Source organism: Triturus cristatus, chromosome 7, assembly GCF_964204655.1.
Source record: "Triturus cristatus chromosome 7, aTriCri1.1, whole genome shotgun sequence".
Taxonomy (NCBI): domain Eukaryota; kingdom Metazoa; phylum Chordata; class Amphibia; order Caudata; family Salamandridae; genus Triturus; species Triturus cristatus.
Window position 1 is genome coordinate 1179441366 of NC_140590.1, and position 144179 is coordinate 1179585544.

At 45.3% G+C, this 144179-nt stretch overlaps 1 protein-coding gene across 6 annotated transcripts; it reads left to right on the forward strand.

Moving 5' to 3' along the window:
- Nucleotides 1-25067: 25067 nt before the first annotated feature.
- On the forward strand, nucleotides 25068-91163 carry LOC146811394 (uncharacterized). 6 transcript variants are annotated; one of them, XM_085618503.1, is made up of 33 exons: nucleotides 25068-25244; nucleotides 34802-34861; nucleotides 35360-35422; nucleotides 37945-37998; nucleotides 38773-38820; nucleotides 41378-41422; nucleotides 42455-42487; nucleotides 42640-42684; nucleotides 44584-44616; nucleotides 44751-44798; nucleotides 46554-46679; nucleotides 49581-49634; nucleotides 53561-53614; nucleotides 54726-54758; nucleotides 63344-63400; nucleotides 64422-64466; nucleotides 65106-65162; nucleotides 65629-65673; nucleotides 66376-66432; nucleotides 66842-66874; nucleotides 72742-72801; nucleotides 73780-73848; nucleotides 75143-75208; nucleotides 76617-76697; nucleotides 78440-78517; nucleotides 81690-81767; nucleotides 83214-83291; nucleotides 85414-85470; nucleotides 85790-85849; nucleotides 87538-87630; nucleotides 88685-88729; nucleotides 89356-89412; nucleotides 89769-91163. In XM_085618503.1, exons 1-33 carry the CDS (start codon nucleotides 25178-25180, stop codon nucleotides 89792-89794), a joined length of 1905 nt encoding a protein of 634 aa, XP_085474629.1. In that variant the 5' UTR covers nucleotides 25068-25177; the 3' UTR covers nucleotides 89795-91163. The 6 variants fall into 6 exon arrangements, with proteins under 6 accessions (XP_085474629.1, XP_085474630.1, XP_085474631.1 ...); XM_085618504.1 differs by having other exon boundaries at nucleotides 85417-85470; XM_085618505.1 differs by having other exon boundaries at nucleotides 46572-46679.
- The last annotated feature ends 53016 nt before the right edge of the window (nucleotides 91164-144179 follow it).

Genomic DNA, 144179 nt, shown 5'->3' on the forward strand with positions numbered 1-144179 from the left:
CTATATGATTCAGCAACTCCTTATATTATATAAGAGCCAACATGCTGATCCTGGTCCTTTACCTGATATATTAACTGAACTACTCACGAATAAATGGAGAGGTTCTAGTAACAAGTTAATTAAAGAAATATTAGTGTCACGTAAACAGTACGTCCTTTTTGTAAGCCCAGATCCTTTCTCGCTGCCCAGCGAGGAAAGAATGCCGTATTACATGGATAGACAAAATCCCTTACGAGAAGTGCACCCAATAAAAGGCGAAGACAATCAGTTTCACCGTGTATTTGTATACACACCCATAACAAAAATTGAATTGTTAGAAATGAAGAAAGTAGTACCCAGTCATGACAAAGACCCAGCGGGTTTTCACCGAGAAATTAAAGACATGTTACTGATGGGAGAGTATACATATCCTGATATTATGACGATATTAAAGGTGCTAATGCCTGCTGGCATTTATGAAAAGCTGAAAGAAAAAGAGTGGGAAGTGGGAGACCAAAAAATAGATTGGACAGCATTAGAAGCAGAGGAAAGGGCCCGAACTGCAGGTTCAGGGCTCGGGGATAAAGTTAAAGCATTACCAGGTTTACTAGAACAAGTACTGCCACGTTTATTAACTACGAAAAAGGAAGATTGGGGTGCAATCTCAGCCTGTAAACAAAAGCATGATGAAGACACAAGTGATTATTATGCCCGATTTGAAAAATGTTTTGGTGTAAATAGTGGTATAAAAGCAAGTAGTGAGTCGTATCCACATTTATTTGTGACAAAATTAGTGGAAAATGCATTGCCTCCAGTGAAGAATAGAATATTGAAATTCGAGAGTACCTGGCAAAGTAACACTCCGTCACAAATGCTACAAATGTTACAGTACCATCACAATAGAATTCGAGATGAACAAGAACACGAACAAAGACGTATGAAGGATACAAAAATGAAAATGCTAGTTTCCCAGACAGTACCAGCGGATGGTCACAAAAAGGGTGTGACACATTCCGGAGATTCAGCAGTTCCTGTAAAAGGAACATGCAATTACTGTAAACAACTAGGCCATTATGTACACGATTGTCAAGTCCTGAAGCGTAATATAGCTATAGGTATTGCAAAAGAAAGACCACGACCACTCAGACAAGATCAGAATGAACAAGGAGCTACGCAGCATGGACAGTCCATGCCAGCTCAGCAACAGTCTATGCCAGCCTCACAACAGGCCATACAGTTTGTGCCAGCTGCACCACCGTTGCCTGCTACTGCCACACAAACAACAACACGACAAATGTATCAGACTGCACAGTATGAATATCCTGAGTATCAACGTTACGCATGAACCAGCCTAGAGAGGGAAGTTGACTTACCCCTTATTGAGATTCCTGTAGATCAAGAAGGACCTTATGTACATAGTGAATTATTAGGTCAAGATAGAAAATTCTTACTCGATACAGGGGCAAGTCAAACAACCATAAAACGTAGTGAAGTTCCAGGGGCACCCCTCTCAGGCTCTCAGAATATCTCCCTTGGTTTTTCAGGAAAGCCTATTGTTAATGAGGTATCACAGCCACTTCCACTTACGATTGGTCCCTTGACACGAACTACTGATTTATTGCTTACCAAATCCTGTCCAGAAAACTTGTTAGGTATAAAGACATTGAAAGCCCTAGGGGCTATTATCTGTTGTTCTCCGGAAGGAGTAAGATTGTTTTTACGTGATTTTAAAGGTCATTATGTATCCAGAGACATGGATCCCCGATTACAGACTTTACCCGCACATCTATGGGCACAAGGCCCTACTGATGTTGGTTGCATGAACATTACACCATATCGAGTCACACTCAAGGCAGGAGTGGTGCTACCACGAATGCGACAATACAAGTTACCACCAGATGCTGTAGTGGCTTTACTACAAATCATTGACGAGCTAATTGCCCAAGGAGTAGTTGTAGAAACCGACTCCAATGTATGTAATTCCCCGATAATTCCGATTCTTAAACGAACTGATCCTACTGCTCCGCCAGTATATCGATTGGTTATTGATTTACGCGAATTAAACAAATGCATTGTGCCACAATTCCCTGTGGTCCCAGATATCTCGTCATTATTGACAGCTATTGATTCCGAAGCAACATTCTTTACAGTAATTGATCTCAAGAATGCCTTTTTCAGCGTCCCAATAGATCCGGAAAGTCAATATTTGTTCGGATTCAGTTTAAATGGGCGCAGTTTTAAATTCACACGCGCTCCTCAAGGATTTACAGAAAGTCCCAGCATCTATAGCCAAGCACTGAAACGAGAACTTGACAGTATACACATGCCAGTTAATACTGCACTGCTTCAATATGTCGATGATCTGCTGATCACCGCCCGAAGCGAACCCGAATGTGAAAAGGCTTCTCTGACAGTTTTACATTTTCTAGCCGACAAGGGGCACAAGGTGTCTCCTTCTAAGCTGCAATTCTGTGTCCAGCGAGTTATTTATCTTGGTCACTCGCTGTCCAAGGAGGGAAGGCAGCTTACACCAGATCGCATTCAGTTAATTGCTAACATGTCAATACCCAAGACACAAAAGGAGGTGCGGGCTTTCATAGGCCTCACTTCATATTGTAGGCAGTGGATCCCTCAATATGCATTCCTAGCAAAACCACTCATTCAGTTGACAACACAGGAGGCAGCCACATCGACTGTCCTCCCTTGGACTCAGGAACACACACAAGCTTTTGAAAGCTTAAAGAAAGCTCTATGTCAAGCACCTGTTTTAGCGACACCATGTTACAGCAAACATTTTACACTCTTTGTTACAGAACGCGAAGGTACTGCCTTGTCAGTACTCACTCAGGAACAAGCAGGATCACGCAAGCCATGTGCTTATTTTTCCAGTACATTAGATCCCGTAGCTCAGGCTTTGCCTGCGTGCCTGAAATCAGTGGCAGCAACAGCTTTAGCAATCAGACAAAGCGATGCCATAGTGTAGGACATCCATTGACAGTACAAGTACCACATGCAGTAGAAGTTCTTGTGAACCGAACGCAAACACAACACTTGACCATAGCAAGACTTACCGGTTATGAACTGACATTGTTTCAGCCACACATAGAGATCCGACGTTGTAATACATTGAATCCTGCTACACTTTTACCTGTAATTGGAACAGACCCACTAGCTCATGATTGTGTTGAAGTTATTGAAATAAAGACGAAACCCAGACAAGACTTAACAGACGTTCCATTGTTAGATCCAGACCTGACGTTGTATGTAGATGGATCGTGCATGAGAACAAGTACAGGAGATTTAGTGGCCGCGTATGCAGTCACAACAGACACTGAAGTTATTGAAACAAATTGTATAGATACTTTGTCAGCCCAAGCAGCAGAACTTATTGCTCTAACACAAGCCTGTATTCAAGCCACAAGTAAGAAAGTTAACATATACACTGATTCACGTTATGCATTCGGAGTTGTACATGACTTCGGGGTGCTTTGGCGAGAGAGGGGTTATTTAACTTCTCATGGGACCCATATTCAGCATGGGTCTCTCATTCATGCTTTGTTAGACGCAATCCATCTGCCCACAGCTATATCGATTATGAAATGTAAAGCACACACGAAGGTTACTGATATCATTTCTCAAGGCAATGATTTAGCTGACAGAACAGCTAAACAGACTGCTCAGACTCGCACATCCGACATGACAAAGCCAATAGTTCGGACACCAATACAGTGTATGACGATTAAGGATCCCGCACTTGACATAATTGACATACAGTCACATGCCACAACAGAAGAAATAAAGAAATGGACTGAACTAGGAGGGATCCAGACAGATCAGGGATGGGTGACAAAGGAGAAATCTGTATGGTTTCTTCCTGATTCTATGGTCCAAGCCATTATAGCTACAATTCACAGTCCGGCGCATTTAGGAGAGAAAGCTATGCTAGACAGCATCCAACACATTTGGTTCAATAAACATTTACGAACAGCAGCTAAACAAAAAGTCCGTACCTGTATGATATGTTGTCAGTTCAACCCAGGAAAAAGTGTTCCCGTAGAGCAGGGTGGATTTCAGCCTCCTGATCATCCTTTCGAAGTCCTCCAGATGGATTATATCCAGATGGAACGATGTCGAGGATTCAAATATGTTCTTGTAGTTGTCTGCGCTCTTTCCCGATGGACTGAAGCATACCCAGTATCAGATTACACTGCCCCGACCACTGCCAAGCAGCTAGTTCGAGAATTCTTCCCACGGTACGGTTTACCACGTGTTGTATATTCAGATAACGGCCAGCCTTTCTCATCCGAATTAATGAAACATGTTTCACTTTTGCTGGGATATCAGTGGAAGTTTCATTGTGTCAGACACCCCGAGGCAGCAGGTCTCGTGGAACGACATAATCAAATTTTGAAAATCAGATTGTCTAAAATATGTCAGGAGAAAGGTGTTGACTGGATAGTAGCCTTACCAGTTGCACTATTTTACATAAGAATGGTAGCACACTCTCGAACAGGGCTATCCCCTTATGAGGTGATCTTTGGTAGACCACCGAATATGTGGGGGACGCCTATACCCCGTAAAATAACTGATGTTGATTGTAATATGCTGACAGATTACCTGGCTTCCTTGATGTCTGCACTACAATCTTGTCGTTCACAGGTAGCTGCAGCCTTTCCTGACAACACTGAGGTGAAACCCCATGACGTAATCCCGGGTGATTATGTGCTTGTGAGGAACTTTGACAGAAAGACTCAACTGGAGCCCAGGTGGAAGACTCCCAAGCTGGTCCTGTTGACCACAAGGACAGCCGTGAAGATCGAAGGAAGAAAGGGTTGGATCCATTCAAGCCACATTAAGAAATTTCATGGACTTCCTTCGGATATAAACAGTCCTCCTCGTGTGTCTTCACCCATTGACTCAAAGCTACCTTTGGCTGAGGCCAGTAGCACAGACCTTTATAAATTAAAACTCAGACCCAGGCCGTCGGCCGATTTGATTGTTTAAGTCCTCTCAAAGGTGAAGCGGTTGAATCTGTCCCCGACATGTATCCCTTGAGTCTGAATCATGAACAATCAAGAACAATGTTGAAACGACATGCATACTGTAAAGCACTGCGTAGCCACTGTATAGTGACATTATTAATTTTGTTTTTCTTGAGTTTTATAATAATTAGTGCAAGTATATTGTTGCATATGTATTATCCTGTTTCTAAACATATTTTCAATATAACTGATGAACATTCTTTTAGTGACCTACCCCCACATGAATTATCCTATAGACTTGCGCTGCGTAATAACACTTTCATTAGTATGTTACATCATTCCCATCAGACTAGTAATGCCACTAATTGTTGGGTGTGTGGCCGACTCCCTCCCTATCAGAATAACAAAGGAGTTCTGCCTTTCTTCCCCCATCCGTTCACACATAATGGCTCCTGTGGAGCATGGTTTAGTTTACTAAATTCCATAGACTCAGACACAGCAGTTTATCAACACCATTGGATATGGGGAAATCTGAATCTAGTTTTATTCAAAGTCTGTTACCCTGATAAGGAGGGTCACCCCAGAAGAACAGGAACTGATCTAGAAAATGAAGTGTATGGATTAGGTAATTTTATACCTAATCTTATGATTCTGAATGTCGAATCCGAAGTTGAACTAATTCTGCCCACTATGTCAGTATTTCCAGTTAAGGGTGAATTATGTGTAAGAAAAGTTGGTTCCATACATATGGGCCATAGCAAATGCGTTACTACAGTAGAATATAGTGATCAAGGTAAATCTTCATTTAGAGCTTCTCGCCATTCCTACTTTATATGTGGTCAGACCGCATATATGCGTCTGCCTCTAGATTGGGATGGTACCTGTTACATAGCATTCCTTTTGCCACCTGTTTTCCTAGCTCCTCCAGATTATTATCGAAATGTTCATTTAGTACACAATAGAGAGCGAAGAGATCTCCCAGTTGTCGATTATACTGAGACGGCATGGGACAAGTATGTAGATTTCAATAAAGGTATCTTTCCCTATATAGGTACAATTTCAAATAGTAAGCTGATACGTAGACTAACCAAGACTCTTGAAGCTGTAGTGAATGAGACTATAGCCGCCCTAGGCAATCTGACAGAGGAGCAATCAGTGATGAGAATTGTTGTTCTTCAAAATCGTCTTGTCCTTGACGTCATCCTGGCCGATAGGGGCGGAGCTTGTAGGGTCATCGGATCCAGCTGCTGCGTATTCATACCAGAAAATTCGCCATCCGTATATAAAGCTATAACACGCCTTCATAAGATTGTGAGCCAGATACACGAGAATCCAGGCACTTGGACGTGGTCCGGGTGGTTTTGGAGTGTGATATCAGCCTGGGGATGGAGAGTTCTGTCCTTCCTAGGTATTGGCCTTCTTATACTATTCAGTTGCTGCTTATGCCTGCAATGTGGACCAGCGATTTGTGGTCTGTGTGCCACATCGTGTATTCCACATCAAGGTTTTCGTTCAAAATCCCGGAAGAAGAAAGAAGAAGAAATGATGCTCCATGAGCAAATCGATGGACTAATGAAGATTGATGTTTCTTGACGGGCAAGTAGGGGACAAGGAGGGAATGTGGAAATGTGGATTTTCCTGATCAGTTATGTCCCCTATCTTGGACCCCAACGGTTCTATGTGCATGTTACAAACACATGTATGTTCCCTCCAGTTCCAGTTTCGAAGACGCAAACACATGTGCGTCCACCATCAACATGTCCTCTGTCAGATCCGCCATCAATGGGCTGGATATTCGATTCCTAAGTATGAAAGGCCACCGACTTTATATGGCTAAGTTACTCCATTTTTACAGTTCAGGCAGAGTAGGCCCGATTCTGTCCTCAAAGCCTTTCCCTGCTCTCTGCCTCTGACAGCATCAGTTTGAGCCCGCATCTGTATCCATGAACTTTGTCCTACTTCCTGTGCAGCTAACAGTGCCTGCCTCGGCCAGTTTCGCCTGCCTGCCAAGAAGCTGTATTTCACCTTCGAATTATCTACTTTGCTCCTCAGCCGATGCATTCCTGTCTAGTAGTTTGGGTAAACATTTCCTTTAGCTCCCAAGCAAAGGGCTCGGCCTTTCTGTCCTCATGCAAGTAATTCATAGCCCTGTTGCCATGGAAAGTTTCTGCCTCTCGCATCTCATATAGACACTTAGACGCTTGTACACGCACACACAGTCAGTATAGAATAGATTCTGTCCGAGAGTCCTTCCTTGTGGATAACATAGTTCTTTAAACATAGGATGTTAGATATGATTTGGGATTAGGTTGACTTGACCCCCCAGACTTTTTGTCTCCACATGTAGAGCTAAATGTCAAGTCCCCTTCACCCCCTAGTTGCACGTCAATTACACGTCATGCTGCTGCGCGCGCATCTATGCCAAGTATTATCTTATAGATCCACCTATACATGACCTCATAACCAATCATGTTTCTTTTTACTCCTTATTACGCCCATTTTCGGTTACGCACTAACAGTATCGTTTCTCTTATCAATTGTTACGCCTTCTACATTTGTTCCATTGTAATGTATGTTCTATAAAAGCAATTTCCTGTCAATAAAATATTGTACTTCACTTCCTGAACCCCCGTGGTGACGGAACCTGAAGGCCGCGACTCGAGTCGGCCATTTTGGAATAAAGCCCATTCAGAAACCTCTTATACCACGGATTCTGCCTCTTATTATTCTGAGCTATTTTATTTAAGACTCCGTATGAAATTCAGTCCAGGTAAAAGAATATTTACCACACTGTCTCAAATCCATCGATAGTTCATTGTTAAGCCGACTTACCGGACACTGGTCCGTCTTCCAGACCGCCTCATGGCGCCCGAGTTAAATCTTGGACCATGTAGGTTCCAATTATTCAATACAACTTCTGTCTGGGCAATCAATCCGATCGGGTTGCAAGTGACCACGAAAATTTCAGTTGGTCATTGTTTCCCAGGACCCCCGCCCCAGCATCCGTGCAGGTCAGTGGGAATACGAGGGGCCTCTAGAGAGGGCAGGCTGTAAGCACAGCGCCCTGGGGGGTGTCAGGCAGCGAACATTAGCATGGGACTACCCGCATGCCACGTTACTTAGCTTAACGTTGGCCGATTGGCGTCACGGTGCCCCCAGCACATGCCAGGGGCGAGCTTGCTATTTACTGAAGGGAAACACCTAGGCTAACTCACAAGCCTCGTCAAGCCATCGGCACTGGGGGTTGTAGGGGTAGTGTGATCTTGAAATATACATTTAGAGCCCATGTGAGAAGACGCACAACACCAGCCTGCAGCACACTGAGCTGGGCACCATAACCAAGCGTGAGGCCTGCAGGAGGAGTAGCTGAAGGAACCATATAGAAATAGGTCCAGATGTACTTTGGGGGCATTCCCCTGCAACCAAAGACAGATTTCGGTTTGCTTCAATGAAGACCTATCCTCCCGTGCTTTAGCCAGGGCGGCTTGTGGGTGGTATAGTGGTTATATAGCAAGTGTGCGGTCGTTCAAAAGTTTGGTAAACACCACGTAGAGCCTCATGGCGTCAGGGCATTATTGACCATGCAGCATTCGCAGCATTCAGAATAGGACCGGTAGTTGCACCAAAGTTTACGGTTGGTTCCCACAGACTTGTCTGCCCCCAAGGTTATCCTCTAGGGGTTAGAACTCGAGACTAAGGGGGCATCTCCTGCTTCGGCGTCACAAATAAGCGATAGCTACGCTGGGGTGGAGTTACCATGCTGGTCCTGCCACCACTGGGTTCCCCCCAGGCGATGGGATCAATCTAGGTGGGACCACGAAGTCTGCGGTTCTTGGGAAGCTTCCAGCGGTAGGGCATTTAGCAACAGATAAAGTATCAGCGTGTGGGTAACAGACATCTGCTCCCCAGCAGCACCGTGCCCTGGGAGCACACGCGTTGCCCTAACTCTGAGGCCTACCCATAAGGGGGCCGAGTAGCAAAACAACTAAATAGGTTCCATAGCTGGGTGAAACCACCATCATTTGGAGATAGGCCCAGGTAAAATAGGGCTTTTCTTAAAGACTAGAGGACCATTGCGGTTGGGGGTATCCCCCAACGGTATCACTGGTCGCGTACTGCAGCTGCAGGAGACTTGGATCCTGGTTTACGGACACTTTTACCACGCTCAGGGGGCGTTGCCAGCCAACATGTGGTGCTGCTGTCCCAATAACTGGGGTGTCAGCGGGGCAAACACAAGGGGACATTATGTCAATAGAACATTTGTCACGCCCAGGGTGCACGAAATCTCTACTTTAACGGAGTAGGAATTTGGCACCGCCGGGGATGCTCAGGGTTTGTGGGGGGGGCACCCCCCTGCCACCCTCCTACTGGGGAGCATGATGGGAGGGGCGAAGTAGGACTTAGGCAATCCTCAATGCTTGCACTTTACAGACAGCGCGCAATGCTTAAGCCAGACAGATTCCCGAAGCTGGTATGCCTAGGGGGTTTCATCACTGAGGGATCTGTAGGGGCATAATTCCCATAAGGAATAAGGGATGGTGGGCAGGGGCAAGAGTCGCCCCTTGCCTATGGTCACGCGCTGGCAGCTAGGAGCACTCCTGTGCTCCAGGTTTAGCAATCAGAAGGGACTGTCCAAAGGTTAAGTAAAACCCTTCTCGCCATAATAGCCAAAGCGGGCAGGCGCAGAATTGTGAAGAGGTGTAACCTTCCCGCTGGGGGGCGAAGAGTTCGTGGCACATCTTCGCAGGCCCAACGGGTCCTTTAATTCAGCAGACCCTATCCGATTAGGATAGCGTCTCGGGCTTTGGGGACATAGATGAGGCCATCTACAACACCAGGAGCTTTAGCTCACTGGTAGGCCTTGTGCCTGTGGATATAAGGGATCTCACAGGGTTTGAGTCCCGCTAGCGCTGTCACACTGTCATGAGGTGGCAGTATTTCAAACTCTTCTTTCTGCAAGGATGGTTCCCTTCCAGCTAGTTGCAGGAAGCCCTAGATAGGAGAGGTTGCAGGTAAGGCTATAGCGGATTGGTGGGGGGCCCTGGCTGCGACGGTGAGCCGCCTCCAGGGCTGTGGCGGAGTTACAGGGCGATCTGGAAGCAGGCCAGTACAAAGGGTACCTCTGCGCGCCACCATAGGGGGTGCCTGAGCCAAAACCGAGGAGCCTCATGGGAGGGTCCCGGAAGCCGTATCGGCGCCCCACTAGTCCTGCGGGCGGTTGTGGGCCTGAACAACCGGGGGCTTGCTAAGCGACGCTCCGCCCCGAGAGGGGGGGGCGTGAGTAGAAGTTACCAACGGCACGTGATCGTAGAAAGAATCACTTGGATGGCAGCAACGGCGGGCATCGCTCCCGCGCTGCCCGGCTCATCAGGCGGGCAGGCGACCCAGTTGGTTGCCTGCCCTTGGATCGCCCGTAAGATAACCCACCCATTACATATTCTGGAATTATGTAATAAACCTGCAGCATTGTTACCCAACACCAACTGTCTTGTGTGTGTCATTTGGGTAACCTACTATGGGGGAGGGGGGACAGCGGGGTGCCCCTGGGGGTACTATGCCGCTGACCGCGGCCCCTCGCAGGGGGCCGATCGGCGGTCGGCGCCTTAGTGCCCCCGGGGCACCGGTCACCCCTCCCCACCACCTCCCATAGAGAGGGGGCGGGGACGCCGACCGGAGCCCCCCTCCTTGGGCTGGCCGGAAGTGACGCGCAATGCGTGTCACTTCCGGGCCTTGGTGTGAGGGGGAGGCTATTTAGCCTTCCCCCACCCTCCTGGCGACCTCTTTGTCGCCCACCTCGCCATTTCCCTCCCTACCGCTTACCCGGCATAGGCGTTGGGTGGGGGGGGGTTTTCTGAGCGTTGTAATGTTTTCTTTTTTCGTTGCAGGCGGAGTTACAGGGCGATCTGGAAGCAGGCCGGTACAAAGGGTACCTCTGCGCGCCACCATAGGGGGTGCCTGAGCCAAAACCGAGGAGCCTCATGGGAGGGTCCCGGAAGCCGTGTCGGCGCCCCACTAGTCCTGCGGGCGGTTGTGGGCCTGAACAACCGGGGGCTTGCTAAACGACGCTCCGCCCCGAGAGGGGGGGCGTGAGTAGAAGTTACCAACGGCACGTGATCGTAGAAAGAATCACCTGGATGGCAGCAACGGCGGGCATCGCTCCCGCGCTGCCCGGCTCATCAGGCGGGCAGGCGACCCAGTTGGTTGCCTGCCCTTGGATCGCCCGTAAGATAACCCACCCATTACATATTCTGGAATTATGTAATAAACCTGCAGCATTGTTACCCAACACCAACTGTCTTGTGTGCGTCATTTGGGTAACCTACTATGGGGGAGGGGGGATAGCGGGGTGCCCCTGGGGGTACTATGCTGACTGGTGACCAGTCTACAGAGTGAGTGTGTGCTTGTGCAAGTACTGCGGGGGAAGTGCGACATTTCTATTGGAAGGGAAGTGTTCCCTAGTGAGCATGCGTGTGAGTGCCTTTCACTTCCACGTGTACATGGGGATTCGGTTAGATGGGTGCACAGGTGCAAACGAGGCCCCTGCGGTGCAGAGGGGGCCCTACCCTTATGGAGGCCACATTCAGCTCAAGGCCTATATACATCTATGAGAAATGAGTGTGTCACGGACCCGTCACTAAATTCTGCAAGGGGGCACAATCATTTTGAGTTACGTCTCAGTTTTGAGTCGTTAGCTTAGCAGGACGATTTGAGGGCCTTCAAATGTGTGTGTGTGTGTCAGGGGGGTGGAGGGTTAAAACACAGGTGTTCTATGTTTTTTGGAAAAAGTCTAGCAAAGGATTCTATCTCAGAGAATGCATCCTCTGTCTGTGGTAAGCCATGGAGGAGTTGTTCCAATGCTAAATAGAAAGGGATCTGATATTTTGGAAATCAGACCCTTGGAGCCTGTACGGGCCATCTTTTCAACCTGCGTCACTGTTCGAGCGGCAACGTTAGCATTAGATGGATATAGGTCCTGGTGAATTAACTGGCACCATTGAAAGTGGTTTGTTTCAGGGCTAGTGACGTCCTTTTTGTGCATTGCTCAAACGATTTGATACCACCGTCACGAGAAAGGTCACTCTGACATTCCCTCTATGCCCAACTCAAGAAGTTGTCCCCTCTATGATCCGGGGTGATGTCCGGGTGGTCAGTGATTGGGTATTGTGTGACAGTAAGCTGGTAAGACCTCCCCATCCTGCCACTTGACCCTAGAACTCTAGCACTGCCCTCTTCAGAGTGACCAGCTACGAATTGCGAGGTTATTTTGTGCACTAGCGCCATACTAGGTCCTACACCGACCAACCACCACTGCTCTACAAATTAACAGACATTTCTTCTCACTCTCTCTTACTGTCCACCCCGACATGAAACAGAGAAGCGCGGCTCTGTAGTATCCCAACAAGCAGACCTCTCTAGGTGGCAGGAAAAGCTTCTTGGTAAAACACGTGGTCATCTCTCTCCCTAGTTGAAACCCAATACTTTGTATGCTTATTGGGAGTGGTTGAAGGAAGAGAACCCTGGAATGTGTGTTTATTTTAATGACATTGATTTGTCCTAACCCTTAAAGGTATAAGTGATGCCCAGAGATAACATCATCTACTATTTTCTTTTGTAGTGCAAGCTACTTTGCGCCCCTCCCTGTTTTTAGGGACTTGATGATGTTTAGTCCCAAAAAATGAATTGTTTATTTGGCTGAATGGGAATGAGAGCCTCTATGCAGGATTTTAAGTGCTGCCAGGGGGACTGGTACACTGAGGTTGGACGATTGTTGCTTCTTAACTTTAAAGCCGGACACAGCTTTGAATTGGTTGAGTAATCTCTTGGTGCCGTCATTGTGAGTACAACATCTTCTGAAAAGAGACAGGCCTTGTGCTCCACATGTTATGCCTTTAATCTCATCACAAGGTCATATTTTAATCACGAGGGACCCTATACCAAAGGCGGACAGCAATACCTTGGCACATCCCCAGTCATTACATGCAAAATACAACTCAGCCAAAATGCTGCCGCAAGGCTTCGTCTCCATCTTCACCCAAGAGAAGGCATGACTCCTGTTCTGCAATCACTCCACTGGCTAACTACAGCTCGAAGGGCAATGCTCAAGGCACTCTGCATTGTCCACAAAGCCTCCCAAGGAAAAGGACTGCTATGCCTACAAGTTAAATTCAAGCAATATAAACCAAACAGAACACTGCTCTCCAGGCTTGAACCACTTATCATCATACCACCTTACCCTAACAAATACATAGGAGGCACTAGTTTCTCAGCACAAGCCACCAAGCTCTGGAACTCACTACAAGCCAGCGTTAGAAACACCCGGGAGCATATATAAGACCCAGAAGCATATGCACTTCCAATGACAGTTCCTAGACAACTGCGCCACCCGCATCCCAGCAACAGAGCCCAGAAAACAGTTGCGCCCTCAAGTACAATCCTCACCTTAAAACCCACAAATTGCAAAGAACTCAACAAGCAAACAGCGTTCGATATGCAGGTAAGTTAGGAAGGGTTGACCTATGGTTTGTCGTGGCATTTTATAGTTATTTGCTTTCATATATAACAGTTATGGCTCACAATAATACTATGACGATAATACAAAGCGGTAAGCAACAAATGATATCTTATGCCTCTTAGCCCCTTCGCTGCAGGGGTAATTCCACCGCGGCACGGGGGGCGGCGGCGTTGTGCTTGTGACGAGCCCAGCTCGTCATGAGGCACAGTGGAGCTGTGCTCATGATGAGCTGAGCTCGTCACGACTCCGCCCACTGATTGATTCTCCCGCACAGGCGGGGAATCAATTGTGCGTGGGCAGAGCGCAACCGTTATGACAAGCCCAGCTCGTCATGAGCACAGTTCCACTGTGCCTCATGACGAGCTGGGCTCGTCATGAGCACACAACGTGTTTAAATTCCCATAAAACATATCTGATATGGGGGATGTCCATCACCAGCACTGCACAGCCAAAAATCAGCCATCACCAAATGAACAGGCATGGAATAACATCTGTCATACACTGCTGGACAACCTGGAGGCCTTTAATATAGTACACCACTGCAGGTGTCAAATATCTGAAAAATCTGAGCTCTTCGTTACATCTCACTAAAACACTCAGATATGGGATGATAATCAAAATGCCCATCACAACAGATCCCTCCACTTCGCCCTCCCACCAACTGTGGCAGCTCAGGACCACAACTATACACAAAATCTCAGATTGGACACCAGAGTGCAGAAAGCAGCTAATGTAATCTAGACTATATCATATGAAATATCATAAAACGACGTGCAGAGCTGTTTAAAGCTACCAAAATAATGAAAACCATAAAACTGTGCATCTGTCTCTCACACTTTATCATCCAACACACTAATTATCTCTATCCCCATAACACCAGAACCACAGCTCTGTGGTCATCATGTATGACATGGAAACACTTCCTACATAGGATCAAAACAAAGACAACATCCTTCCAACCACACAATCTACACCAAAGGTCTTCAAGTGTTTTTTTCTGTAAGCCCCCCTAAGCTTCCTTTTTTCAAGTCAGTCCCCTCCAATACGTTATGGGGAGGATTGGAGGGAGAGAGGTCTGAGCGTAGGAGGCTGGGCTTGTGAGATCATTTCAGGGGTACTTTTTCTGTAGCTCATAATCCACACCAAATGTGAGACTTCTAAAAGAGTGAGGGCATCATTTACAATGTTTCCCATAGGGCACCGCTGCAAGCCTTCGTGCTGTGCTTCCCTACGTCAAAAGAAAAGGGCAGGAATGTGCTGAATCTATCAGATACGGTTCATTCCTGTCTTTTTCCCCTGCACCGGTGACAGGCACTCTTGCACCATGGTGAAAGGGTGCCTGCATGGCTGGGGTGATTGTTTTTGTGCAGGAAGGGACATCTTCCTGTACAAAACAATCATAAGAGGCGTTTCCCTCTGTCTATGTGAGCTGCAGCATGCAGCCCACATAGAAAAAGGAAAAAAGGAAGAACTAGGAGAAATAAAGGTATTTCTCCTCGCTGTGCCTCCCTTGCTCCTCCCTTTCGCCTCCCCAGGGGAGGCGTATGCTTTTGACACATTCCCAGGTTTACAAAATCTCGTAAATCTGGAAATGTGTCAAATGCCATGGATGTTACGTGGGAACATCCACCATAAAGCCCATGAAACGCCTCCCTATTGCAGGGTGAGACCACACAGTGACTTGTGCTGCGTTGCCTCAGTCCATATCTACAGGCCATGTAAAATCATGAAAGGTGGCTTTAAGCGGCCTTGTAGATATGGCCCTGCAGTGTGCGCCGCCACACCGTCACTAAAAGCCGCACAGGGGCTTGTAAACGAGGCCCTGCGTGCATCAAACAAAAACAGAAATGGATCAACAAACACTGCTTCCTATATTTGGAGGTGTTGTGGGTCCCACACACTCCAGGACCCAAACACAACAGCACCTGCTGCACAATGATAGCTGAAGCCCTGACTAGTAGGCTTTCTCCTTTGCCACTTTCACCCCTTCCCTACCATGCCTGGCCATTACTCCAATCTTGAAACAGGCTCTCTGTCCCTTTCAGAAATAAATTAGCTCCTATATGTTGCCCCCTTCTGCACAAAGCGTTACCTCAGCTCTAATGCCAGGAAAGAATATGAGCCACAATACCCCTTTTGTAAAGTAAGACATGTAGTGGGCCCCTCAATTGACGAAGGCATGCTTCTGAGAGGAACACCAGGTGCAGATCATGTTTAATGTTATGTTATGTTATGTTAACATTTTGATTAAGTGCAACAGCTGCCCCAGCAAAGAGGCGTCCCGGCGCTGAAGAACCACAAAAGCTATACTGCAGAAGGAGAAGAAAAAAAAGGACAGAGAATCCTAAGGGGAGGGGAACAGATGGGTCTTAATAGCTTTGCGGAAGGCAGACAGGTTATCCAAAGAGCGGATGTTCGGTGGCAGGGAAATCCAGAGCTTGGCTCCCAAAACCCTGAAGGAGCGACCGCCAATATGGCAAAGCTTTGTACGGGGAACAGTCACTAAGTGCTGGCCTAATGAGCGCAAATTGCGCTGTGGCACGTAAGATGTTAGGAGTGGGCGCAAGAGTTCTGGACATCCGGATTTGAGGATCTTAAATGCCATGGTAAGGGTTTTAAACTGAATATGAGATTCAATGGGCAGCCAATGCAATTTTCGAGTGGTAGTTCTGACCGAACATCTGCGGGGAAGGCCCACCAAAGCTCTTGCCGCAGAGTTCTGCACGCGTTGCAGTCGCGCTATCTCCACTTTGTTGGCGCCCAGGAGTAAAACACTGGCATAGTCCAAACGGGAGAGAATTATGGATTGAACAATGAGTTGGCGGATTTTAGAGTCGAAAAAGCCGAGTATCGGGTTGAGACTCCTCAGCAGGCCCACACAAGTAGCTGCCACTTTTTTTGTGTGGGTCTGGAAGCTAAGCGAGGAGTCCATCCAGACGCCCAGATTTTTGACCAAGGATTTAGGTGGTGGAATGGAGCCCAATGAAGAGGGCCACCAGTGCTCATTCCAATAGTTGGTATTCTTCCCGAGGAGCAGCACCTCCGTCTTGCCTGCATTAAGCTGCAGGCAGTTATCCGTCATCCACTGGGCTACTGCAGCCAGGCCATCCCTAAATCTCGAAGCCGAAGTAGAAGGACCTTCGGTGAGAGTGATGACCAGCTCCGTGTCATCTGCATATGACACCAGCGTAAGGTCCCACTCCTTGGCCACTGCTGCAAGTGGCTGCACATATAGATTAAAGAGGGATGGGCTGAGTGCAGAGCCCTGAGGGACTCCCTGGCCGATGGAATGGGGCTGGGAGAGAAACGGGGGAGCTGATACCCGGAAGGATCTGTCCTTCAAAAATGAGCGGAACCATTCCAGGGCAAGACCGGAAATCCCTACTGTCGCCAGACGATTTAATAGAATGTAATGAGAGACCGTATCAAAGGCTGCACTGAGATCTAACAAAATCAGCGCAGCGCTCTGACCGGCATCGAGAATTGTCCGGAGGTGTTCAGTCGTGGACAGGAGGGCAGACTCAGTACTGTGGCCCGGAGAGAAAGTGATTCTGACCAAACGCTTGCAATCAGCGTCTATTTAATGTCTGGGCGGGGGGCGTGGCCTCGAAAGGGGCGTGGCCTCGAGGATCGCCGGAATAGCGGCAAGAAGTGTGTGTGTTCTCAAGTCCGCGGCAGCGCTAAATCCGCTGCGCGGGCAGTTTAGGAGCAAGCTTCTGTTCTGAAAGAAGTCAGGAGAAGAGTGAGGTGAGTTAAAAACACAAACAATTAGTGACTCTCAATTTTTTAATAAAAAATGCAAGTCGCGCTCCCGGCTTCCGCCTCAGGAGAGAAAGTGATTCTGATATAGCTCAATACCTGCAAATGCTTATTGGAGTATGTAGTCCCCTTACATTAAGTGATAGTTGCTTCAATCTGTGTGTGGTGTGTGGTGATACTGTTTCCCATCCACTTGCATTGACCCAGGCTTCTGTAATGTATTTCCAAGTTCTCCTAGTGTATGCGTCTCTCCTATAACTGGTTATAACTTGCAAAAGGCCAACAGGACCTAACTGGCAGTCCCCACAATAACTAGTCAATGAAAATCTTGGCGCCTAGGGGGAGGTTGCCCCACCTTAAGTAGTTAAGTAGGGACAAGCTATGATGAATTCTATCAAGAGCTAATCGGTGTGGACCAGTCTACTCTCCATCCAAAGCTTTGTTGAGCTGCTTAGTCTGCAACCCACTCCATCCCAGTTCCAACACCTGAATGCCTTCAAAAACCTTTCCCTCATCCTGCAGAGGAAACCAAGTGCTTTATGTTTCTACCAGCCGATTGCCTTCAGCTCCCGAGCCTCCAGAGATGTCATCTCACAGGCAGAGGCTCCTTCTGGTCCCACCTTCCTCAGAAACTAGAGCATGTCTTCTCCGGATGTGGTGGTTCCTGAATGGCATATTCTCCTCCGGTTTGTCTTTGTTGCACATTGTGTGCCACATTGCTTATAACTGTGTTTTCTCCCTGGAAGATCCCTCCTCCTCCCTTTCTCCATCAGACCAGAATGATCTTGCTTTGCAGAGGGATTCCAGGGCTGTCTGCTTACTCTTTCACCAAAGGATGAGGCTGAAGAGATGCCCCCACTGATGGTGCATTTACTGTTCACTAAGGAAGTCAGTGATTGGACAGAAGTCTCCATATTTCCTTAGAGGCACTACAAACAAGTCTTGAAACAGTTAGATTTTGAGGCCATTATAAAGAATCGTGCCCTTCTCCTTTATGCACCTCATTATGAATTCCTTTTCCTCAAAAAAGTGCACCAACGCCAGCATAGAGAATGGGAAATCTGTGCAATTTTATTGCAAGTTCACCCTGTGTGTTCTGTCTAATTGGATTGGGGTTGTGTTTGGTTGCTTTCTGGTGGACTGAAGCAAGTCTTAAACAAACTGCTAGATGTCTTTTCCATTTGTATCTCTCGGGCTCCTCTAATTCTAATATTATTTAACTGGAGTGCTTTTCTAGATCTTCCCAATTGCTATGATGTCAGATAAGCTGCTCTTCCAATGTGATGATCCTTTCCTAGAGCTGAGCAATCTACTCATCTCTCTTCTCCATTCCTCACTCCAAATTGCCCACTCTTCACCTAACTCTTGAATCTCAGCCCACAAATCCTATCTGCATGTCCATTTTGATTGACCCCCTACTACTGTATAAATTTCACATAGAAAATGTTCCAAATAGTCTTGGTCTTGAGAGGGGCTCCCTTTTCAGGCAATTGTGTGGGTACATTTGTGTTTGACTCACTCAATTTTGCTCCATATCACTGGGCAGTGGTGACGGACCATATTTCTGCAACCAAATGTTGTTTTTGATCTTTGCCACGGATTATGCCTCTGTGAATTTCACCTTATGGGCTGATGTCTTATAGGAGAACAGAGGCCCCACTTGTTCCGTTTAGTTTCTTGATGACTTTTACCCCAGGAGCCATTAGGAAGAAGACAGTCCTATCCCTTCGTGTGTCTGGTGACCCTTCTCGATGACAAAGAGTGGCACCCTCCTCAGGTTCCTTGTGTGTTCCTGGTGAGGTAGGGTGTCACTGTCCTTGCAAAGGTCCTCTTTCTTTTGTTGGAAGCCATGTATTGCTGACTTTTCTGGAGCTCGCCATACATTCGACCCCTAGTGGAACACCCTTGCATCTCTGCTCTATTTACAGTCTTAAAGCCCTGAGAGAGAAGCTCAAAGTCGGGGAATTTATGGAACTCGTTGCCGAGAGAACCCATCAGCAGAAGGAACACTCTGTCACCACCTGAATGTGTCCCATGCAGCGAGCCGTCCCGTATAGATCCCGAGAACCTTCTTTCAATTGCATTTCTCCTTTTGAAAGGTGGGACTGGGTGAAAGAGGGTACCCCAGAGGATAGGAGTCACTGCCATTCCCCTTGTCCCCTGTGTGGAACCTCGTTGAATGAAGGGTCCTCCTGTTTCATTCTACCTTCTGTACCTTCTGGCTGCTTCTGGTAGTTCCTATTTGGCTCATAAAAGTTCTCTTGGGCCTCTCCTAAGTTCTTGGAATAGGACCACAGCTCATTCCTGGTGTTGTACGGAAACCACCCCCACCCTGGCTATGATGAGCTGCTATGTGTTGTAAGCAGCTGTGACATCACCCGAAGGCCTATCCTGCCAGTCAAATGTTGTTCCACAGGTCAAATGGGCCACTCAGTTATTACTCTTGGGTTGCTGCTCACAAATATATGACGGTATTTTGCATGCGTTTAAGACGCATGCAATCCGAACGCCGTCATTTGTACGAACGCATCTTTAGGACACATTTGTTCAGAACGCATGTCGTTTTAACTACTTGCCTTAGGGGGGTGCTGGATGTTGGAATAGTTTAATTAACTAGTCCAACTCCAGTCTGCACAACAGTAGGGAAGGAGTTGGACTTTAAATCCAACACCATTCCACCAATGCGCCCCCCCCCCCCCAAAGCAAGTCATTCTTACGACTTACGTGCTGAATTAAAGCATGCTAATGCCATGTTCGTTCTATTGCCAGTGCTGTGTTGGCACAGAGTGATCCACGCTTCATCCGAAAGGATGTTTCCCATTGCTCACCCGCTCTGCTGATCTCCATGCAGGTGGCAATCAGAGGTCCTATACCCACATTTCTCTAGCCCTGGGCCACACTGCATGTTAATGTCTCAACTCACATGATATTCACCAGTGAGGCCACCCTCCACCGGCCTGCCTGTATTCAAGGGCCGACCAGATCCCTCCGGCACTTGCCCCTGGGTCCACTCTCACCAGGCTGCTGGGGCATGAAATGGTGGCCAAGGCTTGTGATAGCAAGCCCACTCTAACAACAAAGTGCTAACAAAGAGGTGGATCTTATACTCCACCGGGGTCCCAGTGGCAAACCGCAGAGCCCGCTATTCAGGGCATCGGTTGATGGCGATGGATGCTTTGCCCAAAGCAGTGTAGGTCGCTGTTGCGTGAAGAACAATTAAGAAGAGTTCTTCTCCTAGCTTGGTCAATGCACACTCCTAGGCCTCATTTTCACATATAACCTTGAACTCTTTAACAGGGCTGTGTAACAGCAAATATAGACCAAACACTTGTTCATCACCCCCAAACCCTCTAGCCTAACCAACAACAATTGGACCCAGTGCAGTAGCCGACAGACTTTACTTCAATCATTCATTTCCTCCAGACAATATAGCTCACTCCTAAAAGAAAAAACCCAAATCGGCCTCATATCCACTAAGCAGTTTACTTGGAAACTTGATGACCCGGATCAAATCAACCAAAACCATGATTGAAAATGATGTGTCTCAAACCGCGAACAATTTCTTCAAAAGACAAAATAAGGCTTATTTCACAAAACACATTCCCAATAGAGGCAACCAAACCAAGGAAAACTCCAACATCTATTAGGACCTAACTAGCCCTGATGCCTTAAAAGCAACCAATTTAAACTAAGAACATGAGCAACCCATATGTCCATGTGAACTGTGTATAGCTAATCAGCCAATAAACAATGTATACAAGGAACTCATTTCTGCAATAGATGTGGAAGATATGATAAGGAGTGTTACTTCCTTTTGACAAACTTCAAATTTGTTGTTAAATGGGGAGTTATATCCTTCTAACTCTGTTATTATATTAGATAAATGTAGAATCAGTCAAAATTCTTAGAATTGAAGCCCACAAACAATTAATTTCTCTTAAGCGCACTTCAGCCGAACATGGGTGTAGCTTTTATTTTGCAAACAACAATCATAAAAAAGGAGTTAAGCTATTACTGTATATTCACACTAAATACAGGATAAAAAGGGATCCAAGTGACTTTTGTGCCCCAGAATAGTGGCCAAAACCAACAGTGACATATTATACAGTGACTAATGAAAAAAGGAGCGGTTGGTTATGGGAATATGCTGGGAGGTCCCTTATGGAATGAATTTATCAGTTCAATTGATGTGGATTTTTTCTGTGTCCTAGGACTCTCCCTTTTAAAAGTCGATGACGTTTCGACCCTCTCACGTTACGGGGTCTCTTCAGGACAAAGGATTCTGGGGACCCGGATAATGCTATTAGCCGAAGGTTATAAATTAGATCGTCTTGATGTTGCTGGCCAAGGAAGGGCGCCCCTTAAGTGGGTCAGGCAGACCCCGGCAGGAATCACTAAATAGTAGTGTGCAATGGTTGTCCAGCCTCAAAGGTACCAAGCGTAGGGATTCAGCTAAGTTAACTTTTAAAAGGGAGAGTCCTAGGAACCCGAAAAAATCCCCATCAATTGAATTGATAAATTGATTCCGTAAGAGACCTTCCAATATATTCCAATAAACAACTGTTCCTTTTTAGGTCGAGCCTAGCGCAGCGCACATGCGCCGCTTTAGGAAAACGACCTCTTGGAATCGCTCTGGACTTCCGGCCTAAGGCTTGCGGTTACGAGCAGCGGCTCTCAAGCGTGCGCACACCACTCGCTGGACGCTGCAACTGCATTCGCGGCCGCGCTTGTCTTGCCTTGGAGGCTGGCAGTTTCACAGGAAGGCCCGGGTGCAATTCAGCCAGTAACAGACAACTACAACGCGCCGACTTCCTAAACAACGTGAAGTCAGAAACACCACCAAACCAACTAGATGTGTCCTCAAAACGTACCCAGTGCAGAGTCTGTCTCACGACCACCGCTCCCCTTACCCACCCCTGGCCCCCAGGAAAACTCACCCCACACAAGAACCAAAACAAGGGTCTGCCAAGTTGTAGTTGTCAGAGGGAACACAGAACACTTTATTGATGACACTGCAACGCAAAATGAAAGCGCGTCATTAGGGTGGGAGTCATTTTAAGAAGAAAATGCCGCTTCAAGTGCAATAGGAGGCAGAGTCTTGCAAAAATAAAAGGTCCATAATCCATTGAAGGGCAACAACTACACTCATTTAAATTATTTTTGCACATTGCTCTCCATATACACCCGAGTCAAGTGTCTAGAAGTCACATGATAAAGTCAGTGGCTACTTACTTTAATTTCCACTAAAGTACAATTGAGAAAGTTTTCTGTGTTTCTCTCATATGTACAACAGCATGCAACTTTAGACTTTCAACCAGACATGCCATGGGCTCCGTCAGCCAACAGTCATGACAGAGAACAACACAAGAGTACACTATTCAACAACTCGAGCCCAGGCCCCCCAAACGACCAGAGGAGTCACCACCGGAAATGTTCGGATGCGAAGAAAAATCACTGCTCCTTCGCCAGCGCTTTGTACTTTCCCATTTCCTTGCGCAAGCTGCTAGTCAGTCTAGGATTTTTTTCTTGCATTCTGGGATTTGTAGCCCTGGTGGTTCCATTTTAAAATAACACGTTTCCATGTATCTTTTCTAAGCGCTGTAATTAATCTGTTAGTAGTACACAGCTTTATGGCACCCAATTTACTTATCCAGTTTACAAACGCAAAGATTTTAGGCTGGGCCGACCTTATCGGTATTCAAACTCCTCTGCCCATTAGCGTTTCCGTCAGCAGCGATCACTTATCACCAGGGAAGAAGTTATCAATGGGGTAACAGGTGTAATGGCACCAGAGTTCGGTGGTCCCCAAATAAGACTGCTATACACTCCCCAAAAGAAGGGAGGATTAGCCAATTTTACATGTTTACATTTGGACCAATGCATTACACCACTGTAAAAACCCTGAGCTTGCCTGCACACGTCAGGACTACAAGTCCCAGAGAGCAAAGAAAAAAACCAAGATGAGCAACCGGTGCGTGACCTGAAAAAAAGCGCTCTGGTTTCAACTGCTGCCATGGTTTGTTGAACTTCAGAAAACACCCTACTCTTCAAACCTGTGATTTTTAGCCTTGCGATACAAACAGTATACGAGTAGTGCGTAGGTGATCAGGACAGCTAAGAAGGAAGAGTTGGGAGGTTACATGAGAACATGTGCATGAATCATTCAACTTCCACAAAGATTAGTTTGCTTGAACCATAAAATATAATTGAAGTTTTGGTTTCAGTCAGTCAACCAAGAGACACGGAAACTGCCGCCTGTTATGGTAGCAGATAATACCCTGAGATTTCTGGACAAACCAGCACATTGTTGGACTAAGGGTGGGAAACAAATCTGTGACGCTTTGGACTTGCCCCCCTGATGATTGCACCCCGCACCACATCGGCCCAATTAGAATGCAATGCGGCTCAACTAGATGAGGAGAGTTGTCAATAGTAACTCTCCATCCTTCCCACAAAATGAGCCGTTTGACAAAAATGTGACATATGAATGAGAATGTATCAGAAAAACGCATCTTCTAAATTAAATGAGCTGTATATGCTCTCACCCCATTCACACCACTGTTGATGTTTCAAACACCAACAACTTTTGGCACCAAATACAAATAACTCTGCTAAAAAGTCCTGAAGAACACATCAAACTATTTGTATTATTCTATTTTGAAGTTGTTTTTTTTGTGCTAAAATGTGACCACCGACACAAGATCACACGGTACAAACAGCAAGACCTGGTCATGAAGCATGGTAAATAAATGGACATGACAATAGGCAGATGTCCAACAGACGGCAGTCTTATTAACACCAACTACAAAAGGTACACAAATACTCCAGAAAGAGGGAAACTGCAGATGCAAGCACCGGGCAGCTGAAAGGCAAGTAAAAAGGCTTTGTTGTTTTGTTAACCAGTAGGTGACTGTGAACAGTAGAATCTTCGCAAGTAAATACTGAGGCTTGGTTTATTCATGATGCAACACGATTTACAGGCTCGAAACTGCATTTTAGCTACTGGGGTCAAAAAATCCAAGAGATTACTGGAACTTGAGGTGTTTGAAGCATTGGCATAGCCAATAGGTCTCGCCTTTGGGACCTTATAAGTCTTTAGCCATGCAACAGCTGATGTTGTTGCACCAAGGATATTGTGCTGCATAACTAAATACTTACAAGGTTCCAAAGGTGAGACCTATTGGCTATGCCAATGCTTGTTTCATTAGTCACTGTATAATATGTCACTGTTGGTTTTGGTCACTATTCTGGGGCACGAAAGTCACTTGGATCACTTTTTATCCTGTATATAGTGTGAATACACAGTAATAGCTTAACTCCTTTTTTTACGATTGTTGTTTGCAAAATAAAAGCTACACCCATGTCCGGCTGAAGTGGGCTTAAGAGGAATTCATTGTTTTTGGGCTTCAAGTCTAAGAATTTTGACTGATTCTACATTTGGTGTATATATTTTTTTTTCAACATCGTATGTTTTTTTAGACTGTCTATTTTTAATTATTTTAATCCGCGCCCCTTGGCCGAATCCGTAGACACCTGGTAATATTCTTACCCCCGTTTCGACAAAATAAAAGAAAACTGAATGTGAAGAAGCTCAGACATTGCTTCTGGTGTTTGCTCGGCGCAGACTCTTTCGGGCGAGCATCTGGCATTCCGTTTCTTTTCGCAGCCTCTTGCTGTCCGTTTTTTTCTTACACTTTGCAAAGGGTCATTTTACCACCCCCACCTCAGTGCCCATCTGACTTCTGAAACTGGAGGAAGAAGCGGAGGGTTGGGGGGCGTACACTGGGTGTGGTCTGCTCCGTTCCCGCCCTGGCACATCCCTTGATATAGAGCGGCTGGTCCAGTTCTGGCCTGCGCTTAGGGTGGTTGAGTCCTGCTCTGACCTCTGCTCCCCTGCTTGCTCCAAGTTCCACAGTCCATATAGCGCCTTGAGGATCCTGTCACCATGATGGGGAGCACGTGGCTGCGAGTCTCCGTTCTTCTGTGGCTGGCGCGGTGCAGCCTGCAAGGAGGTAAGGGGCGTAGAACCGTGGGGTCTGCCGGCTGGGGTGGGGTGTCCTGTCAGGGTTGGTGGGGTGTGGGACCCGCACCTCTCATCTCCAGTGGGCCTCACTCTCACTGTCTGTGGGACACTTCTTTGCGGACAGATGTCTCTGTCCCAGGGCTTCTCCCTGCCCTTCTTGCTGTACCTGAAGTGTCAGGTGTTACACATGGCCTGTTAACTAGGAACACTGGTATATAGCGTTCTCGTTTGCAGGCCAAATCCACAATATGCGGCCTGTTCCCAGCCATTCGATTCGAATGACGCAGTTTAAGAGCGACGAGAGCTGTGGGTAACTTAAAGGCCTGTCCTATGGAAATATAGGGTCCATTTCTAGGCGTTGTAGGGTTACAACTGTAGGTATTCCCACAATGCAATACGAGCTTTGTATTGCTGTCGAATTCAGCTTTGAATCTTTTGTGTTGTCGAATAAGTTTTCAGAAGAAAAAAATGCTAAATCTAAATCAAGGAAGAAGTGAAACACTAGTTAAGAAAGCAGAGCCCCCCCCCCCGCCCCCCTTGAAGGGCTTGAGGCGGAGAGTCTGACTGTTCTCAGTTCAGGGCATCTGAGGTCTGGAGGGGTGGGCCAGTCAATCAGTTCAGACTGCTGCAGTATAAGGTTTGTGGTGGGGTGGAAGATTGCGTCTCTTGTCAGGCATTTGTATCTAGAAACCTTAGAGGGTTTGGAAAAAGTCTATCAAATGTCTGGCAGGTACACCTGACCGACCTGGGGTGATGGGGCAGAGTCAGTCAGGTCACGCGCGTGTCTGTAAGGTAGTGTCACTAGTGCAGAGTTTGTCTCTCCAGAGGTATCTGTGCATGAAAGGCCTGGAGGACTTCGGGGAGCCTGTCGTGTGTCCGGCCGGTACACCTGACGAGCGCGGAGGGGTGCGGCCGTCAGTCGGATCATGCCGTGTGTCTGTTGGCGTCATCAGTGCAGTGTGTTTCTTGTCAGGCACCTGGCCGCGCCTGAAAGGTCTGGGGGTCTTGGAGGAGGAGCCTGTCGCGTCAGGCCGGTACATCGGAAAGTTTGGTGGTACTGGGACAGAAGTCTGTCTGCTCGTGGCGTGGCAGATATGGAGGGGTGAGGCAGAGTCAGTCAAGCCGTGCATCTGAAGCGTAAGTGGTACTGTTGCAGGGTCTTTATCTTTTCAGGTATCTTTTTAGGAAAGGCTTGGGGAGTAAGAATAGTCTGTAAGAGGCCTCCACGAAAGGTTTTTCGAATGTACCAAATTGCCGGTTTTTTCTCGTAATGGTGGCAAAGAGACATTTAGAGAGGTTTAAGAGACACAAGAAACTTTGAACAAAATTAATGTTTGCATCACCGTTAGAAAAGTGCAGGAATAAAATAGTTTTGTGGGATACAAACTATGAAAAGGTTGTGAACTTTTCAGTTGAACCTTAAACTTCTCACTCCCTAGTTTTATTAATAATGTCTGGGTAAAAGTTTCACACCCTTCACACCAGTTTAACACAGTAATGCAATGAGCATTATCCCAAAAGTGACCAGTTATCCTCTGCAAAGAGCCTGGTACCACACGGTGCACAGTTTTGTGAGTTTTGAGGCCTTTGAGCTAGAAAAAGATTTATTTTTGTTTGACGTCTGCAATTTATGCAGCAGAAGGTGGATAATGTGTCACATGTGATAAATCCATATTTATGCAGAAAATGCTGCTGCTGTAAAATCCCATGATTCTAGTGGCCTTGGGCCTGTATAAGCAAGTGACTAAAGGTGAGGTAACGTTCAGTGAAAGGCACCCTTAGGTCTGTTTTAATCCCCTCACTAGAGCTTTTTCTGAAGCCCAGTTCCAGGTCTAGTAGGGACTGGCCTAATACCTCCTGCACTGCTCGATTGTTTATTCCTGGGCCTGGTCCGTTCTTTCTTTCTTTTTTTCTATCTTTCTTTCTTTGTTTCTTCTTTTTATTTTTTAATTTTATTTATTACATTTTTTTTCTCCACCCCCCTTCTCCTCTCTTTCTTCCTTATTGGTGTCTCTGTGGGGTAGTTGAGGTAGGACACTCGGGTTCGTCTTCTGTGACCAGTGGATTTGAAATCTTGCTTTGCTTGTATTTCTTTGAACCTGAAGGGTCAAGGTCTGTGACCAGTGGATTTGAAATCTTGCTTTACTTGTATTTCTTTGAACCTGAAGGGTCAAGGTCTGTGACCAGTGGATTTGAAATCTTGCTTTACTTGTATTTCTTTGAACCTAAAGGGTCAAGGTCTGTGACCAGTGAATTTGAAATCTTGCTTTACTTGTATTTCTTTGAACCTGAAGGGTCAAAGTCTGTGACCAGTGGATTTGAAATCTTGCTTTACTTGTATTTCTTTGAACCTAAAGGGTCAAGGTCTGTGACCAGTGGATTTGAAATCTTGCTTTACTTGTATTTCTTTGAACCTAAAGGGTCAAGGTCCTGGGTAGAAGAGGAGCCGATGATTCTGAGCTGCTGAAACCACTTTTTATCTGGGAGTTGAAATGATAGATTGGGCGGATTAGATCTCAAATGTCCACGGGTCCACGTCAGTAAGTCCAACCTGCCTATGTCTGCTGAGGGAGGATGCCCAGTAATACCAGGATATGTGGACTCTGCATGTTATGTTACAGTTTGAATGAGTGAAGTTGTAAGGCCCTGATTACAAGTGCCCCAGAGCCGATGGCGATAATCATCGCACCCAATAAAATCGGATACACCCATGACCAGAATTTATTGTTTGCAATAGTTATTGCCTATTGCAGATTTAATCCGTCTAAATGAGGTATAAAATGCAGGTTTTGGTGTTTTCTGTACCAAAAACAACATGTCCCAACATTTACTGGGCATTTGCCCCCGGCGGCATATATTGGTAAGATTGCCCTGTTGATGTGTATCCGGGGACAATTGCGGGGGTGCAGACTAGTATTTACCAGGTGCTGCGAATTCCCCTATTCATCATAACTCCACCCCTTGCACTTGCAGAGGTTTGCAGAGCCTCTTTCACATTGGGTGAATTCTCTTACTGACCCCCGATGTTCCAGATTTGATCAGATTCTTTCATTCTCACCGGTGCCTCTGGGTCACATAGTCCGAACCTAGGCGCAGCCCAGTCCTATGCGGCTCTTCCCTTGCCTCACACCCAGTCATTGTAGCAAAGGAAGTTCACATCGCCTGTGTAGAGGACATTGTGCAGTCGGAATGATGTGCTTGGTTTAAGGAGTAACTGCACATTCATCTTAGTCTGGTGTTGGCCAGGTCTTAGGCTGGCCTTTTTCTTTGGAAAACCAAAATAGTTGTCTGTTTCTTTGCAGGTACAGACGTTGCAGTGCTCTTCCAGTATGTTTAGGCGTGGTTGTAGGCCTTGTTCACTTATGGACCAGAGGACCAGATTGTATTCACAGAGTGGGCACATAACCTTTGTATCATTTTTCAAGTAGATATAGCACTGGCAATCATCATTTTATATTTCATAATATTAGAATATATACTCTTATATAGTGTATGTATATATAAATGTGTATATACACCCCCCCCCACACACACATATATTGGTAGTGATCAAGGCGGTTCGCCGTCAAAACGCGTCTCGGTCGTTGGTGGATTAAATTTATCTTTGCCATCATCTCACGTAGTCGGTGCCTGTCATTCGTCGTTGCCAGGATTGGTAAAAAAATATATAGTTTTTTTTGCTCACCATGCTACCACGGTTTGGACCCAGCCATATGCAAATCAGCCTTCATTGGCTGCAAAACCTGGCATCTTTGCGTTTCTCATTTTTTTACACTGGCTGCAGAGCCTGGCATAGCTGGGTCACTTACCTGTCACATTTGCTGTAAAGCTTGTCACACCTGGCTCTCGTGGGTCTTTTCCTGCGACACTGGATACAGAGATTTAGTTCCTACCCCCGCCTCTGAAACTGGTTTCAGGGCCTAGCTTCCCTGGGTCGGTCTCCTCTGCCATATTGACATCTCTAAGTGTCACCTCTGTCACGCAAGCTACAGAGCCTAGCATTGCCGAATGTTTGTTGTCACACTTATTGCAGAGCCTGGCTTGTCTGGATCAATTTGTTTGTGTCAACATGTTTCTGCTTGCAGTTCATGCTCTTTAGTGTGTATCAGGGTTTTTTTGTATTTTGCTTTCCATAGTGTGTCGAGGTAGGAAGCCGGTCTGTGGTGTCTGTGCAGGGCTCTGGAGGAGTCTAAATATGGGTTATTCTCGGACTGCCCTTTATTTACGTTGATGAGTGGATTTCTAAGGTGGTTTCTCATAGTTTGTATATGACATCTGCATGAGCTTGGCTGGGGATGTGATAGTCCTTGCTCTTTGTGAGATAGTCCTGGCTGGCAATGCCACAGCCCTGGTTGGTGATGTGATAGATGTGGCTGATAACATTCATGATTAGTGATAACATAACCCAAACTGGTGGCATGACAGTCCTGGGTGGGTGTGTAGTGGCTCTGGCTAGTGCGGAGATGAACCTGGCAGGAGGTGCAATAGAAATGGCTGGCAGTGCCATAACACTTGCAGTAGTCCTTGTTGGGGGAGTGATACACCTGGCTGTTGATGTGATAGTCTTTGCTGGTGGCGAAACAGATCTCGGCTGAAGATGTAATATTTCTGGCTGCTGAAGGGACAGACTTCTGATGATGTGGTTGTCCTATCTGGTGATGTGGTAGTCATGGTTGTCGATGTGCTAACCCTTGCTTGGGATTCCAAATTTCTGAATAGTGATGTGTTAGTCCTACCTAGAGATGTGATATTCCTGGCTGGTGATTTGATAGTCCTGGCTGAAGATGTGGTGGTCTTGAAAGGGGAAGCGAAAGTCTGCCTGCTTATGTGGTGGTCCTGGCTGGAGATGTGGTAGACATAGCTGGTGATATGGTAGTCCTGTTGATGGTCTAACCCTTGCTAATGATGTGATGTTCTTGGCTAGTAATGTGATAGTCCTGGCTGGCGACATGATGGTCTTGGAAGGAGATCCAGTAGTCCTATCTGGGAGTGTGGTAGTACTGTCTGGAGATGTAGTAATCATATCTGATGTGCTAGCCCTCCTTTGTGATTGATTTGATAGTCCTGACTGGAGATGCGACGGTCTTGGAAGAAGATGCAACAGTTCTAGCTGGTGACGCGGGAAGCCTTGCTTATGATGTGATAGTCCTGGCTGGCGATATGATGGTCTTGGAAGGAGATCCAGTAGTCCTATCTTGGAATGTGGTAGTATTGTATGGAGATGTGGTGATCTTATCTGATGTTCTAGCCCTTTTTTGTGATGGCTGGCGATGCGACTGTCTTTAAAGAAGATGCAATAGCTCTAGCTGGTGACGTGGGAACCTTGGCAGGTGATGGGATAGTCCTGGCTTGAGATGTGGTAGCCACGACTAGTGATGTGATAATGCTGACTGGAGATGTAGTAACCATATCTGCTGATGTGCTAACCCTTGCCTGTGATTTTCTATTTCTGATTGATGTGATAGTCCTGGCTGGAGGTGTGATGGTCTTGGAATGAGATGCAGTCTGGTTGGTGACGTGGGAAGACTGGCTGGTGATCTGATAGTCCTTGTTAGGGTTCTGGTGGCCCTGGCACCTGATGTTCTTTACCGTGCCAGTGTCACTCCACCCTCAGTCTGCCCTCACTCTCCTCTCTGAAGGAGCCTCCCGGGAGTTCTAGGAGACCCCGGCGGTCTGCCGTTTCTCTCCTGGAGGCCCATCGAGCGCTTTTCTCAGCTCCTCTTCCACAGCAGACAGCCTTCTCAGCACTTTAAATATTGGTTTACACGAATGCCCCGTCTCCTCAGCAGGCAACGCAAACAGACGAGGGATGTTTGCCAGAACACAAAAAACCTTCCCAATTCCGCACAGCATCTTCACTCCTTGGACACATCTTCAGAAAATAAACACGGTTTACACTTCAAGTTCAAAGAATCGTGGACTTCACAAGTAATTCAGATCAAAAGACCTCTCCTCTGACAGGACTGGAAGACTAAACTAACTGAATATCTTGGGATACTTTTAAAGCTGATAAAAAAAAACTGATATCAATACAATTCTGAGGGCAGAGCCATATACCGTATCAATTGCATTTCTAGTTCCCAAAGCTGTGCTTACTTCCTTACCCTAACTTGGCATCTCCAGGGGGGCGGCATAGTTGTGTAAACAAAGCGTAAAGTGACACTCTGAGCTCGTGTCAGTTCATTTATCGGTCTCATGATGTCATATTCAGCCTCCTCTGTGTGATGCCTGTGGTCCTACCTTCTGAGGTGTCACAATCGCCCTGTGCCTCCCTTAGTGTGAAGTCACACTCAGCCAATGGCACGTCCTTTCTGATGCCACACTTTGGCTTATGGCTCCGCCACTCATCCCGAGGCTTTGATGTTTTTTGAGATATTATATGCATCTGTGGTCTCATCCGTGATGTCATCATTGTTCTGTGGTTTGTCTTTTGTGATATCGCGCTCATCTTTCAGTTTGATTCTTTCGGAGGTCGCGCTCGTCTTACCACCTCGCTGTGATGTGACAGTATTTCTCACTGGCTTGATATAAACTGGAATCCTGGAGTTACTTTATGCTACATATTCATGCAGTAAAGCATATAAAGAAGTGATGGCAGAAATGCTTGAATTCATCTCAGCCACTGGTATTTACTTGGGCCCCATCCAAATCCATCTCTATTTTGCACCAATGCCACCTGAGTTTGGACCCAGCCATACGCTTCCATAGCAGTTCCTACTGGACTGTTCCCGTTAGAGCAGGGTTAACATTGATTTGCATATGGCTGGGTGCAAACTGAGGTGGCATGGTGTGCAAAATACCGATGGACTGGGAGGCGGCCCGAGTAATTACCAGTGGATGAGATTAATCCATCACTTTTTGTGTACTTCAGTGTGCCACCCTAAGTGGGACGGGTATGCCCAGAAATGGGTCCAGTGCACACTGTATCACTGGAAATAAGCTATACCTGGCTGATGAGCCGTAATCATGGTGAAACAGTTCCTGGGTTACACAGTTCCAGTTCAGGGAGGGCCTGTCTTGGCAGTTCAGGCTGGTACAGGATCAAGACTGATTGGAATATGGCTGGGTGCAAACTGAGATGGAATGGTGTACAAAATTATGATGAATTGGGATGCGGCCCGAGTAAATTACCAGTGGCTGAGCCTAATTCAAGCATTCCATCCATCAGTTTTTGTATACTTACATACTCATACAGAGCCTTGCTGTGTCCCTCACTGTTAGTAGCAGCCGACACAATGAAGAAGTGGTGGGACAGGTGGAGGGGGTGTGGGGGAGTGCAGGATAGGGAGTGCGGGGGTCAATAATTAAAAAAAAACACTTACCAGAAGCTGCCGGCCACATCGCTCCTTGCGCCTCGGTGTTCTGCTGTTTCCTGGTCCCAGGAGACACTGGGACAGCAGCAGGAACTCCCTGTGCAATCCCCGCTCTTCTCTCATACTATGAGAGCAGCGCAGGGATTGGCCTGAGCGGGCTGGTTTGACGCTCAGATCAGGGAGTCTGTGCTGTTTCTCTAACCCGGCTGGTCAATGCAGCCCGGTAAGAGAAACCTAAGTGCGCATGTGTGTTTGACAAGCCTGAGATGGCCAGCCAAACACACATGCGCATCTCTAAGTGCACAAACCATTCCTCTTCCCCCCCCCTCCCATGGCCCCCGCCCGCCACTCCCTGCACACACTGGCTCAGAGCCGGTAAATGAAAAATAAAATGATTATAGTATTTCGTTTTAATTTTCACTTGCTTGCTCTGACCTGTGGGGCGACGCTCCTCCGCCTATGCGGAGGAGCCGCCCCTGCAGTCTCTGTGGAATTAATTCTTAGTATATGAAGATATATCTGATAAGAAGATATCTTCCAGCTAATAACATTCCCTGCTAGACACAATGAGATGTTGGTGCATGCAAGATTGTATCCGATAGTGCATAAAGCGCTATGCAAAGTTGTTTTCTCTAATGCTCCCCCAGCAGATACTCCTATGTAGCCTGCGGGCCACATGACTGACTCTCTTCGAAAGGGTAGCTTTCGGCATGTGGTGCTAAGTCCTGCTTGAAACCTATAGATTCCAAATACATTTTGCTAGCTCACGGGTTAATGAGCAGACAGCCCGGTAGGCATTCCACCAGCTTATTGCATTTCATATTTCTCCATCATCATGATAGTCCCCAAAACAAACTACAGAGCTTTAACAGTGTCAGGGCTATTAGGCTTATTTGGCACGGAGGACCAATTTATGCTGCATTGCTGTCTAAATTATGTGGTAAAAAATGCAAACTATGCACACATCCTCTGGCAGTATTATTTTCATCCTTTTGACCTAAATGTTTATGGAGAAATCTACAACTGTATATGGCAAATTATGTGTCCAAATGCTGTAAATCTATAATTATGCGGTAAATGTTGCAGCAAAGAATTGCATAAATCCTCTGATTTCACCACTGCCTTTCTTTTATCAACATGTTTACTACTGAAAGGCAAACAAAACCTAACCACTGAAGAGAAGGTTTGGGGGAAAACAGGTCCTTGGAGAATAATTGTGAACCTAAACTATATCCTTCTGGTCTATGCAGGTTGTTGTCTGCCCTTTGAAGAAAACTGTTTTTCAAGCAAAGTACCACAAGCTAAACATGTAATACACGAAATATATAATGGGTGCCATTTGTAATATGGTCCTATATTGGCATCTGGGAGTTCTGATAACATCTACAAACTAATTGGAATTTGACCTTGTGGTTCATCATGATCTCACCAGACACCCTGGATAACACTGACTATCCGAGCACCAAGACACATTCCAGTTTGTGGCATGTGCTTTTAGAAGCTCAATATATTTTCTAGACTAAACAAGGCATAGCACAGTAAACAATCCACCCTTCTGGTACCTCTGGCCTTAAAGGCCGTGAATCAGGGCCTTGCGAGACCCTCCACTCCTAGGTGCCAAATTCAACATCTGTGCATTATGATTTTTACGTAAATATTAGTTTTAAAGCATATTTCTTCACACAAACTAGCATTATTTCCCCCAATAGGCTCAGCACACACGTGTGTTATGTCTGCGGTGCTTTTATGGTTCATTCACATTTCACTTTTTTTTAATGGTTTGGGACATTTTGATGTGTTTTAAAGTCCAAATGCCTTACAATAGTCGACGAAATAGTGTATTAAAATAACTAGTACGATAGCTCGCTGGGTGGGCGGGGGCGCCTGCTTTAGGGATCTGAAGAAACCCTTAATATAGTTCAGTGGGTTTATGTGCATGCTGTGGGGTATCTCTGCGCAACCTGATGGCGAGGCGCACAAAACCTGATGACATAAATTTGAGTTGCTCCAACCTGCTGTAGAGAGCTGTTTATGTGACCTCGACTCTGGATCTGGGCTAGGTGAGATATTTTAGTGGCTGGCTGCCTTCCTTTTTGTCTTATAATGACAACAGCACAACACTTTATTGCTAAGGTAAAACAAAACGTCTATCTTTTGGGAATCTCGTTTTCATGACAAATGTGTACTTGCCCATTTCTCAGAGGTTTACTTCCTGCTTTTTCTTTCCCTACAGCCCTGAAACCACAGGGAGCTGGAGCACTAGGCAACCTGTACCGCCCGTCCTATGTGAGAGGTGAGTCCAGCAGAGGCGAGTCCACCCTTCCATCGCCCACCTCTGAGGGCAGGGCCTCCCTTTACTGGCGCCTCTGGAGCAGTTCTTAATTGCAAAAAATAACATAAGTGCCAGGGCACTAGTCAGGAGGCCACTGCAGTTTGCACCACACAGTGCCCCTGCCATGTTTCAAATAATAGTAACAACACAACTACTAACCATCACAATCCTACAAGTGTGATAATTTGGGACTATTTCAGGCCTCCAAAGGTATACAAATGCCTTCGGTGGCAGGTAATAGTCATTTTCAATGTATAATGAATGAATAATTACCTGTTGTTGTGGTCATTTCTAAATTAGCCAGACAGCACCACCTTGTGGCAGACTGTCACAAGCGCTGGTGTTGACCAATGAGTGCTGGTGCCGAGTACCGGAAATCACCGGCTTAAATTAAGCACTGCTCTATGGGTGCTTCTGTCCCTGGGGCGCCATGTAATGATTACTTTATTTTTCCCTTAGGTGCAGGTGCAGGGGGACCACTGCCTGGAGTAGGCCTGGGGCAAGCAGGGGCCAAAGCAGGAGGTAAGCTAGCAGGCCATGACTAGGAAGAAACCTGCCATGTAGCGATAGCTCTGCTGTCTAAAATGTTTGAACTTGAAGATAAGTCTGCCTACGGACTCTGCAGCCCTAGAGATGGCTGTGAGGTGTGTATCTTCCACACCGTGCAGTGCTCTTACATGTGTATTATATTTAGAATAAATAACTCAGATCAGTTGAACTAAGCTTTGTGACAACAGATTGAGGTGTAGATCCCATTTTCAATTTATTTGTGGCAGATATGATTTGTTTTATTTTATTTGTTATTCTTGGATTAAATTGATACAGGATATTTCTGTGTCATTGAGAAATCTTTTTTCAAAAATGAATTCCATGTAAACACTTGTTATATGTTTATGAGGGTGAACAACCATTACAACGCAACTTTTACAATGCACTGCCATTACAACGAAACTGTTACAACGCAAATGCTGTGACAACGCATGCCATTACAACGCAAGTCTTTACATCGACTTGCACTAGATGGCGTGCTAACATTAAAAATAGTGTAGTTTACTATCCAAACACATTCCCTACTGCAACGTGGACTGGAGTTAGAATAGTAAATTACCCTTTTTTAATGTTAGCACGCCATCTACTGCAAGTCGATGTAAAGACTTGCGTTGTAAAGACTTGCGTTGTCACAACATTTGCGTTGTAAAAAATTCGTTGTAACAGCATGCGTTATAAAAGCATGCGTTGTAACATCATACATCCGTTTATGAGAAGTACCAATGAGGCAATTTTGAACCTCACCCCGCCCCCTAACCCCCTTCTCCCAAAAAATAAAAAGATTGCTGAGACTGATGCCGATGTCCTGGGGTGTTTTCACACCAATGAATGGACTTCAGCAGTTCAAAGCCTCAGAAAATGAGCTAGAAAACAACTAATTACAGTGGTTTTCAGCTTGTTTTCCCTTCCACCTTGTGATACCGTGTCCTCACCGTGTGATGGGAGCCGATATCGTGTATAACATAGTGAAGACCGCTTCTAGAGTATGACCGAGTATATGTGAAGTGAAAAGTGCTAAAGTGGGCACATTACAAAAAGTGATGGACTGGCATCACACACCACCTGGTGTCATGCTTCATCATCTGCCAGTCCTCGCCCTCCAAAAATCGCGTTTGGTGGAGGTCGGGCATACACCTAAAGATAGGGATGCGCTTCTAAACTAAGTGGGGGACCAGAGGGTTAAAAAATGTGATACTTGTATAGCGCACTACTCACCCGCAAGGGTCTCAAGGCGCTTGTACGAATACCGCTGTGGAACCCATCCTGGCTTTCCCTGTGAGGCGTCCACTCCTGGGCACCCCCAAGGTGGGGGCCAGGCATCCTTAGCGTTGTGGGGGCCGTTGTGGAGATTAAGCAAGCTATTGCCCAGAGTTGCAGAGTGAGACTCCATGATTGGAATGGCACCGAGGCAAGAATTATCAGGTCCGTGGAATTTTTGAGCCCAAGACCCACCGAGGCGGGGAATTGAACCCTGGTCCCGGGCTAGAACTTTGCATCAGGGTCTGCCGCTCTAATCATTGAGCCACAATTACAGGGTAATGTGAGTTTAAAAAGCCATAATAGTGCACCTGACAACTTTTTATTCTAATGTGGTGACTAGATGGAAATAAAAACGTAAGTGCGGTGAATAGGGACCTTAATTATCCCATCGCCGCTGGCAGCAGCAGAGTGCTGTACGTGGTCAAAGACAAGAATATAGTCAGCGACTAAGTGGTTAGGAAGCTAGGTTGTAGATGGTTAATGCATTGTGATTTAGTGTTCTTTAAAGAGGTGCATCATTAACCCTTTCCTAAATTGGAGCAGCATTGGGTGATCCTGATGCATATGGGGAAGTTGTGCCGGATCCTGGGTGCTTAGATGGAAAAGGTCTGCTGTCTTGTTTTTTCCTCTTTACACTTCCGAGATGGTGAGCTTGTCTGCAAGATAAGCGATGGTGCGGGTTGTGATGGCGTTGTAAATGATACAACTGGTTATGATAACGGTGAGGACTGGCAAGGGGAGCCGATGGGGCCCTATCAGGATAGGGGTGACGGTATCATATTTATTCAAGCCCAGGATGAGATGTGCTGCAGCATGTAGGATTCCAGTAAGGGGTGTGAGTGTGGAGTCAGGGAGACCATGAATTAGTGCATTACCACACCCTGGATGCGTGAGTACAAGAGCATGAACAGCTATTCTAAAGTCACTTTCCGGAAGAAACGGTTAAACTTTCTTTAGAATAGAGAGCTGGTACCAGAACGTCTTTGTCTGCGTAGATCTAATGGTTAAAAGCATATGGGCAGACAAGAGTTGCCTCCGTAGATCAGTGGTAACATGACTGGCAGGTCTCTTTCTTTAGCGTTGGAGTAAGGACCCTCCAAACACATGTATACTCTGAATAATGAATACAATGCATAAAGTTGTATTATTAAGGAATGAATTGGTTCCATATGATGTATGAGGACTCCTTTTTACCCATGACTACAGCGTCTCATACTTTTTCTCCCCTTTCCCAGGAGCCAGCCTACCACTGGGTGCCCAAGGTGGATATGGAGGTGGACCTAAGCCAGGTAATAAAGCTCAGGGGGACAAAGAGGGTGCCATCCAATTGGAAAGTAGTAAAGCTGCTATGGTCAAAGTGAGGTACAGCCAATGAGAAAGCAGATAGTCCCAAGGCTTGGTGTGGAGACATACAATAGGAAAGAAGGAAGTCGCTGGGCGTGGGAGAAGGTATATATATGAATGAAATTCAGGAAATCACCCGGGATAGGATGGATACATACAAGGGCGCCCTCCAGTGGGACTCCAGGAATCCTCCAAGGCTCACCTGAATACCCAATAGGAACACTAGAAGACACTGAGCACTAGACGGGTGGCTTTGCTTAGGAAAGGACAGCATTTAGGCTGAGCCATGTCTTAGGCACCATTTTGAATTTACGTTGCTTGCCCCTAGAGCCACACTGGCCTATCATGGAGATTTTCTTATAGGCCTTGTATTTTGAGAGAGGCTGGAAGAATTTGAGATAAAAAGGCTTTGGGGCTGCCTGTCGGACCAGGAAGCAAACGGCTGCCTCCCTGCAAAGTAAGGGAAGCCCTGCCTTAGAGCTGCATTGGATTACCCACAATGCAATCCTTCCACCTCATCAAGATGGTGCCTTGCCAAAGCTTATATCAGTTTGTGGTTCACAGATTTTTTTTTAAAAGGGGAAAAAGAGCGAACGAAGGGAAAGAGTGATCAAATGCCCTCCCGCTCCTCCCCTATGAGGCGGTCTCTGGGCTCTTGACTTGCGAGGAGCAGAAGAATACCGGCGGACCAGTATGAGACTGTTTTTCTGTTTTTTCAGGGAAGTATCCTGACAGCGGAGCAGCTCAAGGACGGCAGCTCGGACAAGGTGAGGCAGTAGGCTGGAGAGGATTATCTGGCCCTAGATTTGCGTCCTTTTGTTCAAGCAGCAAACCCGAGTAATGTCTCAATAAGCTTCGCGCAGACTCAAACGCACTATATACCCCAAAAGGAAAAAAGGCCTCTATGGTGCGAACAACGACGTTCCACACTTCAGCACAATACAGTTCTTTATTGACAGGTGACTGATATAGACAATGCCCTCCAATCCCCAAGTTTGGGAAGACTACCCTAATTGTATTTTACATGGATGCATCTTCAAAGCACCCACATATCCCTTCTCTATCATCAGTGACTCTGCTGGGGCTACCACATATATCTGAGTTTCAAAGACACCTTTTTTCCATACTACTCTTTTACTTTCCATGTTATTGCATTCTGGGAATTGTAGTTTTGATTTGGTTGAACGAACCAGTAAACATTTGCACCTGAAAAAAAGTAAGTTGAAAAAGCAAAGTTCAAGATGTGAAAAGGTTTGTCTTTGTGAAATTGAGTCATGTAGTAGACGGGGGGGGGCAGAGCGGAGTCCATTGCCCTCTAGAAAACTGCTACGGCTTCTACCCAAACAACTAACGAAGGGTACTGTCTACAACTGCATTCCTCCCTTCATGTCTACATCTGCTGTGCAGGACATAGAGCTTTGTTTATGTCCATCAACCTCAGATAGTCTTTCATTGAAATTTTTTGCACTCTGGAATGAACTGAGAAATGGAGAAGTTCTCAGGACCTGGATTTTGAATCCAGATGGAATGGATTCAGGTACTGATGCATGAAGGTGCATAAGAACTCATCTCCTTGACCTCCTGGAATGGACTCTGAGTATAAACCCTCGAACAGGAGATGTCCCGTAATATGTCTTGTATCCCTCGCACAATGGACCTCAGGTGCAGCCCATGCCATTAAACCTCCCAAATATTAAAAATGGGAGTTTAGGTGTAAAGGGCTGTGATCACACCACCTCTTTTTAACTTCCTTTGCAATCTGGGTTTTTAGTTAGGGGAGTGCAATGAAACCTTTTGAAATCTATTAACATGCTTTATGCCCAAAATAGGTAGTGTCCTTGCAAACTAAAGATTGGTTGCAACAATGGATTTCTTTTTCTCCTGGGACTGATTTTGAAGACTTTTAGAGTATAAGAGTTGTGTGGCACACTCTACCTTTCCTAAGAATGGGCTCTTAGCAGACCCTTAGGAGAAGAAGGACAGGAACTGCATGTGTGTCTGTCCTTGAGTGGACCATGGCTGGACTCGCCACGTGACACAAGGAAAGTCACTGTTTGGTGTAAAAAGAGAGGATTGGCTAGCAGCTAGTGTTGCCGTCATTGGAACTTGAGGGTTGAATCCCAGACTCAGTGCTTGACTAAACATTAGACTATTCTGGGCAAATCACTTAATTTCCCGATGCCTAAAAAAAGTGGCAATTAATGTTTGTAAAAATGCATTTGTGAAATTCCCACTTGATGTATACACTCTTGTAGATTGCACATAATGTGCAGGGCTCTGTTGCTTCCTTGCTAGGATTGCACTATATAGGCACATCCATTGCTTTTACAAGGGGATTGACGGAGGCATCATCAGAAATCCTGAGGAAAGCAGGCACTTTTCTTGCTGACACAAAATTCCACCCCCCAAAAAAATCTTCCTAGAGACAATCAGATCCACTCGTTACTCTCATATGAGGCTGTATGAACACATTTTGCAATTCTGCTTCTAGCTCCCAATCCACCACTGAAGTGGGCTCTGGACCAGACCCGGACATCCGTCCCTCCTGGGATGGACACTGAGTGTAGGCCACGGAAGAAGAAGTATCAGAATTGGCTTTCTGCCCTCCCTTCTACAACGCTACCACCCCTAAGAAGGACTTCGTGCATGCTCTGAGACACACAAAATGCAAGAAACTGGATTTCCACTGCAATAACCTGGGTGCAGTCACTCAAAGACGAAAAGCTTGGACTGTGTTCCATAGTTGCCAACTGTCCCATTTTTGCAGGGACAGTATCGGCAAGCTTGAGACTGTCCAGGGTAATATTGTTGCAGAAACTGTTCCTCTTTATTACACACCGATACGCAAACAGGAACTTTCTATCTGAAGCAGCCCTGTGCTGCAAAGTGTCCCTGGAATTTTTTTTCAATTGTTGGCAACTATGTACTTGCCAAAAAAGTGCTTTAACACCCCATCAGGGGTAACAAGCACTATATAAATGCAAACCTTTTTCCCTCTTCTATCCCTCCGCTATCCTTCTGAATCCAAATAACTGACTAACATACCCACCACTCAAATTACTTTCATATTTCAATATACTATTTCAACACTAATCCTTTATGGGTTCCAGAGTAGCGTGCTACTCACCGAAAAATCGCTTCAAAGCCTCTTCAGGGGTAGTAAGCGCTATATAAATGCAATTACAATACAATACAATACAATACCATGTGTTTCTTCTATTTCTACTAGATTGGATACTGGGTACTATGAGTTGAAGGAGGGGACTGACGCCCATTGACCAGTCTCTCTCTCTCTCTCTCTCTCTCTCTCTCTCCCTCCTGCAGGTGCACAGAACCTTTATGGACGTGGGGGAAAGCCGAACAAACCAGGTGAGAAGGGTGAGCCCCAGGCCCTTCACTGTGCTGGGTCTCAGGCCTGTCTAAATGGCAGTAGTTGTGAGGAACTGGTGTTTTAACAGGATAGGCTGGCGTATTATGCGCCTGGTGTATCAGCCGGTGGTATATTAGGGGGTTGTCATATCATGCAGTTGGTACATCAAGGACCTGGTATATCAGTGCTGTTACGCCATGGGTCCGGTATATCAGTGCTGGTATGCCATGGGTCTGGTATATGAAGGGACTGACATATAAGGCGGTGGTATATCAGTACTGGTGTGTCAAGGGTCTGGTGTATTAGTGGACTGACATAAAAGGACCTGGTATATCCGTGCTGGTATGCCATGGGTCTGGTGTATCAGGGGACTGACATACAAAAGGGTGGTATATCAGGGAGTTGGTATATCATGGTCCTGGCATATGAGGTGGCTAGTATATCCTTGCAGGTATATCTGATGCTGTTTACATGAAGGACTAGTATATTATGGTGCTGGTATCCTGAGGGCCGGCATATCTATGCACGTATATCTCATCCCTAGTATATCAGGGGGGGTTTACATTAAGGCGCTTGTTGAGTGTATGCTGAGGGTGATAATGGTGCGTGTCAATGGGACTCTGAAGAATTGCATTGCTGGTGGAAGAGGACAACATTTTCCATTCCCTAATGTAGCAGAATGATTGGTTTCATGTCAATCTGCTGAATAAAATGTCCACCCTCAACCTACCCCTTTTATACCTCCCCCTATCATTTCCTCTCATACCTAAGAAGTCAAAATATCACACCCACACAATAGTCCAGGATAGATGTAGAGATAGTTTAGAAATATTTTCTCTGCTTTGCCTGTCAATCTTGCCCACCGCTGCCTAGGTTTTCACCCTTTCTCAGATGGGTTAACTTCAACAGCCTCCTTCCCTTCACTGTACCTGAATCCTTCAGCTATCCCAACCCACTTTCCGATTGTCTCTGGGTCCTCCTGAACTCTCTCTTAACGTGTCCCCCCCAATCTCTCTACCTTCTTCCTGCAGGTTATGGGAGACCTCAACCAAACTACGGAGCAGGTCAGTTCGCTTTCTTTCCTTCACCCTGCGGCCCAGGGCTCAGCTCTTTCGAGAGAAAGAGTCTCACCCTTAGAGTTATGTAGCACCTTGCTAATAAATAAATACATTACATACAATCAGTGATAATATTTTTTTTTGGTATTGATTTGCAGCTTTGGGCCAAGGCAGCTACCCTCAGGCCAGGAAACAGAAAACAGGTGAGTACATGCAGGATATGGGTGCGAGTTACCAGGACTATTCTGCAAATGGAACCATGACTAGAAAGTGTGCACAGTCACTACTAGGGCCCCCTCCAAAATTCCATCAGTTATTACTCGCACTGACCCAGTGCCTAATTTGTGGAAAAATAAGTGCTGGGGCTCTCGTCAGGAGGCCACTGAAGCATGCACCACACATTGCCCCTGCCATGCTGCCAATAATATTAACTAACCAACTTCTAACCATCACACCCCTACAAGTGTGACAATTCAGGCTATTTCAGGCCTCCAAAGCTATAAGAATGGCTTTGGTGGCAAGTAACAGTCATTTTAATGTATATTTAAAGAATAATGACCTCTTGTTTTGGTCATCTTTAAATTAGTCAGACATTGCCATCTAGTGGCAGACTGTCACAAGCACCGGCGTTGACAATTAAGTGCTGGTGCTGAGCACCGGAAACCGCTAGCTCAAATTAAGCACTGCACTGAACAACACGCGGTCTCTGCTTACTTTCTCCTGCAGTTGCACATACTTACCACTAAACCACTAGGGATCAGTGCTCTTATCATCTCTTATCATTTTGCAGGTACTTTTATTTACCACTAGGAATTGCGTTTTCTATTCTCCAATAGTTGTTGTTACACATTCCCCTAAGGCAATGTTTGTTTTACTGTCAGGCCATCTCCCACCCCTTGTCTAAAACAAAGCCACCAGACTCTACTCAATGACAAACAAGTTCTCTATAAAATGGCAAATGCTGCAAGGCAAACAAAAAGCATTTTGGTGCTTGAGAGCACATTTTATAACAAATACATCTGATTGCAGCAGTGTTTTTCAATTTCTCACAATAGATATATGAAAGATTAAAAAAACATGCCAAACATTTCAATAGAGAATTTTTCAGATGCTATCTTTTGGTATTCTTCTTGCTTCAAGTAAATCTTACGTTTAAAATGTAAAAAAAATGCAATCAAATCAGCCAAAGCTTTCAAAGAAAATTTGACAAAAGCTGGAGTTAATTTCAGCCTTTAATGTTGTCACATTTTCTCATTTGTGGTCAAGTGTGACACGTGGCCTGTCCTGGCTTGTTAGCAAAAAGCACTTTGCAAGCTGGGATTTTTGAGCCCGTCAGTATTCAGTACAGTGTTGAATATGAAAGTCGGTGCAAGCCTCGAAATGCAATGCGCTGTTGGCTAAAATACAAGGGCTGGCCAAAGATATTTCGCGAGAACTGCCATGAGACAGCTCTGACATATTTAACAATTGGAACGTTGCTTTTATGTCTAATTCTTGTATTTAAAAATGCAGGTAAAAAAATTGCCAACATGCCCTTGGGAGATAGAACCTCTCGCCCTAAAAGGGTCAAACATTTGACCCTGTATCAGATATGAAATGGTGTGGATTTTAGAGGCCTCATCCGCCTCCTCCGCAACCCACCCCTCCCCCACCAAGATTTTTTAGGCCACAGTCTGACACCCACTCGACACCAATTCTTGCCCCGTCATGGGCCGGGGGGGGGGGGTCGTCTTTTTGTGGCTGCACTCATTATAAGGGAGGCATTGATTTATTTCTCCTGTAGTTCCGCAATTTCACTAATAAGGATCGATTTGCCTATACTCCTACAGTTACACAATCACTCGTGAGAGGTCGTTTTGCTTGTTTGCCTCCTATATTTACTCACACTAAACAAGATGACCAAAGGATGGTTGGTGCTTTACTGTTAAAATATATTAGCCTTGCTGGTTCCACGCATGTTATTGTACTATGTAGCCACGAGGTGGCGCAGTTCACTAGCTATTAATTTAAACAGTCTCTGGAAGCACCCTAAGAAACTTGTAGTGTTTCCACGCCACCACTCACCTGGCTCAAATATTTTCTTCTTTCTCTCTTTCTTGAAGGATATGGAGGAGCCCAGCCAAACTACGGGGCAGGTGAGTAAATTCGTACTCTCCTCACTCTGTCACAACTTTAAACGAGAGTTATCAGTCAAACATTTCGTAAATTGTTCCTTGGCAACAAAACACAGTATAATTCTGAAGGTGCGGTGTTTCTGATTGGTTTACAGCTCTGGGTCGGCAGAGCGGCTACCCTAACCCTGGGAACCAGAAAGCAGGTGAGGCAATGACAGGAAGATTCCTGCCGTATTTGTAGGTCTCCAGCGCTCCAGCTGTATTTCCGTGCTTCCGGTTCAAAGCTGGGGGCGGGGGGAATGGGTTAGGGCCTAGAAATACAGCGAAATATTCGAGGCCTGGACGATTTACCATTGTCCGTTTTGTCTTTTAATACCTGGGGGAAATGTATTTTAGTCCCTGTCACAGTTTCCACGTGCTGGGAGAATACTTATTTGGATATGTCCCGTGCATGCATGCAAAGTAAACTACCCCCGCAAGGTGAATAAAGATGGTAAGTCCAAGAAAGACAGGTCGCATATGCAGCTCCCACTCTTCAGCAGCGATTTCAAAGCTGTAGCATTTAAGACCCATGGGGACCCATGGGGTCAACCGTCGAGTTTTAATAGACACATGATGTCACCTTGTGATAGATTCTATTAAACTCACCTCTGCCCCTGGAGCTGGCGAAGTTGTTTCATTTTACAATGTTAAGTTTAGTGCCTGAGGATGGCGTGAAAGTGGTGGGACAGGTGCGGGTGAATGTCTGTTCTCCTATGAGGGGCATCGTTGTGTTGTCAGTGATCAGAATAATATATAATAATGACGGTTTAAATAACCGGACCCAGATATACTAATGCTTTGACTTAGGGGGAAGTTTGCCATCCAGTGCAAATCAGGATTTGCGTTGCATCGTGTCCAACAGTAATGCAAAGTTGTGCTATGCGCTGCTTTGCGTTGCATTGTGTCTAAGGGCATTCCATGGGCGTTCCCATTGCAACCACCCATGGGTTTTGACGCAAATCTCCATCTACAAACATTCATAGACTGGGATTTGCGCCAAACCTTTACACCTGCTCGAGGTAAGCGTAATGAGAAATGTTTTAATTTTGCCTCGCTTTTCTAACTTTGCATACGTGCTGTCTTGTACAGCGCACATACACAAAGTGAGGAAACAGCTTAAAGCATAGTTTTTGTACTAGAAGGGGCCCTTTCCAGGACAAAACGTATGCTTCAGAGAACACACACACCCTTGCACTATGGCGTAAGAGCGTGTGCGTTGGCGCCAGGAAGCAAAAAGTGTAGATACAGCATATTATTCTCTCTCCTCTTGACGCAAGACAGCGCAGCAACTTTGGTGCCGCGTTGCCTTGCTTTAAAGAATAGTAAGTCTGGGCATATATGTTTTAATTACTCAAATCGCTGGGAGACTGTTATGGAACCTCTGAACGTTTAAAGGATCATTCAGTCCTACCAAGATAAAAAAATAACTAAGTAGCAGATTAAATAGACCAATTTCTGCAGGTGGCACTTAATTAGCTGGTCTATTTTACCTAGTAGGCTTAATACTTGTAATTCGAATGTAGAAGTTCAGGTACTCATTATCCCAGAATACCTGTTTGCTGCTAATAAGTGCTGGTGTTCTCCCATTATAAGTATTGTATTTCTCTTCAGAAGTGCATGTACCTTGTCTTTAACATTAATGAAGTGCAGGTACTCGGTACCGGACAGCACCTGCCCATTTAAAGCACTTACTACTTCTCAATAGCCATATGCCTTGTGTAAATATGCTTCTGGGAGGTCGCGACTGTGAGAAATACAGGAATGGAAAGTGTTGGTCTTTTTCGGGATTTGTGAGAGTGATCTATAGACATGCAACATTGTGGGCCCTGCACCCCTGGGTGATGGTTCTTCCACTCAGTCTCGGGGTGGCCAGGCTCAAACTTGTCAAGATTTCAAATTAAACTAACTTCCGACAGGTTATCCCAATGGAGCAGGCGTTGGAGCTTACCAGGCCCCTGGAGCCTACCCTGGCGCTGGCGCATACCTTGGTGCCGGAGCCTACCCCAACGCCAGAGCCTATCCTGGAGCTGGAGTTCAGCAAGGTAAGATCAGGAGTAACGAGGCAGCTTGACTTTCCTCCCATCTGTCCTGGATCTAGGTGGATTTGCACCATCACCGAAAGACCACGACAGCCATCAGTGCTAAACTCTGTTGAGAAGCACCCCACAGCCAGCAGTGCAATCCTTCACTCTACGTCCCTCTTCTTCACATCCGCAATGGTTATTGAGCTGTGTTTGCTTCTAAGGTAGGATCTCTCCGCAGAAAATACTGTGGATGCAAGCCAAATGTAGCTACCCATAGTGGGTGTTGTAAAAAGAGTCTGGCATTCCCCTGTACTATAGGAGCCATCACCAAGGGCCAAGGGTTAAGGGTTGTTTAGGGTTAGCGGATGGATTAGGGTTTGTGGCTGGGAGTTAGGGTTTTGGATTATGAGTAGTGGGGGTGGGATTAGGAACTGCATTGGGGTTACAGGTTGCATTCAAGGGTCAGTGGTCAGGTTAGCGGTTGTGTTAGGGTTGGTGTAGGAGATGTGGTTAAGCATTGAGTTAGTGGTTGGGCTGAGGGTCTTGGGTAGAGTTTTGGCGGAGTTAGGATTGGAATAGCGGTTAAGATTTTGAGCTGAATCGGGGCTATTTGTGGTTGGTGTTAAGGTTAGCGTTAGAGGGAGTGACATGTACGGATTAGGGTCAAACTGGCATTATGAATAGAGATGGTGGTAAGGTGTGGAGTTAGGAAAAGGGGTCCGTTCAGGTGTAGGAATTTTGATTAGGTGAGCTGTCGATCTAGTGGTATTGATAATGCAACGGTGACAATGTGATAGTACAATATGTACAGTGTGTGTTGATGCCGTATAGATATGCCGATTTGAAAGCAACAATGTAAATGTTGACAATGCAGTCCTTGTAGATAAAGTGATAAATATTCCCAGTCAACACGTAGGTTACAAACACAATCATATGGATTTTTTTGTTTTTTGACACGTTTCTTTATTGCATTTTTCCAATACTTGTACAAAGTATACATACATGGTACAAATAAAACGTCAACCACTGTTTCGTAGTATTTGCATTCTACTCTCACCTGGCTTTTTTACAGGAGAAAAAGCCACAAAGATAAAAGAAAAAAAAGGAACCCCCCAAATGTTCTGATCTCCCGCCTTTATACCCGCCAAACAAACAGATGTATTCTTAATTGCTTGGTGCAATGTTTAACATCCTGATCACCATATTTTGCTGACATATTCACAAGAGCAGCGTTGTGCGCCTTCCCAGTTGTCACAGGAGTTCCCTTGTAAAACGCCTCGATTAAGTAAATTCCAATCACATACTTTAATCTGTGTGTAGTCCGCCAAAGCACTTCCAGTTATCTAAATAATATTCTAACTGCATTACATTTCTCATTTGTTATTAATGACTTTTGGTTCTGGTCAGAAGGGCAAGTTTTCAGACCAGGGAACAAAAATGTAACAAAAGGGAGGGGATCACATTGCCTCATTTGAACATGGGTGAATCAGTTTCTCAGCCCGCTAAGATATTGGTGCATCGCATGTACACTCATGCACAGATACGTGTACACACACGCACACACACACGCTCTTCCTACCCACCCTTCCCGCCCCCAGGAGTGGGTATAATGTATCCATAGTCTTCCAGTGCTTTCCCTGGCACAGGCAGTCAGACCACTAGCTTACCCTTCTTGCCCTGGGCTCTAGGAAACTCAACATCACACATGAGCCTTTGTATCGCATGCCTGTATTTTTTTTACTTACATTTACTCATGTATCTCATTTACTTGCCCAAATACCCACCCCAGAGGCGCAGACCATTCCATATTCCACCTCATACCCTCCAGCCACTCACAACTATGACACTAGTATCATTCCCTACATCTCCCTATGAACAGACCGCTACAACTCCCAGTAAATAAATGGGGAATTTTGTTTGCTTGAACTGTTTATGCAACTACAATCAACTGCACAACAGTTTAAAACCCCAGCTCTTGTTGCCTTTTTAACAAATTAAGAGCACTTTATCTGGACCGAAGATCAGCAGCACAGTCAATACAGTGTAAGATCCATATGATCCAGACTCATTTAAATAAGGCTCAGCCAATAGGAACACTTGGTTGTTGGACCATAACGTAAATACCAAGGTTCGGCCTTTTCAAAAATGGAAGGCTGAATGTGACGTACATATGTCGCTATTAGAATGATGTAAACTTTGTCCCCTCAGTCAACTAGAATATCTGGGAATTCATCTAAAAATATTGCAATTTTATAGCATGTGGTTGAAATATTATTCACAAGTGTTCCGAAAGATGCAAACATCTCTAATAGCTGTCCAAGCTGTATTGATGACTCTCCAGGAACTTGGCTTCACATGTTTTGGCCCTGAACCAGCTCTCTAACAATTGGCAAGATTTTTCCATTTCCTTCATCGATTCATTTTTCCGGCATTTGTGATTCCGTCTGAGAAAATAGCACTTTTTGGGGCCGAAGATCGAAGTAGATGAGTTGGTGTATATATCTACATTTTTGGATCATTGTCTAATCACTGCAAAGCAAAACGGAACAAATCTCCTGTTTTTAGAGATTGGTGTTTCAAATTTTCTAAGATTATAGAATTGAGCATTGCTATCATATACACAATTGACCTATAAAAATATATAACCACATTTGAAAAAAAGATGACTTTTTATTGAACGAAGACATTTAGATTCGGCTTTGGTTTCTTTCTTTCTTCTTTTCAAGATCCTTTATTCACTGCTAAAATTAGATTTCTTTTCATTATGTAAAATGTAGATGACTGAGTGGAGATTCTGAATCAATTTGTATTTATATATTTGTATTACATATCATATTGAACACATAAAACATTTTAAGAACACTCTAATTCCTTCACATGTTGCAAATTATGAATCCAGGTTTTTCTATGTATTTCCAGGTTACAATGGAGGTGTATACCCAGGCGCTGGGGTTCAGCAGCAGTATGGCAATGGTAAGACATCGACCAGCAGTGCTGTCACCAGCAGGGGTCACTCTAATACTAGTACATAGCTCTTTTTCCCTACTGGGTCACTTCAGCAGTAATAACAGAATCAGCTAGCAGCTGTCACATTAGAACAGTGCATGCAGGCGGCCAACTAGAGCCAAATTTCGGGGGGGGGGCTGAAAACATTTCGGGGGGGGGGGCTAAGTCTTCCAGCCACAGGCAGAGCGGCTGTAAAAAGGGGTGAAAATACAACAAAAGCCTCATTAACGAGTAAATGGTCTTTTAAAGACCTGTTAAGTACTCGGGTCCGTCTGCAATTAGACGGAGGCCAGCCCGCGAGGCTGTCTCAGCCGGGCTGACACACATGACGGGGGGGCTGAAGCCCGGTGAGCCCAATGGGTGTTGCGCGCCTGAGTGCATGGGCCTCTCCCTCTCTCTCCCTCTCCCTCCCCAAGCGTGGAGTCACTACAGCTGTAATCCGAGCCCTGGCCAGAAGGTGTCACTCTTAGAGGCAATATTTGGTTCTTCCGTTACATAGGTTGTTACTTCAGCAGTCCTCACCACCCTGTTCAACAGGTATCGCCAAAAGAGCATTCCCTCCCTCCTCCCATAAGGGTGTCCCGGTCCACTGCGCTTGTCAGTATTAGGCCTGGGTGAAATTTAAATTATGCTGGCACAATTGGCGCAATTCTGAGAATTTCCTGATGTTACAAGTGTGGGAAATTCCCAAAATTACGCTATTAGGCAAGTGTAATTCCGTGCTACAAGCATGCCATTCGCTATAAAAATTGACCGGGAATGCACGAGAACATTTGAATGTAAGTGGATGGTCGTGTTCCTTTTGTTTTTTTGCTCTATTTCTTTGGGGCGAAATGCATCCTTGCTTCAAAAATTGAGAAAAGGAAGCATTTTGTGCTAAAATATAGCGTGAAGTTCCATATTTTTGTTTCACATAATTTTGCAAACAAATGTGCATAATTATGCTATACAAATTACCTGAATTTCGCACACTCTAGTCAGTAGCTCTGACAGTATTTGTTAGCAAGTGTCACACAGTTGTAGTGACACGGACCAAAATTAACAGCTGGAGTCGTGTCTTGTTCAAGTATCGTAGTTTATAGGGCACAGTCTCGGCAGCCCTGCAGCAACTGAACATCATAGAACTGTGCTCACTTCAAACCTCACACACCACATTGCACATTCCTGGCAAGGGCTTTTGGAATGTGGAATGTACTAACAAAGACATTACCACAATACCTCCCTTCCTTACAATTAACACAAGGAAGCTAACTAATACAACATTCATGAACAAAGAAAGCATGGAACAAAGGCAAAAGAACTAAATACAACATAAGTACAACGTGTAAAATAAAAACAGTGTGAAACGCATGCAGAGAAAAAAATAACTAATCACGAAATCTCATAGGCTTAGTGATAGTACGTCTACTCCTTTGTTTGAAAGATTGAGTACCCCAGTAAGCGTATTACTCACACCAGGTTTCAAACTCGAACCTCCAACGTCAGCCTTGTCGCCTGAGAGACCCCCATTAATTTTTAGTTCAGAGGAACCATTGTCATGGTTCACCTTCAACACCCTTCTCCTGTTCCACCATTTACGTCCCTCTTTGCGAACAGTATTTCTAGTGACCACTTCCACTCTAATGGGTGCTCTAAACTTAGATTTCCCCTTGGTAACAAAAGTAGGATCTTTCACACGCACCCAATCACCCACATGAATGTTGACTCTGTTACCTTTGACTATGTGTATGGCATCATACTGGCTTTTCATTTTGGCTTGAAACATTTCAACTTTTGGTCTTACAATTTTATCTACACCGATCATCCGATCAGTTTTCCATTGACACTCTCTCAACCATGCGGGACAAAACCTTGACGTAGACACATGCCTCTTCTTGATTTTAAACAGAGACAAACCAGAAGCAGCATTCGGACTGGACCGGTGGGACCAAAGCATATTTTCCACAGCTTCACACAACTCCACCTTGTTTTGCTCAACCCACTGAATGCACTCCACCAGAGTGCGGTTCATTTTTTCTCCTAGTCCGTTAGCCTGGGGGTGATACAAAGCTATGTGCTTGTATCTTATGGCATTGCTGTCCAAGAATTAATCTCTCTGGACACAAATTGGACTCCGTTGTCAGAAATAATTTCCTTTGGACATCCCTCCCTTAAAAACACATTTTTTCAAAAACGTAATGACACCTGAGGTGTTGGATTCCTCTATGAATTTAACTTCCCCACCATTTGCTATAATAATCTACAACCACAGTGGCGAACCTAAACTTACGTGGCAAGGTACTGAAATGACCAATAAAATCAATTGCAAGTTTAGACCTTACACTTTCAGGAAGACAGACAGGCTGGAGGGGGACAGCTTCAGTTTTCAGACCTTTATCATTGGTAGCACACATGACACATGCGGTTACAGTTGCTATAATTTCAGCATCCATCCCCGGCCACTAGTAACTTTCTCTAATGTTTCTATTGGTGAGCGTCTGACTCAAATGTCCTTCATGACCACAGACAATGATCTTATCTCTCAAACCAGTGGGAGGTACAAATTTGTCACCTCGGACCAGCATCCCTTTTTTCTCGATAGAAAGCTCATCAGTCAGTTTGAAATAAACTTGCAACCCAGAGGGCAACACTTACTCTTTTTAAATCGTTTTCCTGCCAACTTTAATGAGAGTTTGCACCAGCGCTGGGACACTCTGGCGGTGTAACCATGTGCTTTATAAATTGTTAAATAAATAAATAAATATCAACTGCAGATCAGTTTAAAACCCCAGCTCTTGTTGCCTTTTTAACAAATTAAGAGCACTTTATGTGGACCGAAGATCACCAGCACAGTCAATACAGTGTAAGATCCATATGATCCAGACTCAATTAAATAAGGCTCAGCCAATAGGAACACTTGGTTGTTGGACCATAACGTAAAGACCAAGGTTTGGACTTTTTAAAAATGGAAGGCTGAACGTGGGGTACATATGTCGCTATTAGAATTATGTAAACTTTGTCCCCTCAGTCAACTAGAATATCTGGGAATTCATCTAAAAATATTGCAATTTTATAGCATGTGGTTGAAGTATTATAAACCAGTGTTCCAAAGGATGAAATCCTCTCCAATAGCTATCCAAGCTGTATAGATGACTCTCCAGGGACTTGGCTTCACGAGTTTTGGCCCTGAGCCATCCCTCTAACAATTGGCAAGATTTTTCAATTTCCTTCATCAATTCATTTCTCCTGAAGTGCTGATTCCTTCAGAGAAACTAGCGCCTTTTTGGGGCCAACAATTGAAGTAGATGAGTTGGTGGTTATATCTACGCCCGTTTTTAGAGATTGACACTGACAATAAGTTTTGTTGTGTGATTACTTAAAATCGATACAAAACATAAAAAATCTAAAACTTTCGTTACAGGGACCTTTAGCTAGACATTGTAAAATTGAGGTTGAGTCATAATAAAGCAGCACATATCAAATATTTTACAGACTTTTGAAAAAAAAATGTGTTACTGCTTTTAATTTCACTGAGGACATTGTGTGGGTAGTTTTAGAGATTGGTATTTTACATTTTCCAGGATTAAAGAAATGAGCATTGCTGTCATATACGCAATTGACCTGTAAAAATATATAACCAAATTTGAAAAAGATGACTTTTTTTACTGAACGAAGACATTTAGATTCAGCTTTGGTTTATTTGTTTCTTCTTTTCAAGATCCTTTATTAACTGCTCCAATGAGATTTCTTTTTACTATGTAAAATTGGAGATAATTGAGCTGAGATTCTGTATTTATATGCATTTATATTTTTTGTGTTACGTATCATAATGAATAAATAAAACATTTTAAAAACACTCCAATTTCTTCATATGTTGCAAATCATAAGTCCAGTTGTATTCTATGTATTTCCAGGTTACAATGGAGGTGTATACCCAGGCGCTGGGCTTCAGCAGCAGTATGGCAATGGTAAGACATCGTTCAGCAGTGCTGTCACCAGCAGGGGTCACTCTAATACTAGTACATAGCTCTCTTTGCCCAGTGGGTCACTTCAGCAGTAATACCGGAACCAGCTAGCAGCTGTCACATAAGAACAGTGCATGGACCTGCCCCTCCCTCTCTCTCTTTCTCTCTCTCTCTCTCTCTCTCTCTCTCTCTCTCTCTCTCTCTCTCTCTCTCTCGCTCTCTTCCCCCCCACCCAAGCGTGGAGTCACTACAGCTGTAATTCAGGCCCTGGCCAGGAGGTGTCACTCTAAAACGCAGTATTGGGTTCTTCAGCAGTCCTAACAACCCTGGTATTACCACAAGAGCATTCCCTCCCTCCCATCACCATGGTCTACCTCTCCACTACGTCAGTAGTAGGCCTGGGGTGAAAATTAAATTATGCCGGCATAATTTTGAGAACTTCCTGTAACGCTTGTGCGAAATTCCCAGAATTACATCATTTGGCAACTCTGCATAATTAGGTGAAATAAACATGAACATTCGCGATAGAAATTTACTGGGAATGCACGAGAACGGCAGCATGCGAGTCGATGTTGCTCGTGGTGTTTTTTTATTTTTTGCTCTATTTGTTGGGGGGGGAATGCATTCTTGCATCAAAAAGTGACAGGAGGAAGCATTTTGCACTATATATAACGTGAAGGCCCGCATTTTCGTTTCACCGTAATTGCGTTACTAGGCAAACACAAATGACCTGAATTTCGCACACTCTAGTAAGTAGCTCTGATAGCTTTTGTTAGCAGTTGTCACACCTTCTCACTGCCTGCTTCAACAGCTTGCATTCAGCGTCTGGGTTAGCACGCGTCAAGGTTCTGCTATGTTTTTAAACTTCCGGGTATTAGGCGGAAGCAACAGTGTGAATTACAGCGTCATTTCTTACAGTAACAAAAGGGAAAATAGAAATGATGGTTCTCATAGCTGCTGCCCTTCAACACCGCACCAGCAAACTATTTAAACAGCCCTCTGGTGAGCCCCTTGGCTTAGTGCCTTCCTCCTCAGTTGACAGTGTCCCCTCAAAGGACTCACCTGCCCTCTCTTGTCTCTAATTAACCCCTTGGTTGCCCTCTTTCATTCACAGGTGCAGGGCTCGGGTCCAAGCCAGGAAAAGCAGGTTAGTTATCAGGCATATGTCAGTGGGCCCCTGAGGCCACATTAGAGGAGAAACATCTTCCTTTTCACAGGCTCTTTCCTCCTCTCTTCTTTCCTCTGGCCTCCCTGTTCCCTGGTTCCATTATTTTTCTGTACCTCGTGTTCCGTGCTCAGTTCCTTGGTGCGTCTGACTCCCTGCTCAGATTCTTTTTCTGCTCTTCTTGATTGTCCCTCACTTCCTTACACCATTTCCACCTGTTTCACCTTTATTGCTTCTTTTCTTGATTGTCCCTCACTTCCTTACACCATTTCCACCTGTTTCACCTTTATTGCTTCTTTTCTTGATTGTCCCTCACTTCCTTACACCATTTCCACCTGTTTCACCTTTATTGCTTCTTTTCTTGATTGTCTCTCACTTCCTTACACCATTTCCACCTGTTTCACCTTTATTGCTTCTTCTGTGCAACTTCTTTACCTTTCCTTTCTTACTCTTGCCACCTTATTTGCATAGATGTCTGCCATTCCCTTGCCTTCTTTCTTTCTGTGTCCTTACTGTCAGGGCTTTAAGTGGGCCGGGTCTGTCCAGCAGTTATTTTAAGGTGGCCTCGAAACGGGTCTCTATCGGGCTCTATTTTCGGGCCTCGCAGAGGTAGTCCGTTTTTATTTTTTTCTTGCACCAAACTTATATTGCTCTAGCTGGAATTGCCAGGCTTAATTCCTGAGGCCGCTGACCTTTGTGCACGCTGTAGATCAGTCGCACAACGCCCATTGGACTTAAAGGGCTTCAACCCCACCCTGTCGTGTGTGACAGCCCGGGCAAAGACAGCTTCCCGGGCACACACAGAGCCACGCCAGAGTACTTCACAGGTCTTTAAAAGGCGATATATATGTTAACAAGGCTTTGTTGTTTTCCACCCCTCCTTGTACAGAGTTTGAATTCTCATGCGCACTTATTTTCTCATGGTTTTTACTGCTGTCTCAAATAGATGGAAGTCTCTTGGGTGAAGTAGGAGTAAGGAATCAAATATTTGCCTTCACCTTAAGCTGTAAACAGTGTGCTCTGCTACTCTCGCAATATAACTTGTTCATAACTACTTCTCTGGCGTATTTCATTATTTTTCTCCCTCTTTTCATTCTTTTACTAAGCAAGGTTTGGGTTCCTTTTCACCTTTTTGATTCTCTTATTTTACTTTCTTTTCTCCTTTGATTTATTTCCTCTTCTTCGATTAATTTTCTGTCCAGTTCTTTCTTTCGCCTTTGATCGACTTTCTCTCCAGTTTTTGTTTGTTCTTTCTATTCTTTTTTGTAACTTTTCTCTTATTTTAATCTTCCGTCGTTGTCACCTTAGATTCTTTTCTTATTCATTTATTTTTCTGCCCTTTGAATCGGTTGTTATCCAAGTCATTTTCTGTTCTTTGATTCTCTTTTAGCCCTTGGATTTGTTTTGTTTCCTTTGCTTCTCGATGTTTCCACGCCTGTTTTGTTCCCTTCGGTTCTTTCACTGTCCCTTGATTCTTTATCACACTTATTAACACCCTCAATTGATATTTCTGCGGGGTTTATGTTTCTGTAAACACTACTATTGTCGTGTTTTAGAAAAACGGCGTAGCGTGCTATCCCTATGTGTTACCAGCCAACACTTTACCTTTTTTTACACACCAGACAGCCAGCTCTAGGGAAAATCTGAAGTGATGAAGATGGGAAAGAAGAACGAAATGGCAAAGCAAAATCCACACTTAGCTCTTTCCAGATAACACTTTCAAAAACAGAGCAGGTGCAAGGAAATAACATAAAGAAAGCCCATTGATTTCCAAGAACAATACTCTGCGATCAGGCACCTAAACACAAAAGATTCATCATTCATACAATTGGCACAGCATGCAGTCAGGTTAGCTCCTTAGCAGGATAACAACGAATGCTGCTTAGATATATAGGAGTCGTTACTGTGACTTACTGTGATATCATTGGCAGAAAGAGTGACCCATGAGATCAGAAAAAAATTCCCTTGCATGCCATGGTCGCTACTGCATGACGGTGGAAGATTATAGTTCCGAACATATTTTAGTAATTACTAGCCCTCTCTTTCAAAACGTAAGAACACCTTTGAAATGCCCCACACTCTGCACTGCTCAACAGACAGGTCAGTCAGTCTAATAGACATGCAGATGTTGTACTCGTCAGTTTCTTCAACCTGGGGTATTTTACTTTTTGACTTAAAACATAGTAATTTTGAGGAGTTATGCTGGTTGGTATAATTTAAATCGATACTCATTTCTGGTGTGTGCTTTCTTTCTGCGACATGCTTCCACCAACCATCTGGAGGACACTTAAAGTGAAGACATGTTTAAAGTCAGGGATGTGGGCAGAGTAAAATGTGCTAGTCATTTATGTCAAATGATTGCATAAAGTTCTTTTTAGCGAAAAGTTAGAGGGCACACAGATCAGTAAGAACAGGGCTTTAAGTGGGTCTGAGCACCGGCCGTACATATCTTTATTTAGACCACGCCCTTACTTGGATAGGCCACACCTGTTTACGAGGTTTGCCCCGCCCCTTTTAGAGCACCCACCGTTTTTTTCCCACTTAAAGCCCTGCTTACTGTACACCCAATTTGCAACATGACCTCTTTTCTAGACTCCTCTTCAATTCCCCTTTTCCTTCTTCATTAGTCTGGGACACTTCTTCCTTTCTCACTTCTTTCCTTTGCATTTCTTACATTCATCTGTTAAAATTCATGCTAGCTTCATTCCATCTAACTTACTGCAGCTTTCCTCTTTGTTTGCTTCTTCTTTGCTTCTTCTTTGCTTTCCTCTTTCCTGCTTCTTCCTTTCTTCCTTCACACTCCCTACTTCTGCTCCCTCGTCTTTCCTCCCCTGCAATTGTTGCTCTCCTTCTTTCTCTCCCGCCTCTCTTTCTATATGCTTCCAGTTCCCCCTTCTCTTCCTTTTGCTTTATTCCCTGTTCCCATTCGTTCTGATCGCTTTCTTCCTCTACCTCTTTAATTACTGGTTGCAACTCCCTTCCTTTCTCTGTATATCTTGTTCGTACTCCACTTTATTTATCTCTAGTACCTCATGGCTTCTTCACCTCTCTACTCCACATGTCCCCTCACTTTCTCCACTTGCTGTACCATGCTGACTTCATTCCACTCTACTTGTATGCCTACCCCGTTCAGCCCACTGTCCTCCTCTTACCTTCTCACTTCCTTTGTCTACACCTCATTGCTTCTTCACTTCTCTGTATTTCATGTGTCCTCTTCACTTCCTCTACTTCCTTTTCTGTGCCTGCTATTCCTGTTGTCGCTTCTCCCTCACTCTTCCTGTTTGATCTAATTGCCACTGTACTTCATGCTCCCATCTTTCATACTTCTACTCTACCCCTTACTTCCTGTGTAATTCTTCACCCCGTGTCCCCTGTAAAATCTATTTTCAACTCAATTCATTTCACCTTACTCCCTGTAAGTTCCTATCTCCTTACTTACTGTTTCCACCTTTTTTCTTCTTCACTTATTCTTCACTTCTTTTTTTATCTGTTCCCTAATCTTTTCTTTTATCTTTATGTTGTTCCTTCCTTATTTCATGTTCTCTCCTTCATGCTCTGTGCTTCCGTTACTCTGCCATCTTCCACTGAACTATCCATGCCAGCCTTTCTACATTTGTACTTTCTGTATCCTCCTTTTATCCATTTACCTTTCAGTGCCCTCCTTTCTGCTTCTGCACTTCATGTACTCCACTTTATTCCAGTGAACGTTCTGTGCTTTTCTTTTTTTGTACTTCCTGTTCCATTTTCTCTTCCTCTTTGTGTCTTTTTCACTACTTTGTTCATTTTGGCGTTTGAAAAAAACATAGGGGCTGATTAGGATGTCGGTCGGAGTTTCCGCCAACCGACATCCCTGCGGTTTCGAGACCGACCCACCTCGGGTTGGCGGTCCAAAACAGCAATTACGATGCAACCACACATGGTGCGTTCGCAGACTCCCATTTCCTTTTGGGAGCTTGTGAAGCGGTTGAAAACCGGCCGCAGCACAAGCTCCCATTGAGAAATGGGAGTCACTGTAAATTCCTGCACCCACACGGTGGAGGGATTTACATAGGTGCCCCATTGGCCCCAACTGAAGGCCGCAGAAAGAGGGGGGCCCTGCTAGTGCCCCCTAAGTCGCTTTCCGACAGGCGTTCCATGCCAGAAACTCCAGCATGGAAAGCCTGTCGGAAACTGACATCATAATCCTGAAGGCAGAAATGCCGTCCATATGGGATTATGGGGTCTATTAGGAAGGAGGATGGATGGCCGCTGCCGGGTTGGCGGTGTCAACCGCCGGGCCGGTGGTGGACATCCACCCGCTATCACAACCCAGAAAACTGCCATGGAAAGGCATGCGGAGAATGTCTCTGGGGGCCCATTGCAGGCCCCCAATGTGTTGGGGGGTGTGGGTGCACGGGTACCCCCTAGATGTCCCTGTACCAGGTGGCAGGCACTGTGCAGCGCCTGCCATGCAGTGCAGAGATATGCATGACATGCTCCTTTTCACATCGCGGCGGTGCTGCTGGCAGCAGCAACCACCGCAATGTTAATGCCTGCGATCGTACCGCCGGGGTCGGATTTTGACTGCGGAGTATACTAATCGGACCGGCGGTTATGCCGCGGTCCTTCGGGAGGTCTTTTCCCGCTACCATGGCGGTCGGGGTGATTTTCTGACCGCAATCCTAATAGACCCCTATGTTTGGAATGACCGGCCGGTTTGATTTCCGACCACCGTAATCCTAATACAGCAGTCGGAATTCAAACCAAGAATGTTGGTCGGAAAGCCTCCGACCGCATCCAAATTAGGCCCATAGAGTTTTCAATATCTTGGGACACAAATGTCATTACAAAATATTGTTACTATCAAAATATTGTGGGGCAGATTATTGTTGTCAAGAATATCAGATTTACTTGGTATATCATATTGGTTTCAAGAATATCGCTGTGTTAAATATTGTTTTCATTAATATAGTTGGAAAAATAGAGTTTTACAAATAAATGTAACATGTTTTAGTTCATATTTTAGTTTTAGACGTTAGTATTGTTAGTGCAATTTTTTTAAAATACAGTTTGTAAATTTAAGTGTTTTAGCATTTTATTTTTTTAGTTTAATTAGTAATTGATAGTTTATTGGCAGGTTGTTGGCTTTGTAGGTGAATAGGGTGGGAATTTAAAATATGAATAATTTAAATGTAATAGTAATTCGTTTTTATTGTAAATTAATAATTTATTGAGTAGTAATTATATACAGTGTTTGTTATATTTTAAGTTTAATTTGTTAATTTTAATGTATATTTTAATTATATAATTAGTAATAGAAATGTACATATTAGTAGCTGGTGCTTGGGTTTAGAGTTTGTTAGGTTTGTAGGGAAATAGGATGGGAAGCTCATTAAATTATAAATAATTCAAATTTAATGTTTTTTTATAGTAAACAAATGATTACATATTTAATTGGTCATTATTTACATACCTAGTTCAATTGTTATATTAACTTTTACATTTTGAAGTTGAATTTGTCTTTTTTAATATATTTTAATGTTAATATTATTACTACTAATTTACATATCAGTAGTGGGTTGCTGGGTTAGGACAGAGTGGAACGTTATTTAAAATAAAATGTATTTAAATTTAATGCTAGCTTATTTTCTAAGTTAATTAACTATTATTTGTCTATTTATTATGTACCATACCTAATTGTTAATTATCTAATTGTTGTAGTGTTTTAGTTCTTTTAATGTCTATTTTAATTTTTGTATGTTTAAGAAGCATGTGTTTTTTAAAATACTGTGTTATTTACTTTTAAGGGAATGGGATGGGAGGATATAACATTTTCAATATTTCTATATTATAGCCTTATAGCCCGCCGTAGCGGGCTATATCGGCTGTTAAAGGCCCGCTGCAGCGTTAAAGGCCCGAGCCGAAGGCGAGGGACTTTAACAACAGCAGCGGGACTTTAAAAGCCGGTATAGCCCTGCTACGAAGGGCTATAAGGCTATTAGAACATTCTGCCACTAGAGGGCAGAATGTTCTAACAAAACGAAGCCTTCAGGGAGCGCGAGGGGATTCAAATCCCCTCCGGCTCCCTGAAGTCTTTGTTCACAGCCAGAGCTGTGAACAAAGACACATTGGAATGTTGGTGCTCCGGGCTTATACCAGCCATTATAAGCCCGGAGCACTCCATTGTTTTAAATGGAGTTGCCAACATTCCAATGTTCTAATAATTGTTAATCGGCTATCTGACAATTATTTGTGTATAGTTTTACTGTTGTACTTATTATTTCAATAATTTGTTTTATTTTAATTCTTGTTTTGGAAATTTTGTTTGTAGAATGATTTTTGTTTTTAAATTTTATTTGTTTAAAAGTATTTAAATAATAATAATTTGGTACTATTTCGAATTTATTTTATTGTTTTTGTCATTAGGCAAGTGAATGCTTTAATGAGGAATGTAATCTTTTTATTTTTGTATATTTTTTTTACATGTTTTGTAACATTATTAAATAATATGATATTATGGAATATAATCTATCAATTTTATCTTATAATATAATGTTGTTTGTGGACTACTATGACTTGCATTCTTTATACATAATTTAATTAAATCACAACACTTTCCCTGCTGTTGCTTAGACTGGAGTGTGAATAGTAAATCTAACACTCCGAAGTCCAACAATTTCCCTACTGTTGGTAAAACTGGATTTATATTATAATTTTGTGTTCATTTTTAATTTTGTTTGTTTTTATTTTTATTAATTTTTGTAATGTTTATATTGGTTTTAGTAAAAATTTGATTTTGGGTGTCTAATATATTACTATTTATTATATTGGTTAACTTTATTATTACATGTTGTTTTAGAACTTTTTACAATTTATTATTTATTGTTTCTAACATTTGTGTAGTTTTTTAAATTGTGAATATTTTTATATATGTGTGTGTATATATAGTAATATGTATATATATGTATATTTTTTATTTAACCCCTTCAGCGCGGCGCGGATTACCGCGCCGTGCTGAAGGTTCCGTGCGCGGGCGGGGCCATGACGGAGCGGTTCCGTCATGCACACAGCGCAACCAACGCGCATGACGAAACCGCTCCGTCACACGCATCGAAGGGGTTAATCTTCAATTTGTATATTTTATTTTAATTTGTGAGTAACATTATTTTTATGTTTATGTAAATAGTTACATTAGGCATTTATCAAAATTAGGTTTATTTTAATAAAATATTTTTTATTAAAATTATGTATTTATATGAATACTTATATAATTATTCTTTTACCATATAAAGTGCCAAATTGCATTGGAGTTTTGGGATGAACAACTCTTATATAGTTTGTGTGTATATATATATATATATATATATATATATATATATATATATATATATATATATATATATATATATTATATATATTCATTCGTAGAATGGGTCATTCTGGGATTAAGCCCGTAGTCAGGTGGTGCGTCTGCCGGTATGCCCCCGCCGGTAAATACTTATTATCCTTTAACAGAAATTACACGCACTCTCGAAGTCCAATGCTCATAAGAAAGCTAATTTATTATTTGCTACGCGTTTCGACAACTTAATGTCTTGTTCACATATATATAACAATTTTTTTACCTGTATTTAGACAATATTCCCTTCCACAATATTTTTGTTATTTCCATTATATGCCTAGGGACACCATATTGTGATAAACCGAAGTTTTGACAGAACCTTTCTTTTCAAATGATATTTTTTAAGACGATATTGTGTCAGTGAACCATCACCACTCCCATCTTCTTGCTCTGTAGTTCTTACTTCTGACATTCATAATGTCACTTTGTATTTGATCTCTACTCCATTCCCCTCCCACTCTTCAATGTTGATAGTTTCATCTTCACTTTCGGGGTCTGTTATTGCAGCTAGTCAATCAACTGTTGGCGTGTCTCTGGTTGTTCTATTTTGGACTACTTCCTGAGCCTACTACTAATACCGATAGGAGTCCAGCGACACTAGTGGGCAATTGTGGTTCTTGGCTTCTGTAAAATTCATGAAATTCTTGACGAAATTACAATTGAGTTGCAAAATATTCTTAAGCAATAGTGGGTACATTTTGTAACCATAAATAGACTTCGCAGAACTAAATGGGCTGGTGAAAGTTTAATTCCACTGGCAACATTGGGTCCAGTACTTAAGTGTTTCATTTTGTGAGGATGCAACGGTGTACAATTCAGCAAGGGGCAAAGCTTGTTCCTACAAAATAATTTTAGGAATCAGTTTGGGCTAATTTAAAATTTTGTGAAGTGCATGACGTTAGCAAAGAATGTTATGAAGACAGTGCCACCACTTGGACCACCCCAAGGGAAAAAAACTGAAATTGCCTTTGGAGTTTTGTTTCCTACAGTCGATGAGAAAAATCTATATATTTATTTTGGCCGGGTAATATCCCGCCAAAATGGAAGAATTTCACCAAAGGCTTTATTCAGGAATAAAGTTCATAATGTCACACTTTCGCTAAGTGCAAACACTTTTACAAAAACATGCTAGCAGAATTATAATTTTGCACACTGCTTAATGAAATCCAAACCTTCTCTTCAACAGGTTATGGAGGTGGTAACGCCTATCTGGGAGCTGGTGCCCAGCAGGGATACCCTAACAGTAAGTTTCACATAAGACCGTTATATGCTATAAGCCTTGTTATACAGACACTAGGCAAGATTCTAACAAGCAATCTATAGAGATATTTTACCACAGGTCCACAATACAATACTCAATGGGGGCCATATTACACCTAGTGCCCTGGGGACGCAACAGGCATGTGCACCCCTGGGGCACTGCACTATGGTATTACATAAGGGGCTGCATATGCTTGTGAAACCCCTTTCTGTAATACTAATATCGTTGGCAAATGTGTAACTCTAGCACTATCGTGCGAAGGTGTTCCCACATGTGTATTGGGACGTGACCACTTGAAAATGATAGAATCACTTTGTCTCTGTGCCCGCACCCAGTTACAGATGTCGGCGCATAGCCATAGAAGCCCTGTCCGTGCGCCCCTTGAGGACAACCCTGTCTTCATATTTCACTGAATGTGATGCTCTTAGGGCAGCACAATTTTGTGGCTTCCCTGGGGGTAGTACATTGATGGTAATAGGGTGCACTGTTTAGAGGTGCGCTTTGATGCAAACAGGGTCAGTGCACCTGATGGAGCAGGATTTGAGGAAAAGAAACTTGCTCGGATCAGCCTCTCGTTAATAAGTACTAACAAATAGAAATAGTAGATAAAAGAAAATTAACATACACACAACATTCATACATGGGAAAGAGGCTTTATGGTTGCTTAAATAAAGAATAATTTGCTTGAAACCGAAAATCGTCTTGCGCATGTGCGAACCAGTACCGTGCAAATAACCATGTGGTTAACCATGTGAGAGGGAAACTCTCACGCATGCGCAAGGAGTTACTAACTGTAGGTCTCGAGGCACCACGTGCCTGGCATATGCTTGCCTGGATTTAAAAAGAGCTGCTAATCACACCCATCACATAATATGGGCCCTTATATATTCCAAAACCCTTATCCCAAAGTCTGTTTTCCTGGCCTCCTACTACCTAACCTACTCACCCGCTGAGGCTCCCAGTTTCTTGCATTCTTTCACTGCATTTTATCTTACGTCCACAGACGCTGCAGCTGGCACTGGTCTTGGATCCAAGCCTGGCAAAGGAGGTGAGTTACTGATGGAGGCATCCTTTGTACTTGTTCCTCCCTCTTTGCTTTCTGCTACCTCTTCATGTTCCTTTGTACTTCATATCCTGTCTTCTTTCTCTTTATTTTCTGTCCAACTTCTTCCTTTATTCTACTGTACTTCTGGGCTCTTTTTTCCCCACTGTACTTCTTGTCTGCTTTCTTCCTGTTTACTTCCTGTTCTCTCCACTCTTCCTTCATCGTGTTATATTACCATTGCTTCCTCTTTACATCCTCCTCTTCATCCATACTTCTTCTGGGCTTCATGCTCTCTTACCTATTCCATCTACTGCTTTTCCTCCAGTTTTTCATTCATTGTGTCATATTTCCCCCTGTTAGACTCCATCTTACTGTGCGCCCAGCACACTCTTTGTTAACTTCATCAGTACTCCCTGTTACTCTTCCTTATGTTGTACTTGTAATCCACAATCCTTTCTCTACTCATCCTGTTCATTATGCAATGCATTCTGTATCCTGTTCCTTCTTCACTCAGTTTCCAGGCAACTCCTGTTTATCAGTTAAATCCTAACCCAATTTACCAGTTTTATTGTATAAGATCTTCTGCGTGCACTTTGTCTCACGTGGCGGCTGCAGGGTGAACAAAATCTTTCTTCTTGGCAGGTTATGGAGCTGGGAACGCTTACCTGGGAGCTGGCGCCCAGCAGGGATATCCTAATGGTAAGACTCACAATGGCCTACCATGCAGGCCTCACCACAGAGGCAGTCTAGGTCAGGCATGCTCTGACCATTTGTTCCAATGACCTCACTGCACAGTTACAATATCCCACTGCACTGGTCTATTTTGCCTGCTATATGATCAGGCCTATTCTTCTTGCCTGACACAAGGTTGTTATTTATTGACCTCAAAGGAAGGTCTCCAAAACTGCTTTCATCATATCACCACCAGTGTACAGCACCTTCCTATTCTACAGGCCTCATACCAGGGCCTGTTCATCAGGTCTCGGCACAGGAGTTACTGCACTTTCCTTACCTCAGGCATACACAAGCTCTCTCCAGACTCCAGTGCTTCCAGTACGTTTTACTTAATTGCTGTCTTCTATACAGGCTTCAACAAAGTGTCTAGTCTACTAAGTGCTGTCCTCTACCCTGATATAACCCTGTTCTCTGTCACTCCCTTCCACAGCTGCAGGAGCCGGCACTGGTCTGGGATCCAAGCTAGGCAAAGCAGGTATGTCCCTTCTCTGGTTTCTGTGTCTCTGGACTTGTAGAGAGGTCTGGCTGCCATACCCTTCATTCGAGTCACACGCTTTATCCTTTTCCTCCTTCCCATTTCTACCCCGTCACATGGTCGTCATCACCACTCCCTGCTTTCTCCTCACTTCCTTCCTTTTTACCACTCACTTTCTGTGTACCTGATGTCCCTTCCTTGATAGTACCTTCTGTTTTAGGTTCATTTTGCTCCACTGTACCCATTTCACTTTTCTATGCTATTTCCTCTTTTGTACTTCCTGTTTTTTCATCCTTCCTGTCTCCTGTACTCACCTCACTTTCTTCATCTGTACTGTTAGCTCTGCTCATAATTCATTTCACTGTTACCTCCCTCTCACTTCCTTTCTTTACTCCTTGTTCTCTCCTTACTTCCTTAGTCTGCAATTCTTTTTAATCTCAATTAACTTCCCTTCTTTGTTCTTCCTGTTCTATCTTGATTGCCGTCCTCAGTACTTCCTGTTTTCTTCTCTTCTAAAGGCACATTGTGCCCCATTAAAAGTCTAACACTAACAATTTCTGCGTATCTACTATTGCCTACTCCCTGCCTCGGCTGAAACTGTCTCTTACAGACTCCTTGGATGAACACTTCTGCTTTTTCTTTGTATCAATATTTACTATCGCAAAAGGCTGGTAAGACCAACCTTCTCTCTTTGTCTGGTAGGTTATGGAGCAGGAAACGGTTACCAAGGCGCTGGGCCACAGCAAGGGTACCCAAATGGTAAGCCCCAAGTGGGACAAGTGTTAGGCATTGCCGGATAAGTACTGCAAAATATCACCTGCAACCTATATATTCTACAGAACCCATCACACTATATCCCTGCCAGGGACATTGGTGCAGAGATATATTTGAGCAATTACATGTAAAGCAAGCATTACCAGACACCTGGCAACTGATCCATTGGTGATGCTTCACAGATTGAAATGGAGCCTCACCCTTCTGATACCACTAGACTCACACAATTCATTGGAACCTCATTCTATCCCGACTATTCTGAGACTTCATTCGAGTATCAATAATTTCCCCCATTCCGGCCATCATCACTTCAATGGAGATGTCTTATTAGTGTATCCTTGCTCTTGTTCACTGCAGAGTCTCACCCATGCCATGTCTTCTTCTTTAACTCCAGGAGGTGCCGGGCAGGGGAAGGTGAAAGATCCAGGTATGAAAATGTTTGTATTTTTTGAGAATTGATATTCAGCCTTCCCTTGAATCTCATCTGGGGCTTGTTTACCCCTAGCTTCTTACTTGGCCGACTTGGCCCACCCTCAGCTCCTCACCACCTCTGCCCTCCCCATCTCAGCTCCTCTCTGTTTGTGCTATACCCACTACCAGCTCCTTGCTGTCTGGAACTATCCTGCCATCGGCTGATCCCAGCTAAAGCCCCCCTCTTGGCAATCTAGGGTAGCTCACCCTGAAACCTTCATTGTCTGCATCTCATCCCACCCTTAGCCCTTAACTCTTTGTGCTCTGTCCACACTCTGCTCCTCAAGGTGGGGCATATTTAGACGCCCCTATCGCCACAGGAACGTCACTTTTAGTGACGTTCCTGTGGCGATAGGGGCTTTGCCTTATTTGCAAGGCAGGGTTAAGCCACTTAACGTGGCTTAACAATGCCTTGTTAATATGGCACCCTTTAACGCGAGACTTAGCGAGAAAGGGGCCAGCAATGGGTGTTGTGGTGGGTGTTCCACAGCAACACCCATTGATTTTGACGCTGCCCCATACTTATAGGTTTTCCCTGATCTTACCCTGGCAAACCGAGGAGAAATGCTTTATTTCTCCTCGTGTTTGCTGTTTCTATGTGTGCTGCATTGTGCAGCATAAATAGAAATAGCAAAACACCATTGATTGTTTATGTTTATGAAGGTGTCCCTTCCTGCACATAAACAATCATCAAATAAAAAATGACGAGTTGCAACTCCTGTGTGTGCTGCATGAAGCAGCACACATTGAAGTTACAAATCACGATTTCAGATTGTTTATGTACAGGAAGGGACACCTATCTGGGGTATCTAAATTTAACCTCCTGATCCTTCAGTTTAGAGAATTCTTTGCCTAAATAACAAGACCACCAGCAGGCGGCCTCTCTCATGTGCGGTAGCTCCACAATGAACCCTGATCTGTATACTGGCTCTGTGAAACAAATTTCTTGGAATAAGCAAATGTCCACTAAATCAAGAAAAGTTCCCCAAGATAAATCTGATATTTTGGATTTCAAGCCAGCAATGTTCTAGGAAAGAATATTCCATTCCTCAATAGGGGAGAAGGAGAGAAGGATGGATTAGAATGAGAAAAAAGTAGTCAGTCCTCTTTTGACCCCAGCTGCCTGGAGTCCTTAAGATGTGTTGAGCTCATATCTTTATTCACAGAACAGGTGCTGGGTGCTATCTGAGGAACCTGATATTTGAAGTATATTTTATTTGGCATAGGGCTGGGGAAGCAAACGTCAATTGCAATAAAGTTATTTGCCAAAGCTCAAGATTGAAGCCGAATTTATATATAATTAAACTCTATCCTTTTGTATAACTGAAGGGCACTTACGAACATTGCGAAGCCAGTGCGTCACTTTGTTTATCAAAGACTTGTGATCTTCTCTAACACCTTACTGCAGCCTGGAGACGTTATGAATATAAATAGTTCCGCCTGTTCAAGATTTACGTTTCAATGAGGATGTTAGCAGTATTCTCTTAAATGGAACACGGGTTCTTTCAGGTTGTCGCGGACATGTCTTTTTCGTGGTCCTGGAACTGTTATACAGACTATAATTAAAGGTTCTTGCTTCCTAGATTCCCTATTGTGAGTCTTATGTAAGTCTGGTAGTTAACTCTGCTCCGCTTGTGGAGTTTGCAGGGTTTTCCACACTCCGCATTAAGCTGAGCTCACAGAGTTCCGAAAAACGGAGCTCCGCGGAGCAGAGTTTTTTTCCTTGCTCGCACTCATCAACATCAAGTTGGCGAGTGCGAGCAAAGGAAATCACCTTCCCGGCGACATTTCTAAATACGGGCAGTCACATTTCTCAATGCGGATGTCTGCACATGCTCGCGTTGAGAAATTAAGACCTCCTTAATCAGATTATCAATCTCAGTCAGGGTGTTACTATTGTTTATCTGATTAATCATTTTCTTCGATGAGGAAGCCCTTATAGATGTCTCCACTACCTTTCTGTTCCCCATGACAATGGGACAGATTGCAATCAAATATAGGAATTTGGCTTCTGGTTTACTGCTTGCCAAGGAGTCAGGAGAAAGTGTACATTTTGGCAGGGTTCAACACATAAAGCAGATCTATAATTGCTCGTACCTTCTGTCCCTGCAGGTGTCAGAGGGGTTGCCCAGCCTGGCCTCTTCTGGGTGATAATGGATGAAGACAGGCCTGGTCTTTGCCTGGGCATAGCCCGGGCGCGTCTTCTGCTGCTTGAGTTGACAGTGCACTTAATAGCCCTATGGTGAAGCACCTCCCTGTCATGATGCAATATGGGGCCTGAAGTCCCTCATGGCCCCGAGCACAGAGTTCTCCTTTCCCCGCGCTGTCGGAGTTGACAGCGTGCTAAATAGGGCTCTGGTGAAGAGCCTCTGTGGCGCAATGCAATATGGGGCCTGATGTCCCTCGCGGAACCCAGTACAGAGTTCTCCTTTACCCGCGCTGCGGGAGTTGACAGCACGCTAATGACCATAAATGGCAATTTCAGTGTTTTTTTAGAAGTGGCGTTGATTTAATCCAAAACGCTGCTTAACATAAGGTTTTTTTGGGTCAATTTTTGCAATTGTTTTATATTTTTGTAATATTTCGGAGGTCTTCGTACATATAGAGACCATGATCACTATAGTGATGAAAATTAGCAAAGTAACATCATGAGGCTCCTAGGGATGATCTGCCATCGTAATCACAACATGCTTTCTGAATGTCCGGGGACACAAAATGTGCGATCCATTGTAATCGCCAGATTAGATATAGTCAACATTTTTCGAAGTGATGGCATTTTCTACCCCCCAGTGTGTGTGGGGTTTCTCCATAGAGCCCTAGGCAGAAATCGGTAGGGCAGCATCTGTAGTCTTTGAGAACCACCAATCCAGTAAGGCCGGCAGAGAAGACTTCTTACATGCTCGCAGCCAATCAGAAGCCAATAATTCCACAGACAAAGGGGCCGATTCCGATCCTGGAAAAACCGGGTACGAATCGTCCGACGGAGCATTTTCTCCGTCCGACTCGTACCCGGGAAAAATACCTTACAAACATGCAAGTACGATTCGCACGGAAACACCATTTCCGTACGAATCGCAAAAAACACCGACCGGCATAAAAATACCCTCAATTCGGATCCGGGACTCCGCGGACGCGACATTCGCACGGAGTCAGGCAGCGTTTTACGGATCAGCAAGTACGATTCGTACCCACAGCACTTCGCACGGCAATATTTTTACGGGACCCAAAAAGTGCCGGAAAAGCTATGTACGCCGCGATGCACGACGAAAAGGGGGCCCGGTACGCACCGTACCCCCATCCCTACACGTCCGCTCTGTACCCCCAGCCCCACCCATGTACGCACTGTACCCCAGCACCCATACGTGTACGCACCATACCCCATCTCCGTACCACAGCCCCGTTCCTGTACGCACCGCATGTACGGAGCGTACCCCCACCCCCGTATGTACGTGCGTACCCCCACCCTCGTATGCACGGAGCATACCCCCACCCCTGTATGTACGGTGCGTACCCCACCCCCGTATGTACGGTGCGTACCCCCACCCCGTATGTACGGAGTGTACCCCCACCCCCGTATGTACGGAGCGTACCCCCACCCCCGTATGTACGGAGCGTACCCCCACCCCCGTATGTACGGTGCATACCCCCACCCCCGTATGTATGGAGCGTACCCCCACCCCCGTATGTACGGTGCGTACCCCCACCCCCGTATGTACAGTGCGTACCCCCACCCCCGTATGTACGGAGCATACCCCCACCCCCGTATGTACGGTGCGTACCCCCAGTGCTACGCGCTGGGGGTATGCACCGTACATGCGGGGGGTGGGGGTACGCTCTGTACCTATGGGGGGTTGGGGTACGCTCCGTACAAGCGGGGGTACGCTCCGTACATACGGGGGTGGGGGTACGCTCCGTACCTACGGGGGGTACGCACCGTACATGCGGTGCATACAGGTACGGGGCTGTGGTACGGAGGTGGGGTATGGCGCATACACGTATGGGTGCTGGGGTACGGTGCGTACATGGGGGCTGGGGGTACAGCACGTAATTAGGGGGGTGGGCTGGGGGGGTGTTCGGCGCATATGCGGGCACATGTTTGGACGTCTCCATGGTTGCTATGGGAGTTCGCTCTGTACGGTGTTTTTTCCATACGGTTGTGCATTCGTATGGACGGGACGGATCGTACTTGCGCGCTCGGACTTCAGTTTACCGATTCGTACGTGAAACTGTCCGGGGACGTGTCGGACACTTTTTCCGACCCGAGGACGTGTCGGGGAATTTTCCCAATGCGATTCGTATGGATTTCTTTACATACGAATCGTACTTGCCAGTTTGTACGGGACTTGTACGAATCGTACGTAAACAAATCCGGATACGATTCGTACGGGGAATATTTTTAACAGATCGGAATCGGCACCAAAATGTGTGAATCCGCGGACTTTCAATACCGCTAACCGATCAGCATTGCTAAAAATGTGAAAACTGTGTATGAGGTTTGAACCGAAAAAGCTAGCTGCACAGATATACCTAAAATTGACCATTTCAAGTGTTAATTACTGTTAAATGCTAATTTCTCCTGAAATACTGAGTAGATTTACACTGATCAACAAACAGGACCAATTTTACAACATTCTCTGTCCTCATGACAAAGTTAGTGTGAATCAGTCCAGTAGTTTGGACTGCAGAGGAAAGTGAAAATTAACTTAGGTACTTCTTCTGTACACTCCCAAAAGGTTTTTCCAGATGAACATTTGATCCTCTTTATCAGTCTCCACTAAATTTGACAAGAATAACTAAAGTAAATGGGTCAAGCATCTCCCAAAGGTGGTGCAGAGTCATGGAGCAGCTCAAAGTCTATGGAATCACCATGTGAAGAAGGGCATTTCCTATTTAAACTCAACCAAAATCCAGGGATAGATACTCAGCATGTAGCACATTTAGTCAACAGATTTGTCTTTTGGAGCCAGTGGCAGCTGCTATTTACCAGGGGTGGCGGGGCAGGGAGGTGTGAGAAAGGGGGGGGGGGGGGGGGTTGTAAATTAAAATAATAAATAATTGAAAGAAACACTTACCTTCAGGCCGGCCCATTGGCTGGCTACCGCCTCTCAGTCCGTGGTTCGGCGCTCAGATGGTGAATGTGGGCCTGGGCATGTTCTGCACCCAGGTTGTAATGCCGTCTGGGTGCAGAACATGCAAAGTACGCATGATTGTTATGGTCGTCCCGAGAGGGCCCGGCCAAACAGTTATGTGCACTTTAGAGTGGAGCAACCCCACCTCCTCCTGACCCTTGCTCTGGCAGTCCAGCTCCGCCCCGGAACCAGGAAACCGAAAACTAAAATGATAATAATGGTGGTTATTATCATTTTAGTTTTCCTTTAACTAGTGCTCGCAGAGCAGTGGGGCGACGCTCCTCCGCCTTAGCGTAGGAGCCGCCACTGCTTGGAGCTAAAAATACATTTCACAAATCACCGATTTCATTTGATTCCGTTTACAGTTTAGGACGTTCAAAAACATAGTTGTCTTTATCTGACTTTGTATGTGGTACGTGCAGATTACACATGGATTTCTGCAAAAGGAACATTAATCTTCAGAGCTACATTACCTCATCAGTGACTAGTCTGTGGGTTTACCACCCATCTTTGTGTCTTGCAGATCCTAATGAGACGGGCTTTGTTTTCGGGGCTTTCACACCTATGTCTGATGTATATTACATAATGTAGTGATGCTCCTAGAAGTAGTTTACTTCACACTGGGCACTATACAAGCAAGCATATTCATTTGGTCATTAGAGGATGACTGAGACCATTGTTGTTTCTTCTTCAGCTTATGGTGCCGGTGCCCGCCCATACCCTGCCACAGGACTCCGGCCGCAGTACCGCAGTGGTAAGTCTCTTCTACGGCTGCTGCTTCTGCTCACCTTTCTTTCGGGGTTCCAGGACTTGTAGGCATATTTAGGCCCTAATGTAAATGGACAGGCTGCTGTCATATTATAACATCACTGAGTCCATCGCAGCTGAAAGAAGGTCAGACCTTGTTTCAACTGTGATGGACTCTCTGATGCCATGTGTGTGTGGTACATTTGATGTCATAACTCCTTGCAGTTGTTATATGATTAAGTAATGTACTTAATGTATCAGCTGTGATACAGCCAGTCATGTAACATCTACCTCATATGCTACGCTTCTGTGATTTCATGTTCTTCTGCGGAGATAATAGGTTTAATATTGCCATGTGCTGCAGGAACTGCTATAGATTTTGTGATGTCATATTCTGTTGCAGATGGGATAGGTTGAGTGATATGCGTTTGCCACAGTAATTCAGTCCTAGGTTTACCGTTAACATGGAAATGCATTCTGACTCGGAGAGCTGGACTGTTGTCTTACCTCAGTTGAACCAAATGAACTAAAGTTGTTGATTAAAATGGTTTTTGGATGGGAAACGGGAATTGGCATATTATCACCCTATTTACACTGAATAATTAGGTAGATTTACACTCCCTTTTCTAGCTGCAGATTGCTTACGTTTAGTGACGTCATATCCTGCTGCTGATGTCATATCCTGCTGCAGCTGTGATAGGGTCAGCAGCATCATAGCCTGCTGCAGCCTTGACAAGACCCGCAGTGTCTTATTCCGCTGTATAGGTGACAAGTACAGCAGTGTCGCACTATCCCAGCAGCATGGCCAAAGTGATTGAGTTGTACTTGCAACATACACCTGACGAGGATTTTTCCTGCTAGACGGGAACGGTTAGGCGCAAGATGAATATTCAAAACCAACATCACATTTTTAGATCTCTGAAAAGTTTTTGACGTTTGACACCTGTTGTGTGGACTCAATAGTCTGTGTTATTATTTCTTGCAGAAGGGCAGTCTCCTTATGGTGCAAGCCTTGGGGCTGGTATCGGTGCTGACCCAGCATCAGCGAAATACGGTGAGGCTCACTTTTCATCAACCGTTTGCACCCTGCTGGAGGCCTGCCGCCATTGTGTGCCCACAGACTACACACCCATCATCCATCGCTGGATGCTCTGAGGTCGCTGATGCATGTGTGTGAGGCAGGCTCTCTGTCAGACAGGAAACGGGTAGCATGGGATGTTACCACTTCCTTTCAATTGTAGCTCTCCCATTCCTCACTCAGGGGCATATGTACAAGGGGATTGTGCCATCGAAACGTCACTTTTACCGATGTTCCGTTGGCGCAATGCCCTGCACCATATTTACAAAGTGGCATTAGGACACTTGTTGTGGCTTAATGCCACTTTGTAAATATGGTACCCTTTCATGCAGGTATCTGTGTGGTGTGAAATGGGTGTTTTATTTTGATCGCATCACCCATTGCTTTTTGACGCTGCCCCAGATTTACAAGGATGTGTAAATCTGAGGCAGTGCTAAAAACGAGCGCCTTGCAATAGCAGGAGTTAGAATGGCACAACGAGGAGAAATGCTTTTATTTCTCTGCGTTTTAGCTTTTTCTATGTGTGCTGCATTCTGCAGCACACATAGAAAGAGCAAAATGCCATTGAAAATTATTTATGTGCAGGAAGGTGTCCATTCCTGCACATAAACAATCATTACAAAATGGTTATTTGCTACTTTTATGTGTGCTGCAGAATGCAGCACGCATTGAAGTAACAAATTGCCATTATTGATTGTTAATGGACACCTTCCTGCACACAAACAATCATTCCCAGCAACACAGGCATCCTTGCACTATGGCGCAAGGTGTCTGCGTTGGCGCTAGTCAGCTATTTTTAGCGCCAGCACTAGGGAAAACACAGGGGTGCGCCATATTGTAGTAAATGCGGCACATCCCTGCATTTTAGAAATGGCAGAGCGTGGCGCCGCAAAATTTGCCGCTGCTCTGCACTCCATCATTTCCTTGTACATATGCCCCTCAGTATTTTTCTAATAACGTACTTATGTTCATTCCGTATCCCAAATCATAAACATAGAACTGAAGGACGTCACACGACAGGCCATGAGTACGTTTAATGTTCAGAAGTGATACATTATATTAAATACAGCTCCTTAACTCAACCTGCCCTTGTGCACAAGACTACTGCCGTTCATGAAAAATGACATTATAATTAGTACACATAAAAACCCAGAGATGTGTCCGAATATTTTTGGAACACAGACCCTATCTGATTTCCTCAAGCATAAAATTGTTTGCACCATACGAGTGGCCAGTAGAATCGCCTAATCCTGTGTACTTCTGCCTCTAGGTGGGGCCGGCAAGCAGCCCTACGGTGGAGCCCAGCTCGGAGCCGAAGGAAAGCCTGGGAAATATGGTAGGACTTATTCAAAATAACTGTATAACACCAAGCAAGACATGGTGAGCATGCTAGGAAGGAATGATGACACAGAAAGCGCTTGCCAAATAAATCAATTGTGCTTGTTAGCGAAAAAATGTGTAATTCATAAGATAGCTCAATGTATGGTAAGGAAGCTAATGCACTATAACACAGTGTAGCGGAAGCAAAGACATGGCTATCATTCTGGAGAAAGCCTTCTGACAAACGTTTGGTGAATTTGTTCCCTAGAAACATAGACGGAGATATGTGGTTGGTGCTTCCTGTTTTCGTTTTCATCTTCATGAGAACTAGATTCCAAAACGTAGGGTTTAACCAGTGCTTAATTTGAGTCAGCGGTTTCTGGTGCTCAGCACTGGTACTTAATCATCAACACCAGTGCTTTTCATGAACACCAGTAAGGGCACATTCCTTTACGGGGGGATTACATGATTTGCCCAGATCACAGGATGCTGAGCCGACGCTGGGACTCGAACCTGGTTCCCCAGCTCCGAAGTGGGCAGCTCTGGTCATTACTCCACATCCTCTCCCCACTTTCATGGTTAGTAGTGGGTTCTGTTTTAGGCGGCACTAACAGAAGAAATGGGCTGGTGCAAGCCCCAGCACTTATGTTTTTACAAATTAACCATTGGGTTCAATCTGTGACCTACAGAGGCCCCATCCAAGGTATTCGTGTGGCACTGACTGGGATAAGACCTGGCAGCAGGGGACAGTCCTATAGAAGGGGCTTGACTCTTCTGATATGGAGGCTGCAGAGCTCGTACAACTCTGCTTTCTCTTGGGACAGGGTTGCTTGGTGCCTCTGTGAGAAGGGTACGCCCTCGGAATATCGAGGTAGCAACATTGTGCCAAATATCATGGATAAAATATCAAAAGACACAATATCAAAAGGTAAGCATGTATAGATTTTCTGTACCTAACTCCACATATAGGTACCTTGAACGCGATAGATAGATAGATAGACAGATAGACAGATAGACAGATAGACAGATAGACAGATAGACAGATAGATAGACAGATAGATAGATAGATAGATAGACAGACAGATAGATAGATAGATAGATAGATAGATAGATAGATAGATAGATAGATAGACAGATAGACAGATAGACAGATAGACAGATAGACAGATAGATAGACCTTCAAGGTGCATAGATGTGGAGTTAAGAATAGTAAATCTAGTCTTCATTCACATGCAATTACCTTTCGATATTTTGTCCCTGAATATTCTTTCCACGATATTAGCATACCATAATATTCCTTACATAGTATACTCGAATGGAGTAGAGCATGCCTGGCCTATTCATAGGCCAGAGATCTCATATGTCACTTGGAAGTCTTCTCCTGGTATTTTGTCTTTTGACCTTTGTTATCTACTCTTCCACAGCCGGTGCTGGTCCTCTCGGAGTTCAGCCTTCTGTTCCACTTGCTGGCCCCTACGATGGCAGTGCAAAAGCTGGGAAATATGGTAAAGTATTTATCAAGGCCGCAGCAGAGTTGTTATTGGCTGGGTTTTAGATACAGTTCCCCGATTAAGATGCTATACTGCCTTACGTCAACAAAATCCAGAACCCCCTGCTTCCCAGGAAACAGATCAATCAGCACCGTAGCCCACAAAATCTAACTTTGGCCCATTCAGATTCAGTGGTGGCTGGCACAGATTGGGTGTGGGAGTGCAAGAGGCGGTAGGGGGTGAGAAGGTAGATAAAAACAAACAAACTTCCTCACCACGTCTCTCCTCCGTCACCTCTCCTGGCAGGAATTGGAAGCACCCAGGCTCCCCTAAGCCAATCACAACGCTGCAGTGCAGCGTTGTGATTGGTCTGAGTGCCGTGGTTCAGTGCTCAGATGGGGACTGGGTGCCGGGGCATATTCTCCACCCAGGCTGTAATGCAGCCTGTGTGGAGAAAATGCAAAGTGCGCATGACTGTTTGGCCGGATTTGGCCGGCTCAAGACGGCCGGCCAAACATTCATGCACGCTTAAGTGCACATACCACTCCTCCCCCTGCTGGCTGTGATGACAGCCATGCCCCTCCTTGCCCAGCAAAGCTCCTGCAGCAGGAAAAATTAAAATGATAATAACGAGTTATTATAATTGTATTTTTCCTTCATTTACACTGCTGCAAAGCAGTGGGGTGAAGCTCTTCCGCCTTAGCAGAAGAGCCATCACTGTTCAGATTCTGCATTTTATAATTCAAGTCATGTTTTAACTCTAGTTTTAGTTTCCTTAGAAATGTTCAGGATGATGAATTAATGTTAAAGTGCATTACATTGATCCAAGGAGAGTGAGATTATTGAGTTGCTACTATAGAAATCTCAACCTACAAAAATATTGCATCCATTATATCACATGCACTTACCATGCACTTACCACAACAAAATAACAGTAGTCAATAGTGCATGCAAATATTGCAGATCGATACTTTGACCATGGTATTGTAGTATAACATCATTCACTGTCTATCCAAGTAACTCTGCTGTTATAATCAAAAGTCGTGCTGAGAGCAGGTTAGTATTATTGACTTGAGCCATTCTTAATCCAATACAAATGACTCCTCCCAAACCTCATCTTACTACTATGATCTCTCAAATAACACTTTCGAGACTCTTCCCTCTTCTATCCCCCCATTATCCTTAGCAATCTAACTAACAAACTCTCCTATCTACCGCTCAAATTTCTCTATACTATTCCACCACTAATCCTTTTGCATTCCGGAGTAGCGTGGTACTCGCCAAAAAGTGCTTTGAGGCCTTGTCAGGGGAAGTAAGCACTTTATAAATACAATTAAAAAACAATACAATACAATATTGCTGATCTAAAATGTCCTTTGTTGACCCAAGTACACTTTCTTGTTTGTGGCAACCTATTTGGCTCCAGAGTCTTTGTCAGTATCGGCATTTAGAGGCCCTTCTCTTCTGCAGTCATAAATCTGTGAAAATGGTTTTTAACACTACAGAACATTGGGCTACTGGATGTAAATTTGAATGAGATTTTCAGTTTTCAAAATGACCAGTAAAGAAAAGAAAATAACATAACAGTTGTATATGCAGCACACTATCACCCATGATCTATCCCTGAGTCCTCTGGACAAAAAAGGGATGTTTGTTGTTACCCAACTCAATGATACTTGGCGGATCCTGTTTCTGTCCTCTCTTCTTTCTGTGCTTGTATGCGGTGATCTCTCAACCCTGCCCCTACTTTCTTGCAGGTGCTGGGCAGCTGCCGTACAATGGGCAGCCAATCGTGCCTGCAGGACTGGGAGGAGACTACTCTGCTGGAAAATATGGTATGTGGCGAATTGGAATGGTGCAGAGATGAAGATGGTTAGTGGTATGAAGATGTGGTCAGGAAAGCATGTGCTTGACAGGCAGCATTCATTTAATCCTGCAGTCAGGGAACCTTCAGCTAGTGACCAGCTTTCGTAGCGGTTACTGGACAGAGGCACCCCCTGACGGCAGGGAAGTCAAGCTAGGTTTGTAGTCTGTATCTGATGGGAAATGAGTGGAAAAGCAGACAAGCCTATATGAAAATAGATTTGCTTTGAGACCACTCTCTCAGAAAGGTTTGTGGAAATACTTGACATGTGGCTATCTGTGCCCCTATCCCCTCCTGACATATTATTACCATCAGCCTTTCAGAAGCAGAGATGAAATAACTGATATCATTGTTCTCATCATATGCTATATATTTTTTTTTTTCTTGAAATCTTTTTATGGACAGCATTTGTAGTACAAAACGAAAAGCAAGGAGTACAGGGCGCTGATAGTATGCAAAGGCATCCAACACAGTATAGCACAGTGTCATTGTACAACAGATTAATCAAGCATGGGCTGTGCAAGTTTGATATCTAATACAGTAATGTAAGAAGAGACCCAGCTAGGTTCGAGTTTGCATATATAATTGTTTGGAATAATCAACAAAGTACAAAAAATATTTGTATAAAGACGGTCAAATAAATGCCTTTAAAGTCTGATAGGGCACCATGGAGAAAAGTAGTCCTGTGGAAGGAGTGAAAGGAGAGGGAATGGGTAGAGAATATTCATAGGCTAACTCCCCAGTGAGGGTTGATGGTAGCTATGTGTTAGCTCACTCGAATAGTCGGAGCGCTGTGAGCCTAGGTGGTGTAAAGCAAGAGTACTCTATACGAGCAAAATAGTCAAGCAAAGATGGCCAGATATGAGTGAACCTGGCATCCGTGTGTGTTTTTTAGTGGGATAGAAGCCCCATAGCCATGGCATGCCAGAGTCGCGTGAACCATTGGGCGACGGGCGGAGCAGCGGGCTTCTTCCAGTGTAAGGTTAGAAGTTGTTTGGCAGCTACAAGCATGTGATTTATTAATCGTCAGTTTGTGTGAGTCATTGCCTCTAGATCTATGGGGCGAATGCCTAGGCCTGCTGTGTTATAAGATTTTGGAAGGGGATAGCCAAGTACCCCTTTGATGTAACTCCTTCCAATAGGTAGCTAGGAGAGGACACAACCACCATATATGAGGAAAGTCCCGGGCGTTATATTGCAACACCAGAAAAGCAGGTAGTGGGACAGATAGTGTGAAGATGCGTTGGAGTGTAGTACCAACGTGTCATCAGTTTGAAAGCTGTCTCATGTTGGGATATGCGTCTATAAATCTTGGGTATATCGTGCCATTTCATATCCCACTGTTTATGGGAAATGCCCTCTGTGGTGTGGGACTGCCATTGTGATTGATATGGGTGTAGTTGCACTGGAGTGGAATGTTGTACCACCTGGTAGGTACGCAATATCAAGCCTCGCATTCCATCAAAGACCCTCACTACATGCTATATTTTTAACCCTCCCACCTCACTCCTTGTCACTGCAGGACCTCCCAAATCCTCTTTGGGTGCTCTTGCAGGAGGACTGGGTGCTGACCCTTCTGCAGCAAAATACGGTCAAAAAGTTCTCTCACCACCCAACACAAGCATTGCCCTTAATGCGTCATCATCTTCTACATGGTACCACTATACCTACATTTTTACATTGTGGTATTTACCAAACAATCATTACATAATATCGGTTTCCAAATTTGGGGATCCAAAATTGCATCTGTAGTTTGGTCTCTTAAGCTAAATTCTAAGTTCTCTTTCCAATCTGGAGGCCACATCTGTTACACTGTGTTCAGATCTGAGCCCAAAAGTTCATAAGGCTAAAGGTCATTGGGGGTCTTTTCAAGGGTGGATGAACAAACTCGGTGACTACTTTTCTAAAAGATGAAAAACTGCGCAAAAGTCTGGGGGCCGGATGTACGACCCCTACAATTTGTGAATCGCAAATTGCGTTGTTTTGTGACTCGCAATTTGTGACTTCCAAAATGTAATTTACAACAGTGCCTCAGACACTCTTTACGATTCCTAAGGGGGTGGCAAATTGCATGCCTCATTATTATTCATGAGGCAGGTGCAATTTGCGACCCTATTGGTAATGGCCAGCACTCACAGGGATGGTGGCCTGCTGGGGTCAGCAGACCACCATGTCTGTGACTGCTTTTTTAATAAAGCAGTGTTTTATTTTAAATGCAGCCCGTTTCCCTTAAAGGGAAACTGGGTGCATTTAAAAAAAGAATAATGAAACGTTTCTGTTTCCTTTTTTAAGAGTAGGTAGTAGTCCGTGGGACCACTGCCTGATCTTTTGCTATTTTGCTATTTTGAATGTGAGTCACAAAGGGGAAGAGGTCCCGTAGGGACCCCTTCCCGTTTGCAAGTGGCTTACCACCTACTTGAAGTAGGTGGTAAACTGCAAGTGTTTTGCGACTGCAATTGCGGTTGCAAAACAATCGTACATATCATTGGGACTCGCTATTAGGAAGGAATGCCCTTGGCACGCCCCTTCCTAATAGCGAGTCGCAAACCCTATTTTGCGAGTCGGTACTAAGTTACTGACGCACCAAATAGGGTTTGTACATGGGCCTGACCTATTTTGCAGTCGCAAATGGGCCTATTTCCCGTTTGCGACTGCAAAAAACGGTCATACATCTGGCTCTGGATGTTTCTATAAAATACCAAGGCCTGGGAAGCTGTCCGGCTCTTTTGCTACTATGGAGGTCCAGTAGTCCAGAGCACCGAAGGAAGAGGAGCCTCAAAGGTCATAGCAGGACTGAGGTGGATTAGAATTGTTTATTGGTCACTCATTTAGATAATATAAACTCACAATAAAGTTCCAAAGACCTGAGATATTTCTTTCCTTCCCCGATAAACTGTCAGGGATCTCTGCACGTTCACCACCCAAATGGTACAGTAATCTGAAGGCTGCGAGACCCTATGTTCCCTGCTGTGCCAGACAGCATTCACTGTGCGGCAAAGAAGAATTCCTTTTAAGGTCAAGGTTCTTCCTCCCCACAAGTCACAACTGATAGATCAAGAGACGGCCCAAGAATAATGCAGAAGATAATACAATATAGCTTGAGCACCATTTAAACTGTGTATTCTAATGTGCTCCCTCCACAGGTGCTGGTCAGCCCCAGTATGATGCACAGGCTGGAGTTCAAGGAGGACTCGGCGTTGACCCATCAGCTGCCAAATATGGTAAAATAGCACCATCGACTCAATAACTTTGCCAGTACCTTCATCAATTATAATTACTTTACGAACAATGTCTCAGCTAGAATATTCAATAACTTTCCCAGTGCCTTCATGAGTTACATAACCTATAACTTCCCTAAAAACTTAATCAACAACTATCAATAGCTTCTTTCAATAGCGGACTCAACAGCGCCTTTGTTGGCTTTATCACAACTTCTCTAATACCCTGAAGTAATGGGTCCTGTAATCTCTCTAGTGCTGTCGTCAACATGTTTCTATAGCTTGCACGATCCCTTTACTATCAACTGCATTAATACTGTTGCAAATATTTCCCCAATTACTCCCTATGATTTGGTATTGGTAAAGAGTAAACATAGCTGATGCACAGTGATGTGCAGTACAGAACTGAAGGTAGGGTTACAAGGAGAGGGTTTCTAGGATGGGATGCTGTGTTCTGGAAGGAAAAGGTGAGCTTTTTGTCTGCTTTAGTTATGCCTTCTTAATTTATTTTTTATATAACAATCAATCAATACCCTTTCCAATAACCTCAATAGCCCGGTCAATAGATTATTCAGTTTATGAATACCATCACTATATTCATTCCCCATAAATTTACTATTAAGTTGTTTTCAATTACGATATCAAAAGCATCTACAATATCTTTTTCTTTAACCGTGCGAATAAAATGACCCTCTAGCTTTACCACTATTCTCCCCACTAACTTCATGACCTCTCCGTTAACCATGTTAGAAGGCTCTTCAATAATGGCTTCAATAGAATTAAAAGAAATGTCTATTCTAATTTTGCCATTGGTATTTTTAGTAGTACATTTTATATTGAATAAATACATCAATACATTATCCAATATATCCTTCTCCTGCTTTTCTAATAGTGTCTTTTACAAATTTGTCATTTAAATCTCCTGTAGTTCCCCCATATTACTTTTTTTAACAACCTATTCATTAACTTTACACATATTTTCTTACATTTTTTCTTCAAAATGTTTTGTAATTTCTATCGTAACTTTATTGGGAGTTTATTTATTAATAACCTAGCAATTTCATCTCCCGTGTTTTGTATTAATACATTCTTGAAGAACTAACATTTTTTTCCCAAAGACTTTTCCATTATCTCCAATAATGCCACCAAAAAGCTCTGCACATTCTTTGCTAATTTTTCCAACATTGTTACTGATATTTCTTTGCATATCTTCTGAAGAATTGCATCCTACAACTACATAACTATTACTGTGTCCAATATAGTAATCAATGCCTTCTAGAATGACTTCATCAGTTTTTGCTCCTATAACTTCTCTAGTGAATTTTCCAGTCCCTTATCGAAGAAGTGTATCATAGTCTAAGATTAGCCCGCTCCCCTGTCATGGCAAAGGTCTTTCTATTTGTTCACCGTGAGTCCATTACTGACACTGACTTCTTCTTACTCCTACAGGTGCCGGACAGTTGCCCTATGGTGCACAAGCAGGAGTTCAGGGAGGACTTGATGTTGATCCAGCAGCTGGCAAATATGGTAAATGGACATAATTGTATAATTAAATATTAATATCCACATATCCATCTTGTCATTGCAAAGTACTTCTGTTGTGACACCCTTGTCCCTGGTTATTGTGTGCTTTCTGCAACCCATCGTTACATTGTTGTACTTTTTAAATAACTCCCTTTTATGTTCCATGCCACTGCATAGTTCTTTCGGTATAGAGGCCCGGACTCTATGTTTAGCGTTCCTCAATCTTGTTTCATGGTGTTTCCTTTGCTACCTCCTGCCAGAGCATGGTCCTTCACATTTATTCCCTTGTAACATCTCAACTCTTAATCAATGCCATTACTTCTTTCTTTGTACTTTAGTCTTTGCATTTACTCCCCACACTATATCTTTGTTGTCATACCCCGCCATTACATACCTCTATATATAATATAACTTCTGCATCACTTCATGATTAGGAGGCAATTTTTATGAAAATATTGTCATCCTTTTTATTCAATTTTCTAAACCTGTAAAACAGTTCTGTCCTCAGTGAATTAAAAGTTATGCGTTAAAAGAAATAATACAATTATCTGTTGACCAAAACTTCTATTGAAAGTCGCTCTCTATTAAGCAAGATAATTCCAATCTTCCCTGTGCATCAAGGCCCAGTTTCTTCGGTTACAGAGGATGAAGTAGTATGGTCCAAGGTAGGCTCAGCCTAAAAGAAGAATAAAAAGTGCACACCTTTAATTCCACACAACTATTGCTATAGAATAGCTAAGATCAGACTGCGTAAAAATGCACATGGGAACAAAATAATATAAATAACGGCAAGGGTGTGAAGATGCCCGAATGAATGATAAAGGAATCCTCTTCGAAAGGGCAGTATGACAATTGTGTTGAAAAGAAGAGATAGTCACTGATTTTGTAAATAAAAGTTTTGAGAATGCCTTTCCTCCGGTATCTACTCTGATGTTCTGTGTTCGGACTCACTGTTCCTTCAACGACATTGACTCTCGTTCTCCTGAAGAAGTTGGCCAGTACCTTGGAGCTAATGGGAAATCTGGAAAGTATAGGAGAGTTCCTGGCGTATTTTATTTTTGAGTATGTTCGGTTCCCGGTGAATGTCACTTGTTACTTTGTGATGCTTTACTTTGAGGTCCTTTACAACACAGTTTTTACTTTGGAAAACTTTACGTCACGTTATAAGACACCAAAAAGCAAAGTGCAACTATAACGAATTTCATTAGATTGCATTAGTTTTGTAACATGTTTCCAAAAAATATGGATTTTAAAACATAAAATTCCTAAAAAATCTATTCTACATGCCCAGTTTGAACCCTAAAAATAAATTATCCAAACCCTCAAAAATAGAACACTACATCACCTAACTAGCCATAAAGTGCCCACTAGTACCCCTAACCTCAACCCATCCATAAGCCCTAAAACCACCTTACTAACACTATACTCAACCCATTCTGAGCCCTAAAACTCCCTTACAACCATACTCACCTCATCCCTGACCCCGAAAAATCCTTCCGACCCCTATACTCAATCCATTTCTGAGCCCCAAAAACCCCTGACAATTTTAATATTCAACTTATTCCTGAGCCCTAAAACCCCTTACTACCCCTACAGTTAATTCATTCCTAAGCCCTAAAACCCCTTACTACCGTTATCCTCAACCCATCCCTGAAGCCCAAACACTCGGTACTATACTTACCATCGCAAAGTAACGTCTCACAATATAAAGTAACACAATTTAACAACTCCTGATGTACAAGCTACTTTGCTATAAAACATTGTGGTAAACGTACCATGATGTAATGACTGTGAAATAGCAGTCGCACGCTATTCTGGGCACTGGAGAGAAGACCAAATGTCTGTAGCAGGGCCATATAAGGAGGAAAAGGGGCCAAGGAGTGTGTCAGGAGTGGGGCCAAAGCTGCAGATGTGGGAGGAGCTACTCCATGATCCTGAGAAGGAACGAGTCAAATGGGGGCAGGAACAACAACAATACACGCACGGACACTGCAAACTAGAATTCTGTCAGATTGCTCCAAGTCAAAACTCCACCCCCTCCCTCTATTGCTCACCCTCTGTTGTATTCCTTACCCTGTTTATTCCTCTTTGCCCCCTTCCCACCACTTCTTCTGTGCTTTTGAAGCAGGTGCAGCTCAGCTTCCATATGGTGGTCAGCCTGTGATCCCCACTGGATTAGATGGTAAGTTGGCTCACTTTATTCTCTCTTTATACTGTCATAATAAATACAAAGAAAGCATATACAAAAGAAATAACAACAAATAGAGTTGGGTTCAGATTTGGCATTATGCTTAAATTTAGACTTGGTTTAATTAGTTTTTTATGTTTTTTATGCAAAATGACATTTTTAAAACTGTAGTTGTGGACATTGTAATTATAATTGAAAGTATGTTTTCAGTATAATTATTTTCAGGCATTACAGTTTAAGTACTGTGACCTCCAGACACCCCCTTTATGTTTCTACTTCTCCTTTACACCCCGTTATTTGTCCTTGATTTCAGGCACGCTCGGTAACATGGGGTATCTGAATGGAGACGCGCAGCCTGCAGGACTGGCGCCTGGTGAGACATTGTGGGCACTGTGCATTCTAGAGCTAACCTGAGGGGGATCCCCCCTCGCCGAGCAATGTCTACGGCATTACTAACCCTTCTGCTGCCCAGGGGATGGGGCGCCCCATCCCGCACAGGCATGCGCACATGCAGGTATCGCTACTAACAACCGCGCAATGCTGAAAAGTTGGGTGCCGTTGGGGATGCATAGCGGTGACCTGGGGGAGGGCTTAATGCACAAATACAACTCTCCAATACCAGAACTGGGTTGATGTGTCTTCTGAAGCAGGATTGGTGCAGTCCCTTAGTACCTTTGACGCTGTTCTTGCTACCCCTGGTCTCTAGAGTCATGATGACAGAAGCAGCCAGAGAACCCTGTTAAATTACATTTCGTTGTTTTCACTCTTCTCCACTTTCCCTCAGAAGACTGTAGTAGGATGGGCAGGGTAGGTTGCCAATGTTGTGATGTCACCGGGGTCAAAGAGTGCAAGACTGCTCTTAAATTAACCGTGGTAATTTGGTGAACAGACGTCCAAGATGCGGGCTGAGTTCTTGTACTACGAAGGAGGGCAACCTGGAATGTATTTCAGTGCCTTGCAAAGGACTCTGCTGAGGGAATGCCCCCAAGTACGGAGGAAAACCGGGAAGAATTGTTTTGCCTCATTGAATAATTTTGCGTAGAGATTACATGAGCACAGAAAGAAAGCTGGATTTTGCTCCGGCTGAAGCTCTGAGGTGGAAAGTGGAAGTGCGTCATCTAGACAGTTGGGTTCTGTTCTGGGGCGCGTGGGGTCGCGTGGGGTCAGAAGGACGTAAGCACGTAGCAGACAGTCTCGAGACGGACAGACAGAAAGGGGGCTAGTTTGAACCACACGAGAAGGGAAATTCTAAAAATCTCATCATTGGGGGAAGGAAGGACAGGAATCAGTGATAGAAACATTGACCCACTTTAGAGCACGAAAATAGTTGAACATATTGTAAGGTGAATTTAAAGCTCACCCAGCTGAAACGTGTTGAGTAATAATTTTTGGGGAAAATTAGGGCTAGTTTGTTAAAAATCTTTAAACACTATGCACTCTTAGTGGCTGGTTTAATTTTTTGATAAATTATTACAAACATTTTACAGCCCTTCTCAAACCTCCTACGATGAGGGCATCGTTTTCATGACCCCTTGGAAAGATACATGTAAAAAGTGATGCACCGGTGGCACAAGGGGCTTGTAAATAAGCCCCATAGCTTTCTTCAGATGCGGAGGAAGAGCTGGCCAGTTTAAATACACAAATATTTTTAGAACTAGAGGTGAGACTTAGAAATATTGCTTTCACTTAGACCTATATAGAATGCCCAAAACAGTTGCAGTCTCTCCAGAGCAGCAGTGGATACAATGCAAATTAAGTAAAATATGCTTGAAGCAGACATTGGATGGTAATATTATTAAGAACATAAGCACCATACTGGAGACCAGACGGGTCTGTGTCATGAGGATACATGGGAATTAGCAGATTAAATTGGTCTGGTGTGCATACTCTGCTGCCATAGTCAATGTTACTCTAATCCTATTCCCAGTGTTCTTTAGGACCCACTCCCAGAGCATCCAAGTAGTAACAAGTAATTATCTTCCCCCTTTTGAAGTGAGAAATGAGAAACCACTAAGGCTATGCTTGGGGGTGCTAATATTGTGAACATTCTCGGCTTCCCAGGAACTCTGGCTCCATTGCAGGAGGTGCAGGGCCGCCAGCCGCTCCCGGAGTATGCAGCTCAATCCAAATCCATGAACACAAAATCCAGCAAAGGTATCGGGGTGGTGAGATAAGGGAGGCGTGGGAAGGGAAACTGGAAGGGCAGTGGGGTATGATAAATGAATAGGAATTTGATCCATCTTGACCTTCACTCCAACTCTGCAAAGCTGACGCTGCACTGAGTCAGCGTGCAGGGGGTGGTGTACTGCATAAGGCTGCCCACAGGTAGCACACACCGCCTCTTGGGCTCCCTACTTTAGGGGTATGCTTCGCTGCACTTTGGTGGAACAGATTGGGATGTTCTTATTGCGGGTGGATCCTCAACATTAAGTATGTTTATTTGTGGTGTGGTTGAAGCTCACTGGGGCTTGGTCCCTGTTCTTGAGAGCTATGATTCTTGAATGATCTCTTACCTGCTTGCTTGCTGCTTCTCTGCCATAGCTGGCAGGCCCGGCATGTAATGCTTCAGCTTTCCTGTTGCTGGGCTTCTGCTTGCTGAACACACTAAACAATAAAGATGCACAAAAGTCTCCTGACTTACGTCAGCTTGGGAATGTAAGGTTGGAAGTTGGGACAACAATCAGCTTATAAGGTGAGAAGTAGACATAGTGCCAGTCGGTCTCCCTACAGGGGCATCCTTGACCGGACCGCACCACGTCCTGTCGGGTAGTTTGGCACATCCCACTTTTCCCTCCTCTTAACAGGAGTGGGACATCCCTACATTGCTCCAAACAGGTCAAGTCTGAGAGTTCTCACCTTACCAACATTTGGCAGTTTTGATTTAGTGCCCAACCCTTTCTGAGAGATGCTGAGAAGCTCCACCCCCTTTCCATAAAGGTTGGGTCAATCTCTGAGAGATCCTGTTAGGATACACCGAGAGCACCTAGAGTGCCTCCTATTGAAAAATGCTGGGAGCCCCACCGAGCCTCCTGCTGTGTATCGCTATAGAGCACCTACTGGGGGAAAACAGGGGCATCCCCACAGTGCCCCATACTGGAAGAGGCAGTGCCATGTCCACCGATCCTCTTCCTTCCCATAGAGCCTCATTCTCGTAGAGATAGACAACCCTTCTGACCAGCACTCCTGACCACATTAACTTCTTTTCTAGCTGGATATGCGCAACTGGGAGCCGGACAAAACCCTAATCCATACGGTAGGTCACCATTTTCTTTAGTACTTGCACATAGAGAGGAGGGAGGCGGGCGGTCTGTGGGTGCTCAGGCAACGTGTTAAAGTGAGTGCGGTCAAGTACGCTAGCAAAGTGATAATTTAGAAGACTACTATATATACGGCTTCCTTTGGCCAGTAATATAGTCTAGTGGGCTAAGTTGCCTACAGCAGTTGTCTTGGTGTAATCTGTAGGTCACGGGTTGAAATTCCTCCTGGGCCTATTCAGCCATTCTTCAATATAAAGGAGATTAAATTATCATCTTTCATTTTGAAACAAAGCATGCATTTTTAGGGAGTTGAGAGCTAATTCATATTCTGGAGCGGGGTTTACTGAATGCAAATATTATCATTATTATGGAAGTAAGAGGTACTAATGATAAGTGACCCTGCTTGTAGTATAACCTTGATAGGATACCGAGGTCCTTTGGTGTATAGGAATGAGTGAAGTTTTCGGAAATGCTGGTGGCTCTTGAGTTCCGGGAGGCTGGGGGTGGGGTCAGTCACATGCCATGCAATGGTTGACAATCGCCAATAAACTAAGCCAGAGGGAGGCGCAGAATATGTATTACTCTGCACAGTTATATCAAAGGCTTTCTCCTGCCCTTACAGGTGGTAAAGAATCCAAATATGGAATGAATGGCTACTTGGGAAATGGAGGTTACAGAGGTGAGTACAAAGGTGGGGAGGAGAGAGCTGGATTGGGTAATCTCTGGGAATTTATACAGGGATTCACCTCTTGGATTAGATGTGCTTAAGGTATTGACAGTTGGGTCCAAAGCATGTTCTCTGTAGCATTGGGTGGGCATATGGAGGTGACTCAGGGTTACAGATCTGTTGCCTCTAGAGTGGTGGATCTCCTCGGATTGACACAGATGTAGAACCCTCAGCCCTAGATTTGGGTGGTCGCCTGGGAGTGGCACAGGGATAAAAAAAAAAAAACAGCAATTCTAGTGGTGGATGGGCTCAAATGGGTGGACATCCAGCTGTAGCAACCACACCAACTTGTTTATCCTTCCCTGCAGGTGGATGCGCCAATGGTAAATGTTAACGAAAGATGTGCAGAAGTATCAGAAGGCCAACCACAGACAATAACAGAATCCTAGCTCCGACCACAGACCTCTAGAGCTAGAGCTCCTCATCTCTCTGTTTTCGTCACTGTTTTTTATGTTGTTTTTCTTAACCAGTGTCCATCATTTTTTTTACTGTATTTTCATGTGGGGTGAGGGGGTGGTGGGAGGGGTCTGGGGTGTGGAGAGGAGACAGCACAAGAGGACACATGGCTGGGGCAATGAAGGGGCTCTTTATCTTAGTAAATTAGCTATTGCTAAACATTCAGTATTTAATCTTGCAGGAAATATCCTTGAGTAAAGAATGGCCAGGCGTGGTTTACGATTAACAGGGCCAGGGATGGGAAAAGAAGGCCTCTGGTAGGGAAGGACCAGGGCATAATGGAACTTCAAGTCTTCTAAGAACTTGTCGCGGTAAAGTGCCTCGGCTGGAGAAGGAAATTATGTGTGCAAAGTGTGGCACATGTAACGCTAACGTATCTCAGGATAAGGAGTCTTCGTAGTGGGAGAAATTCTTTTTGGGGGAGGGTAAGGTGGGGTGCCTGAGGTAGGAAAGCGATGTACGTCATATTGCTTGTGACAGGTGGAAAACTGCCTGTAGAGAGGAATATGCCTCAGGTGGTGAAAGGGCCCTGAGAAAGGAAAGGGCCTTATATTTGAAAAATGTCTCAGGTGGGGAAAGTGCCTTTGGTGAGAAAGAGCCTCAGGCAGGGAAGGCACCTCTGGTGGTGAAAGTGTTGCTTGCCTCGTGTGGTGAAAGGTCCCTGGGTAGGGAAAGGGCCTCCTATTCGAAAAGTGTCTTGTGTGAGGAAAGTTCTCTGATGAGACAGAGCCTCAGGCAGAGAAGATGCCTCTGGTGCCGCCACGTGGTGTACTCTCATGATCAAGTGTCAGTGTTTAAAAATAAGTACTGGTGCTGAGCATTGGAAACCACCGGCACAAATTAAGCTCTTGAGAATAACATGTTCTCTGTTCCCCATTATTAATCCTGCACCCGTGCCGCTCCTTGTGTTGGTGACAAGCCTAGTGAGGATGATTCCAAGAAGTGATGTCAGCAATGGTACCAGAGGTTATATGCTGAATGCCAGTGACAGTGGAAGATACAAGCATGCTTCTGGTACCAAACACAAGCTCTGAATGTGAGCCCTTCAAGCTAATTTAAAGACACCTGCAGGATCCTAAATTTGGCCCCGGTGTGAAACATTTTGGTAATGGACTTGAATGACTTGTGTCACCGGAGGACCACTCTGAAACATGTTTGTAATGTCTGTAGGACCTGAAGGAATGCCAATGTGATCATCTGTCATCTGTGCTCACCTCAACCAAAACAATAAAAACCTAAAACAAAAACTTTCATGTCATCAGTTATGTCTGTTTGTGCCACAGCGATTGCTTCATGCTCCTGCACGTGTATATGAGCACTGAGGAATTGTCATGTACGTGTGCAGAAAACTGATGTTAATTGTATAGGAGCACTGAGGAGATCTCATGGATGAAGAACCAGCAAGAAGACCTCACGAATAACTACCTTTGCACTGCTAAGAGCTCATCTATATGTTCAAAGAGGAGCACTATGGAGGCAATATATATACACATATGCGCACACAAACACGTAACCACTGAGTTGACTTCTATTGCAAGTGGATATGAGGAGACCTCATGTATACAGGTGCTGCAATATCGGCACCCAGTTACAAAAGCAGCAGTGCTACACACAAAGGGGCTGGTCCGACAAAATTACCAGGGCTGCTTTGGGTTCTGAGTCCAGCCCTGGTCAAGGTCTGGCACAAGTGCAAATGGCAGTCAGTCTGTTTCTACCTCCTGCTAATGATACTGCCTGTCTAAGTGCTATGGGGTGTAGGAGCACAGATCCTGCTGCAAGATATGTAGCACTTTCTGCCGTATCTGCAGCAAATGTATGGCGTTATTCTGCCGCCTTTTATCCCGCAGGGAATCACAACGCGGTCGTTACAACGACCGCGTTGTGATTCCGCATACCATTACTCCGCAAGTCGGAACAACGACTTGCGGAGTGGGGGCGCTGGATGTTGGAATAGTATAATTTACTATTCCAACTGCAGTCTGTGCGGACACTAGGGAAGGTGTTGGATATTAAATCCAATACCCCCCCCCCTCCGCACGTCGTTGTTCCGACTTGCGGAGTAATGGTATGCGGAATCATTACGCGGTCGTTGTAATGACCGCGTTGTGATTCCCTGCGTTTAAAAAGTTTCGGGGTAAACGTTGTTTACCATCTGCAGCACTCACTCCAATAAGCAGTATGTTTGGCTAATAGTGTTGACCTGCACGTGAACGGACTCGGATCATGATAGGTGTGCAGACTGTTTGCAAGTCTCCACTGTGACTTTGCATGTCACTGAGGGGCATATTTACAAGGGCATTGTGCCACCGGAGTGTTATTTTTTGCGATGCTCCAGTGGCGTTGTGCCCTACTCCATATTTACAAAGCAGCGCTATGTTACTTTGCGTGGCTTAACGCCGCCTTGTAAATATGGTCCTCCTCGACGCAGTTTTATGCTGCAAAGGGCTTGTAATGGTTGTCGTTGTAGGCGTTCCCACACAACACCTATTGCTTTTTGACAATGCTCCAGATTTACAAAGACCTGTAAATCTGAGGCAGAGCCAAAAAAGTACTTCTCCCCAGGGGAGGCTTAAGAGTGGCGCAACGAGGAGAAATACTTGTATTTCTCCTTGTATTCTGATTCAAACGGACACCTTCCTGCGCAACAACAATCATCCCTGCAACACAGGCACCCTCGCACCATGATGCAAGGGTGCCTGCATTGGCACACGGCTGCTGTTTTAGCGCCGGCGCAGGGGTACGCTATATTCTTGTAAATATGGAGCATCCCTGTGTTTTTGAAATGACGCAGCTCGGTGCAGCAAAATTGCTTACAGAGCCGCGCTGCACCATTTAATTGTAAATATGCCCCTTAGAGACTCCACCTGGTTATCAGGTTTTGGCAAAATGATATACTTATCATTTTGTCAGTGACCACTTTAGCTCAGTTGTGTCTGTACCCTATTCACAAGCAGCATTGCAATATATGCCAACTAGTTGCATAACCACAGCCATCTGTAAAATGCGGTTCACATGTAATCCAATCAAGGAAAATACAAAGTATACATTAAAACTCGTTTTGTCGTAGCAGTTATTGCAAGGTAAAAAAACCTGTAATTACAGACCCACGTCACTACTACCTATGCCTGCTGAAAAAGCCTTCAACTCTCCTGACACCACTTGGGAGAAAGGTTTCTGCTAGATCCATCTCATTCAGATTTCTGACCACTGCAGATTTCTGCAGCACTGTTGGCGATATCGGACGACCTCAGAAATATCCGGGAGCAAGGAGGTACCACCCTCTGGTCCTTCTAGACCTGTCCGTGGCTTTTAACACCATCTCCCACTCGGTCCTTATTACCCACGTGTCAGACTTTGGCATCTGAAAGTGAGCTCTGAAAGGGCTTCATTCTTTTCTTTCAGATAGATCTCCATGGTCACTTTTCCCCCCTTTCGGTTTGCTCCATTGAGTGTGACGTATCTCAGAGATCCTTCTTCAGTCCGATTTTATTTAATATCTACATCTACCTACTTGCCACTTTGATGAGCTGCTTTGGGTTCAACAATGTTCCAACAACTATGCAGAACATCCAAATGACCGTGTCCATATCTCAAATGTATTCCCAAATCCAAGACAACTTTCAAACCTGCATGGTAGCTGCCTCCAAGTGAATGAGTCTGAATTGTCTTAAACTCAATGGGGACAAGACTTTGGTACTCATATCCGGCAAACAGACCTCGGTCTGGTCACCACTCTGGGGGCCTGCTAAGCTAGGATCCTCACCTATTCCGGTATGCTCCAAGAAAAGTTAGGCACAGTTTTTGACACCAAGCTCACTTTTTCTACCCAAATTATTGGCATGACTGCAACGTGTTTTCAAATGCTAAGAATGCTGTGCAAGATCTTTGCGCGACTTCCATCCACCTCACATAAACTGTAGTTCAAGCTCACATCTCCCGCTTGGCAATGAGAGTTTGCTTTATCTGAGTGCACATGGGGGCATATCAGCAAGGGGCCGTGATAGAATTATCGCCGCTTTAGCGTCCGTTTTCGGGCGAAAAGCGGCGATAATTCTATCGCAATCAGCAAAGACACCCTAGCGCGTGTTCCCATGCCTCATCGCCCTTTCCCTTAACGCCCAGCTTTGCATCTCTAATGAGATGCAAAGTGGGCGTTCCTCAACAGAAAAACGTGGGAATTGTCGCAAACTGACATTTCTCCTATTATTAATCTGCACGCTAACTTGCACAGCGATAAAAAAAGTAGCGCTAACCGCGCTTATCGCTACTTTCCTTATGCCTGGTTTCAATCTTACTTAGCCATAATATCCACCTTCCATTGGATATAATGGCTAAGTCTGCCCTGCCCTATCATCAAGCTATCGCCTGTCGCTGTGCGTTTATCGCTGGATTTCCAGCGATAATCGCATGTTTAGCAGCTATCGCTTGGATTTTTATCGCTTTGGAGATAAGCGTCGCTGATAGCGCGCTATCTCAGCGATAAAATCCAGCGATAGCCTGCGATAATTATCCTCGCGCTAAGCGCGCTCAGCGATAATTATCGCCGGCTGTTGCTGATATGCCCCTTAGTACCTCTTGCACAGAGTTCAGGTTGTTCAGCACTTGACTGCCCGCCTCGTCCTAGAGCTCCTCCACAGGCTTCGTTCTCTGCTCATCTTGAAGCACTGCACTGGCTTCCTGTGTACACACATAACATCTTTAAAGCCTTCTGTTTTACTTACTGAGCAATCAATAACACTGGGTCAGCTTACTTTAGGAAAACATGTTCTTGCCACCACCCATCTCTCCTACTGCGTCTAAATACTGGAATTCTCTTGCAGATCATATAAGCATCACCCCTAGCCTCACTCTTTTCAGGAATACACTTAAAATGTGGCTTTTCCAGCTTGCTTAATCTCCTCTGCCTAGCTGTTTTACTGCCCCCTAGGATGCCCTAGGGGTAACACTTGTGTTCTATAAATCAAGATTCAATCATTCACTCATTCATTTGTTCTCTTTTTTTACCTGTGCTAGGGGCATCCACCCCTCCTAGTAGTGACCTAGAAGTATCCTAGAGATGCTCTAGAGTTGTGGATAGCAAAATGTCACAGAATGGTTTAATTGTGTGAGGTTTCATTCTTCCTACTTCCCAAGGACCCTCGTGGTAGGTTGTTCTATGTGTCTCTTGCTGGGAAACTAGCCTGCATCTATCCAAGAGCTAGGATGTAGATAGGGCTCACCTGCATGCCTGGAGTGTTCAGATACTACCTTCTCAATCTCACTCAATGAGACGGGAAGCTGTTTCATTGGTGACCTGGACCACATCACTCACTTGCTACCTACAAAGAAGTAAATGAGTTTGTGTTCCTCCCACTCTTCTCAATCTCCAGCACCACACAACTTGTGAAGACGGGTTGGAGACTAAGATGGCCCCAGAGAATCTAGCTGCTTGTGACTCAGGCATAGCCTTGCACCAAACCATCAAGACCTAAGTCCCTAAATCTACATTTAAAGACTGAACCCTTCCAGAATTAGGATACTTCCAAAGGGAGATTTTCTTCCTCTTTTTCCCCCAAAGCTGTGGCAGCAAGGCCAAGGCCTCACAAGCAGCTTAAAATTGAGAATCTTGTTCGTGTTAACACCATCTGGGCCCAGATATACTAAGCCCTTGCATTGCCATTGCGGCTCAAGGCAACTCAAGGGCATAAGTGCTATTTACTAAGCCACGCAGGTGGCTTCCTTGCGTGGCTCTGCGTGTCTGCGTGTCTTAGTAAATCTAGAGTAATGCAAAGCAGTGCAAGTCACTGTCTTGTGCTACTCTGCATTGGGAAGGCTTTTCATGGGTGGAGTGTGGGTGTTCTAATGCACCCACCCATAGATGTTGGTACATTCCCAGGTTGACAAAGGCTTATAAATCTGGGTATGCGTCAGAAATGGTGCACCTTCCCAACATAGGTCTAACGTGTTCCTCATTATTTCCTCTTGCTACGTGTGCAGAATACTGCAGCACATGTAGAAAGAGAAAATGCCTCCAATTATTGTTTGTGTGGAGGAATGTGACCTTTTCTGCAAAACAATAATCCTGCCTGTAATGCAGACACCACTGCACAATGGTACAAAGGGGCAAGGGAGTAGCCAGAAAATTCAAATACCCCCCACTTCTAGTCAAAGCTCTTATGGCACCAAGCAAACGAAGCAAGTCATCATCACCCTCCCCAGAAGAGCTCTCTTGTCTGTTCCATCCAAACATCTATCCATTCATTATTTCCTCCTTCCATCCCCCTGCTGATATCCACAATTTCAATTTTGGATTCTGTCATCCATTCATTCTTTCATCTACCGTTCAGTCTGTCACCATCTGTCCGCCCATTCATATCGAAAACTATCCATCTATCTATTATCCATCCACCGTTTTACATGATCCATCTATCAATCCACCCTTTCACTCCATCCACCCTCCCTTTCACTCACCCAATCATCCATGCTTTTACTCATCCTTCCACTCTTCAACTCATCCCTCCACTCTTCAACCCATCCACTCATCCATCCATCCATTCCCCTTTTCACTCATCCATCTATCCACTCACTCATCCATCACGCTTACACTTATCCATCCACCCATTCACCCCCCCTTCACTCATCCATTCATCCACTCTCCTTTACACTCATCTATTCTTTAACTCATCCATCCACCCTTTCATCCACCTAACCATCCACCTTCCTTCTCACTCATCCATCCATTCTTTCACTCCATCCATCCATCCAGCCTCCTTTTCATTCAGCCACCCATTCTTTCATTCACTCATCCATCCATCTATCCATCCAGCCATCCTCTCATCTTCCATCCATCTACCCTCCCTTTCACTCAGCCATCCATTCTTTTATCCGCTTATCCATCATTTCGCTCTCTCATCATCCTTCCACCCTTTCACTCATTCATCAATCCTGTCCTCCATCCATTCACCCTCCCTTTCACTCATCTATCCATTCATTCTTTCATTCATCCTTTGTTTCATCCATCCATCCACCATACTATTCACACATTAATCTATTCTTTCTCTAATCCATCATTAAATCCACCATATCCCTCATTCATCCATCTCCTAATCCATCCATCCTTTCACTTATCCATCCATCCACCCTTTCCCTCACACATCCATACTTTCACTCACACATTCACCTTTGACTGCCAAGTTACAGACAGAAGAGGCCCATCAAGAACTTCATTCATGCTGTAGCTGCTAAAGTAGGGGGTTCATGACGCCAAAGCTCCATCCTTTAACTCATTATCTATCATTTTGCTTATCCATCTACTCATCGTTTTATTCCATCCATCCACACTTTCAATCGACCCATCCAGGCTTTCTTACCACCCATCCATTGACCCTTTCATCCATCCATCCATCCACCCTCCCTTTCATTCATCTATCCATTATTTCACTTATCCATCCATCCACTCTTTCATCCATCCACCCTTCCACTCAATTATCCATCATTTCTTTCACTCACCCATCCTTACATCCATCCTTTCACTCACTCATTCATCCTTTCACTTGTACACTTATCCATCGGTCCTTTCACTCACTGAACCCTTTCACCTTATTTATGAGTCTTTGTCTGCCGAGCTGCAGACAGAAGATGCCCATCAAGTACTCCACCCTTGTGGTAGGGGTGCCTGGGTTAGCGCTAGGTGGCACACAGTGTGCCAGCACAGGGAGAGAGCAGAAATGCGTCCTCTCTTAGTAGATATATTGCATTTCTGCTCCCTCCCTGTCATGCAGCACAGTGCAGTAAATTGTTTTGCTGTGCTATTTTCCATAACATTTTGGTAAATCTGGCCCCTGGTGTCTTCCAGAGCATACTCACCAGAGACACCCCCTGTGTATTCAACTCCCTGCAGGCACAGTCAATGAGTCGGGAAGACCCGCTTACTTCACCAATCCTTTCACACAGATATACATTATTTTGGCTTCCTCCAAGGCACACTAAGGGGCAGATTTACAAGCACCATGCGCCACTTTTGCGTCACTTTTCCCATGTTAAAAGTGACGCAAAAGTGGCACAAGGGGCTTGTAAATCTGCCCCTAAGTCTACAAGTCAGGCGGAGCGCAATTCCTGCATGGAATTCCAGTCTGCCGATCATGATGGGTCCTAAGAGTAGCTTCAGAGAGTGCCTTGCCAATATGTGTGTGCAAAGTGCAATACTCACACATGAAATCGACAAACTTGGAAGCATTGTAAACGTCTCCCATCCCTCATTTTATTATGACAAACTTTATTACGTCTGGCTAAAGGCAGTTCAGACTATTTGCGACAGCTGTTATCATGATTAGAATAAAACACAGAGGAGCGTTTGGTGAGCTCCCCTCAGCCATTGGTTGCTCTGAGTCACTCCCCTTCCACCATCACTTGATGGATGCATCATTTGCATTTTTGATCAGCCTCAGGAGTATTTCCTCTTCACCGTCCTGCTGCCATTTAATTGGTGCAGTAGGTATGAGATTCTGAACAATCTGTGCACTGCCATGGATTGCAGCTGAGCTCTCCTGGGTTAAGAACTACGGGGCATATCATCAAGGCCATGCGATAATTATCGCTCAGCGCTCTTAGCGTGAGGATAATTATCGCCGGCCAACTCTGAATTTTATCACGGAGATAGCGTGCTATCAGCAACGCTTATCTCCAAAGCGATAAAATTCAGAGCGCAAGCTGCCAATTGTGCGATTCTTGCTGGAAATACAGCGATATTCGCACAAGGTTTGGCGAAAGCTTGCTGATAGGGCCAGGCATACTTAGCCATGATATCCACCTTACATAGGATATCATGGCTAAGTCAGTCTTGAAGCAGGCGTATGGAAAGTAGCGCTAACAGAGGTTATTGCTACTTTGCTTGTCGCTCTGCAGGTTAGCGTGCCCATTGATAATTGGAGAAATGTCGCTTATGTTATGTTATGTCAGTTATGTCAGGGCAGGAACGCCCACTTTGTATCTCATTAGAGATGCAAAGATGGGTGTTGGGAAAGGGCGATAATGCAAGGATTCACGCGATAGCGTGACCTTGCTGATTAGACGATATAATTATCGCCGCTTTCCGTCCAAAAACAGACGCTAAAGCGGCGATAATTTTATCTCCGGGGCTTGATGATATGCCCCTACAGGAGGATGCTGCAGGGTGCAGCAACATGGGAGGGCTCTTCGATTGAGCTCAACTGCCCGAGGTGTAAGGAACAGCCACAGTCAGCCATACACCAGCCACTAAGGATTGTTGTATTGGGTGGAATTCTGTGCATGAGCCACTAAGGAAAGACACATCAGGAAGTGCACACAGAAATCTTGTTTTATATTAAAAGTACTGTGAAAGAAATGCATCTAAAATATGCACAACTATGCAAACTTTGTGACAACAGTGGCTCTTGTTGTGCAGTGTAATTAAAATACAGGAGGAGGTGGTTGAATGTTGGGGAGTGCAGATTCCACCCTTTCAATAGGTACAGCAGCATTACTTAATTTGAGCTGGTGGTTGCAGGTGGGCTTTCCTCAACAAACTTTAATCAAGAGCAAAAGAGAGAAAACACAATAGGGGGAAAGAAGGAGTGTAGTTGTGGATTTGGGGCCTGGGCTAGGCTACTAATGAGGGAAATCCACCAAACCAGACATTTCTGAAAACTAGACACCCAGGGGAATCCAGGGTGCTGTGATTTGCATGGATCTCAGAAGCCATTGCAAACTTCAAACTTTGGCTAAAAACACACACTCTCCTCACATTTCTGAGAGGGAATGATCAGGAACCTGATGCAATTCACAAATTTCTTACTAAGCAGTGCTCCCACGTGTCTCCCAATAAAAACTGTATCCTACTTGTGTGGGTGAGTCAAGTGCCTACAACAGGATAGAGCCCAAAATGCAACATGAACAGATCAAATTTTCCACTGAAAACTGACCCTTTTTTTGCAGTGTAGTAGCCAGCGGGGGCTGGCAAGTAGGCAGAGTGAGGGGGGTAAATGTGTGGTCGGTGCGTACATGAGTGCAAGGTGACTGGTGAGTATAAATAAAAAAGAATAATCACTTACTTTGCTTGCTGCACGACGTCCAACATCCTACTCACTCTGGTCCGTGTTCTCAGTCTCCTCAGGCTCCAGCAAATTCCCCAAACCAATTCTGGCACTGCTCTCATGCTGGTGACCATCTAGGTTAGAGAAGTTTAAAATGCGCGTGTCTGGCTGTCCGTCGCAAGACATCCGTCCAAAAAGACATGCACACTTTAAATTGAAGTGCACAGCTCACTGATGTCACTCAGCAGCAATGGCCCCGCCCCGTCCTGACACGGTTCAGGATGGGTGGATGAAAACAAATGGTGATAAATAAACAGTATTACCATTTTATTTTTCATCTCTGGGTCTTTCCTGGTAGGCATTTTCGGCTGTGGGGCAATGATCCTCTGAGCTAATGGAAGAGCCGCTCCTGATATTAGCTGTGGATTTTGGGCTTAGCCGCCACCCATGGAAACCTACCAATCCCAGACATTTCTGAAAGTTAGATGCCTGGGGGAGTCCAGTTTGATGTGCCTTGTGTGGGGCCCATAAAAAATGTGTTCGAGGCATATGAGCTGCAGATTACACACTTTTGCATAGATCGCCATCTGGTGTTGGGCCCGGATGTTTGCAGTTTGTTTTTCCTCTTGGAAAGTCTTTGGAAGACACGAGGTTGGTAACTCCTCCTTTGGATGGTAATGCGCATGGGCTTCGGCTCCATCCTCAGATTGTTTTTTTCCGCCATCGGGCTCGGATGTAATGTTCGCGCTCCGGTTCCGAACAGCTTCCAGTTCGACGATCGACGCACAATCCTCACCCCAAATCGCGGTATTGTTTCGATCGAGATCTCTTCAATCAACGCACCTTCTCATCAGCACAAACCTTTGGTTCCAGTCGTCAACGGCGGCCTTCGGGCCTACCCAAGCTCCGGTCCCGGCTCATGGAAAGAACTCCATTTAAAAAGTGCCCTCGATGTGGGTCCAAATTTCCCCACACCGATCTTCATGAGGTATGCAACGTCGGCCTCTCCCCTGAATACGAGGCTCGAGACTGTCCGGCCTGTAAGTCTTTCCGATCCAAAAAGACTATTCGGGACCGAAGAGCCAGAAGGAACATGGCACACTCCTCGACGTCCATTCCAGTCGACATCTTCGGAGATGACATCGACGATCCGGAACATCATCGCACCGTAGAGGACCTCGTCAGCGCTTCCGAGGCCGACGAGTCAGATGTGGAAGACATCACTCCGGCGCAGAGGGTCGTGAGTACCAATCTACCCCCCCACACCCGCGCCGATACCCAAAAAGGCTTCGGTCACGCCTTCGCCTCCAGGCCTAAGCAAGACACTGCTTCACACACCCCACCTTTGGGCCCGGTGAAGAAGCCAAGTAAGCCTTCCGGCGGCTCGAGCTCGAGCCAGCCTACCAGCGGAGAAACACACTTCGGCACCGAAAAAGAAACCGGCCTCCACCTCGACACCGAGCTCCGCACCGAAGCCCTCGGGGTCGAAACCCAGCTCTTCGGTACCGACGCCATCTTCGATGCCGACCAAACCACACAAGGCCACCGGCACCAACACCTCCAAGCCGAAGCCCATCTCGGCGCCGACCAAGAGACCGGAGGGTCCCAAGCCGGGTTCTAAGCAACAAACCGGCACAGAAAAACCTAAGAAGACATCGGCCCCGACGCCTTCGGCGCCGACGGACCAAATAACCTCACCAGAGCTATTTACACCGGATCCCTTGCAAAAAACTCTCACCAAGGATCCAAAAACTGGACATTTGACACTCTCTACCAAAAAGAGACATTTGGAGAATCCTGCTTCGCCTCCACCTCCAAAGAGGAAGGACTCTGCTACCTCTCCGTTCAGAATACCTCCCCCTCCCCCTCCACCTCCTCCTCCTTCCGCACCTCCACCCCCTCCGCCCTCTCCACCCCCACCTCATCGTTCTCCGACCCCGTCTCCAGACAATGATGATCAGGGGGACCCATATCATGGTATAGGGGATGTGCCACAGGACCCCACCCCTACAGGATCCCCAGACCCATGGGACGATTACAATATTCCAGATATCCCCAACGTCCCACAAGACGATCTTTACCCTTCTAGACCATCTCCACCAGAAGATTCATTAGGGTTCAACCATCTTCTGCAAAGGGCGGCACATTATCACGGGGTGGACTTGCATACCGACCCCGTGGTGGAAGATTTCCTCCTAGACACGTTTGATACCTCACATAGGTCCACCTACATACTGCCCATGCTCAAAGGGGTGGTAAAGCATGCGGCAGAAGTTTTTAAGGACCCAGTTAGAGCCAGGGTCATTAACCCACGTATTGAAAAAAAATACAAACCTGCTCCCTCAGATCCCTCCTACATCAGAGGACCAGCGCCACTAGATTCTTTAGTAGTATCTACGGCACGTAAAAGGGCAAATTCACAAGCGTCAGGTGATGCACCACCACCTGACAAAGAATCAAAACTACTAGATGCATCAGGCAAACGCACAGCATCCCAGGCGGCCAACATATGGCTTATAGCAAACACTCAGGCACTACTGGCCAGATATGACAGGGCTCATTATGACGAGTTAGAAAGCATAATGCACCATCTCCCTGAAAAATATAAAGCTAGGGCCAACGAGTTAATTCAAGAGGGTAAAACAATCACGAATACCCTAGATGCAGCAGACACAGCCTCCAGGGCCATCAACACCAGCGTCCTTCTCCGTCGCCATGCTTGGCTAAGGGTATCTGGTTTTAAACCAGAAGTACAAGCCTCCATCCTTAACCATCCCTTTGACCAGGCACATCTATTTGGGCCAAAGGTGGATGAGGCCTTAGAAAAAATGAAAAAAGACACGGATACCGCTAAATCCATGGGGGCCTTACAGTCTCACCCACCCAGACGCTCCTTTCGCCGCTCCTCCTTTCGGAGTACATCCAGAGGCTACCCCTCAGACACAGCGTCCACATCATACAAATCCCCTACTTAGACCACCTTTACAAAAAGTTACCAGAGAGGCGGCTACAGGGGTAACAACAACAAGGGCAGAGGCAAAACAAACAACGCCCGTTCTGCCACACCTCCTACCCAATGACTTCCCCCCGCTCCCCCCAGACCATTCCACTCCGGTCGGGGGCAGACTTCAAAATTTCCTTCATGTCTGGGCGACCATCACCTCAGACAAATGGGTGACCCAAATAATTTGGTCAGGCTACTGCCTAGAACTAACATCTACCCCCCCCAAACATTCCACCCAGGCAACGCCCAATGTCACAAGAGCATTCAAAATTGCTAAAGCAGGAGGTAATCTCCCTCCTACAAAAACAGGCAATAGAACACGTTCCTGTCAATCAACAAAATATGGGGGTCTACTCCCTATATTTTCTCATACCAAAAAGGGACGAGACTCTACGACCTATTCTAGATCTCCGGCCCCATAACACATACATACACTCAGACCATTTTCATATGGTAACGCTTCAGCAGGTAATTCCGCTCCTCTCCCAAAACTACTTCCTCACCACTCTGGACTTGAAAGACGCATACTTCCACATTCCAGTGCACCATGCTCACAGAAAGTACCTCAGATTTGTAGTGGACGGACAACACTACCAATTCAAAGGGCTCCCGTTCGGAGTCACAACAGCACCACGGGTATTCACCAAGTGCCTGGCAGTGGTGGCGGCACACTTGAGAAGACAGCACATTCATGTCTTCCCATACCTAGACGATTGGCTGATAAAAGCCACTTCATACAATCAGTGTGTACAACACACCTCCGCCACAATCGAACTACTTCACCAACTAGGCTTCACGGTGAACCACCAAAAGTCCCAGCTACAACCATCCCACATAAAAAAATACCTCGGTGCCACCATAGACACCTCAAAAGCGTGAGCCTACCCCAATCTGGCCAGGATTGCAAGCATTCAGGCTTTGCGACAAAAATTCATACCTCAACACTCCCTTCCAGCACGAGTGTTCATGCAACTAATAGGGATGATGGCCTCTTGCATTTTCATAGTGCCCCACGCAAGACTCCAGATGCGTCCCCTCCAAGAGTGCTTAGCGCACCAGTGGAACCAGGCCCAAGGTCAACTGACAGATCTGGTGTAGTTAGACGGTCGTACCCATCGCTCTCTGCAGTGGTGGAACACCACAAACCTTTCCAAAGGTCGACCGTTCCTGGACCCGGTTCCCCAGATAATACTAACAACGGACGCGTCGCTCTCCGGCTGGGGAGCTCACCTATTACATCTCACCGTGCAGGGCACGTGGACGCCTCAACAAAAGTTACTCCATATCAACCATCTGGAGTTACTAGCAATCTTTTTAGCCCTAAAATCTTTTCAAACACAGATTTCAGGCAAGGCCGTCCTCATTCGCACAGACAACATGACGGCCATGTATTATATACAAAAACAAGGCGGCACACACTCTCCACAGCTCTCTCAATTAGCACAGAGCATATGGAGATGGGCAATTCCCCACAAAATCTTTCTCCTAGCTCAACATGTCCCAGGAGTCCAAAACACCATAGCAGATCTGCTCAGCAGACAGACACAAAAAATACACGAGTGGGAACTTCACCCACAGGTTCTTCATCCGTTCTTTCAAATGTGGGGGCATCCACAGATAGACCTCTTTACCACCCACGAAAACACAAAATGCCCAAGCTTCGCCGCCAGATACCCACACCCATTGTCCAAAGGAAATGCGATATGGATGAACTGGTCAGGCAAATTTGCGTACGCTTTTCCACCTCTCCCACTCATTCCATTAGTGGTGCGCAAACTACAACAGCACTCCCTCACACTAATCCTAGTAGCTCCAACGTGGGCCAGACAACTGTGGTACACCACGCTTCTGGAACTCTCTGTAGTACCACACCAAAAACTACACCTCTCACCATGCCTCCTAACCCAGAACCATGGAGAGATCAGACACACGGACCCAGCTCAGCTCAACCTTGCGATCTGGCTCCTGAAATCCTAGAATTTGGGTACCTAAATCTTTCCCCTGACTGTATGAACGTCATCAGAGAAACTAGACGGCCTACCACTAGAGCGTGCTACGCTGCCAAGTGGAAACGATTTGTTGTTTATTGCCATAACAACACCATCAATCCCCTGGACGTGTCCATCCAACACATCATAGGCTACTTACTCCACCTACAAAGGTGTAATCTAGCCTATACGTCCATTCGACTACACCTCGCAGCAATTGCAGCTTACTTACAAAACAGGCAACATCTATCACTCTTTAGAGTACCTGCCATTAAAGCCTTCATGGAAGGCCTGAAAAGAATAATTCCCCCCAGAGTACCACCCTCACCTGTGTGGAACTTAAATATCGTTCTCACAAGGCTAATGGGGCCTCCCTTCGAACCTTTGCACAAATGCGAACTACAATTCCTAACATGGAAAACAGATTTCCTTGTAGCCATCACTTCCCTTAGAAGTGTCAGTGAGATACAAGCACTTACCATACAAGAACCTTTTCTTCAAATGCACCAAATGTTTTTCCCTGAACCAACCCAAAATTCCTACCTAAAGTCATTTCCCCTTTTCACCTAAACCAATCTGTAGAACTACCAGTATTTTTCTCGCAACCACAGACCGTTGCAGACAGGGCTCAGCACACCCTAGATGTCAAACGAGCCTTACCCTACTACATCAAGAGAACACAACCTTTCTGCAAGACCAAACAACTGTTTGTCTCTTTCTCTCCACCACACAATGGCAACCCTATCTCAAAATCAGGGATAGCTAGGTGGATTGTAAAATGCATCCAGATTTGCTACCACAAAGCAAAACGAACGCTATCTGTTCCCCCTAAAGCCCATTCTACACGAAAGATAGGGGCTTCCAAGGCATTTTTAGGGAACATCCCATTAGATGATATCTGCAAAGCAGCTACATGGTCAACACCGCACACTTTCACCAAACACTATTGTGTAGATGTGCAAACTAAGCAACAAGCTAGTGTGGGCCAGGCCGTACTTAAAACATTATTTCAAACCACTGCAACAGATACCGGTGGTCGCCGCTAAGGTTGGGAACTGCTATATAGTCTATGCAAAAGTGTGTAATCTGCAGCTCATATGCCTCGAACGGAATATGCTACTTACCAGTATGCATCTGTTCTTGGCATGTAGAACTGCAGATCTACACACGCCCACCCGCCTCCCCGGATACCTGTATCTGTTCCAGTTTATCTTATTTAGATACACACATGGGTTTCTTCACTGTTATTACTACGCTCCATCTTTCCCTGCTGGCGAAAAACAATCTGAGGATGGAGCCGAAGCCCATGCGCAATACCATCCAAAGAAGGAGTCACCAACCTCGTGACTTCCAAAGACTATCCAAGAGGGAAAACAAACTGCAAACATCCGGGCCCAACACCAGATGGCGATCTATGCAAAAGTGTGTAGATCTGCAGCTCTACATGCCAAGAACAGATGCATACTGGTAAGTAGCATATTCCTTTACCCAAAGGCCCTTGCACATCTCAAACTTAGGCTACAGATACCTTTTCCTCGCATTACTGTGAGGGAAAGTTCTGCAATTGCCAGGGATCCACAAATTTCCTACCACCCAGTGTTCTCATGTATCTCTTGACAAGAACAGTACCCCAGCTGTGTGGGTGGACCTAGCACCCATGACAGGAGAGGCCACACAATGCAATGTGGAGACATCAACTTTTCCTGTCACAAACATTATCTGATTTGGCAATAGGGGTAGCTGCGGCATATGGCCACTGTCTCGGCCGCCCCATAGAAACCTACGAAACACAGACATTTTTTAAAACTAGAAACCTGGGGAAATCCAGGGTGGTGTGTTTTGTGTGGATCCCATGAGGATTTAGTTGCCACAGTGGCATGCAAGCCTCAAACTTTGCATAACATCATGCAATTTCCTCACATTACTGCAAAGGAAAGTACTGGATTCTGCAGGGATCCACAAAATCCCTACCACCCAGCGTTCCCACACATCTCTGAAAAAAAAAAAGGGTTTCTCCATCAAATGTTGTTTCGGAAAGGGACTCCAGATTCATACCCTGCAAGGCTTCCACTGGATTAAAGTTTGTCTTTAGGGAAAGCCCCAGGCCTCGATAGGATCCCGGATGACCTATATCTTAGTGAACAAAAGGTCTGGGCTCCCTACATTTGGGTTTATTTTAACGCCATTCTTCAGGGTTTGGAGATCCCTACTACTTAGCTGGGAGCTGAAATTATCCCAATCCACAAAAAAGCTTCCCCTCTCGACCCGGCCAGCTACCGCCCCATTAGTTTGATTGACGTCCTCCAGAAATTATTTGCCCGCTTTCTTTTGTCTAGGTTGCAGACCTGGATGGACGAACATCACATCCTAACCTCCCTTCAAGCGGGCTTCCATGCAAAAGTATCCACCATAGACCAACTATTCAGATTACAGTTGGTCTACTGGAAGACGGTCACTATTGGGGTAGGTAGTTTGTATTTGATTTTTATGGACCTTCGGTCCGCATTTGACCTGGTCGAAAGGGACAAACTCTGGGCAATCCTGTTGGAGATGGGTGTTCCGGCCTACCTGTGCCATCTATTTAAACGTATGCACCAAGGTACATACGCAAGGGTGAGATTCGGGAGGTGTGGGGAACTGTCAGCTCCGTTCCCGGTGGAAAAGGGAGTAAGGCAGGGGTGCGTTCTGGCCCCCACGCTCTTCTCGCTCTTCCTAAATGGGTTGATAGACCATCTATTTGGAGCAAGAGATCTGGATTCTCCAAGTTTAGCGAGGCGGAAGATACCCGCCCTAATGTTCGCTGATGATACCCTTCTATTGTCAAAATCATCCACAGGTATTCAGTGCACATTAGAGGCTTTTTGCTCCTTTTGTAGACTGAGGAACTTGGAGATTAATCTTTCTAAAACTAAGTTCATGGCCTATAACACCAACTTAGCCAATTGTCCCCTCCCTCACCTGGATGGAACTGCTCTGGACCGAGTAACCACCTTCGATTACCTGGGGATTACATTAAATGATCAAATGGATTGGGGATCCCATATGGTTAAGGCTAACTTGAAGTTGGCACAATCAACTGGTGGTATCCTAAAGGTATTTAATGATACCTCTTCTAAGCTGTTGAGTCCGCCCATGGAAATCTATAAAACCCAGGCGAGAGGGGGAGCACTCTACGGTGCAGAGTTATGGGGTCACGTCAGTGTTGCCCCTTTATCTAGCACTGAGAATAGTTTTATCAGGCGTCTACTGAGACTCCCTATGAGTACGCCCCTGACACCCCTTCGGTTGGATTTGGGCTTGGCTCCTATTCAGGAGTTGGTTGCAAATCGCCCCCTCCTGTATTGGAGACGCTTATGGTCGACCCCTGAGCTCTCCAGCTACAGGGAGTATTTAGGGGATCTTATGTCCGGGGGGAGCAAGGAGAAAATTCAATGGTTAAATCACATCAAGCAACTTTGTCATGTTTTAGGTAGGGGGGATATGAGGTCGTCCCCTGAGGAGACCTGTGCCCTGTACTCCAAAAAATCTCTGAGCGCGGCCCTGAAGCGCTACCGCATGGAATATATAATAACAAAGTCTTCCACGGGTAGGCTGACTGATACCTTTTTGAATATCAAAGCCCATCCTTTTTTTGAGAAATTCTTGGATGATATCCAGCCTCCCTTGGCCAAGAAATTATATATACAGTTTAGATATGGTTCATTGCCTCTTAGGGACGTAACATATAAGTGGTCAAATGCATTACATTCCACGAGTTCCTGCCCAGGTTGTGCGTGTAGTAGAGAGACAGATTTGCATGTCCTGCACTATTGCCCCTTCTATGGTAAGGCAAGAGCCAAATGGATCATTCGACTTTGCAAGTCCAGGGGGCTTAAGGACTATAGGGAGGCATTTAGATTTCTCAAATATGATACCACCCCCCTATTAGTGTTTGCGACTGCTAGATTTCTTTTGTCTATGTGGTACTCGAGGTGCAAAAAATTAAAATCTAAAAGTCCTCAAACTACTGTTTCTGCAGTAGCTCAAACACTGTAACTCATGTTGTCTATATATTTCATAGTTTGGGATTGCCCTTTAGGAGCGCTGTGCTTATTTAATGTATCTAATAAAATCCTATGATCCTCCTCCATCTTCGATATGAATCTCTCATGTGTTAGGACTACAATGTATGATTCTTTTAAATATATATGTTTTTAGCTCTAATTGTGCTCTTTTTTTTATTGCAAATTTGTATTTATGTCTTTTTATGTTTTTTTACCGATATTAAAAGCTTTTTGACTGACTGACTGACATAGGTCGGGTGACACAGCCAGATGATTGGTCATTGCACTTCATGGGACTCATGTGGACATGTGGAATTGAGATGTGAGGTGATGGTCATGTAGGTGACATATGTGTCCATGCCCAACAGCACACACCTCAGTAAATTGTGTAATGTCATGATCTATCATGTGATATTGAGCCTGGTCATGGCCACATGGGTGGATGAACCGACAATCTTCCTTTGTTCATCTCTGTTCTGCAGGGCACCAGCTTTCCATTGACCATTCCCAGACCTTGCAACCATGCAGGAACGCGACTGCATCCGACGGTACCGCTTCACCAGGCCACTGATTGAGGAGTTGGCGGAGCAGTTGGCGCCACATCTGCTACCTGGCTGGACATACCCTACAGCACTGACCCTAGAGGTGAAGGTGATGGCAGCCCTGCACTTCTTTGCTACTGGTACCTTCCAGTACACTGTGGCTACTGCTGGGGGTATGTCGTAAACTATGTTTAGTTGGGTGCTACGTGATGTCTTGGAGGGGATGTTGCATTTCCTTGACTTGTACATCAAGTTCCCGAGCCCAGCTGAACTCCCTGAAATAAAGGATGCCTTTTATACACTGGGGAGGATGCCGAACGTCATCGGATCTATTGATGGGACACATGTGGCCCTGATACCACCACAGGCACATGAGCAGGCATACCGGAACAGGAAATATTTCCACTCGATCAATGCTCTGGTGGTATGTCTTGCAGACATGTCTATCACACATGTGTGTGCACGTTCCCTGGTTCTGCGCACAACGCCTACAGGAGTAGTCGTATTGCAACGCTGATGCCAGCTCAGAATGCCTGGCTTGTCGGTGTGTACTGACTGTTTATCATTGTGTGTGTTTGACAATGTTGTATTCCGCACTCCTACAAAACTTAGCTACTTGTTCATTTTTGTGTGTGTAGGTGACTCCGGATACCCCAACATGCCGTGGTTGCTGACACCCCTCAGGAACCCTGTGACACCAGCCGAGATGCGCTACAATGAGGCACATGGTTGGAGCAGGAGGGTGATTGAGCGGATATTCAGCCTCCTGAAAAGCTGCTTTCGCTGCCTGGACAAGACCGGAGGGGTCCTCCCATATGAACCTGCAAAGGTGTGCAAAATAATCCTTGTATGCAGCATGCTACACAACATGGCAGTGCGGAAGAAGGTGCCTCTCATCCAGGATGACGATGATGATGACCAACCTCCGGCACCTGTGGAGGATCCCGGCCTGGGCCAAGATGCCAGTGATGATGAGGATGAGGGTGACGTCCGCTCACAGCTCATCAACAACTTCTTCACCTGAATGTGAGTTTCCAGGGTTGTTATGGCAATGTATGGAGTTAGCCTGGAATGTATTGTGGCTGCTCTGTTGCTGTCTGAGTGTTTCTGTGTGCCACTTGACTGGATGCGTGCAGTGATGTGTCCATTCAGGTGGTGTGTACTCCACAATAGGGTAGTACTGCTAACTTGTTTTTGGGTATTGCATTTCTCTCCTGTTCTGCTGTGCTTTTGACTGTGTCTTGTGTCTGTCCTTCACAGGGTAATTTGCCTGTTGTTTGTTCAACACTACCCCCAACACCCAGAATCCGACACCAATGTGGGAGTAGTCAATTGACATCAAGTGATGTGCCACACACCCTTGGACTACAATTCTCAGACACTCTGTGACCGTGTGTCCACCGTAACGTACAATTGCCTTGCAACTATTTTTGAATAAACATGTTGCTGATGTGTAATGAACCTGTGCTATGCTTTGTTAGGTGCGTTGTCTGTCTTCCCACATCTGACTGACATTTGCTTACCTCACCTGTGGACTTGTTACCACTGACTGTGGATAGGTGTTGTGGTTGTGCATACTTATGTGTTTCAAGTCAACATCATTGTGTGTGATGAGTAACATGGCCATGGTGAGTATGTGTTGTGGTGCCATAGTGGTGTGTCTCCCTCAAATGTGTCACATCACCATGACTCACCTAACGTTGGTCACATTGTTGCAGTATTTGGCATGCACGGTGTTGTGTAGCAGATCGACATCTCCATGACACATGACAATTTGGAATCACAACAGAGGCAAGTATGGTGTACTGGTGAGTTTATTTTCGAACATGTGTGAGGAAAGTGCACAGGATGGTGGGTGCTGTACATTGGTTTTGGAATCGAAAGTTCACATTAGAGTTGGAAGTGCTGGTAGATGAAATGACCAGAGTAAAGTCCACAGTCATCTGCTACATTGGCCCAACATGAACCCTCAATGTCATGTGGGCAAGTTGTGTGCGATTGAACAAGGTGAACGGGTTGCACACAAAGAACATTGTCCAGAACAGGTTTAGAGGCACGGGGGGATGTGCTGGGACATTTGCCTCTCACATGTCCTTCTTCGGACGACCCTTCTTCTTCCTGGGGGGGGGGGGGATCCTCAGGTGCAGGGGACTCTCCGCCAGAGTCCTCTTCCTCTCCTTGTGGCGTTGGCAGATGGTGTTGCAACACGTGTTGTGGCCATACAGGGAGGTTGTGAACAGGTTTGTGTTGATCTGGCGGAGGCATTGGAGTATGTCCGATGCACCGCAGTAAGGGCATCCCACTTGGCCTCCATGCGGGCATGGTGGGCAGCCTGCTCCTGTTGCATGTCCTTGAGGATCCCCACTACCTGGCCAAATCCCCCGGTGCTATCCTGGTACACATCTATGATGCGTGCCAGTTGGGGGTCATCATACAGTCCAGACCCCTCTGCAAGGCGTGCCCTCTGCCTCCCACCCCTCCTAGCACCCCTCTCCACATGGGCAGGACTAGCGGCGGGACGCACAGGTGACACCGGGACCCCTTGGGTGGTGTTGCAGATGGCGTTTGCTGTAGCTTCCGGGGGGTCCTGTGTCCCTGTGCTGTGGGTGTTCAGTGGCCTTGGTCTGTCCGTGTTGGCGGGGGTACCCTGTCGGTTTCCAGATGCTGAAGGGGTGGGTACAGGGGGTGCAGATGTTGATGCTGCTCGTGCTGCATGATGACTCACACCGGAGGGGCCAGGTTCATCGTCGTCATCCGAAGAGGACAGAGACAGAGTCAAACCAGAGAGCTCAGTGTCCACCAGAGTCTGGGCCTGGGAATCCTCTTCATTTGGTGCTGGGACCCCAGCACCTCCTGTGTTTGGAAGAGACACACAATGTGAGTTATGTTTCTACATGCATCGATGGTTCACAAACATGACATTTTCTACTGTACGAACAGATGCCTGCCTGTACACTGTTTTTTCCAGCTTGTCACGGACAGAGTTTGACATTGTTGTTGCCCATGTCCCAGCATGGCCTTGTGCTTCCCACAACAGAGCCCAGTGTCAGACATCCAGTCAGTCCCTTCCCACTCCCTGTGGGGCGTGTATGGTTCAGTTAGGACTTGCTGGACCATGTGGGTGGGTGTGGATTGTCTGTGACTGCAACTCCCATCATGCTCTTGGCTACACCCCCATCTCAGCATGCCCATACTTCCTCCCTCTTGACTCTGCTTCCCTGTGAGGGGGTGTGACAGCAATGGCAAGATGGCTGACTGTGAAGTTCTGGTGTTTGTTGTTGCCCAGTTCCCAGCAGGGCCTTGTGCTCCCCACAACAGAGCCCAGTGTCAGACATCTTGTCAGTCCCTTCCCACTCCCTGTGGGGCGTGTATGGTTCAGTTAGGACTTTCTGGACCATGTGGGTGGGTGTGGATTGTCTGTGACTGCAACTCCCATCATGCTCTTGGCTACACCCCCATCTCAGCATGCCCATACTTCCTCCCTCTTGACTCTGCTTCCCTGTGAGGGGGTGTGACAGCAATGGCAAGATGGCGGACTGTGAAGTTCTGGTGTTTGTTGTTGCCCAGTTCCCAGCAGGGCCTTGTGCTCCCCACAACAGAGCCCAGTGTCAGACATCTTGTCAGTCCCTTCCCACTCCCTGTGAGGCGAGCATGGTTCAGTGTATGCTTGCTGGGCCATGTGAGTGGGTGTGGATTGTCTGTGACTGCAACTCCCATCATGCTCTTGGCTACACCCCCTGTCCCAGCATGCCCATACTTCCTCCCTCTTGACTCTGCTTCCCTGTGAGGGGGTGTGACAGCAATAGCAAGATGGCTGACTGTGAAGTCCTGGTGTTTGTTGTTGCCTAGTTCCCAGCAGGGCCTTGTGCTCCCCACAACAGAGCCCAGTGTCAGACATCTTGTCAGTCCCTTCCCACTCCCTGTGAGGCGAGCATGGTTCAGTGTATGCTTGCTGGGCCATGTGACTGGGTGTAGATTGTCTGTGACTGCGACTCCCATCATACTCTTGGCTACACCGCCTGTCCCAGCATGAACATACTTCCTCCCTCTTGACTCTGCTTCCCTGTGAGGGGGTGTGACAGCAATGGCAAGATGGCTGACTGTGAAGTCCTGGTGTTTGTTGTAGCCCAGTTCCCAGCAGGGCCTTGTGCTCTCCACAACAGAGCCCAGTGTCAGACATCTTGTCAGTCCCTTCCCACTCCCTGTGGGTGAGTATGGTTCAGTTAGAACTTGCTGGACCATGTGGGTGGGTGTAGATTGTCTGTGACTGCGACTCCCATCATACTCTTGGCTACACCGCCTGTCCCAGCATGAACATACTTCCTCCCTCTTGACTCTGCTTCCCTGTGAGGGGGTGTGACAGCAATGGCAAGATGGCTGACTGTGAAGTTCTGGTGTTTGTTGTTGCCCAGTTCCCAGCAGGGCCTTGTGCTCCCCACAACAGAGCCCAGTGTCAGACATCTTGTCAGTCCCTTCCCACTCCCTGTGAGGCGAGCATGGTTCAGTGTATGCTTGCTGGGCCATGTGAGTGGGTGTGGATTGTCTGTGACTGCAACTCCCATCATGCTCTTGACTATACCCCCCGTCCCAGCATGCCCATACTTCCTCCCTCTTGACTCTGCTTCCCTGTGAGGGGGTGTGACAGCAATAGCAAGATGGCTGACTATGAAGTCCTGGTGTTTGTTGTTGCCTGTTCCCAGCAGGGCCTTTTGCTCCCCAAAACAGAGCCCAGTGTCAGACATCTTGTCAGTCCCTTCCCACTCCCTGTGAGGCGAGCATGGTTCAGTGTATGCATGCTGGGCCATGTGAGTGGGTGTAGATTGTCTGTGACTGCGACTCCCATCATACTCTTGGCTATACCCCCCTTCCCAGCATGCCCATACTTCCTCCCTCTTGACTCTGCTTCCCTGTGAGGGGGTGTGATAGCAATGGCAAGATGGCTGACTGTGAAGTCCTGGTGTTTGTTGTAGCCCAGTTCCCAGCAGGTCCTTGTGCTCCCCACAACAGAGCCCAGTGTCAGACATCTTGTCAGTCCCTTCCCACTCCCTATGAGGCGAGCATGGTTCAGTGTATGCTTGCTGGGCCATGTGAGTGGGTGTAGATTGTCTGTGCGACTCCCATCATGCTCTTGGCTACACCCCCCTTCCCAGCATGCCCATACTTCCTCCCTCTTGACTCTGCTTCCCTGTGAGGGGGTGTGACAGCAATGGCAAGATGGCTGACTGTGAAATCCTTGTGTTTATTTGGCTGCAAGTCCAAAGAGAGCCCCCGTGCTTCACACAGCTGCACCCAGTACGGGGTGTCTTTTGATGATGTTTCACAGAGGTGTGGGTCAGTCCATTCTACCCGGTGAGTTGTGTGGAGTTTGTGTTGAGGAGGGGGTGTCTCCACATGCTGGTAAGTATGGTCAGAGCTGTCAGTCCTCCTTCCCACCCGGCCAGACATCCCATCATGAAACTTGCTTTCATTGGAGGGCGTGCAAGTTGTCTTTCAGGATGTCAGTCAGTGATGTCCTGCTTCTGATTTGCACACATGCCCTAGCAGGACCTTGTGCTCCCCACAGCAGGACCCAGTGTCAGCCATCTTGTCAGTCATTTTGCACTCCCTGTGATGTGGGCATGTTTCAGAGAGGTCTTGATGGGCCAATTTTGAGTGGGAGCATTATCTGTGACTACAAACCCCATCATGCTTTTGGATACACTCACTTCACCTGCATCCCCACAATTCCTTCCTGTCAGTCAGCTGCACTGTGAGGTAGTGTGTTTGTGGTGGCAAACTGTCTGGCAGTTTCTATTTAGCTTTGTGTCACTGCCTTGCTCTATTTGTTTGTAGGTTGGTGCATATCATGACACAGTTCCAAGTCACTATGAGATGGCAGGTATTGTGTTTGTCTGACTGGCATACACATCTTGAGATGATTATCTATTGGTTACTGTAGCTTTGCTTGCGGGCCATGGTTTCACTGTCCCCTTGCCACACAATATTGGGTATGTTGTTTGTGTACTCACCAGTCTCTGGTATGTCTGTTAGCCCATGGACGTTCTCTGGTGGTAGGATGTCCTGCACCTTCTCCTCCCAGGTCCTGAAGTAGACTGGTTTGGCAGGAGGGCCACCGCCGGTGCACTGACTCAGGGCGTGATCTTTTTCGATGAGTTTCTTGACCCTCCTGCGCACTTCATACCACCTGTTCTGAAAATCATACTTTGTGAGCCTTGCTGGTGCTTGGACGTTCACCTTGGACACAATCCTCGCCCACATCTTTGTTTTCTGTGAGATGGGGGTCCTTTGGACCAATGTACCAAACAAATGTGGCTCTACTCTTATGATCTCGTCTACCAGCACTTCCCACTCACTATCTGTGAACTTTGGATTCTTCTTTGGAGGCAGGGTGATGGGTGGTGGTGGTGAGGGATGTGTGTGTGAGGGTGCAATTGAGGGTGGGTTGGTGTTGGTTTTGCTGGCAGTATGTGTGTGTGATGTTGGATGAGGTGCTGGTGGTGTGTGTGTTGAGTGATGGGTGAGTTGTGAGTGTGTCTGTGGTTGCTGTGTAAGGGTGTTTGCTGCTGGCTGTGTCTCCTGTTTGCAAGGGATGATGGTAGTGATTGTAGTCCTTTATATATTTGGAGTTGTGGGTGTGTCTTTGTCCCAGGTTTTTTTTATTTGATATTTATTGGCTTTGTCATTGCTTGTTTGGTCCTTTTTTGGTCTTTTTTCCTTTGGGTTTTGTAGGCATGAAGGAGACGTTCATCTGACGGATACGGACGCTGATTTTGTCTCGTGCGGGCTTCTCCGCCTCGTTCATGCTGCCTATCTTCTGTGTTTCATACGCGTCGGTTTCGAAGGTCTCTATTGCTTGTGGGCCCGGTTTTCTGTGCGTGTCGGTCGTGCGGCATGGTCTCCGTGCGAGTCGGTCTGAGTTTCCACGCATTGCATCGTACTGCGCGGATCGGACATCGGAGGTACGGGTCGGTCGGGTTCATTCCGGGTTCGTGACGGTCGGTGAAAATCGCGTCGGTTTTCGGGCCGGTTCACTATTTTCCCTACGGCTCGGTCGTGCGGCTTGTATTCCGTACGTGTCGGTTGTAATTCACACGCGTTGCATCGTACTGCACAGGTCGTATGGCGCTGGTCCGTGTCGGTCGGTATCCGGTCTGGGTCCGTGTCGGTCGGTTCGTTTTGCGGCCGGAATCAGAATCGGCCCCATAGTTGGAATTCTTGGTATAATGTTGACTACTGTTGGAAATGACCCTTTCTGCAGGGTCACCCCCAAAAGCTTTGCCTTCTTCCTCCCCTTTTTGCTGAATTTTTTTTTGTTGGCTTTAGGACTCTGTGCACTTTACCACTGCTAACCAGTGCTAATGTGAATGTGCTCTCTGCTTGGTAATATTGGCTTATCCACAATTGACATATTTAATATACTTATAAGTACCAATTAAGGTGCACTACATGGGCCCAGAGCCTATCAATTAAATGTTACTAGTGGGCCTGCAGCAATGATTGTGCTACCCACTCAAGTAATCCTTTAAACATGTTTCAGGCCTGCCATTGTAGAGCCTGTGTGTGCAGTTTTAAATTGCCATGTTGGCCTGACAAGTTAATACTTTCCGCTCCAAACCCTAGCAGGGGACTCTCTGCCAAAACAAACAACCTCCCTCACTTCCGCGTGATAATTCACACCATCAATGTGAGTAGATGATTAGTTCTAAAGGACTATTTTGACCATGACATTTTCTTGATTTGCGTGTTTGGCTGTATGTTGTAATTCAGTCCATTCTTTGCTTTCATAGTTGGCTCTATCTAAGAAAAGGCTTGATTCACACTGCCGGTAAGATTCATGTTACTGTGATTGAATGTAGGCATTCTGTGTACTCTGAGGCCATTGTACATTGCACAGGTGTAGTTACACCCTTTTCTCCTTTTTCTTCTTGTTACAGTGTCTCGGTCCGGAGGAGAACCCCCTTGTGCTAACGTTTAGGGGTTCGAAACGCGTCGACCTGTTTTTTGTTGTGTGAACAAACACTGGTGTTAACTTACTCAGTTGGTGCTTTCAAAAAAATTGCTTTCAAATTGCTCACAAAACTTGATGAACAATTATAGATTTGCACCTACAAAAAGTTGTGTTCAATTCTCACCAGGTTTAGTTTTTCCCTTTTGGTAACTTCTAAAAAGTGAAAATAGGTTACCTAAGGTAGTCTTGTGTGAATGTTTGTGTGGTTGAATGAGGAGCGGTGTATGAAAGTTGGTTCAAGGTCTGTCCCAAATGGCAGACAAGTCTTTTGTAATCTCATTTTTCTAAATCCTTTTATATGTTTATGTATATAAAACTGTTCACAATGTTTCATTCTTCTATCTAAAATAATTTCTATACAAGAAAGATCATAAATTCTATATAATGAAGATAGATTCAAATAAATACTACTAATCAGTTCTATCGTGGTCGTTTCATGTTGTCTTCCATGATGTATTGACTTTTTGTAATGATTTATCAGAATTGGCATTCTCTTGTTTTCACATTGATTAGGCTCAGCCTTGCTGATTCGAGCCACACCCATAGTTGATCCCAATAAAGGAAACTTTGGCATAATCGTACCATTCTTTACATAAACTAGACATTCTTGATATAATTATGGCTATGTGTAGAATTCTTTTGGCTCTGGCTAATTGATGGAATTCTTAACACACTGTGGGCGTGCCTGACATCATTCTAGCTATCTGTGGTATAATGGAACTCTGGCGTAATGATGCCCCCCATTAACATATTGTTAATTTCCTTGATATAAATCTGAGAATCAATGGCATAGTGATGCCTCTTGCAAAATGGTGCAGATCTTTGAGATACGGTTGGTTTTCTTTGCATAATTCTGGGTATTCCTTGCACTACGTGGTCCTTGCATAATGGTGCCTATCCTTAATATATTTCAGGTATGCTTGACATTTTGGTGACTTTCACTGGCATAATGTTGGTGAAAATATCTTCCTTATTTGATAAAAGAACATGATAGGCACTAGCTCCATGTAAGGAAACAGTTGAATTTGAATGCTTGATACTTACATTTTAACATCTGGGGATCACACATGCAGTTACATAAATGAGCTGATATTGGTGGCAAATATGGAATGATGAGTTTTTCTGTGGATGAATTGAGCTTATTTATCCTCAATAAAGTATTTGTGTTTGATGGCAAAATGTGCCAATTTTCAGAAACCGACAAGCAGGGGTTTTGAGCCAAAATTATTGAATTTCAGAAATATTTTTAAAGCTAACATTCAGGGGCGGCTGGTGACATTTGAAAGTGGTGAGGTGTAAAATGATTCGCATACTGCACGGTTGCGAGCGTGTGTAGCACGCGTGCCCGACCCACCATAAGGGGGCTTAGGGGGGGTTCTCCCCCCGAGAAAAGTTTGAAAAAAGAGAGGAAAATGGTGCATTTTCAAGCAAATTTGAGAAAGCATGAAGGTTAATAAAGCAATTGTGAAAGTGCAGTTAATCCATTAATAAACAGATGTCATATAATATAGGTAGCTGCTTATTCAGTATATCCACAGAGCTTCATAACATACTTCGAGATACAATGCATTTCTGAGTACCTCACTCACAGATGTATTTATTTAACAAACAACTAAACTGGTTGCAAAGTAGCAGCATTCAATATACATATTGTTTACTTTTTGTAAATGAAATCAGCACGGCTCTCTGTAAGAGCAGCAAACTTTTCAAATACTTAAATGTTAAATTCTGGGATTTTCTGAACTAGCTTGCTCTCTACAGAGAGCATTGCCAAAGCATTGAGTCTTTCCTCAAGCATGGTGTTCCTCAGGAGTGTCTTAATCCTCTTTAAGGCTGAAAAACATCGTTCTGACTCGACTGTTGTCATAGGAGTGGTTATGACAATTTTAAGTAAAGCCACTGTCTCTGTAAGTGACTTTTCCATATTAATTTTATGTATTAAAGTCAGCAAAGACAAGGCACTTGTGGCCTTCCGGTACACAGGCATTGCGTACAGTACAGTCAACTCAGTTCTCAGCTCCTCTTTTTTGAGCATAGGATAAGCTTCCACAGCCTCATTCAGAGCACGCTCAGGGAATGATTCATCATATTTGGCAAACTGTTCACTTTGCAATAATGTGGCACTCACCAAATGTTTTGTGAAAGAAAAACGTTCTTTTGCCTGCACAATTACAATGTCACATATCTCCTTTGCAATTCGGACCAGAGTGGTGATGTTTTTCCTGCGGTTTGAAAAAGTAGATTGCTCTGGCAGTTTGCTGTCTAAATTGTCAACCCCATCTCTCACTTTGCTTATGCTTTGTACAAACATAGTAGTATATACTTGCACTTGACAGTATCTACCTCTCGTGCTTGTAACTGATTGTATAACAGGTCGACAGCTACCATTATATCATGAAATAAAAACAGTAAGATCTGAAACTCTCTGTCTTGTAGTGTTCTAGCAAAGCCACGGGCTTCAGTCTGACTTTTGTAATCAAACTCATCATTGTCTTCTATGGCGGCAAAACATTTCTCAAGGCCTCTCTATGTTCATAGATTAGGTTGACTATACGGATGTTAAAGTTCCAACGAGTTTAGGATCCCCTTGGAACGCTTTTGTCCACAATCTCATGAAGTGCTTCCGTTCTTTTGGGGGAACGTGAGAAGAATGCTGCCATGCCTCCTATATCCTGAAAGAAAATTTGTGTCTCGGTGATCCTTGATACTGCCTGTTGCATAATAAGATTAAGTTGGTGAGTGTAACAGTGCACATAATGAGCATTAGGGTACACATCTCAAATTATTTTCTGAACTCCACGAAGGCTTCCACTCATTACGGACGCACCATCATAGCTTTGCGCGCTAAGTTTTTTTTTTGAGGCAGCTCTGGAAAAATTAAGCTCAGTTGACGCAGTATAGCTGCAGTAATGGTTTCTGCACTAGAGTCTCTTAAATGTGTGAAACCATAGAACCTCTCCACAACTACTCTGTCATTGTCAATGTACTGAAACACTAATACAGACTGTGTTTTAGTGGCCACATCAGTGGTGTCATCAGCCTGAATAGCCACAAAGTCCGTGTTTTGCAATTCTTGTACAATATGTCTTCTCATAATTTCAAGCATACACTCAAGGAGTTCATTTTGTATTGTTTTAGAGGTGCCCTTAAAGACTGTACCACTTGATAAATGTGCTTTCATATCCTTGTCTATGCTTGCTATTAAATCCACAAGGCCTCTGAATATCCCAGGTTTTGAGGAACTTGGTGATTCATCATGGCCTCGCAATGCCAGTTCGAAAGCACCACAGAAACGAATGCAATCAATTATTTTGGATAGAATCTGTCTGTTCCTATCAACTGCTTCATTGTGTTTCTGTATCGTTTTGCGGTATGCATCACTTATCTGCTGCTCAATCGGTGCGTCTTCCCCCAACATTCCCAGTCTCGTCAGGTTTTCCATATGCTTTCTTGTGTGTGTATGCTTCTTTATTTTTTCAGACAAATGCTTCAAGTCTGTTATTCCTTGATTTGTCCAAGGAAACTCACCACCAAACAGCAAGCAGGGGAAGCAGAACAGAGAATTTCTTAAAGAGCACCCTGTAAGCCAATCAGCTTTTGTGTACCAGGCGTTTGAGAATGTACGTGGGGACATTTTTCCTCTGTCCTGGGAAGTTTGCTGTAGCTTTATCTCAGGCTGATGAGGTCCTAATTGCTTTAAATGTAGTTTCTGTTCAAGTGGCCGTGCCTGGAATGACCTTGTAATCAGCTCTTGTACTGTATTCATGATGCCGATGCTGGCCTTACCAATATATATTAAAGAAACCTGTCAATAATCAAAGTACAACGTATAAGGTGCGGTGCAATAATATTAAATTTCAGTATAAATACATATATCTTGTGCAGTATTGCAATCAATCTCCAACAGCTCCCCTTTGCACAACATGACTGCTAAAAATACATCCTTACTGCCAGCTGCATCTGTATGCCATAGAGGTTGCTGAAGGCACTGAAACAGACACTGCTTGAGGGTCTTTATCAAGGCAAGGGATAGATAGTGCCTTTAACAACCGTTATTGCGTAAAGCACAGGGCTAAGGCTATTAGTAAATTCCATCCACTGAGGGTACTATGTTCAGAATGTGCACCCAACCACCATGTAGAGTGACCACCAGGATACATAGCCCTAACTTCAATGTACAAAAATATAGCATCAGTTTCCTTATCTTTAACACTGGTGTTTGCTGCAGCAAAGGAGGTTGGGGCGGCTGGGGCCTCTTGTTCTTTGCAGAAAAATTGCCCAAAAATGTGGTAATGGTTCAGGTTGTTGTCAACCTTTATGAGGTGCTGAAAATAAAAATATAACAATTTATTATTGAAACAATAGGGAAATCAAACAAAGACTGGGGGGAAAAAACACAACGCTCCAATTTTTACCTTGCAGTTTGCATGCAGCTCTTAGATGACACTTAAAAGCTCACTGTTCTATGTTAGGATTTTAACTTACAAAAGACTGCAAGTGACAAAAGGATCTCACTGACAAAAGCAGTGACTCACTGACCTATTACATAATGTGCATTTTGTGATCTGCATCAGGTACATATTCTTTGCAGCACATGTGAGGGGGAGAGGTGCAAAACATAATTACTTTGCCATTTGCAAAGTACTGCAGCTCTTCGAATCTATTCCCAACCACATCTGCACATGTTTTAGTGAGTGTATTTTCAAATGATAAAAGCTGAAAAACTATCATCTAAATGTCTCACTCCCCGTGCCACTCCCTCCCCGTGTGACTCCATCCCCACTCCTGGGTCATGCCGGCCACGACTGTTCCACTCAACCCCATCCCAATCTACCCCATTCAATCTACCCCACTCGAATCTACCACATCCCACTCCACTCCAATCTATGCCACTCCACTCCAATCTACCCCACTCCACTCCTATCAACACCACTCCACTCCAATCTGCCCCACTCCACTCCAATCTGCCCCACTCCACTCGTTCCCAATATAACCCAAACCACCCCACTCCACTCCAATCTACCCCACTCCACTCTACCCCAATCTACCCCATTCCAATCTACCTCAATCTACTCCACTCTACCTCACTCCAATCCACCATCCTCCATTTCACTCCTCACCAATCTACCCCACCCCACTTCACTCTAATCTACCTCACTTCAATCTACCACTCTCCACTCAAATCTACCCCACTCCTCTCCAACTACCTCACCCCACCCCAATCTACCCCACTCCACTTTACCCCAATCTTCTCTGCACCATTCTACTCCAATATGCCCCATTCCACTCTACCCCAGTCTACCTCACTCCAATCTATCCCACCCCACTCCACTCCACTCCACGCCACTAAGATTTAGCCTTGCTAAACAGCAGCAACACTGGTGTACAACATGGCTAAAACACAATCCCAAATCCAATAGATCTTGCATAAGCGAGACCTGTTGACTTTGCCATTGCTTGTTCGATAGGCCAATCTACCTTTGAAAATGCAAGGTGACCTTTTGAGAGTTAGAGTGGGACAACAACAACAAATGCAGTCGTGCTGATGGGGAAAAAGCTTACACTTTGGTAGGAGCAGTGGAGTGGGTAAAATGGCGACCAGCCGCAGCAGTAATAGTCAGGTCTACAAACCACGAGTAGCTGCAGAAACCACAACACCCTGCAGAACACTGGTGTGCTCTAGAAACGAGGCTAAGCTGTGGACAAGACAGCACGCCTTGGATACATCACTGAGGTGAGAAATGTAGAGGGGGGGTTGAGGCTATACACATACATAGGTTGTAGATAGGCTTATAGGAATGGCGAGCTGCAGCAATGGCTTCAAAGTTACACAAACATATGATGATCTGTGGAAGCCGCAGGCTCGAGAGCGAGCTATTGAAACTGTGATGCAGTCAACCGAGTCCAGCAGCCTGAGGAATTACGACGAGCTGTAGAGACGGAGGAGCTGTATCAAGGAGGCAGCTCAGTGCAGCCAGCAGGAAAGTCAGATTCCCTTCAACTTGTTCATCCGACATTTGCACTTCTAATGAAGTCTCTGGCCACAAATATCCAGAGAATCAGACAGGACAGGATGTGGAAAGAACTGTCTGCAGTTTGTTTGTTTTTTGTAATGCAGGGCAAATAAAAAAGCACAAAACAACTTTCCACTTTTCATTCGTCTACTCGGTTGTGGCGCGGGTCCTTTGCCTCTAAGGCTAAGGATAAGGAACAGGCATCCTGCAGAAAAAACAAGAATTAGATTCTACTTCGCGTGCAAGGGAGAAGTCTATAAAATATATTACTATTATTATTATTGTGTATGTATCCATATACGTAAAGGGCGTCTTAGTGCTTGAAGAATAGTAGTTATTTTATACTCAGTTCAACGGTACTCATTTTCATTGGCTCTGGCTGGATTCGAAAATGTGACCTAAAACCTTTCAACAAAATGGAAAGAACAACCAGGAGCAGAAAGACCTTCGGTGTCCGCCGTATCCGGTTCGGCCAACTTCAATTTCGTAATTGTACTTCAGCATCATAGTGCGTTTATTAAAGCAGCAGGACTTGTTGTCCTTTTACAGATTGTATTGTTTCCTGCTTTGTACGTGCATGTGATTACTTCCATTTGATGGTAGTGTTTCGGGAGCTGTGAATTGAAGGAGACCGTGTGGAGTTCACACTATTGAATCAACTGGAGTTTTATATTCGGACATCAGAGAGCCCAGAAACCCTGTGCGTGGGCTCTATAAACGAGGTTTAACACAGCACAACTGAGAGTAAATGGGGGCAAGAATTCGACCCCTTCTTTCTCGAAGTAGAGCATTTTGGGTGGGTCGGCACTTCCTCTTAACATTTGCCCCACACCCATCCTCCGGAAAGACTTCCTCGGCGCATTCCAAGTGTTAGTTACACGCATAGTTTAAGCTCACCATCAAAGGCTGAGGGTTATGCTGAGAAAGCTGGGCAACAGGAATTAGGCACGAGACGTGTTGACTTCTTGGGTATGAGAGCAAAAAAAGGCAAAATCTAGAAATACCACTTGAAAGTGCACCGCATTCCAAGCGGACTAAACAGGTGGCCCACAGTTCTAGGCCGTCTCCCATGAAAAGGACCCAGGTGACCTCAAGGCGGCTGTCGCCGTTTTCCCGCTTTGGGTCCTGGCGTGGCCCTGCTGTGGTTGCGCCCTGGAACTGAGCCTCATACCTCTGGTCCAGTCCAGGCCCCTCAGCGCCTCCTGTGAGCGTCTCGGCTGACTCAGGTGGAGCAGACATGAAGCGCATGACTCAGCACTTCCTCCAAGCCTGGGCACCACAATGGTTTATGAGAAACTGTATGTGTCCTTATGTGTGTTTGCAGTGCAGTGTGTGTGTATGTGTGTGATTATGAACCTATGGGTCTGTGAGTGCAGGTGTGAAGGGGCATGCCCGACAGTGGGTGTGTGTAACAAAGTAGGCGTGCGTGTATGAGTATGTGCTTGGAGGTGTGTGTGTTCTAAGGTGTTAGAGTAGTGGCATGAGTCGGCCACTCTACCCTGACGTCTCCCCCTCACAGGCCCACCCTCCCCCTCAATGGCTCACCAACAGACACGATGCAGGAACAAGGGCCCCTTTCTGGCTGGGCCCTCCTGGGAAGAGTTGTGCACCGTCTGCCGGATCACCTGAGAGCCGTGTTTGTTTTTCAGCCAGGTCTTGCATCAAGAAAAGAAAACACACCTGTCCGGCCTGGCACCAGGCCTGGCACCGCGGCAGCAACTGGAGGCCCTTACCGTAAAAACCCTTCGCCTAAACTCGCTGACTGTGTTTTTACACACATTTTTGCGGTGGTTGCTGGTTCATGATTCCGGATGTGGGGAGTGCATTTTTTCTCGAGGAAACAGTACTAGAAAGGGCACCTACCCACACGCACCCGCCACCACCCACCTCACCAAGCTGCGCGGCGGACTCCCAGTCGGAGTACTGTCTGTCTGACACCTGATTGATTATTATATTTTTTTACTGAATACATACACTAGTGAGTAGTGACTGATTGAATATGTAATATCTGTTGTTGTGCTTTGTTAAGTTACTGTCAGTTGGTTGTCGATTCTTACTTCCGTGACATCGAGGAGATCTCTGATTCACTTCAATCAATGAAATCTGGAATGGAATGGATGGAAATCATCAAATGATGAATGAATCGCCAGAGTAGTAGCACCGCACGACGAGGTCTCGTGGTCTCAGTCAGTCGTCTCGTGTCGTGTCGACTCCTCGTGGCACTGAGTGACGCGGTGACCGTGACGGAGCCTGCGCAAGCGAGGTCACGTCACAAATCTATGGTCCAATCACAGTGCGGCACAGCGGCAGGGCCACCCCACCCACGCGCGGCACCCAATGCGGCAAATGCCTGCCCTCAGGCTCAGGCTGCGCGGTGTCTCTGCCAATCCAGATGCTGCATTAGCAGCGGCAGGATTGGCTAGAGTACGGGTGACGGCTCGCCCATTAGGAGCCCGGGGTTGCTGCATGAATCAACCCTCGGTTCCGACTCCCCCTCTCGCTTTCCTGGCTTGAGTGGCTACCTATTGGCTAATGCTATGATAACTTGGGTAGTGCGCATGTTCGGGATGGTCATATCCCAAAATCGAGAATGCGCACTATTATTGCAGCAGCGCTTAAGCGCAGCTACCTCTACCTGTCAGTCAGCCCCGCCTTCACCCCCCCCTTCAGCGCCGCGGCCGCATAATGCTGACTGTCGACTGCTGCTGCCTGTGAGTGCGCTGCGTGCGGACTCCCATGGAGTGGCGAGTCTTTGACTTGTGATTATGATGATTCTGGGCTGGCTAGTGGGGCAACGCCCCACCGCCCCAATGGACGAACCGCTACTGCTAACATTTGAGTGATATTCCATGCTGAGTTTGTGAGATGTATTGCTGATCTTGTTTCTTTGGTACCAGAGGGAATTTACTGCAGACGCTGTAATTTCATGACTTGTTTTTTTTCATCATCTGTGTTGCTAAAGCTTTAATGATATTATCACTTCCGCTGTCTGAAAGCTCAACATGTAGGATAAAAGTAATCTGTTTGATATCTGATACCGTAAAGTCTCTGTAAATATATCTATTTATTTATTTTCAGTTTTTTGTAAAGCACAACACTTAACTTGAAGGGGATATCACAACACTGTGGCAAGTCACGCAACATAGGCAGAAGTACTGTCTAAGGCAGAAACAGAATAATCCTTATTTTTTAAAACACCAAGGGGCATATTATCAAGGACGGCGTAAAAATTATCGCAGGTTTAGCGGCAGAAAACTGCCGCTACAGCGGCGATAATGGGCTTGATAATATGCCCTGGAGAATTCCAATAGAAGCCCATGTTGACACCAGAACATGAACTTCTATTGGAATTCTCAAGGGCATATTATCAAGCCCATTATCGCCGCTTTAGCGGCAGTTTTCTGACGCTAAACCGCCGATAATTTTTAACACCGTCCTTGATAATATGCCCCCAAGTTTTGTGCTTCTTTCTGTATCGCAGATAGTCATTAGTGCAGCGGAGATCTAGAGGCAGTAAATTCCAGAGTGCTGCGACTAAGTGTGAAAGAAAGGCCCCCAGCTGTTGCTTTTTTCACTCGTTTAGTTTTAGCAAGGGAAAGAGTGGCGGATCTCAGACTTCTTGTGGGGGCATAAACATCCAATCTAGGGGCATATTTACAACGGCTTTATCTCCGCTTTTTTGGCTAAAAAAGCGGAGGTTAAACTATCGCCCTATTTACAAGAGGGTGCTAACATGCATAATCACATGTTAGCACCCTTTTTCCCAACGCCTCCCTTTGCATCTCTAATGAGATGCAAAGTGGGCGTCACTGGGCGTACGCCGGATGGACTACCTTGCAAATATCGCTGATGTTTACATCGCGATATTTACAAGGCTGCCCCAGCATTTTAGCACACGTTAGTTTTTGGAGAAAACCGCTGTTTTCTCCAAAAACTAACATCTGCTAAAATACAGACTTACCTATCCCTAACATTGGGGTGGATTATGCTGATACGACGACCCTGTGGGTTGTATCAACAAGGTTATCGCCGTTTTGCAGGGAACATCGCTGGAAAACCAGCGATGTTCCCTGCAAAACGGCGATAAACTCGCTGTCTCTGGAATTTTTATCGCCCTGGAGAAACGCGTTGTTAATAACGCGCTACCAGGGAGAGAAATTCCAGAGATAGCCTGCGATAACAACATTATCGCTAAACACGGCCAGCGATAATTATCACTGGCCGTTGATAATATGCCCCTTAGATTGGAAGATCACAGGACCTGTGTTGTTAAGGGCCCTACGTGCATGACTCAAAAGTTTAAAATTATCCCTCAGACTAATTGGTAGCCAATGCATTATTTTAAGGCAAGGAAAAGCCGAGCTGATCCTATCTTGGTTGCATATATGTTTAGCAGCCATATTTTGAATAACCTGCAGGCGGGAAAAGAAATGGCCTGTCATCCCAAAGTAGAGGGCATTGCCATAGTCCAATATGCTTACCACAAGGGCTTGGACTATGGTTCTTTGCCAATCGACTGGAATCCAGAGGCATGATTTCTTCAGAAATTTCAATAGACCATAACATTTGCCATAGGTTGCGATAACTTGCTCATACATTGGTAAGGACTCATTAACCAAGAATCCACAATTACTTACCACTTTTTTTGGTCTAGGGGCAGGTCCCAAGGACCCTGGCCATCAGAATGAGTCCCAGATATCGTGGGCACCTCCAAAAAGCAGAATCTCTATTTTGTCAGCATTCAACTTCAGACAATGAGTCCTCATCCACTGGCTACCTCCTCAAGGCAGCCAGAAAGGTTATTCCCCAACTAAAGAGTTAACTAATTGTGTGTCATCAGCGTATGAGCAAATTTCAAACCCCACTTGCACACCAGCTTGACAGGGGCTGCAATATACACATTAAAAAGTGTTGGGCTCAACGATGAGCCCTGTGGCACACTGCAGTTGGAGCTGTGGAGAGAAGATCTTATAGTGCCCAACTGAACGGACTGAGTCCTATTGATCAGGAATGAACTAAACAATCGTAAGGCCATTGAATGCAGCGCAGCTTTGTGGAGTTTGCTTATCAGAAGTAGGCCTGGGCCAAAATTCCGTTCCACTCGCAGAAATTGCGATAATTTGGCATTTTCACGTTCCGCGGAAAGCGCGAAAATGTCAAAATTTCCACAATCTGCATCTTAGCGGTAATTTGTTTCTTGCTCGCGCTGTAAAAAAAAACATTCTCGCGTGTGCGCGATCGCCTTACCTGAATCCCTACGTTCGCCGACAAGTTTTCCCGACCCGGTCGCGTTCTCCACGAGATGTTGGATTGTTGGTAGCCATTTTGTGCTGTCTCGCGACAGTTCGCGCCCGCATTAACGTCATTTGTCGCGCTATCATGTCATTTGTCGCGCGATCACGTCTTTCTTCTCGCGATCATGCACCGCGAGAGAATGAGAAGATTGAGATCTCGAACACGTCATTCTCCACCGCGAGCGAGAGCGTGAGGACGTGGGCACGTCTAATCGAACGCGAAAAGGAGAAAGAGACCCTGAACACGTCATATCCAACGCAACAGGGAGTGAGAGAACGCGATCAAGTCATTTTAGACACGCCATCGACATCCGGCGGAAGTAATGTGAAGCTCGAGAACTCAAACATGTAAAATTTTCAATTTGGAGAAGAATATCAGCTCTAGCAGCATGAAACCTTCTGCAAATGATGATTTTGGATGAAAACAACTCCTCAGATTGACATTTGGCTGTCCTTTTTTGTACAAGGAGTCCTTTTTTAAAAAGAGGGAGGAAGTGCCACAGAATCTCCAACTTCCTGTTCCTGTCCAGCAGGCTCCTCCCAGTGTTTGTCCATCTCCTGCTCATTCTGCCTTTGGATTTTGAGCTGGAAAGATCACTCTTTTTGTCTGCTGCATCATTGCAATTGGATTTGAGGATTTTTTAATTGGATATTTTACACATAAGTGGTTGTTGTGTCTGTTTGATTGGGGGCATTGCAGTTGTTGTAACTACAATTTATTTTTGGTAACTATCATCATTCCTTTTTTTTAAAATGTTGTGGGTAGTAGTAGTCAGTAGTAGGCCCGAGCTACTCATGGTCTCATGGGTGTGTGCATGATGAAGCAACTGTTCCTTTGGTGTTTTTTGAATGTATTTCATTTCCAAGCATCATTTAGGGCCTGGATGGCATTGGAATTAGTTGGGAAATGTGTTTTTTTGGGGTGGGCTTTCTGATGTTGTTGGGCCTGGCCATGTGGCTGGTGGCCATTTTGAAGCCTAGGCCTGCAAGCTTGCCTGGCCTTGTCTGCCAACAGGCCTGCTTTCATCCAGTAGGATCAAAGCATGTAGCAACAGCTGTATTAATCACGTGTTTTCTGTGTGGTCTGTTGAATTTAGACATCATTTAGGGCATGGATGGCATTGGATTGAGTTGGTGAAGTGTTTTTTTTGGGGGTGGGCTTTCTGATGTTGTAGGGCCTGGCCATGTGGCTGGTGGCCATTTTGAAGCCTAGGCCTGCAAGTTTGCCTGGCCTTGTCTGCCAACAGGCCTGCTTTCACCCAGTAGGATCAGAGCAGGTAGCCACAGCTTTATTAATCAAGTGTTTTGTTTTGTGTGGTGTGTTGAATTTAGACATCATTTAGGGCATGGATGGCATTGAATTGGGGAAGTGTGTTTTTTTTGTGGTGGGCTTTCTGATGTTGTTGGGCCTGGCCATGTGGCTGGTGGCCATTTTGAAGCCTAGGCCTGCAAGTTTGCCTGGCCTTGTCTGCCAACAGGCCTGCTTTCATCCAGTAGGATCAGAGCAGGTAGCCACAGCTTTATTAATCAAGTGTTTTCTGTGTGGTCTGTTGAATTTAGACATCATTTAGGGCATGGATGGCATTGGATTGAGTTGGGGAAATGTGTTTTTTTGGGGTGGGCTTTCTGATGTTGGTTGTCTTAAATACATGCTTTTGTTGTGTGTGTCTGGTGTGTGTTGGTGTGCAATGCATGCACCCTGCAGCAGACCTTTTTGGGGCCTGTGAATGTTCGTATTTGCATTTTGTTGCATTAAAAAGGCAGAGCAGTGTGCTTTAGCATGCATCCTTTACCTGGCTTTTATAGGCCTTTTGTCAGCTCCTGGTGTTTCCCAGGCCCCCTGCTTGTTTGTGATTTGTGAGTGTCCATGTGGCTGGTGGCCTTTTTTGTGTTGGGAGTTGTTACTGTCCTGCTTTTGCCATATAGGTCTGCATGGTTTTCCTATTGGCTTACTGCTTCCATCCATCCACCCCCTTTGCCAGCAGCAGCTCCATGGACGCTGAGATGCTCAAATAATTTAATGGCAAATAGGGTCCACCCCATTTCCATTACATTTTTATTTTGGTGGTTCTTATTAACTTTCCTATCCCTCCTGAGAGTGTAGTGTGTGACTGTACACAGTAGTATAACATAGCCCTTGTCGAAAAAAAGTCCTAAATGGCTAGACTATCTTTTGTTTGCACTAGTACAGTACTAAGTAATTGAACCACAACAACAAATGCAACGTTTCACTGATGTTCTTCTCCTGGCTTATTTGCTTTTAGGTGCACAAAAAGCCAGAGGAGGAGGTGTCATCAGCATCACCCGGCTACCCGTTGTACTGCCAGCCAGACAGAAGTCCTGCTGCGCATCACGTCCACGTGTGACCAGAACTTGTTGTGCATCTGCATCCTGCCTGACATCTGAAGAAGATGGCTGCAAAGGAAGGTACCAGGTCCAGTACCAAGAAAGTTGCCGGTGAGAAGAAGGAACAGAAAAAGGAAGTGCCATTAACCACGACTGGCGACTGGTGGTGTGCCGGCCAATGTTTGTTTTGGCACCAAAAAAGTTACGCCTGCAGCAGCGTTGTCTGGGAACCAAGCTGGGAGCAGCACCTCAGCACCAGCGGTCCAACCCCACTAACCTAGGCCCAAGGGCTTTAGTGTCGCAGAGGTAGCCAGTCTACTAACGAGCAGCGATGTTGAAATGTCATTATCGCAAAGTAGTACACAATCAACGCAGGCTCAAACTCAGCAGATAAGTGTGCAGCCGCAACAAGAACAGCAGCAGCCGCAACAAGAGCAGCAGCAGCCGCAACAAGAACAGCAGCGGTCGCAACAAGAACAGCAGCGGCCGCAACAAGAACAGCAGCAGCCGCAACAAGAACAGCAGCAGCCGCAACAAGAACAGCAGCAGCCGCAACAGCCCACCATAGTAGTTGTTGCTCCTGACGTAGGGGTATTTCAGGAAATCGAGCTTCCTGCAGACAAAGTGGAGCAAAGTCAAACCACTGTTTCAGAAGATCTATTGTCTTCCAGACCACCAGCAAGGAAAAGGAGGCTTAGTCCATCATCTTCTTCTTCAAGCCCCGCTTCTGATGATCGTGATGCCACTTGGCACCCACCAGCTCAGTCTGAGAGTGATATACGCCACAAGACAATGCTTCTGAAAAGGAAGGTCCCAGAAAAACTTAGAGTTATGGAGGTAGATGTAGAAGAGGGGGGTGATGTTGATGAAGACGAGCCAGTCATCACGCACATTACTCTCGCCCCAAAGGGATTGGAGACCAACATTCTCACCCTCTCCAGAAAGGCTGCTACTGAGCGGGATGTAGCACGGATATCACCAACACAGGTTACACCACCACTACCTCCAGCTGCCATATTTTCCAAGGCCCGGCAGGGACCTACATCCAGCTCAACCATCTCAGTAGGTAGTGGTAGTAAAAGTCACAGTCTAGGTGCACAGGGTCACATTTCAAGCACACCCTCCAGTTCATCTGGTATTGAAAGTGGCACATCCAGCAGTGCCAGAAAGTTCTCCTCTCCAGTTTGGGACTTCTTTTCTGTTAGCACCAAGGAGGAGAACGTTGCTATATGCTCAATTTGTCGGCAAGGTGTTCGGCGGGGTAAGCTTGGTACAAACTATGGTACCGGAGGCCAAGCAAGTCATCTCAGAATACACCACACTATTGTGTGGGAGAATCACCTACTTCAGTTAAAAGAAAGTATAAAAACTCATCCCATTGAAGTTGGTCAGGAAGAATCAGGGAGCAATATTATTGCGGTGGAAGGTGAAGAAGAGGGAGGCATTTCTAGCCCTGTCCCCAGTAGTGCAGTGGTACCACCCACATCCTCCTCAGTAACATCTGAGTGGCACCGCAGTAAGAGCCTTATACAGAGTCCGGCTGAGACACCAAGGCGACCGAGTACCGCAATGAGACAAACTGTGTCGTTGAGCCTAAGTGGGTTAATAAAAACAGCACCACAAAGGAAAGTAATCCAGCCTACCATTGAGAGCATGCTTAGGTTGGAGGGGCAGTTCCAACACAACCACCCAACGGCACGGTTGTACAATGCGAAGCTGGTTAAAATGTTAGCGCTAACCTTCTTCCTTTTTCATTTGTGGAAGGGGTGGGTTTCCTTGAATTTGTGTCAGCCATCTGCCCTAAATGGAAGGTTCCCAGCCGGTCCTATTGCGCAAGAATTGCTGTTCCGGCACTACATCATGATGTGCTGGAATTAGTTGGACAAGCTTTGCAACAGAGTGCTGTTCACAATATCCACCTGACAACAGACATGTGGACCAGTTGCCAAGCCACAGATTACATGTACATCACTGCACACTGGGTCTCTTTTGTGGGGGGTAGAGATAAGCTATCTGCACGAGGTGCTGTTGACACAGCTGCGATTTTTAAAGGTACTCGGAAACATGCAACTGTAGCCATGTTCGCCATGGAGAAATCTCATACGGCTGTAAACATTTTGCAAGAGTTTCGCAGCAAGGTTTTTGAATGGCTGCACCCAAGAGGGCTTAGAATTGGTTTTGTTGCCACAGACAATGGCAGTAATGTACTTAAGGCCATGGATCTTGGTTCCTATTTCAGGGTTCCGCGTTTGGCGCACTGCATAAACATTATAGTTCAAGACTTTCTGAAAAAAGAACCCATAGTCAGCAAATTACTGGCCATCTGCCAAAGAATATGCACTCATTTCAGCCATTCTTTTAAAGCTCGGAAGCAACTGAGGATCATCCAACGTGAAAATAGGATGCCAGTCAAGGCACTCATCCAGGAGGTGGCAACACGTTGGAACTCAACGTATTACATGCTTGATCGTCTGTATGAGCAGTACAGGTCACTCCATGAATATGTCTGGAAAAGAGAGGATGCTACTGTTAAAGGCATGAACCTTGAGATGGAGCAATGGAGCTTAATTAAATGCCTGACTGAGATGCTTCGTCCTTTTGAGGTCTTCACACGTGAAGTCAGCAAGGAGGACTGTACAATGGGCCAAGCTATCCCATTATTGCAAATGCTATAGCATCAGCTGAAGAAGGTTTCTGAATCATACAAAGGTGTAGAGGACAAAAGGGAAGCCTATGACTTGGTGGAGAGCTTAGCCCGTCGCTTAGCTGAAAATACAAGGATAGAAAATAAAATTTTGTCACAAGAATATTACATTTGTGCCACAATTCTGGATCCATGTGCAAAATTTGGACTGAAGACATTCTTTGCTTTTTCAGAGATTGATGTTGCCCGCTACAAAACTTGTATATCTGAGGCAGCCAGTAAGTTGGAAAACAAACGGCTGCTAATTAAAAGCCCGCAAGATCAACCCACAAGAAGTACTGCAGCAGGGCATGCAGGATCAAGTGCAACTTCGTCGGCTGAGGGCAGTGCGTTTGGATCACAACACTCACCATCACTATCGACAACAGCAACAATAACTGGATTATTAGACCCAGTAGAATCGTTAGATGATTGGTATGTACAGTTAGGCATTCATAAGCACAGTGCTGATGCACAGAGAAAAGAGCCCGAAAGCTTACCAGCAGCACCCGTGAACATTGAGCGGATGGTTCAGGCCTATCTGGACGACCCAACAGAGGTGTACATTGATCAAAACCCATTGCAGTATTGGTATAGGAAAAGGTCTGAATGGCCACTGCTCAGCAGACTGGCGATAAGCTATCTGGCTTGCCCTGTTGCAAGTGTCTCTTCCGAACGTGTTTTCAGTGCTGCTGGTTCCATTGTAACATTGAGAAGGACCAGTCTCTCACCCAAAAACGTGGAGAGGTTAACAATGATCAAAATGAATCAGCACTTCATACCACCGAATTACACAATACATGAATCAATGGAGGAAGATGAGGACAGCGGCTCAGGTGACGGAAGTAGTGTGTCACATGATTACCTACTACTGGCTGATCCCCCAGAGTTTGAGGACGAGCTATACTTCCCTGACAATTAGGCTTGCACTTACTGTCTTCCTCCCTTTTTTCCCCCTTTATTTGTGTGTCTGTCGTTCCGGTTACAAACTTGTGAATCACAACAAATCCATTACCGCCGTCTTCTACTCTTCTTATTTAATATACAAGTTTCAGGTGTCTGCAATTTGATAGTACAGTTCTCCGAATCCAGCTCCTCCGCTCCATCATACTGAATCTCCCGCCCAAATCCATTGCCCTCATGAATGATGATTGGATGATGGTAAATAGAAGAAAAAATTTAAACTTTCCTAGTCCCGCCAAAAGAAGTGGAGCATGAATCAGATGACTACTATAGCTATCTTCCTTTCAGAGCCGAGAGAGACGGCCCATTAACTGAAAATAAGATGGAACAGGTAATGATTGATGCCATGCATTGGACGCAGAGTCGCAGACTGAGTGATTTTGTTGTGTTTGTTGTGCATGAAGTTATGTAATTGTGCACTAATCATCTTTCTACAGTACACACTAAACTTAACTCAAGGTGAATTTTCCCCTTCTTGCAATTAATACATTTGTACTTCTCCTGCAGCTTGGTGATACATTGCTTTTAATTCAATACAGGAAGGGGACTCACTCAATCTGCACAATGAGTATGATTGACACAACAGTACCGTCCATGATGATGATGGCGAAATAGACGGCCCGTTAACTTAAGATGAGAAGGAACAGGTAATGACAATTAATGGCATGCATTGGACACCTGACTCTGAGCGATTGGGGTTTGTGTTTTCGTAGTTTGTTTGTTTGTTGTGCACAATGTGAAGTCAAAGTGTACTAGTAATCTATCTTTCTGTACACACTAAAGACTGACTCAAGTCAATAATATTTCTACTCTTGTTGTGTAATAACAATTTTACTTCTACTGCAGGCCGATCTTCACAGTCAGTCAGTACACGTCTCGGAGATGATGATTGATGGAATAATAACAAGTCAGGAGGACGTTTCATGAGTAGCATAAAACTTAAAAGCCTAATTGTAAACACGTCAACAACAACCACAGCAGACCCAAATGTCTGTGTAGAAGTGGAATAGAGTGTAGCGGTGGGATGACTGCGGTGCATTGATTTACTAACTTAAACTGTAAAATGCTATGTTTGGAATGGGTAATGTGCTTTGCCTTTGTCCAACTCTTTAAAAAAAAAAAGTACTCTAAAGTCTAAACGTAGGATGTTCTACTGCTAAGCAACGTACTGTCAGGCCTGTCACTGTGGGCCTGCTCTCTCCTGTTACTGTTGAAGGTCAATGCTGGAAACAGACTAGAGTAGAGATGATGCATACATGCCACCTCGGAAAGTGTTCTTGTTGCACTACACCATAACTTGTGTATTTGTTTCAACTTTGTTTCTCAATAACCCCTTTGTTTGTCCATCTACAATTACAGGCCGGGCCTTGCCCTATACTTGGGAAAACATTACAATGCACACTTACCTTACCAATAAATCGACATTTGTTTTCCAGCCGGGCAGTGGCGAGTGGCGACACACCCAAGATTGATGGACGAGAGGACCAAGAGGAATGCCGAGATGCAAATCCAGTCCACATTTTTTACCAGGATAACACAGTAACAGTATCAACTTTTATCTTCCTTTAAATAATTTGAATCATTTTTTTGTCTACAATCTTTACAACAGTGTGTTCTTTTTGTTGTTATTATCATCATTAGGTTTGCTCTCTGTTTACGATTCTTCCCTACCAATATTGAAAATTTCTATTTGCTATCTATAAAAGTATTAAGGCCGGAACAACAGAACAAGAAGTGTATGTAATCCGGGTCTCTCATCATCATGCATGCATTTCCTTTTTCTCCCTTAACATATGGATATGGTAGTCTTCAAAGATTGTCGTTTGTTTGTCCATGCATACTGTTTTTCAATGTCAAACTTTTCCCAAAACCCCCTTCCCATCCATTCAACAAACCCTAACCCTCTTCCCCCAGGCTGTGTGACTTATTGTCGAGGTGTGACTAAATTAAATGTACACCAATACTTAATCACACGCTTGATGGGGCGGATGTGGCAAAAGCAACAGTACTTCAATTTCAAGGCAGAGCGATGATCTTCTTCTGCTTGCCCACCCATGAGTAGGATATTTTAGAGGTTATTTTATTTAACAAAGGAACATATACCTCAGCATTAATTGCCGGCATTGATTGGATTTGTGTGTTGTCATTCCTCATACACAGCACTAACTGTTAGGCTGTAGGCCTAGTAAAGTGACTCGACACAACTATAGTTTGTAACTCTGTCTAGTAGGCTATCCCAACCACCATTATGTTTTGTTGTAAAATATTTAAGCATATTATTGTTGCTCGGTAAGTTCTGTATGTACTTCATTCTACTACTCCTCTAACAGACTCTCAAAGGCGATTGACTGTCTCCTTTTCTTTTTTTGCAAATGCTGCTGCCCTGCCAGTGTCTACTACTACTACTATACTACCACCACCACCCCAATCATGGCATGTTAGAAAAAGGAAACCATCTTCACCATGCAGCCATTGCTGTGCCTAAGATAAACATCAAGCACAGGTAAGAGAGAAGTTTGGGGGAGGCAGAATTAATAATGGACATGTTTTCAATGAATTTAATTTCACACACCCATTTGAGTCCAGATAAAGAATGCATATACTAGAGGAGAGACTGAAAGTACTAGTAGGAAAAGTCAATCAGTGAGGGGTGTCGCATCTATCTGTTTGTGTCTTACACAGTCAGCCAATTATTTAAATCAAACACTGGCTATGGGCGGCCCTGCACCAGCAAGGAAACAGTGTGATGTAAAACAGTAACCCCACCTACAAAACATTAACAACATTGCATGTAACGTAGAAAAATATATTTAATTTACCCTAACAAAAATAAACTAAAAACCCACAAAAGCTGACCCACCCCCCTCCCTAACCCCAACCAATGTCCGTAGGAAAGTCCAGGAGACAACAGTAGTCCACAAAGTAAAAACCTAACGCCCAAACCAGTTCCCACCCACCCAAACAAGAATTAAAAAAGGGGCAGAAGACAGGGACTAAGGTGTGGGGCGGGAATGAAGGAGGACACACATCTGCTCCTCTAAACGGGCGACGCGACGTCTGAGGGCGCGGCAGTTGCAGCCACAGTGGGGAGGGGGCACCAGAGATGGCATTGCGGTGGCGGCGGGCAGCCGCCAGACGGTGGCGCCGTACCGCTGGAGGGCGGTGGCTGGGGCCCGAGCCACTGGAGGAGGCTTCAAGTGCTGCTGCAGTCTCCTCCTCCTCCTCTACCAAGACCACCAACCACCGGTATTCATGCTGGATTGCCTCCAGCTTCCGGCGCTGTGCCTTGGCGGCCAACTCCTTACGATTGAGTTTATGAGTAGCTGTGTATCAAAAAGAAAAAAACAAGACAATTGTAAAATATACTCTTAGAAAAACAGTCAGACAAGTGACTTATTTATACATATAGTGGCATGGTAGAGTAGCACTATAAAGCGTGCCACAGTGGTACATAACAATTTAAATCTCGCCTGTCCATCTTCCTTCCACCCGTCTTTCACTTTTTAGGTGAACAGTGCACCAGGTGCTCTTCTCCATAAAACTTTCAAAGCGGAGTTGAAATCAGATAGATGAGGCCATTGGTTACTCAATACTCCCGCTCCTATGCCAATTAAAGGGATTCTAGTCTTCTAGTTCACTCTTCAAACGTTCACAACAACTCATACTTACTTAGGACATCGGATGGCAGACGGACTTTGTCCGCCCGCCATCCTCACGCTAAAAAGGGTGGGGGTCCCGTGGGGACCATTAGGAGGATGCGCCCGGCACAGTGGCGGGCGCATCCTGTTTTTTTTACATTCTGGTTGGCGGTGCCGAAAGCAATGCTAAAAATACATGTTGTGGTGCTTTTCCAAGCCCAACATGACAGGCCCCGCGCGGACCCTGTCACGTTTTGCTTTGAAAGGCAGGGGGGGTACCATAGCATAGGTACTCTCCATGGGGGCCCCCAAGTATACTCTGCAATGTCTGCATGCCTTTCCGTGGCGGACTGCAATGCTGCCACGCAAAGGCATTCCAAAATGCAGATTATATGGCTGGCGATGTGTTCAGAGAGACACCACCCCCATATTGAACCCTTTTCTGCCTGGTCGACATGTGGGGGGCCTGACTCTTTTCTACAGGGATGGCGGGAGGTTTGCCCCTGCGGTGTCGGCGGTGAATATCGCCGGCCCGGCGAGGGCAATACGCCCGCCATCCTAATGGGGCCCTAAGTCTCATCAGTACAGTATACATACAGTACACCCTTGCAGTGAGTGTACTGTCAACAATAGTTAAGGATTATGAATCTAACTTACCACCGCCCGCCACTGGTGCTGCCACTCCCCCTACCGCTCCATCGTCGGTATCTGCAGCAGCTGCAGCATCCTCTCCCCCCGCGTCGCCTTCGCTGGCCCCGGCAATGGTGGTCGGTAGTGCGCCTAGAAAACATTACACATTTATTAGGCGTCATATACACCTCCCCCTATTGATCAGTAGCAAGGTTGAAAAATGAGTTAATACTAACATACATCACTAGTAAAAATCAGGTAGTAGTAGAGTAGACACTAATAGTTATATATGGTCCCCACTAGGGTCATTCTAGCCTTTGCTTAGTTAGCCCGAGCCATGCAACCATTTTACCTTTGTGTCTTTTATTTTTGCACATGTGACGTTACCTTGCAGCTTTTTGTATAAGACACCTTTGAGCCCACATGACCTGCCTCACACTGCTACTGTCTATGCGCTGCGTACAAGCGGTCAACAAAAACATTAACAAGCCACTTTTTTATGAAGTACTGGTGTACTGTTAGTCCATATTGCTTATCCATAAATGCTACACTTTTTGGCACGGCTGAGAAGTGCTTGCAAGTTGCAATATACTAACGTGCACCATTTCATTTTTCGCATTACAGACGGAAAATTTCCTTCTACGAACCAGAGCTTTGCAGAGCTTATGAATGATGCAACAACTACCAGTACTAGGTTCTTCTAAGGTGAAAGGTCCCTTCACTCAGAGATCTTCATTTATAAATGTATATAAACTAAATTCCTAGGGGATGGTGGTGCTGCCTTCCACCACTGTTCAGTTATCATGATTTAATTCCCAACTGTAAGTAAGTCTAACAATGTTTATTGTTTTAATTTTATTGATTTTCCGGTTGGTGCTGCATTATATAATAGAACAATGTACAGAGCTTCTCAATTCAAAATAAACATTTTGAACTTACATAGACTTGGTGGTATTTGGTGTGGACTAACTTACACAAGTGAGCAAATTAAAGGAAGAGTTTGCATGTGCATTGCTTCCACGACTGAGAGGTTGGGTGTGTTATGTTCTGGGTTGCCTACTTGTTGGGTATCTTGGGGGGAGGGTTCAGAGACCTAATAGTTCTGACAAGACAGTACTATAGTCGAGCAGGGGATTGTGGTGGGTTCTGAATTTCTGATTGAGGTGTGTGAGGAAGGTCCAACCTACCATCACCAACATCCTATTTTCTTGTGCAAAGGTCTGTATGTGCAAGATGCCTACAACAGTAATAGTATGTCCTATAGGCTATCATATCAAAATAGTAATAAATCTGGTTGGGCATTTGTTGCTGTGAATTGTCAAAGCCTCAAGATTAACAAAGACTCAAGATCAATAAGACTAGAAGTAGTACAAGAGGACGACCCAAAGGACTGGACTCAATGGCTAGAGCTACTGGTGAATCTGAGTTTTATTACAACCTTTCAAATAAAGAGTAGCACTGGCAAACTGGGCAAGCTTAGCTACTACAGTACAGACAGACTGATAGTAGTAGTAGTACTGAGAGTCATCATAGCAGAGGCAGGGATAACAAGATTTTTGAAACCGTACAGATCGAAGGATAATTGTTGGGAAAAAATAGTATTGGGAAACTGAAACAATAGTTCGTGAAAAATATGGTGCAGTAAAAGTTATGGAATAAGAAATATTATTAAAAACAAGAAGACTTACTGGGGCCAGCAGAGGGGCCCTCATTGGTGTCCTCCTGGTGGTGGTGTTCTGACTGATTTCCCGCCGACTGCCCACTCCCTGTCTGTCTGCCCCTGGGTGCTGATGAACAGGAAAGATATAGGAAAGAGGCAAACATTGATGGATGGTGTCAAACAAATAAAATATTTTTAAAGAACGGTCAAAAAACACTTATGTAAACAACAATTGCAATAACTAAATTGACCGATCTCATCTGGTCAACAAGTAGTATCGGGGGATTCACGGATCGACTACTTAAGTTACTATTTATCAACAGTAATCCAGTCTTCCATTCTGATTCCAGAATAATAAGTTACAACTAAGCCTAAGTACGACGTACCACCCGACCTAGCCCACCTATTCCTGGCATGCCAAATGTACATTAAGTACGCATTTTCACTTCTTTTATTCCTCAACAATGCATATGGTCAAATGGAGGACACATGACTACATTTTTTGTATACACCAAATTTTGGGTTGATTGATTGATGCTGATGTTCTGCTAGTGCTAAGCCAATTACCACCACTCATTGAACAAACTAGAAAAGGTTCTAATAAAGACTGGCGTACTAGCAGCACGTCACGTAACTGAGGGGGCATCACGCATACCACTAACAAATTAGAAACTCATACAAAGTACCTAAACCGAAGTATCAATCCGCCCCCATCTCTTAGTGACAGGACAAAGTAAGGAGTGGACTAGAGTCACTGTAGCATTACGTAACTTAATTTCTCTAAAATAAACTCTTACAGAATCACGCTAAACGAGCGCAAATGCAAAGTTGCAAACAAGTAAGATTAGTAGTAGCGCAAAGGATCACCTGTGTCATAATCACAGAAGACTTTTAAACGTAATTAACCTGGAATGTAAGCAGCAACATTCTAGCTGGTTGGAAGAAAAAAAAGATATTCGCAATATATAACACAGAGCAGAAGAACAGACACAAAGTAGTAATAAATAAATAGTAACTCACCAAGACCCTGGACCTCCACTCCTAGCAGGTCCAGCAGGTCCTGCTCACGGTCCAGGATGTCGGACCACCGGTGCATCAACTGCGTCTGGGTGCGCCGGACCTCAGAGCAGCGCAACACTGCCCGGCGCACCTTCCGCCACCGCTGTCGACGCTCCCGGAGACCGTACCTGGACCCAGGCCTGCCACCTGCTGCCAGGGTTGAGGGGAGGTGGCGCTGCACAAAGAAAATGAGTGCAGCCAACTCCACATCTCCAAATAAGGCCCGTGCCTGCACCCCTCTTGGGCGCCGCCTTCCGCAAGGAAGGCGGTCGCGGCTCTGGCTGCGACGACAAGCCCTACCCTTTGACATGGTTCTGGGACGGAGCAGGAAAGAAAAGGTAATAAAATTAAAGAAGTAAAGGAAATAAATAGCAGGCAATAGAAAGAGTGAAAAAGTAGCTAAAAAACAAAAAAAGGTAGACAAAAACCAAAAATATAGAAGCAGGAAAATAGTTAGAGAAATAATAAATAAGAAAGATAAAAAAAAAGTGGCTTTAAACAAAGGATTGAAAAGATGCAGGGAGGATTCAAAATCAGGCCCCAGAACCATGCAATAGAGTGAAAAACAAGATAGCCGCGCCCATTGCGACCACATGCGCAAGTTCGCGCGATATTTTCTCCCCGAGCAAGCAAAAAGCAACGCAATCAAGTAAAAGCGTTCGCGAACAGGAAATATCTACCGCGAACGGGCGCGAACATGCATTGCGCGACCCGGAACAGGAAGTAAGCATCGCGAGAGGGCGGGACAAGTGAAAACAAGATGGCCGCGCCCGTGAGCAACCGCATGGGTAAGTTGGCGAGCCGCTATCACGCAAAAATTACCGCGAACAGGCGGGAAAAAAACTTCTGCGTCTTCGCGATATTTCCGCGTGTTTGCGGAGATTTTAAGCCTTTTCGCGATAGATTGCAAAAGTGAATTTCGCAAATTCCGCCCACCCCTAATCAGAAGGGTGTGTGAGACAGTATCAAAGGCTGCCAACAGATCTAGTAGAATCTGGGCAACTACTTTGCCCTGATCTTCCAATCTTATGTTGTCTAGGACAGCAAAAAGGGTGTTTTCAGTACTATTGTTGGGCCTAAAGCCTGGTTGAGATGGATCAAGTAAGTTGTTATTTTCTAAATATTTTGTCAACTGTTAACCAGCCTTTCTAAAACCTTAGACATGTATGTAAGTAAAGAGATAGGGCAGTAATTTGATAGTACTGAGACATCTAGTCCTGCTTTCTTAGCTCAGGGAGAAGCACAGCTGCAGAAAGTTGCTATATTTTTCTAAACAATGGTCTCTTTTTATGAGATTTGTATAACATTCAATTTTCCACCAAAACGTTTCAAGTAGATTCTGTAGTTGAAAATCTTCATGTAAAGAACAAAGTGGAAACATTAACCCCTTGAGTGCCCGCCCCTTTCCCCGCCCTGTGCCGGCCGTTGCATTAGCGGGCGGGGTCTATGACGAGCTGGACTCGTCATGGGCACAGCGCCACCGCGGCCCATGACGAGTCCAGCTCGTCATGGGCACTCAAGGGGTTAAAAGAATGGATTGTAGAATAGAAGAAAGATGATAAACACATTTTCAAAAATGTGAAATTGCATACCCAGATTTATGTACCTATTTTGAAGGGCAATTGTGCTAATGAATGCATTCTCTGCCATTGTTATTCCAAAGCAATTTAAAGCTTCCAATGTTGCCCATATGACAACTCTAGCACTGCCACTCAACTTCAAGAGTTTCACTGGGATTTCCAGATTTTTTGTGTGCATTGAATTCCATGTACATTCTGGAGCCTATTCACAAACTGCATTTTGCAGTATGTTTATTCATGCTACAATAGTACTACTCACGTATTACAAAATACTGTTCACAAACCTACATGCAGAGGTCAATGGGCCTGATTACGATGGCAGTGAACCCACCACCGCCAGGCTGCCGGTGGTGGGTTCACCTCCTTCGTAAGGCCCTTTTCCACCAGCCATATTAATATGGCGGAAGGTACCGTTGCAGTCGCAAACTTTGACCGCCACACAACTGATGGTCACCTCAAGCCCGCCGGTGCGGTGAAGGGCCTCTCTATCCCTTAAATGGCAGCGGTGCCTACCAGGCACCACCATAGGGATTACGATGGCCCATCCCCGCTAGCCTTTCCATAGCGGTTCTCCTGCCATGAAAAGACTTGCGGGGATAGACTTTGGGGACCCATAGCAGACCCCCCTTTCCCAGGGCACTTTGTTTTTGTGTTTGGGGGTCACCTATGGTGCCCCCCTACATATTGCTGCACCATGTGGTGCCTGCCACATAGAGGAGGGAAATGTCATACGTGCCATTTTCACATTGCGGCGAGTGCTGCTGCCGGCAGCACCCGCGA

Coding starts and splice junctions, on each gene's coding strand:
- LOC146811394 (XM_085618503.1), top strand. CDS start 25,178: ATGATGGGGAGCACGTGGCTGCGAGTCTCCGTTCTTCTGTGGCTGGCG. Junction 35,423..37,944: donor AGCAGGGGCCAAAGCAGGAG/GTAAGCTAGCAG, acceptor CCCCTTTCCCAG/GAGCCAGCCTACCACTGGGT. Junction 85,850..87,537: donor GCCTGCAGGACTGGCGCCTG/GTGAGACATTGT, acceptor TCGGCTTCCCAG/GAACTCTGGCTCCATTGCAG.